At 40.4% G+C, this 144,179-nt stretch overlaps 2 protein-coding genes across 8 annotated transcripts; one reads left to right on the top strand and one right to left on the bottom strand.

Moving 5' to 3' along the window:
- Positions 1 to 4,907: 4,907 nt before the first annotated feature.
- LOC147622429 (large ribosomal subunit protein uL30x-like) lies at positions 4,908 to 6,845 on the bottom strand. Of its 3 annotated transcripts, none has more exons than XM_086821986.1 (7): positions 6,689 to 6,845; positions 6,193 to 6,401; positions 6,026 to 6,123; positions 5,834 to 5,891; positions 5,659 to 5,738; positions 5,465 to 5,567; positions 4,908 to 5,371 (listed from the first exon to the last, which is right to left on the bottom strand). In XM_086821986.1, exons 2-7 carry the CDS (start codon positions 6,379 to 6,381, stop codon positions 5,156 to 5,158), a joined length of 744 nt encoding a protein of 247 aa, XP_086678112.1. In that variant the 5' UTR covers positions 6,382 to 6,401; positions 6,689 to 6,845; the 3' UTR covers positions 4,908 to 5,155. The 3 variants fall into 3 exon arrangements, with proteins under 3 accessions (XP_086678112.1, XP_086678113.1, XP_086678114.1); XM_086821987.1 differs by having other exon boundaries at positions 6,646 to 6,792; XM_086821988.1 differs by having other exon boundaries at positions 6,574 to 6,692.
- Positions 6,846 to 74,283: 67,438 nt separating this feature from the next.
- On the top strand, positions 74,284 to 134,656 carry LOC147622428 (proteasome activator subunit 4-like). 5 transcript variants are annotated; one of them, XM_086821983.1, is made up of 36 exons: positions 92,384 to 92,562; positions 92,704 to 93,337; positions 93,746 to 93,848; positions 95,946 to 96,058; positions 96,202 to 96,324; positions 96,610 to 96,726; positions 96,812 to 96,983; positions 97,109 to 97,219; positions 97,330 to 97,397; positions 108,705 to 108,806; positions 108,886 to 109,111; positions 109,211 to 109,426; positions 109,536 to 109,666; positions 109,781 to 109,886; positions 110,257 to 110,475; positions 110,560 to 110,709; positions 110,805 to 110,881; positions 115,322 to 115,542; positions 115,680 to 115,890; positions 116,073 to 116,152; positions 116,244 to 116,361; positions 116,511 to 116,684; positions 116,772 to 116,940; positions 117,375 to 117,418; positions 117,615 to 117,657; positions 124,277 to 124,431; positions 124,586 to 124,692; positions 124,804 to 125,693; positions 131,623 to 131,883; positions 132,112 to 132,207; positions 132,459 to 132,637; positions 132,916 to 132,997; positions 133,096 to 133,220; positions 133,351 to 133,446; positions 133,531 to 133,684; positions 133,852 to 134,656. In XM_086821983.1, exons 3-36 carry the CDS (start codon positions 93,750 to 93,752, stop codon positions 133,891 to 133,893), a joined length of 5,277 nt encoding a protein of 1,758 aa, XP_086678109.1. In that variant the 5' UTR covers positions 92,384 to 92,562; positions 92,704 to 93,337; positions 93,746 to 93,749; the 3' UTR covers positions 133,894 to 134,656. The 5 variants fall into 5 exon arrangements, with proteins under 5 accessions (XP_086678111.1, XP_086678108.1, XP_086678107.1 ...); XM_086821982.1 differs by lacking the exons at positions 92,384 to 92,562; positions 92,704 to 93,337 and adding an exon at positions 74,297 to 75,297 and having other exon boundaries at positions 131,623 to 131,865; XM_086821981.1 differs by lacking the exons at positions 92,384 to 92,562; positions 92,704 to 93,337 and adding an exon at positions 74,297 to 75,297.
- Positions 134,657 to 144,179: the final 9,523 nt, after the last annotated feature.

Raw genomic sequence — 144,179 nt, 5'->3', positions numbered from 1 at the left:
GCTTTGACTAGCCCTATCCAATCCCATGGGTCTAGCATTTTGCCCTTCATCGCACCTATGGAGCTAGTGTGAACTCACGTATCCCATAATTTAAATCTACCACTTTACTCACACACACCACTCAAAACAAGAGTTCACACACACACTTCTTTATAATAAAAAAGTCATTCTAAAGAAAACATGCATCATTTTCAAATCATGCATATATCATATGTCCACATGATATTGTTCTTTTCAAATCATGCATATATCACAGATCCACATCACATAACAAATATCGAAGTAACACATCAGTGACACCTCATCAACATAAATCTGTATCAAATAATCTTAGGAGTCGCTTCTATTGGGTCATCACCTGTTCCAGAAGCACGAACACTCTAGGTGTTAACATTAAGAGCCACGTATATCTAGTACTAGCACATATACTTAGCTACTAGGTACTACCTTACCTATTTCACTCCAGAGTCGCCTTCCTATCCTGGCACTAATCATGTAAGGAACATATCCATGTTTGGCTAAGAGGGGTCAAGATCTCGGACAACTACCTTTGTATGATGAACCCCACGGATGACACCCACATGACAACCATAAACATGTGTGGTATCTCATATGCTACACCCACAAACATATGCAACATGTGAATAGAGTATTCCAAATAACTAAGTATCATTTCAATAAAAAAAATACACCAAAATCATATCTAAAACAGTATAAACCATCGCAAGCTCAAAGAGGCATCATAGCTCTCCAATCAAAACTCCGCAAACAACTGAGTCCTCTGGCCACAACATATCCTAATGAAGGCTTCTCAAGTATATTCGCTTCTTTTTGCATACAAAGACGATCATTCTAAGATCAGTAATCAAGCTTTTACATTTAGACTCTATCTTATAATTGGAATCCTTCGAAGGAACCTTAGTGTTTTTAAGAATGTAAAGGATTTCTAGGATTTAAATCTAATCCTATACTTAATTTTACTCACTTAGAAGGTCAATTCTGTTTTCCTCAATAGAATCACTTCTCTTTCTAGCATCAAGAATTCTAAACATCTCTATGAATAATTTTTTATTAATCTAGGATATTTTCCTTCATCTAAAAATATTTTCTCTCTCTAGAGTTCCAACCCTTTGTTCTCTCTAGACTTGGGACTTTCCCTAAAATAAACCTTGTTCTAAATTCTTGATTTTTAATTAATATTCTTATCTTCTTAAACTATTTTTCCTATGAGGACTCATTTGGTAGTGATGTATATTGTTTATAGCACATGCTTTTCTACTCTACACCAATGGTGTCTACTATATATCACTTCTTACAAATAATATACACATCCATATATACCATTGATGTGCACATTTGTGTGCATTCTCAATGTACACGTTTATGTGCATAATTTAGTGCACATCTCAATTCAACCCCAAATAATATCAAAAATTAAGACAATTTATCTATCCTCCCCGAGGCTCAACCTCATAAATTTTTGTGAATTCAACCCCAAATAATATCAAAAATTACGACAATTTATCATCCTACACAAGGCTTGATCAACCTCATAAATTTTTGTATACACAAATACCAAAATATAATGCTTTATCCCTTGCCAAAATTTCATCCCAAGGTCAAATCATTAAATCAACCTAAGATAGTGTCTATGACCAATTAATGTTATGTTTCTAAGAGCATGGGTAGAGAATATTTCCTTCACAAAAATTAATCTAATCCTTTAATTTAAATCAATTCCCAGCCTTGGTATTAATAGAAATATTTATTTAGATGACTTAATCAACAAAAACCTTGTAAAATTCTATTCACTTTAGACCAATCAAAAGTAAGAGAAATACAAGAAAATGTCAAAAATAAACTATAAATGCAAACAGTACCTCTTGGCCTAGCTCTGGGGCTTGATGTAGATGCTATTGGAGTTAATAAAGGCCTACACAACTCTCTAGGATGCCACAAATTTTGTTGTACCCTCCTAGATAGCTGCAATACTACAATTTGACAAGATCTACGTACTTTGGAGGAGGTAGCAATGCCAGAAGTGTTTTGTGGGATATGTTCGAGGCACTGAAAACTATGAAATGGACTATTCTAATTCCTAAAATAAAAAATTTCAAGGAGCCGAGGGTATTTATACTTGAAAAGGGTGGGGCTAGGAGCCTCTACATACACCTGCTCTATGTAATTTTTGGATCATCGACCCGATTGCGTACTGTCCCAACATAATCCAGATCGTCGATCCGCAGTTCATATCATTGATCACAGTTGAAGGTGGGTACTAATAGATAATCAGAGTGGTAAATGATCTTTATTTTCACACTTAAATTGAAAAAAAGAGAGTTGTCAATGGTACAAATCAAATATCCTCTTGTAAGAGGGTATCAAATTGTGTAAAGAAGAAGCTTGTACACATAGAGAACGATGCCAACTATTGTCTTGAATGCACTTTCGGATCGCCAATCCTTACCAGATGCTGACCGCTAATCCCAACCCAGAAGTCCAGACCATTAATCCGACTTCCAGATCGCACGATCCAAAATCCAGATCATTGTCTGGTTTTGATCACTTGTTTGCTATATGGAGCTTGGATGGCACCATAAAGCCATAACCATTGTGAAGAAGCTGCATCTATCCCACTCTTGCCATGAAGGCAAGAGAGTCTACATACAATGATTGATGCTCATGCCTCCATAGCGCTGGCATTCACCAAAGCATTGTCTGGTTTTAAACACTTGTTTGCTATATGCAGCTTGGATGGCACCATAAAGCCATAACCACTGTGAAGAAGCTAGATCTATCCCACTCTTGCCATGAAGGTAAGAGGGCCTCTACATACAATGATGCCCGTGCCTCCATAGCGCTGGCATTCACCAAAGCGTTGTGTCCTCTCAAAGCACCCTTCTTAACTCCATATTCATACTTGGGCATGGCATCATTGCGCCCAAGGCATGCGGGGCCATAATTGAGAGCTAAGCCCCTACAAATTGAAGCTTGTTTGCAACCTTGCTTGCATTGAATCAAGTCCCCATTAGGGCAGGATTCTAGGGCATATAGAGACATAGCATGACATAACAAGGTTGCTCTTGCAAATATGGTAGTGCCTCCACTCAGGTCATAAAGGCATTAAAACTATATCTGCATGCAAAAACAACAAAATAACACACAAATACAAAACCATGAATAGCTTACACCTGAGAAAAGATAATGGAGCAGCATTTAAAAGGCATGATACCTTATGAAAACCTTAAAAGAAAGTGTGTTATAACGGTGGAACTATCAAGAACACAGCCAAGCCAACGGACCACATATGATCCACAGATCACAGTACCAAAAGAGATTTAGACAAAATGAATCTCCTTCAAATACCTTCACCAGGCCAACTTCACGAGCTCAGAGTAGGTCATCCCATAATAAGCCAACATCAAGCTTGGCACTACTTGCGAGCAGCCAAAACAATTTTACCCCCTCACTCCGCAGAGCAATCCCACATAATTTTGCCTAGAATTCAGACAGTTTCGATCAAAGGTATATATCTTTCCTTAGATTCGAAGAAACTGCTCAAACACACATCTTCTCTCATCTAGCCCTAACCCAAGAGGGCACCTTGCCTCCTCCAGCCCTCACCCCATGTGGCCGATCTTAAAACATGCGCCAGTCTGTTCATCAACCTCTCTTTCAACACTATCAACTGATGCCAACCAATTTCAACTGTTTGTGGTGCAGACCTGCAAACCAACAAAGCAACATCTGATAACTCAAGCCATTCACATCTTGAGTAGACGTTCAACCTATAGGAATTGCACCAACTCTACTGCTGACAATGGTTTTCAGACATTGTCGATCCCCGTCTCACTCTCTTCAGAGAGAGAGAGAGAGAGAGAGAGAGAGAGAGAGAGAGAGGACAAGCTTTAACCCTTTGGCATGCTTCATGCAAGAAGAATAGCCACGCTAAAATGGACTGATGAATAAAATCCACAGCAGGGATATGCTATGGAAACTGAACTCATTCCAATCATGCATCCACTGGTTTACTTGGTTGCACTGACATAACTGCAAGCATACTTTCTGACTATCATCTTTCCAATAAGAGTGTAGCTCACCATGATAGGGTGCGCTTATCATGCATCCTAATCTCTAAGCTAAAGCTACCACTAGCTTTTGGAAAAGCTTGAAGAATGTGTAAACATAACTTCATACTAGACAATATATATTTTAGATAGTTTTGGAAGCTAAAACACATTGATAAAAACTACAATTTAAATAACAGTAGTTAGAGAAGAACATACAAAAACTAGACATTGGACGAAGGGCAAAAGTATCATTAAACTATCGTAGATGGTAACGGAATGAGCCCAGCAATGATGAAAAACAATCAAGGAAAAAAACCACCCATGATAAATAGTCTAGTACAGGCAGTCACTGGCTAGACATCTCAAGACAAAAAAAACCAACCTATTTTCCATAAAATCCAGAGGTTCCCCACATTCCTACGTAGGAGAGTTTTGGTCAAAAGAGAGAGAGAGAGAGAGAGAGAGAGAGAGAGACTCCATCTATTTTACTACCACCAAGGCTCCAAGCAGAGTCCTTATTTCTGCACATCTCGCAGGTATCCATCCGGGGAGAGAGAGAGAGAGAGAGAGAGAGAAAGTCCATCTATCATACCACCACCCGAGCAGGCTCCCCTATTTCTTCACATACCACAGGTATCGATCCACACACACACTCGCACACAAGCTGCCAAGCCAGAGAGAGAGAGAGAGAGAGAGAGAGAGAGAGAGAGAGAGTCTACTATATAAACCACCCAAGCAGGTTCCCTAATTCCCCACATCCCACAGGTGTTTGTTGTGTGCGTGTGTGTGTGTGTGTGTGTGTGTGTGAGAGAGAGAGAGCATACGACAGCACCAAAGTGCAGGGAATTCTAGAGAAGCTTAGACGAGCACATTCAACAACACTGATAAAACAGATCACATGTTCAAGCCTGTGCAGCTCCTACCATTCTTAATTCGGGATTGACTACAGCCAAAAATGAAGATTCAAAAGATAATCCAGAACTCAAATCTGACTGGGCTGAAAATTGAAGGGCCAATCAGACTGCTGCAAATAACTATCATTCGAGGCAGGCCAAGCCTTTAACACTTGATAGTCCCCATAGTAGCTAATTCATTCTTCTAATGAGAGCATTGACAAAGTCCTCCCGGTTTCCTGCATCTCCATACTCAATGAAATGATTCCGCTTTTTCTTCAAGCCACCCAGTGGGGCGCTCAACTTGAAAGGCCAAAGAAAGTTGTTTGCCTCCTTGAAATGAGGGCCAACGGTGTAGATTTCATGTATGAGATCCTCAATGCAGATGATGCCACACTTGCCAAGTGCCTGATTCAAGCATACAGATAGACTGCTGATCAAAATTTTGGGACATTTATACAGCACTCAAATTGTGAGAATTTCCACATATAGTACAATCACCTGCTCGATAACCGAGTTGTCTGTCAAAGGAATCCTTTGCTTGTTCACCTTGCCAAAGCCTCTTTTGTATATCAGCTCCTTGACACTCTTCAAGTTGGGGTACCTGTGTACATTTGAAGCATAGAATAACATAGAATTGATACACAGCATATAGTTGTAGAGACATCAAGATCAAGAAATTCATGAAGCATTACCCATATGTGACATAAGGTTCAACCCTCCGAAGCATGTTCACGGTTGCCTTATTGACCTTCAGGAAAACTCCATTGAAAATCTGTGCAACATACAAACATCAGAGCTGTGTGAAGGCTCTGGCAATACACATACTTTAAAAGAAAGCGAAGCTACCATGTGTAAGTTCATAACAACCTGTCTCAACCGCAGAAGCTGTAAGATCTTCCGTGTCTTCGGGTGCATATCATTGATACTGCCGGCAACGGTCCAAAGTCAGTATGCAGCAAACACTGGCACAGACCCACCTGAACTGGATGGGCAATCATGCATAGCCCCAAAAAATTTAAGCTGTTGTGCCCAGCGAGCATTCAAAAGAACTTTACTTACCCTCGAATGCGAATGACAAAGAGCAACTTTGCTTCCGGGTCCACATAGAAACCTCCCTTCAGCTTGGCTTCCCGTTTCAATCTGATGAGGTCTTCCTCCTGCAGCCAGCCTCGGTTTGAATGTGTATGATACTGATTTCATTTATCGAAGAGAGATTAGAGACACACCTGTTGCCTATACTCCTTGATGTACTGCTCTGCTCGCTTGAAGATGACTTTCCTGTTGGCAACACTCTTCAGTTTAGCCTCCTGGGCCTGCTTCTTCCTGGCCAGAGCCCACTGCTCATCGCGCTTTCTCTTCTTCAGGACCGACTCAGGCACAACAACCGGTGGGGTGGCAGCCTCCTCTGAGCTCATGGTGATGCTTCTCTTGTGATCTGCCCAGCGTAGACAAACAAATAAACCCTAAAAAAGGCACAGGCTCACAGACGCAAACCCTAATTACCTATAAACCCAAGGACACTTGTACCATCAAGCATCATTTCGGAAGATTAACAAGCCAGAAGCAAAACGCTAAAACCCAAAATCTAAAATCAGCAGAAAGCAAACCTAATCCAAGCACACCAAAGAAATCTCGAGATCGTTGAATACACAAAACCAGCAGGCGCTCAAAAGACTTGCCTGCTATGCTCAGATAACTCGTAAGTTTCAAGCGTCTTCGTACCTGAGAAGACAGCTGCTTCGGCGAAACCCTAACCACGTTTGCTGGGGTGGAATCAGTACCTTATTTGTTGCAATGAAGGGATCACAGCAGCCGTCCGATATTTTAATTGACGGTTCAACAAATCCAGGCCCATTGCAATATTTATTTAGATCCTTTTCTTTTTTTGAGAGAGTAAATAATATATATTTACGAGGGTGTTGATGTCTCCTAGGGTTTAACAAATTGCAAAATATTAGCCTTTGCAAATAATGTGGTTCCCAAACTATTGTATGCTTCTGTTCGGCTAAATTGGCACAAGTTTTGTAAAACCAAGGAGTTGCACAAGTTTTAGCCTCCATTCTTGTGTTTGCAAAACCAACGAGTGTGAGAGAGTAGCACTTACTTTCATCCGAATAGTCAGGATCAGAATTACCCTCTTGCTTGAGTGAATCATCACCATCATCTTCAACCATGTTGACACGAGCCATAGGTGTGGAGTTCTTTTTCTTTTCTAAAAAATCTGATGTAATGTACCCCTCCTTGTGACATTTGAAACACTTGACAATATGATTCTTTGGCTTGCCATTGGAGGGTTTGTTGTTATTATCTTTCAGAACATCCTAGATTTATCAAAATTACTTGAAGGAAAAGAGGATTCATAAGACTTTGCATAAGAATTATGAATCTCTAGGAGCTAAAATTTTGTGTTTAGAATTGAGAGCAAGATCTGTAGCAAAACTGAGATGATGAGGATAAAACATATTGCCATTTGCCCTATTGGTTCGCTTGAGACCGACAATAAATTTCCTTCTTTATTTCCTTTCTTTGACCTTATCAATCACTTAAACCTATAATAGAATATCCCATGATTTGTCAATGTAAGTTTGGACATTCTCTTTCTCCGCTTAGCATAGAGTATCCATCCCATCATTGATGAGCTTTAGCCTTATATTGTGAAGGAAGAAAATGTTTCTTTAAAAGCTTTTGGAATTCTTTCCATGTACAAAATTGATACTTGCCCTGCTTAATCGCATTCCACCATAAGGCCTCACTTTCGACCAAATGATTTGCAAGCACATATAATCTTGTCTCTGTTGAATTTGCTGCAATGGCTTAAGTTGAATGATTGAATAATTATTTTGCTTGAGAAATTATTTTCGAAAATTATTTTTGTTGAGAAATTATTTGCAAAAATTCCTAGATGGGAATCCTTGTGTTAGTGGTATCAGAGCGCGGGCTAGGTCAATTTGTGAAAGAAATTGAAAATGATTGAAGAAATTAAGGCTAAAGGCAAAGGTATTTGCGACCATTGGGCAGTAACCAAAGGGAAAAAGAAGGTGGAAAACCACTTATGTTTACTCAAAACCACTTCAAAAGCAGAAACCACTTTTCAATCCCTTGATCCTCTTCTTACTCGAGCACCATAAATGTGTTTAGCAACCAAAGGAGGCTTTAAAACTGCTCAAATCTCATCGAATCAAGCAATTTCATCTTCTCCTCATCATCAAGAGATCAAGAAGACTCTCGATAAGCTATTCCGTGTTTTTAGCTTACAAGGTTTTTTACTAAATGAAGCTTATGCCTAATAAGGTTTTAAGCTTAAAAAAGGCAAAAAGGGATTGAATTAGCACATATTTCAAGATTTTGGGGAGTTTCTAGCTTGCTATAAATTTATAGTGGTTATTCAGAGATCAGCCCTAACAATTTCAAAATTTATGGTGATTTTTTAGTAAATGTTTGGGGCCTAAAACTTAATTTATGACATATTTTGAGCATGAAAATAGCTAGGAAGACCAAAAAATCCAAAAGTTGTAAAAAGTTTCTTTTAGCTTTCTAAACAAGAATTGAAGTTTTCAAGTAGTGGAAAAATTGTAAAAATTAATTTCGACCACATTTTGACGCACGTTGAAGCTCGTATACCCATACAAACTGCGTTGAAATTATTGTGTGAAGCAAGACTGGAGTTCGACCTTTGACAAAAAGTTTTTGTTCAGCTTCAACACGAATTCAAGCCATCTTGGGAGTATTAAGCTAAGTCAATTTGTGTGCTTTATTTATTTATTTGTAAATTATTTACTGCACTTTATTTATTTATTTATTTGTTTACATAAAATGGTTAATTTACCTATACAACCCACCATGCAAGAGCAAATTGGTGCATTGTAAGAGCAAATTGCTGCACTTTAAGAGCAAATTGTAGATTCTTGAAATTTTTTAAGCATTCAATTGCCAAAATAGGCCATAGCCTCCAAAAATACAAAAGTTATGTTTTTTCTTACACGGCGCTCTCTTTACCCAAAATAGGAAGCTCTTAAATATCAAATTACTTGGGGCTAGGAGAAAGCTTTGAAGCTTTACAAAATAAATATTTACAAGTCTCTGTTTCAAATCTAAGCTTGTATAAATAAATAAATGGATGTGCACAAGCTAGCACATAAATACAATGCTTGTCCATAATAATAAATGCCTTTCAAAAATAATAACTTGTGCATTTTCATCTAAACCTTTCAAGTCCTCTTCAACTATAAGCTTACAAGCCATCACCACACATGTTCATCAGACGTAAGTACTCCAAGAATCACCCTACCATACAAACCAAGAAACATAGAAAACTACAAGCATACGTCAATTCATTTTTTGAGTAGTGCTTTTTACACAGTTTTCAAATTTTCTTTTTATTCTTTTTTGAGTGGATTAGTAATGAGATTAATGATAATTATTTTTGGATAAATACGTATCACATATTTTAAAAACCCTAATTTTGCACAGATTTGAGAGAATCTTGATTTTCAAATTAAGGTTTTCAGCCATTTTCAGAATGCTTTTCTTGGACTTCTTGCTTAATCTCCTTGATTAGTGCTTCTTTTCATTAAATCTATTCATAAACCTTAATTTCCTTCTACATTTGCCTAGCTTTTGTGGGAAATCTTGGCAATTTTACAAGATATTTAAGGTTGCTCTGTAGATTTTGGTGCAGTTCTTATCAAGAATTGGTGCAGATTGGAGATTTTATGCAGATTTCAGTGCAGTGAATAGTTCTGAAGTAGATTTAAGCAATCCTATGTACATATTATAATCCTATTGAGGAGTTTTATGCAGAATACTAATGCAATTTGCAATTTAGTTGTAGATTTATACAAAGTTTCCTGTGTGGAGTCAAATTTCAACAAATCTTGATGCAAAATTGTAAAGTTTACAAGATTAAGTGTAGAAAACAACAAATCTTGGTGCATAACTATGCAAACTTACAATAGTAAGAGCTAAATTTTACCCTAATCTTAGTTCATTTTTGCATTTTCTTAAGTATTATGCAAGAAGCTTGCTCAACAAACAACATTGACAAAGAAAGTGTAAAAAATCCTTGAGAAGAGTGCAATCTGGTGCATTCTTGGTGAAGTTTAATGAGTCTTGATGTATTACAAGGAAAGAGATCCATAATAGTGTCGAGAAAACACTATTTGCAAGCACACACAGTTGGACAACAATGTATTTGATGCATTTTCATCAAGGAGCTCCAAGATTAACCTCTCATGTAGTTCTACAAGCTTGAGAAGAAGGACACAAAGAGCATGTCACAACACATTAGCAAGTTCAAAGGTATTAAGCAACAACTAAGTGTCTTGAAGAAAGTGACGAAGATGAGTCTATTGCTATACTATTAAAAAGTGTTGATAAAGAACCATATGAATCACTTGTGGGGCTACACTTAAAAATGTACCTAACACTAAGCTTCAAGACGTAGAATCATCTTTGCTCGAGCATGAATCAAAATTCAAGGACAAACAAACATTCATCTCACACTCAAGTGCACAAGCAAAGAGTGGAAAATTTCAAAGGAACAATCAATCAACCTTTTCACTTCCAAGATGCTATCATTGTGGAAAACTTGGTCACACAAAAAACATATGTCACAACAAATAATCAAAGCTTGTGTGTGATTTATGAGGAAAAGTTAGTCACCTAGAAGAAGATTGCTACCATTAAAAGAATCAAGCAAACTACATTAAGGTCAAAGATGTTGCGGATAAAGACAAAGAAAGACTCTTCTAGATAAAGAACCACGGTGTTCCTCACTCCTCTTATCTCTACAAAAAGTGTTGTAATCATCCTCTAAGGCCATATGATGCACTCAAGTTGAAATATGTAGCCAAAAGTAGCTATAAGGCCAAAGTAGCCTAGCACAATGGGATAGAGAGGAAACCTAAAAATGTACCTAATATGGCATCAAGGGGGGGTGTTGAGAAATGTGGTGCCATGTGGCAAAGCCCACAATTATCGCATATGCAAGAGCCCAAAAGTTGTACTCAACTCCTAGATAAGGAGACCCATTTTAAGCAAATAAGTCAAGCACATTTTTCAAGTTTCTTTATGAGTGCAAGTTAATCTATCTTGCAACCTAATTAACTTTAGTATAGCTAATTACCACTATCTTCATGTGATGAATGCTACTCACACACATCCACCGTAGTCATGCATAAGCTAGCACTAGATCCATGCTTAAACTTGACACCATGCCCCCCTCCCGAGAGATGTTGACGAGGCTATGGTGCATACAAACTTACATTTTTCCACCAATGGATGAGTATTTATGTTCTTACTAAACAACTCCTACGATAGTTAGCCAATTAAAAAAGAATGATAAGCCAATGAGCTTACCCATTGATGTGATTGGCTATTGATTGGGTGAAAGCATGGTAAGGTATCCAAAATAGTGGTGTCCCAAACATGTGTTTTAAAAGCACAAAAGTAAAGGTGAAAATACTTTAAGATTAACTATCCCAGCATGATTTATGTGCAATAGGATCCACCACTACATGGGCGCTTGTTCTCTCTTTCTCGTGCTTGCTTTCTCTCTTTCTTGTGCTTGCTTTCTCTTTTTCTTTCTCTCACTCAACATGATTTATCTCTCTCACTCAGCACAATTTGTGTCTCTCCCTCACTCTTCTACCATGTTTTTTTACATGCACATCTTTCTCTCTGCTACTCTCTGTTTTTCTCATTGATATCTCTCAATAGCCTACCTCCCAAATTCCCCAACCTTAATATGGAACCTGGCAATGATCTCAACAGTAATATTCAGTGCTGCAATTAGGGCCCAATTAAAGGCAATATGCTTCATCTAAAATTACATGTAGGTCATAAGGAAGTATGAGGCTACTAGGAAATGAGAGCAAAGGAAACTAGTACAGAGTGATAGACAGTTTTGAAATTGATGTAAAGAAGAAAGAGGCTACAAAGAAGATAGTGGACAACATTTTGCAGTCATCATGTGGTTTTGGCAAGAAATATAGGTCCAAATTTATGAAAGCAGTGTTGTATTATGAAGAACATATTGTAACATGTCTTAGGGACCAACACATTGATAATTATTTGGTTGTTTCTACACTAAAGAGATCCTTGCAAGAACTGAGGAATCCCAAAATCGGACACCAAACTCTTTGTCAAGCGAAGCGTACAAACCATGTTAGCGACAACATGGGGGCACATTATACACAATGTGCACATGTACACATTATACACATGTGCACATTATACACAATGTGCACATGTACACGTGCACATTAGTATACACATGTACACATTAGTGTATCCATGGGTCTTCTTATTTAATTTTCTACCCATGTGTGTGCATTAGTATACACGTGTGCACACTAATGTACACATTAGTACACACACCTACAATTTAATATAGGTCAAAAGGTAAAATGATAAAATTAATTAGGAAAAGAAAATATAATTTATTAAGTTCATAATTAATTAATAATATTAGGGCCAAAATTATAAGATTCCCCCTTGGAAAAATTAATGGGTATGCACCAATATCTATTTGTACATATTAAATAAATTAAATGGGCTAAGGGTATTTCTACGAAGCTTTAAAAAACCATGCTTTGGCTAAAACAAGTTGGAATTGGGTTGGTAGCTATGGTGGTTAATCTACCCATGGTATTGGGTTAGCAAGTGGTAGTTAATCTACCCATGGTATTTTGTTGGTATGAATAAGCAAGTACATGGTCTTGCTTTGCCATGTGAAAAATCCATCACCATTGAATTTTGATATCATTTCTACATGCTCCATGATGAGAAGTGGGTCTTACCTTGAGCCTTCATTTTAGTGCTCAGGCAGTGTCCATCCCTTTTACAAGTGGCAGTGCAATGATGAATTCAAGCTTAGTTCAAAAAAATCAAGCTAATGAAAAATGCAAGGTGTTTGTGGAAATCATACACTATAGTAAGATGTGAATAAATTTTGGTACAAATGATGATTTTCAAAAAGTAGAGCAACCCCAATTGATGAGTAAGCCCAATTTTTCGTAACTGATGTTATGCTAATGATAGTGATTAAGAGCTTAACACAATGATTAACAGGGTTGAAGGTTGCAAGATAAAATTGAGCAAATTAAAGGTGTTTTTGATGGGGCTTTCTGCTTAGCCTTCTTGCCCTAAATTAGAAGAAGTGGTTGAGCTAAAGATCTATCTCAAATCGCTTAAAAACGGTGCATTAAGCTCAGTAATTCGATTGTTTTCCAACTCACCATAGCTTGCGATGCATCAAATGGCAAAAGATTTGGTATGGCTACTCCTCAATACATAGAAAATACATTGCTAAGAGGGCTCAAATGATTTCGTAGTGTGCGCAGAGAATCGACCTCATCAGATCAAGTAAAACGTGCGAAATTAGGACCTCTTCAGTACATTATGGGAATGCTTTGGTGAGGATGGTCGCCTTGGTTAGATGAAGGTTCTCCTAAATTATCAAGGGTAATGGTAAAGATAATATGCCATGAGAGCTTCTACAATACTGCCCACATGAGAAGAAGAGAGGATGAGGTTGGGCTAATCAATTTTGCACAATTTCGCACTTTACTCAACTCAACCTAGGTGTGTGTTGACTTGAGTAGTTTGCGGGTTTATCACGTTGATCTTATGAGGACACTCAGCCACTTGGTGAGGTCCTTGATAGGGATCAAATAGATAATGAGTAACATGTGATCTTTAAGACATGATTCAAAAAGTAAAGACATATATATATATCCATGATGCCCTGACCGGATGGAAGGACATGGAGAGTTCTCTTGAAGCCAACAAGAAACCAAAGCTTGTACAATCCTCATGCAAGCTTGCATATAGATGAGTGAGTAAGAATCCATGGAAATTAGTCCTTGCACAAGCTTGTGTATAGTCCTCACACAAGCTGGTGTATAGGTGAGTGAGTAAGAATACATGGAATTAGTCCTCGCACAAGCTTGTGTACAACCCTCACACTAGCTTGTGTATAGGTGAGTGAGTAAGCATACATGGAATCAAATGGAGTTGTGTTTTTCTTTTCCCATGCATGTTTTTTTCCATTAATCAATTGGTCTCACTTGAATATTGGTAGGTGGCTCATGACATTCTCATGGTGTTATTGAGATCATCACATTATTCCACTCTCATGATGTTATCGAGCTCATGACATTGTTTGACTCTCACGCTCGACTCTCATCCTATAACTGAGCTCCTAAGGGCCACACAAGAGTGGACATACCTAGAGAATGAGGATATTATGTACCCAACATCGATACATGATAGGGGCCCTTCCACATGGGAGTGCAATGAATCCCCTTAGTGGCTTGACTACCCCATAGGGAAGAGGTCAGTTGGTTGGGGGGTTAATAGGAACCCTATCACTTTGTTGTTAATGAAGTGTGTTCCTCTATTACTCACCTAATTTTGTGTGGACTCTACTACTACGTTTGGGGTTAGATGGGGTTTTTGCTATGCGTGAAGGCTTCATTACTTGTTTGCATGATATGGTACCATAATCTTAAGGATTTATGCAAAAGAAGAGACTTCAAATACTGCTATTGCAAAGGACATATCTAAGTTGAAGGAAGAATCTCAATACACATTATCATAGGAGGGAGCGTTAAAGTAGGCAAACAAGGATGGGCAGTGCCATAAACAAAAACTAGACTTTTGCAATATTGAACACATGGTAGAGGTAGCCTCATCCTCTAAGAGGCCTACTACACGACAAACATGTACATTTTCTACCTAGTATCTCAATGGGCTATCTTGTGTATCATTGCAACATTAGACTCGTGATGGATGTTATTTGGATATTGAGAATATAGATGACACAACATGTGAAAAGTATGTGCATCCCTCCCTAAATTGTGTACCTTTTCTTCATGTTAATTTGGTGAGTGTTTTTGCATGTTTGTATGGTGGATTTACTTGTAGGATTCTGGAGTTTTTGGGCAAGGTGGGTGCCAAAGGGTGTCCTTGTATAGAGGTAGTCAAGGTGGTATGGGTAGATTTTCCTACCTTGCTAGGGGTACCACATATTGCTTTCCTCTCGTGTCATGAATGGAACATGTTCACTCCCACCAGTGTATCAAGGCTACCAACTAGGTTCAAAGCTAATGAGGGCTTCTCGATCACATGTGGATTGGCTGATTATTTTGTGATAATCAATCACCATGTAGCTAGCAGGGATTCAAGCTTCACACCATACCATGACTACATTATTAGATGTTGGGAGCTTTTACATGGATACTAGAGAGGAGGTAATTCATGCAACATTAACACGAAATTTTATCAAAGAATTTATACTACCCTTTGTTGAGGGTATATTATGCTAATAACTACTATTGTATCTTGGTTCCCTTGATTTCTTTGTTGTGTAGGTTGAGGACATCTTGCTTATAATTGTTTACTACAAGGATTGTCTAGAGGATGATGAGGCCATTGATTCACATATCTTTTGAGCATGAATGAGTTACATTATGGAGTGCATAACTAGACGAGAGACGCATTGAGCTAGGGTTGACACATCTTTGGTTTGAGGAGGGGTAGAGAGATCCAAGTTTTTTTAATCATTAAGCGATTAAACCATACAAATAATTAATTATTTAAGTAATGAAACTCAATAGCATGCTTATACATGGTCATCATGCTTGTAAGTAGTTGTTGCTAGGTACATTTATTGAGCCAAGGTAGAGCATTGTAGATATCTTTTTAGGTTGTGGAGGACTTGGTGCCCTTGTCCAAGTTTTCTTCACCATAATTTCTAAATATGGAGAAAGACCCCGTCATTTTTCATGCATGTCTGAACATTAAGGTGTAACCCTATGGAGCAAGGATGTGGGAGCTTTATGCACTGTTTAGCTTGTCATTAGATACATTTTTTACACTTTCACTATGAGATATCACCATGCAGTATTGCATTGTTGATATACATGCTTTTTTGGTATTTTTTGGTATTGCTCTCCATATGGTAGTAGACTCTATATATATGTGTAAGATATGATGCTAGGTATAATGGCTATGATGATATAGCCTTATGTTTTGGTTTATCATACAAATCATATATTTCTTGAGATATCGACATATATGCTTGTGTATTTATCATACATATCATATATTTCTTAAGATATTGACATATATGATTGGTTAATATTTGCCATGTAGTTGGTTAGTTTTCAAGTTGGTTATGCAATGATTATATATGTTTTGGATAAGAGGGGTATTTCATTTATCTCTTATTTTGGATAGGAGGTGCGGTATTTTGTTAGCTCTTGTTTATATGTTGTTTCTCTAAGCATACTATAGTTGTGTTTTGAGCTCTTTTTTCTACAGTTTTTAACTTGCCATGTAGCTAATTCTACATGTTATTTCTCCACGAATAGAAACCCACTTTAATCACTAGTTGGTTTGGTTATTCATTTCTTTTTAAATCTCACCAAAGGTTTTTATATTATTATTCACCATATAATCTTGGTATTTTTTATATCCACTTGTCTAATACAAGAAGACTTGAAATCTATCTATGTATAATGATCATGTGTAAACTAGGTGTAAAAAATCTCACAAAAATTTCATAAAGTAGTTGGGGTATCGTGATGAACTAGTGTGTATATGGATGACACGCTAGGATGCCACCTCTGCACTTATGCCACTACCATAATTGTTGAGATTATGGTTGACACGCTAGGATGACACCTCCACACTTATGCCATTGCCATAAGTGGTGAGATTATGGTTGATATTCTACCACCACTGGTTTATAGGTTGGTAATTTGGTTTACTAAAGTTATGGAATAGTTATAACACCAACTCATATAGTTAAGTTCACACTATGTACCTTATATGTTTTAGTAGAGTACTTTCCCTTATAGTATGACCTCTTATCTTTATGTTATGCTTGTAGAGAAATAAGAAGAAAGAAGAAAATTCATCCATTCATCATCTCTCTTTTATGTGCTTGTCTACTTTTCTATATGTGTGTGTAAAGAAGTTTACTTGCAAAACAAGGAGCTTAAGCCAACTCAAGCTCACCCTCTCCTTGCAAAAAGCTTACTTGCAAGGAGCTCAAGATCACCCTCACCCTCTCCTTGCAAAAAGCTTACTTGCAAGGAGCTCAAGATCACGCTCTCCTTGTTGCAAGAAGTTTACTTGCAACGAGGAGCTCAAGATCACGCTCTCCTTGTTGCAAAAAGCTTACTTGCAAAGGAGCTCAAGATCACCCTCTCCTTGCAAAAAGTTTACTTGCAAACGAGGAGCTCAAGCTCACCCCCTCCCTCATATTCTTCTCATGGTATAGTGCTTCAGTTTCTATAACGAGTTCAAGAGGCAAGCAAAGGAAGTGGTACACAAAAAGGGTATAGGAAATTAGCGTCATAATCTAAGGTGGGTGGAAGTGAAGAGTAAGCATCATGATGATGATTAACAAATGATAAAGTGAGAGATTAATACAAGAGAAAGAGATAGAGTTGCACGCATAAGTGAGCATAGGCAAATGACCAAAAGACTTAGTTACTTTTATCAATTAGAAACCTAGATTTTATATGAGTACCAAAAGGTTACATCAAAAGACTCCCATGTGGGACAAATACTTTGACCAAAAACTGAGGACCCTAGCTTACCCCCATAACCTAGATGGTTGTTTGCTTTCTCCCTCAAATAATTATTCATAATAACAAGGTTTATTTGGATATACCAAGTAAACTTTTCACTTTGGTTTCACTAACTTCACCAAACAAGAAATACTCTAGACATTAAACAAACAACAAGGCTGATTTGGATATACCAATTGCCACCAAACAAGGAGTATATCAAATAAATTAGACAAACAAGGCTTATTCGAATATACCAACTGCCACCAAACAAGGAGTACATTAAATAAATTAGATAGACAAGGAGAAGGTATAACTGAGGGTGGCTAAGAACACACAAGCCTTTCTAAGGCACATTCATGAACTTTGACAAAGTTGACCCATTAGGCAAACAAAATATGGACTCTCATTTTTTTCCCTTAAGGATTTTCACACCTCCTCTCTCTAGAAAAATGAGCTCATGGTGAAATTTTTGCAAATCAAATCAAAACTTGGCGAATATTACACATTTGGAATCTACTCATCGAGACCTTTCTAATGATATATGCCATGATGGGAAATTTTGATTATTCAAGAAGTCCCCAAATTGGTACATGCCGGGCTCATGGTGAAATTTTTGCAAATCAAATCAAAACGTGGCGAATATTACACATTTGGAATCTACTCATCGAGACCTTTCCAATGATATATACCATGATGGGAAATTTTGATTATTCAAGAAATCCCCAAATTGGTACATGCCACGGACCTTTCCAATGATATATACCATGATGGGAAATTTTGATTATTCAAGAAGTCCCCAAATTGGTACATGTCGTGACCTTTCCAATGATATATACCATGATGGGAAATTTTGATTATTCAAGAAGTCCCCAAATTGGTACATGCCGTGGCATGTACCAATTTGGGGACTTCTTGAATAATCAAAATTCATGATGGGAAATTTTGATTATTCAAGAAGTCCCCAAATTGGTACATGCCGTGGCATGTACCAATTTGGGGACTTCTTGAATAATCAAAATTTCCCATCATGGTATATATCATTGGAAAGGTCTCGATGAGTAGATTCCAACACGGCATGTACCAATTTGGGGACTTCTTGAATAATCAAAATTTCCCATCATGGTATATATCATTGGCGATGAGTAGATTCCAAATGTGTAATATTCGCCAAGTTTTGATTTGATTTGCAAAAATTTCACCATAAGCCCGTTTTTCTAGAGAGAGGAGGTGTGGAAATCCTTAAGGGGCAAAAATGAGAGTCCATATTTCGCCTAATGTTTTTGAATGTCTGATTTGATAATGACTTTTTGTTCACTAAACTTCACAGCTTCATTTGTTGATGTTACCATTTCCTTAAGCTCAGTGGGCTAACATGAGTTGACATGCCATTACAACTGTCTAGAACTTTGACAAGATGATTAGGTGCTTAATAACACCCACACTAGAGATAAATGGATTGCTCTCCCTTAATAAACACCCACACTAGAGATAAATGGATTGCTCTCCCTTAATAAACACACTGAAAACTACAGTGACTTGGAGCAAGAGGTTAGGGGTACAAATTAAGGGGCTTTTAAAAAATGATGTAATTTAGTATTAGAGCACCTCCCTAATGCAAGGTTTAAACCATCAATGGTCCCAAATACTGAACATGATTAGCATTAATTGATTGATTAATGACAAAGGATAAAATTTGACAAATGGATGAGATCTCACCAAACGAATCATCAATTGGGCTTGAGATTTGGTATGCATGGACCCCATACCATGTATTAATAAAACCTTTAAGAAATTAGACCAATTTGAAGCATACCTCTCGATTTTTGCTAATTAAGACTACATTTGTGTTTTTTTATCATGCTTCTCTTGGCTACTCGAGTGCATTAATTAAGCTCAAACTTCATGAGGAGATAGCCCTTACCAAGTACTTTGTTCTGCTAAAGGACTTGGCCTGAATGTGAACGATGAAGTTGATTTCTATGTTTTTCTCCAAAAAAGTGTGCCATTTTGCATTGATTGTTGCTACCTCTACATTGTTAATCAGGATGAGCCTTTCAAGATATGGACAGAGCTCTAAAAGAGCTTTGTCTTGATTTAAAAAAATGGATTTGGTTGAGTATGGAGCGAGATAGAAGCATTTAATGACAAGGGCTTTTTTACAAAAAAGAGAGCCTTTCAAGATATGGACAGAGCTCTAAAAGAGCTTTGTTGCTACCTCTACATTGTTAATCAGGATGAGCCTTTCAAGATATGGACAGAGCTCTAAAAGAGCTTTGTGATTTAAAAAAATGGATTTGGTTGAGTATAGAGTGAGATAGAAGCATTTAATGACAAGGGCTTTTTTACAAAAAAGAGAGAAGAGGGATTAATAAGAAGCTTATGCTAATATGATATCAAGCAAATGTTAATGATGAGGTTGATGATGCCTATAAATCATTGAGAGGGCTAGGGTTTAAATTAAGGCTAGGGTTAGGATAAACATGGCTCCAATACCATGTAGGAAATTAGGGATACCGAAGCTAAGGTGGGTGGAAGTGAAGATTAAGCACCACGATTAATAAGATGACAAATGATAAGTGGTGAGAGATTAATACAAGAGAGCTGAAGATGTGTTGGATACCTTTCAATCAATATAGCACAAGTACCAAGATTAGGAAGAGCTATATAATGTGTAAAGAAGTACACTATATATCCGTGATTACTCATTAAAGGGCTTATAGATTCCCTCGTCTCTATTAGAGCTCTAGTTTGATGATGTGGTATTAGTCACTTTGAATGGGCTTAGAAAAGGCTATGATCAATTTCAAACATCTATCTAAACTTGAGAAAATGTTCCAAACTTTCAAGTCCTTATAACCTTTTTGATCAGTGTAAAGATGAATGTTGGGAATAAATCATCCTCCAATAATATGTAGGAGCAGGCCATCTACATAGGCATGAGTAGGGGTAGAGGTAGATGTTCATCTAGAGGCCGATGTGTAAGCCCCATTGATATGGAAACATGAATTATAGGCAGAGGTAAATGTTCATCTAGAGGTCGAGGTGTAAGCCACTGATATGGAAACATGAATCATGGACAATAACGACACGGTTTGATTTGCAAACAAGTGTGGAAGAGGCCACTTTAGAGGTAGGGGGAGCCAAAGAGGACAAGGTGGATGGCAAAGAAATCAAAGTGAAAATAGAATAGAGTATTAATATTGTAGAAAACTAGGGCATATAGGTAAAGGGTTGCTATAAAATGCAGAATGCCATAAAAAGTGAAAATTTATAATAGAGGGAATTATTCATATCAAGTAAGCAAGCTAAAGATAGGACTAACTTTTGTGATGCAGCATATAACAGAGGGAACTATTCATCGTCAAGTAAGCATGCTAAATTTATAATAGAGGGAACTATTCATAGTCAAGTAAGCAAGCTAAAGATAACTTTTGTGATGCAACATATAACAGAGGGAACTATTCATCGTCAAGTAAGCATGCTAAATATGGGAGTAACTTTTTGTGATGTAGCATATATGCTTACTTCCATGACTGTAGATATTGTGAATTTAGGAGATGTAGAAATAAGTGGTGATACACCCACCCAATTGTGCATGATGGGCAAGTCCCTTCCTCTACAAGATGGCAAAATAAAGTATTTTACTAATGTACCTCATGTGCCAAACATAATAAAGAACCTCCTTTTTGTTGGAAAAAAGATTCATCAAGATCTATAAGTGAGATTATAACCCTCATGGACATTATGTGGAAGATTAAATAACTAGTACTGCTTGGTTGTTTTGCAGGGAAACAGAGTTGGCAAAATGTTTACATTAGATGTAAGCATACCTAAAGTGAAAGCTACAATGTTTGCATGTGGTATATATGTGTGATTATGCGGGCCCAAAATATTATTTTATAGGTTTGCCAAATTTTAAAGTGGATGGAATGCACATAATAGTATGTGAAGCCTACCAATTAGACAAGCAAGCTAAGGATGAATTTCTACATGAGATAAGCATGTAATTCAAAGGACTTTGGATGTGATATATTCTAATATTTGTTTAACAAATTTAAGTTATGCATCTGTATATTTTCTTTGAAAATCTAATATCTCCTCCTGCATTTGTGCTCTAACTTGATTAGCCTCATTCACTTCAGAGAGCAGAGATTCTGCACAGTTTGCTTTAAATGCACCTACTCTGCTTCCAAGATCTGCACTTTTTGATTGATTTGCAGAGAGCTCTGTTAGCTCTACTTTAATCTTCTCCATGTCAATTTTTGTAGAATTCATCTCGTTTTGCAAGGCGGCATCCTCCTGAGCTGTTATGCTTGTAATTGCCTTTGTGGTGTTTTGGCACACTTTGTGATATATTAATAGGTTGTCTTTAATAAATTGGTGTCCATCTCTTCCGAAAAGGTAACTGCCCTAGATGGGCTTGTACCATCCTGATTCTCTAGATTTTGGAATTCCTCCAGATTGCCATAAATCTACTCACTGTCCCTCTGGATCTCTTCTCCGGTTTCAACAGCCTCATCTAGAGCAAGTTTTTATTATGGGCTTTCTTTCTTTCTTTTTTCTCCATGGAGTAGCCATGGAGCCCATATTTGCTACTATTGTCAATGGGTTTGACACACTGGTGGGGACTCCATTTTGTAGTAACTACAAATATATGTGAAGCTTTGTCTTTGATTGGGGGCCTATGCTCTTCAGCTCTACCTGTAAAAACTAGTGAAAAAGAATATGTGCCCATGCAACGGGCTTCCCAACTAATGCATATAAATACAATCCCATTGCCCTCTTTGACATATATGTCAACTTGCGAGTAAGAATTATCATCTTAATAATGAATAAAAAATGTAATATGTTACAGGAATCCTTATAATTTTCTAGTTTATTCTCACTTGCTCCCTTGAAACTAAAGTAAAATTCCATATTAGCATTTGATGCTGTAGGAATATCTATTGCTCCCTACTGAAAAACTTGAGCCACATATTTCAGAGTGAGCATAGCAGCTGGGTGCCCTGTGTTGCTGTCTTGATGACTCCATTCTTATGCACCTCCTACAGCTTCTCCATTAAATCATTGCTGTGAAGGACTGAGAGTTCTATGGAAGAGAAGCGAACTGTAGTAGCCCCACCTTTTCCAGCCAAAAACAGTGAGAATAATATTCACATCGAGAATAGCAGTAAGCTTCTTGAATTCCAACATGTTTGCAAAAGGAAACATAAAGCAACAAGAGTTATTGTAAGCAAAAGACAGAGAGTGAAAGCGAGATGATAATGAACTTGCGAATGAAAAAAGTGATTGTGAAAAATGTGAGTTTTGATAAAAGAGATGTAGGGTGTGATGTAAAGCATTCAAATGAAGAAAAATTAGACACATGAATTCATGATGACTGAAATCATGGCGCATATCGATGCGATAAGGGGGCTAAGTGAAATGAAGTAGAGGCCGCCCCATAATATAATAATAATAACCCAATAGCTTTGCACACTAGCTAATGCATGATGACTATGTGGACATGGACATGGACATGTGTCTTATAAGTGTGTGACAAAAATAGTGCACACTGGAAGAGGCACTGGTTTTGGTAGCCTTCCAAAATAGGGCTTCAATCTGAATCCATTTACGATATTTGGTAATTTCACACCATTCAGTGAGATTAATTCAAATGTTCCGGTGTCGAGCTTTGCAGATATCCTATATGGGCCTGTCCATCTTAACTTGACTTTACCCAGATGTGGAGCCATTCTAGATTTAAACAATAATACCAGATCACCAACATCAAAAAATTTGAATTTAGCATTTATGCTCATAAAATTCTTCCACTGCTTTTGGGTGACATCAACATTCTAGTTGCTCCGGAGCTTGTTTTCTCCTAGTGCTAGTAACTGCTCCAGCTGATGTGTGACTTATTCTTCTGGGCGATAATCTATGAGTTACCGCCACCCACCATTCAACCTTTTGCCTAAGGGTTTTCGTAGCTTTGCTTTCTTTACCCTTTGGGTTTTTGTGAGGTCCTCTCTTTGTCCAAAGCACTTGTACCCTTATAGGCTTTTGTAAGCCTTTCTTTTTCCTGTGAGAATTCTTCTTTGATTTGTTGAAGCTTTAGTAATTTCAAAAAAAAATTTCAAATCTTTAGCTTTCTTTGCTCCAAATAATTGCGTAAACCTTGATTTTGAATTTTTCTTCATAAATCCTTCTCCTTGAGTGGTCCCCAAAGCTCTGATACCACTATGAGGACCTTTATGACACTTGGAGAAGGAACTCTAATTCTCAATCATAAAAATTAGATCATGACATATACTTGCACAAATCAAAAGCATAAACCTTAGTAAAAATAAATAAATAAGCAAAGAGAGATAGAGAATATAGTAGAGATGACCAATCGACACAAGGTTGGGTTGAATCTCCCCTAGATGAGTGCCCCCCCTCGTAGAGATGACCATCGACACAAGGTTGGGTTGAATCTCCCCTAGATGAGTGCCCCCCCCCCCCTAGTACCACTCACCCATATTTATATGTATTAGAAAAAGCTTGCTTTTTGAAACCTAAAGTGTCATGGGAAGTTGCCGATTTGCTGAGCTCAAGCTATACTCAAGAGCTCCACCATCACATATGGATAGCCGCTCGTTGTTGTCGCTCTCCAACACTCGCTATCACACCGAGGTGGTTCCTAATCCTATGGGTGGTGCAATTGCTCTCATAGAGGTCATGTGGGATCTTTGTAGAAGCCGATTTATAGTGATAACCTAATCACTCAAGCAAGAGGGAAGCAAGAGAGAATGAGCGATCCAAATCCAAACCCTAAGCATATCACACATGCTAGATTAGAGTTGCAAGAGAGAGGGAGAGAGAACACTCCACTTCTATTGCATAAATGGGAGAATATGATTTATAAACAAGAGAAATTGGCTTTTATAGTTCCAAGCCTTTTCCCACTAGGTCGCCCGGGAGTAAATGACCCAAGGTACCCAAAACATAATTATGAGGCTTTTCTTTATGGTTTAGCCAATTAGTCGAGATCCTCTTGTTTGTCCTTTGAAGCTCAAGACTTGGGAGCATCTTTAGGGAATTTTCCTCATCAAATGACATGATTTACAATATAGTATGTGAGCCCATTACATAAGTGTACGGACATAGTTGTCATAAAAACCTATTAACCAAATATGGTTAACATAATCCCCTCCTTGAAGTCAATCATGTTTGTGATTGTGAAGAAGTTGTCGAGGTATGCTGGGAAGTGTCACACTTGGTTGGTCCTCTTGTCTCTCTAGAGGTGAGAGGGGGTGGGGGGGTTAGTAAGATGGAAAGAAGTTAGTGGAGTACTGGCGATTAAGTATCCATCTAGTCGTATGGGCTCTTATGAATTTTACTTTCTTGTATGAGCCTAGTAGTACTCTTTATTTTGTTTTTGTTGGTTTTTCTTTTCGGTCACCTTTGCGGATTTAGCATCCTCATGAGAGGAATTAGAATACTTGAATACGTAGACTAGCATGGAATACTTAATGACCAGCATCCAAGTGGGAGATGGTGGTGTTGAGGGGTTATTAAAGCAATGGTGTTAGTAAGCAAGTGGCAAGGTGGGGGTTCCGGAGGGACAAGGAGGTAAGTCGCATGGAAGCTACTTGTGCTCCGAGATGTTGTATTCCAATGAAGATGTACATGTAGTTGTAGCATCTTCATCAAGACACCTTAATGGGTATCTTAGCTCCCTTGGGTGTTGACCTTTTGATGGTCGGTGTTGTCTCTTTCTATTGTGGTGGTTTGGCTTCTTCTATCGTTGTAGCTCATGGGACTGGGAGCATGTTTTGATGAGAGTGGTAGTGATGGCGAGGATCCAAAGGGTAGCATCTTTTTCAAGTTTGGAAGTAGAAGCTACTTTGGATTATTTAGTTGCTAAAGCTAAGGTAGCATAAGAAGAAGTTGTTGGTAGGATTGATGAGGCGTGAAGCACAATTATTTGGGCGAAGCTAGGGTGATCAAGAAGATCCATGTGATGGGCCATACCATTGACTAGGCTTGCACCCTCCATTGTCCCCCCATCCAAATATGTATCTGGATGGCTGTCGATGATGAAGGTTTGTGCAGTGCATGTGTAAATGACAGAGGCTTGTGGAAATTGTAGGTGTCGTGCATGGGCAAGGGCGCATGGGCGAGGGTGAAAGGTGTGCCCCATGGTCCTAATCACCTAGACATGCCTAATCACCTAGAGACTCCCTTTTTTTTAATCTTCCTCTTGGATGATGAGGACTTGAAGGTTGTTTATTGGTTAGTACCCCCCCCCAAAAGAGGGTTTTTTATTGATTAGCCCATTTGTCTAGAGTTGTGAGCTTACCCTCGAGGTTCTCTTTGAATGGTTGTATAAGCTTGGACATTTGTGGCACTGCCCCTTAGTTTGGTAATGAAGTTGAGGGGCACATTGGAGTGCCGTGGACGAGGCTTTTTCATTAAAAGGACTAGGTAAATCAAGCTTGCGAGGGCCCATGCTTTATGTATGGGCAAGTCCATGGGATTTGGTTTGATAAAGATTGGATAGGTACTTGCTTGGTTTTTTTTGGATCGGGCCTACTTTTGAGGGTTATTTTGTGAGACCCAAATGAAAGAGGTGCCAGCATTGAAGCGGTGAGCTTCTAAGAGATGTTTTGGTGCCCATCGTTTGCTCTGCTGATGAGGGCCCGTGGTTAACAAGGCTTCTTGGTTTTTTGGGGTAACAGGGCTTTAAGCTACGAGTAGGTTGTCGACGCTGAGGACAAGCTTTTAATTGTGGCTTTGGGAGCCACAATTAAAAGCTACGAGTAGGTTGTCGACACTGAGGACAAGCTTTTAATTGTGGCTTTGGGAGCCACAGCTATGTGTTTCCTTTATATGGAAGCCTTGAGCTTTGAGCACGTTGGTAGGCACCGATTGTTGTTGGCTTTGCTATGCTTGGGGTTGCCTAACTTTCAGTCATTTGGCCTTTTGTTGTAGCTCCTTGGGGATTTGTTGTGGTGGATGAGCACAGGCTGCATTCTTGGGTAGCTATAGGTGAGTGTTGCCTTCATAGTAGCCTTATACTCTTAGCAGGCAGTCGGGGACTAGCTAATGTTGAAGGTTTGGTTGTTGGCTGCTTGGTTTGCTCTTTGCGCTTGTGTTTCCAAGATGGCCATTTTGGGATCCAAAGTTATGTGTGGCCATCGTATAATGCTTGATCACCCACCCATTGATTGTCATGATAGTGGTAAGAGAGTGGGGTGTTTGCAGTGTGGATGTTCAAGGATGTAGAGGCAAGGGTTATTGTCAACAATGAAGCTTGATTGACAGTGTTGGATGACAGTGCCCCTTCGACCAACTTTGGTGAGGCATGGGGTGTGGTAACAGGGGAGACTGTCGGTGATGAGGAAGGGACTTGAATGTGGAGGGTAGTCAAGGGTGAGGCTGTGTGTATGATTTCCTCTTTTGGACACAAGAGGACAATGGCTTTTTTGCCGTTGACTTCCATGGTGGCCATTTCTTCACGCCAATTGATTTGGCAGTGAGTGGCATCAAGCCATTCTTGCCCAATTATAATCTAGCCTTGGAGTGCTCTTGCATCAATGACATGAAATCTAGCCTTGGAGTGCTCTTGCATCAATGACATGAAATCTGCACTCCAATTGGTAATTTCCAATGGATATTTGAGGAATGAAATACCCAACACTCATTAGACACATTTCATGTGAGATTTGAATGTAAGTGCTTTCAGGTGTGTAAATGTGGGTTTTCTAAGAGTTTTCCATGCCTCTAAGAATATGAGATTGGTGTGGACCATATATGTGGGCGTACCACTTGTGTAGGCTAGTCTCAATCGAGAATCCAATCCATATTCTTGACAGGTTTAGTTCTTGTGTGGTAGTTCGAGGGCAATGGTAGACTTACCAGTGTTTGTGGGTGAAAAAGTAACCTTTGTGGAAGTAGTTGGTGGTGCTGGCATAGGATCGGATACAAGGGACTCCCCCTCCCAGAGGATCATCGTTACATTTCCATGGAAAGCTTGAGGGTAGCTATGTTGTGAGCTGAGTTGACTATACATGGGGCGTTCTTGACCCATCTCCCTCCAAGGATGATTACTCCTTTGATCTCACCTGTGGGAACCACATAAAACTTACAAGCTAATGGGTTAGAGACAGTATGCACCATTGGTGTAAAAGACCCAAGGCTTTGTATCCATTTTTTGGCTAGGTAGATGAATTTTGGCATAAGCATTGTGAAGAGATGGTTTGCTTAGGGAGACCCATGTTTCCCATGGCAAAAGATTGTGGCTAGCCTGTTGGAGACAACAAGGGACGCTTTCTTTGCATATTTTTGCCAAAGGGGAAATCTAACCATACCCAAAGGGTTACGGTTTTGTGTTGGGGAGCTGCACTTACACTCATGGTGTTAAGTGAGGCAAAGGGCTTGTAGGGTTCATGAAGGTATTGGTAGGTTGGGACCACAATTGTCATTCCTTGGTTGTGATTTGGAAATGTATTGATTGTAGCTAGGATTGGCATCGAGCCTTGGTCAGCTTCGTCGTCCACCATGATAGAAGCGACTATGTCTGGCTCTCGCTCTTCATCAAGGATTTGATAACAAGCTTGGGGCATACAAGGAGATCATTAGTCCTCGATGTGGTCACAAAATCTTGTGCGAAGGGACATACATCATGGGATGTGCCTTCTATGTACATAAGTTTACTTTGAGTGTGCGATCTCGTTTGTGGAGGTAGACATGATCTATGTCCCAGTCATGGACCATTCATGTCAATCTCATGAAGGGCCTTCCTAGGATGTTATCATAGCCACCGAGTTGTTGAGTAAGTCCATGACTACAAATGTATGTTTGAAGCTCATTGTTGGCAAGGACTTTAATCTTGAGGTCCTTCAATAGTCCAAAGGGTTTTGCGGTTGTCTCGTTTGCTAGCTGTATCACCAATTTGGTGTCATCCAGGGATGGTTCACCCCATTTTCCTCAACACTTCCTTGTGGTGATGCTTACTCCAGTAGTTCCATCCAAGACGGGCGTGACTTCATTCCTTCATAGGAAAGGGGCATGGTTGTATTTGTGTCATCACTCTCAAAGTAGTGACCCATTGCATTTACTCGAATGTTTGGTGCGCCTTTGGGTTATGGGTTTTTCTCATGAAGTAATTCAAGATGATGTGGCTCAAGTTTATCCGAGGAATCTGAGTTGCCCATCTCCTCTATGGAAGCCTGTAGTTTTCGTTCCATCCCATCCCTAAGGTCATTCCATAAATGTGGATTCCCTTGTAACAAGTTTCCTATGAGCATTTGGATTTGGGAGAGGAAAGGAAGGCTGATAGGCCGGCAAGGTCTCGTTGATGAGGAGCTTTTTCATTTTCAGGGCTTGGTTCATAGGTTGGACTGGCGATGGTGTATGGAAGTTCAATTTGTTCCTTGTTTGACGAGGTTTTAGGGTGAGCCTTGGGTGTCGTAGGAGGGTAAAATACTTTAGCAAATTTTGTGTGGACACCTTTATTGGACTCTGTGTCTCTAATCGCATATCGAGTTCTTTAATGTGAATGTGGGATTTGGTCTTGGCCTCCTGTGCAATAGGCAATGGACGGTTAGGAGGCATAGGTGGGGCAGGATCTTCATGTGTCAACATGAGGTTGGCGAATGGATCTTCCTCATTCTTGAGCATAAGCTCGGGCTCTTGCCTTACCTACTGTGTGGAAGTTATAATGAAGGGATCTTAGTGTGTACATACATATGGGGATGGGCCTAGGCACACACGGGGGCTTAGGGGAATTGACATATGTTGTGTAGGGCACACGGTGTAAGTATGGGTTTGACCTATACCATTCCGCCGAGGATGATTATGATGTTCATGTTACGACTATAGATGATTATATGGGTGATGATGATCATAGCGATCATTCATCGGATACATTTGGTGAGTTATGGCATGAGAGGATTGGATCCTTCGAGGATGCATAATATCAAGCATGCTTACACTTTCGTCGCTATCACAGTGGTGTTCGCATGGGCCTTGATAGCTTCTACAACTCACCCATGACATCACCTTATTCGTTCTCATTTACTTAGACCGGCTCATTCATTGTATTATGATGGGGATGATGATGTATTGTATATTGGACACACATGCACATGATCATAGTGATATACATGCACATGATGCCGTTGACACATATGCACATGATGATGATGTATGTGATTAGTGATGTGTGTGAGTTAGATCATGTGGGCATGATCTCGAGGGCAGAGATGGCACCACTGAGCACACCGAGCATCGACACTTCTATGCCTATCATATTTCCGTCGGATCATGAGGATACTCTAGTTGATTGTGGTGACATTCTAGAGGATCATGTGCATTTGATTAGTGATGCATCCATTAGTGCATTCGGGATGGGTGTATCCATTATCACACTTGAGGATAGTGATACTTCGCATAATATGAGTGACAGAGACACTTACGAGCATAGACCTGAGTTCTTAGTGTTAGATGCATCAGGCTATTCTTCTAGGATTTCTCTTAAATTGCGGAGATATTGTTGATAGGACCACTACTCCTAGTATTCATAGCATTCATTGTAGTGTTCATGTGGATAGAGTTTATGTATTTGAGCAGTAAGGGATAGTGCATGAAAGTAGTGATGATTTTTCTCAGATTAGACCTTGTAGGAGAGGTAGTGTTCTACATATGGATCTAGAGAGCTTTGTATTTGATTTGGGCATTTTCCTGGATCCAATGATTAGAGAGATTGACCTATCTTTGGATATAGGTTATAGATGGATTCCATCAATGGATACAGACAATGATCATGATGATGATTTTAAAGATTGTGAGGATGACATGATAAGTAATTTGATGGTGATGATCATATCTATATTAGATTATATGGCATAGATCTTGAGAGATTTCTATTTGATCTAAACATCTCCTTAGATTCTATACTTTTGGGAGATAGATTTTTCATGGAACATGTTTATGAGGATGACCTTGGAGGCCTTGGGAATGCCATAGATGATGATTTAGGAGATGATACCATTTATCTTTCATGTGAGGATACCTCTTCATTTTTTAGTGATGACTATGACGATGTTGATGACTATGTTGATATCTTGGATTATCATACACACATAGAGGGTCTCGCAAATGAGGATATAGTTCATGGGTCATATCACACTCATGCACATATAGATGTAGTGGATCATGCCTTCGACTTTTCGAGTAGATCTATGGGGGTTGATGATGGTATAGGTTTCCACTTGATCCTACATGAGGCCGACCTCGAGTTGAGTTCATTTTGGCTCCCATGGGTGTCTACATTATCTTATGATCTTTGGACATGAGATATTCATTTTTGGGTGCATTTTATGCCACTTGAGTCATCTGGGTATTCATCTTTGGGTGCATTTTATGCCACTTGAGTCATCTGGTGGAGATTATGTGGCACGACACTCAGATGCACCTTGCGACACACCTTGTCTTGGCCTACATGATGATTCTTTTGCAAGAGGACTTTTCCACATTCTGACCATGTGTGATGGTTACATTCGGTGGATACCATGGATGTCGAATTTGCATTATGGTCATGAGGATGGAGTTACAAGTATTCCCTATGACCCACGAGCTACTACATTGACATCAGAGGTTCGTGATGTGCACCATATCTATCCGTTTGACCCAGGAGGATTGACTAGCTACATCATCGCGACATTGGCTCTCTACATTTTCCATTGGATCCAGGTGGTTCAAGGGCCATTGCTTTGGAGTCTACATGGCTTGTGTTTCTCTTTTATCCAGGGGGATGCAGTTGTGTGGATTACTTTATCTTAGGGGTGGCATTCGTATCTTTTCCATTTGACCCTAGAGGATACTTGACTAGCCTTATCATCGACATGAGTTCTTTATCTTTTCTATTTGACTACTCCGAGGGTCATGAGATTCATGTATTGGTATTGGTGCTCTGTGATGGTGACACTTGGTCATGTATTTGGTTCTTTGTATATAGCCTTGGTATTTGTTTTGTGTACGACCACACTTTGATTTTGAGGATGAAATCATTATAGGAGGGGATGGTTTATAATGAAGGGATTTTAGTGTACACATACATATGGGGATGGGCCTAGGTGGCACATGGGGGCTTAGGGGCATTTACACATGTTGTGTAGGGAATATGGGGCCTTGGGACTATGAAAAGCACCAACCCTAGGATATTGTATCCTTTTGATACCTTTTATTATGATATGACATCTTGTCTTCTTGGAGTTTATGCCGAAGCTTCAATGGTCTTCTTGGTTGTTGCCTTAAGATGGTGACCTACACCCATGCCTACTACATGCCTTGAGTATTGCCTTAGGATGGTGACCCACACCCATGTTATCACTCCATGCCTTGAGTGGCCAACCTTCTTGTAGAAGTTCAGGTTCTTTTCTTGAACATCGAGTAAATAGATCAATGGGTATGCCTATGTTTGTCTGGTAAACAAACCATGCTCCACAGGAAGAATCACACGATGGCTATTGATTCTTCTTGAGTTTGATTTCACTGTTGTTGTGAGACCTGGCAAAAAACATGTTATGGCTGATCATTTGTCTCGCATACCTAATGGTGAGGCTCCTACGGGGATTGATGATGACTTACCTGACACTTCCCTGTTCATGGTGGAGACAATGCCTGAATGGAGTGAGAAGATTGTTAACTTTTTGGTTAATGGCTTTCCACCCAAGGAGCTTCGTAAAGATCTAGCTCGAAAGCTGATCAAAGAATGCGAACCCTATTGCCTGATAGCACGGACTCTTTATAAAAGAGAAAAGGATGACGTTCTTAGGCGTTGTGCCCGAGAGGATGAGTATCTATACATTTTGCAAGAGGCACATATGGGCGTAGCCGGTGGTCACTTCTCAGGAGACTTAACTGTGCGAAAGATATTACAATCAGGGTATTGGTGGCCCACTATGTTCCAAGATGCATCACTCTTTGTGAAGGGTTGCGATGAATGCCAACGATACAAGAAACCCCAATGGAAAGATCAGATGCCCCTACATCCAATCAAAGTAAACCAACCATTTGAAAAGTGGGGTTTAGACTTTGTAGGTCCAATTAGCCCAGCGGCCCGAACACACAATCTCGCTATATTATTGTGGCCACTGACTATATGACCAAATGGGCTGAAGCGAAAGCGACACGTAAGGTAGATGCGAGGACAACAGCCAAGTTCCTCTTTGAAAATATAATCACACGCTTCGGTTGTCCTTTTGAACTTGTGAGTGACAATGGGACGCATTTTATAAATGACGTGATTAAGGAGCTCACAACAAATTTCATAATATCCCATCATAAATCTACTCCTTATTATCCGCAAGCGAATGGCCAAGCCGAGAGTACAAACAAGACATTAATCTCTGTTTTGACAAAGACAGTTGAAGCTCATTGCACGGATTGGGATCTAAAGCTTACGACAGCTTTATGGGCCTATCGTACGTCGTACAAAGTGGTTATTAATTGCACACCATTCAAAATGGTATATGGCCAAGAAGCAGTCATGCCGTGGGAATTTGTCATTCCAAGTCTTCGTGTTGCTACTCAAGAGGGTTGGGATGGTAATCCCTTAGCAGAGCGTCTGTATATCCTTGAGCAGCTAAACGAAGAAAGACAATTGGCTGTGTACAATGCCCTTGTGGAGAAGGATAGAAGGAAAAAATGGTTTGATCGCCACCTAAAGGACAAGGACATCAAGGTTGGGGATAAAGTCCTGATGTATGGAGTGCGAAATGAAAAGAAGAAGCTCAAATATGCTGGTAAGGGACCGTATAGAGTATGTGAAATTACCCCGCAAGGTACCATCAGAGTGGAGACTCTCGACAGAGTTGAAACCATTGGATTCCTTAATGGGAGTAAATTCAAAAGATACTATGACCCCCTGAGCCAAGAGGAGTTACATGCAATCCATCAAAAGAAGGCAGCTAAAGAACAAGCTGAGCTTAAAAAGATACAAGCGAGAATCGAAGCCAAAGAACGTCAACAGCGTGCTAGGCGACAACGAGAAGCCAACTTGGGAATTACGCAAGTATTTTTTGAGGAAGCAGAGGAGGATGCACTGGGGAATCTGACCCGCCTCTAAGATACCCAATTGAGTTACAGAGTCCTTATGGGGAGGTGCTGTATAATGCATTATTGGATACAGGAGCTCAACACAATTTGCTATCATATGGCATGTGGTGTCAACTTAGGAAACCACCTTTATCCAAGAGCGCTATCCAAGTTCAAGGGATCAACAAGAAGAAAACCTCTATCTCAGGAATTCTGCACACTCCGGTTGCCTATGACAAGGGGACCGTAATTCAAAGCTTTTTGGTTATGCCTGCTGGTACCATGGAAGGGACTGTAAACTTAGGGCGCAAATGGATGATGGCCACCAAGTGCAATATCGATTGGGCAACCAGACGAGTCACAAAGGCATTCACCCACTCTATGGGGTCCATGGTAAAGGAAACATTGAAGTGGTGGTCTCCTTTGCGAATGCACCTATGGTGTGCACAATTGGCTTAGGGTCCATGTGAGGCACAAGCAAAGGAAGATGATGTGTTATGGGTGTCTCAGGAGTGTTGGAGAGCATGGGCTCCATGGGCTTGGAAATGGTTAATGTGTACAAAGTAGTCATGTACTTGTTGTTTGGTTTTTATTCTAGGTGGCACAATTGAATAATGGGGCTCCATGTGGGCATGTATGGTGCAAATCCAAAGAGTGAAGGCCTCTTTCGTATTACTTTGTGAAAGTGCCTTTGTGCCGAGGGTCCAAGGATTGAAACCATTTGCCTTCAAGGCTTAGTCCAAAGATATAGAAATTTGTTGTATCATCAAAAATTTCAAATGCTTGATAGATTTGGTTAAAGACCTCTAGGTGAGATACGGGGTCACCAATGCCATGGAATTTCAGCATAAGTTTGAAGATTTTCACCCACATTGGTTGTGTATGTGATGTCCATGGGTGAAATTATTGTGCCACTCCCCTTCCTATAGCTTGTGCTAAGCTCATAATGTCAATTTGGGGATCAAGGAGAGGCGGTACATGGGTGGGGAGTGGGAGCCCGTGATTATAGGAGGAGGCACTTGTGTGTGCTCATGGTGTCTATTCACGAATTGGTGCATGTACGGAGGTGCAACACATAAGGGCTCTTCATAAATCGTTTCTCCCTCATATAGCCAAACGTGCTTGGCATGTTGACCACATGTGTGTACAATGGTCGGGGTGCCGCTCAATGGAATGGGGGCACTCCGGGTATGCAACCATGACCAAAAGGTGTCCATGGTGTGCGTTGAGGCTTAGAAAAGCTTCAATGAAGCGCATGTGGACCAAAAATATAAGTTTTTTCTCTCTTTTTTCTTGTGCATGTGAACACCTGCTTAAGGTGAAATAAGGTCTTTTTAGGTGTTTCGTGTGTGTTAAAACCACCCTAGTGAGTTGGGAAGGTAGACCTTAAGCACCTCTAAAGATTTAAAAAACTTATTTTTTTGTTTTTTATTTTTTTTGAGTTTTTACGTCTGTATGCTTAGCTCAGTACGGCCATACCTTTAGGTATATACGTCCATACGCTTATTTAGGTACGGGTGTACGCTTATGAGTATGTTTTTTTTGGAAAAAGAGCTTTTTTTCCAGAAAGGTATGTTCGTATGCTTATGTATGTACACGTACGCTTATGAGTGAACGACCATGGCTTTAGGAGTGAACGGCCGTGGCTTTAGGAGTGAATGGCCGTGTCTTTGTGAGGGCTTAATAGTGAACGGTCATGGATTTATGAAGGTACAACCGTGCCTTAGTTTTTCACTTAGATAGGTATGTTCGTACGCTTAGGTAGGTACGACCGTGGCTTAGTTTTCTTTCTCGAAAAAAGTTTTTTTTTCTTAGGTAGGTATGTCCGTATGTCACGTGATTTTGAATTTGGGTTGGGTGGAGATTTGAATTTTGAGTGGGGGACAACTGAGAATACCTCTTAATGACAAGTAGGTGGGAAGAGACTAAAGTTAGAGGCTAACTCCAAATTAGTGGTTTTCAACTAATCTAGAGACTAACTTAACTAAAAATTAATTCTCCTTAATCTCACTATTAATCACCTTTAATCCTCTTTCTTTGCTCTCTAATTACTCTGAGTTTTGAGATGGGGATTTGATTGGTGGATTAGCAATGCCAAGGCTAATCTAATAATGTAAACATCCCCAATTAAGCCTCTAATTAACCCACTCAAAAGAGGGAAAATTAAACAAACAAGGCTCATGGATTTAGGACAAGGCAAGTGTTTAAAACACTAATGCTACTCCAATTAGTCCAATTGCAAGCAATTAGGCTCAATTTTTTGGTTTCTTGCTCTCTTTAAGCTCACTAATCACACTAACTACTAGTAGATTAGAGATAATTAGTAAAAATTTAGAGATTGTTTATGATTTTTTTAATGTTTTTTGGTTGATTAGGGTTCTATCTTACATTCCTAACCTACCTATATACACAAATCTAACAAAAAACATGATTGAAAGCTAAAAATTAGTATAAAATACTCTACATTTAAGCAAAAACCCTCTCTTTTGAGCTCTCTAATCACTCAAATCTCTAGTTTTTAAGATTAAACACTTGCGAATGGTACTCCCAACCATAAGCTATGCACAAAATAAAAACAAAAACAATTAAAATAACCAAAATAATCAACAAAATAAATCAAACAACCCAAAATCAAATGCCATAATTATGTACTTGACATCGGGCAATAGAGACTCTGTTGGATTCGAATAAGAAAGGCTTCGACAAGAAGCGGATTGGCACTCCCCGACAACAACGCTAAAGATGTTAGGCTAACCCTAACGTGTCATGGGAAGTTGCCGATCTATCGAGCTTGAGCTATGCTCAAGAGCTCCACCATCACATGTGGATAGCCGCTCATCACATCACGATCCTCCCACACTCGTTTGTCACACTGAGGCAGTTCCTAATCCTATGGGTGGGGCAACTGCTCTCACAAAGATCATGTGGGATCTCTGCCCCGACGAAAGCAAATTGCAGTGATAGCCTAATCACTCAAGGAAGAGGGAGAGAAGAAGCAAGAGAGAATGAGTGATTAGCACTAAGCACATCCAAATTCTAATCCTAAGCATACCACACATGCTAGATTAGAGTTGCAAGAGAGAGGGAGAGAGAACACTCCATTTCTATTGCATAAATGGGAGAATATGAGTTACAAACAAGAGAAATTGGCTTTTATAGTTCCAAGCCTTTTCTCACTAGGTCACCCAACAGTAAGTGACTCAAGGTGCCCAAAACATAGTTATAAGGCTTTTCTTTATGGTTTGGCCAAGTAGTCGAGATCCTCTCATCTGTCCTTTGAAGCTTAAGACTTGGGAGCATCTTTTATAGTTCCAAGCCTTTTCTCACTAGGCCGCTTGGGAGTAAGTGACTTGAGGCGCTCAAAACATATAAGGATTTTCTTTATAGTTTGGCCAATCAGCCGAGATCCTCTTGTCTGTCCTTTGAAGCTCAAGACTTGGGAGCATCTTTAGGGATTTTTTCTCATCAAATGATAGGATTCATAATATTGTATGGGTGCCCATTACATAAGTGTGCGGACATAGTTGTCATAGAAACCTGTTAACCAAATGTGGTTAACAACATGTCTTCCAAAATATCTCATAGTGGTCCAACACATGTTCCACTAGCAATTAACACATAATTGCCACTCAATCATTGCCTACATCCAAAATAATATTAGTCAGTGCGCACACAGCTGATTAAACACGTTAATCCTAATAAATGATATAAATAAAAGACACATTCAAATAAAATATCCTGAAATAAAATAATAGGCATCTCCATAGAGGTTATGACTAACAGTAATATTGGCTAGTGTCATGATTTCCCATAGAATACAATAAGCACACCATAGATTAGGCCTTGGTTTAAGGTGCGGACACTTTGTCATTGTGTAATTTGATTTACACTATGCACAACAGACCATATCTCTCTTCGGGTAGAGGTGAGAATTACTCGTTTCTTTTGGAGTGATTTTAAATTCATCTTTCAATTTTTTTCATTAGCTGGTTAATGAGATCAAATTCTTCTCTTTGAACTTCTGTCCTTCAAATCTTTTACTTCCTGATCTAGCCTTGAATAATGATTCAGAGCTATGTATTTCTCTAGGTGGTCCCATGAAATTGTCACTATAATCTATGATGCCCAACACACATTCAATGAAGGTTATCATGCAATTTCTCACTTTGGAAGCCTTTTAAGAAAAGAGAGATCAATCAAGTTTGGCTACTATGATGCCCAATGCACCTTCATTGAAAGTTTTGTGTCTTCGAGCATAAAGTGCATTATGCAATTTATCACCTTATAAGCCTTTTAAGAGAGATCAATCAAGTCTGTCTAGGTCTCTCATCATGTTCACACTTGCTAATAGAGATAGGTGGCCCTATTAATATATTGCTTGATTGTCTCAGTTTCTCTTTGCTATAGAGATATGCGGCCCTCTTAATGTATTTCTTGATTGTCTCAAATTCTTTTTACTTAAGTGTATACAATTGATTAACATAACTCCATTATGCCCCATTCCTGTAAGCAATAAAAAAGGATTGTTTTAAATCTTCATACGTAGCTTTTCCTTCTCATTCCAAAGTTCTAAACCATTTGGCAAACTTATCCTCTAGGGTAATTTTGAATGCTTTAACTTTTGTAGGGTCTTCATTCACTTCCACCAAAGCTTCATAGAATTTCTCAAAGGTTTCCAAATGGCCATGTGCATCGCTAGTTCCACTAAACTTTTGCATTGCCTTGGGCACACTCCATACCACCCTAGAGTTTTGTCTGTCTTGTTCTTTGTGCTGATGACCATGGGGTGCAATAGAAGTAGTTGTAGGAATAGCATGTAGTAACTTCTCTGGCAATAGCTTCAGCCATTTTGATGGCATCATCATGTGCTGACACCATTCCAATTGGTGGCATAGGATGAACATGTGGTTGAATTGGGATGGGTCTTTCCAATGGTATAGGATATGGAACTTCTATAGCTCCTCCTCCTACTAGAACTCATGTAGTAGTTGCTCCTTCTCCTATTGGAACAACATGCACTCTTGGGTGTAGTTTCTCCTCCTCCTACTGAAATAACATACACTCTTGGGGGAGCATAGGTGAGAGTAGGATGATGTAACCCTTATAACAATTTAGGACTATGGGTAGTGTGTATGCAGGTCCATTAGAAGTAGATGCATGGTTGATAACATAGGCATGCTCCTCACTAAAGGATGTGCAAAAAGTGTGTTACCCTTGGGAAATAGGTGGAACTATAGTATTAATGTGGTATGTCACATATTTAAGATACCCTTGTGACCAAAGTTCTAGTGTCAAGCATCATGTAATCATGAGGAGGCAAAGGTGTAGTTAGAGGTGTAGAGTCCACACTAGGTTACAATAGAAACTAAATTTATGAAACCCACTTGAGGCTTCTATTTCCCAAGCTCCTCTAGGGATTGCTTCATCATTCGATGCCTTCACATTTACATTAGTAGAGGTTGATCCAAAGCTAGATAAATGAGGTTTTGGGTGGGGGATCAGAGGTGGTTCCCTCTCCCCCTTGCCTAGCCTCTTTCATGAGTTGCTCCACTTTGGGCTCATCAAAGATAATATATCTATTATCCCAAATATCATTTTAGAAATAGAATCCCATTTTGGGTCTATCTATACAAAACACACTTGGAATTTTTGGGTACTTACTTGGGAATTAGATTGAAGGATCTATTTTCTGATTCCATATACACATACTTGCCCATGATATTAATTGAATCAATGATGGAATTTGAATACTATAAACGGAGTATTACACCTTGCACACCAAGCATTAACAAACACATAAGATAATAATAAAAAACACAAGGTTGAGAACAACCTCCTCCCCCCTTGTGTGTGTGGCTCCTTCTCCCACACATGATGGTATTTTAATCCTGCCATCAAAACTAGCCCTTGGAGCCATTAATGGAGTGCCTTTTCAAAATTAGTATTTTCTTTTACAAAAATAACCTTTGTCAAATGTGCAAGGTATCAGAATAATATAACTTTTTCCCAAAAACTATGTGCACACATGCACTTAGATAAAAATAATCTAGACACCGAGGCAAGTGTTCACGTCCAGTGCCCATTATCATCATCCTCATACTCATAGCCTATATTTATATAATCCATAATGTTAGGTCAAAATTAATAAAATAATATTAACATGTGGTAGTATTTAATTGGGTATTCACATCTACTACACATCCTTGTCATCCTCGTACTCATAACCTATACTTATTCAATCCACAATGGTAGGTCATTGGAATCACTTAATAAAAGAATACTAACATATGGTAGCATTTAGTTAGATGTTCATGTGTCCAGTGTGCTGACCATGATTGTCATCCTCATACTTATAATCTATATTTATTCAATCCACAATAATACAAACATGTGGTAGCAATTAATTGGACTCACTCACAAACAAACTACTATTATGTGAATATGGAATTATTTGGACTCGCTCAATAAATAAACTCTCACACATATGGTATAAGCACAAACACAACAATCTAAATGTACACAAGCATATATTCACAACATCATGAAGTATTAAATAGAATCACCATGATATTGAGTTAAATACAATGACACAATAGGCATCCCTAGTGCACCATAGAGAGAGAGAGAGAGAGAGAGAGAGAGAGAGAGAGAGAGAGAGAGAGAGAGTATAGATCATATGTAACATTCCCTCTTGCTTGTATTACAAATAACCTTAGTTGTTGCATGTCTATTGATATGGGTGGATAGGATCTTGATATTAGTGGAAAAATTGCTCGAGCATCTAATAGCATCTTCAATTGGATGGTTCTTGAAAGTTATAAGATACTTTGTATATACATCACCTATTCTTATGGTAATGTATATATATTATTATTCTTATGGTACTTTGTTGATGGTCAATGATTGAAGCTAGAATAAGTCCTTCTTATTTATCAATAATAAAAGGAGGTTCTTCATAAACTGGATGAGAAGATAAAGGTCCTTTGATGAAAGGTCTAAGAAGACCAATGTAAAAAGAGCCATGAATCTTCCAATGTGATGACAAATTTAATCAATAATAAGTGATGTTATTAATCGTTTTAATTATCTTGAATGATCTAAAAACCTTAGTGCCAATTTCACAAGTGGATGTTTCTCTACGCTTCGTAAGAATCTCTTTTCAAACCTCAAAAGTACATGGTCACCTTCTTTAAAAGATATGTCTTTACATTTCTTGTTTGCTTATTTAGCATAATGTTCTTGTCCAAAATGAATAGATGCATGGACCTCTCAAAGAATAGAATCGAAATTTATAGTGAAAACATCAACCACTTGGATCCTATGTGAAAGCCTTGTAGTTGAAATGGATAAGGATTTTTCAAAAACAATCTTAAATGGCGCTCATCCTAGTGGGTGTGTGAGGTGTGTTGTTATAAGAAAACTGTAGAAAGTGAATGTAACGATCCCAAAGTTTTGGTTGAGATGATGTATAAGCTCTAAGTAAATCTAGTATGGTGTTATTGACCACTTTAGTTTGACCATTGGCTTCCGATGGAAAGCTATTGTGAAATCCAATTTAGTGCCTAAATTCTCAAACAAAGTTCTCAAAAAGTGGTTACAAAATTTAGAATCTATGTCAAATATGATCACTTTTCGCAGTGACGGCGGATGATGAATAAAGATGTATTTAACAAACTTATTCACAATTTGTTGAGATGATAAAGTCTTCTTGCATGGAATAAAATAGGCTTGCTTACTTATTAGGTGGTCCAAAATAGTCTAAATTATGTCCTTTTAACCATCCATGGTAGGTAAGTGTGTAATCAAATGCACATATATTTGCTCCCAAGACTCAATATAGGAATTTGTGGATATTATTGGCATACCATGCATTCAACCACAAATTGAGCAGTGTCTTTCTTTATCGAAGGCCAATAATTCTTTGCTAACAAATTAAAGAGTGGAGGAAACACCTCTATGTCCCACATATGGATGTTTATGCATCTCTTCCATGAACATACATCTAAATGATTACATATGCATAATGTCTTTTCATAAAAGAGATACCCTTCATGAGATGAGGGAAATTACCTTCAAGGCTCCAACCTATTATCACGTATACTAATCCAAATCTCAAAGAAATTTGAATCATTTGCATATGTTTCTTTCATAGCTTCAAATGGTTCACTCTCACAATGGAAAAAATATGATTAATACTAGGCCTCCTACTACATTTTCTTCTCTAGGTTGATATTGTATTCATGGGCTGAAACTCTAACTAAGTGATGCCCTTTTGATATGTCTATCTGAGATTAAGGGCTGAGAGAGTAAGTGCTTACTCTGTTGATCTGTCTTCATTAGAAATTTTGATCTCATCAAATAGTGTTTCTAAATCTTTAAAGCATGCACTATTGCAAAGTCAATTCCTTAGCATAGTTTCTCTCTATTGGCCTTAACTTGCGGTTCTTGTAGGCTATCTTGCATAAAAGTTCCCCCAATCCTATGACCACAAACGAAGGTATATCAAGGTTAGGTAGTTGTAACACAAGTGCACTTGTGAGAGCTTCTTTTAAAGCTTGAATAGAGGATTTCTCTCGTTGCTTAAACCAACGGAAAGTTTTAGTTTTCTTTAAGAGTTTGTAAGTGGATATGTAATATATACAATATATATATATATATATATATATATATATATATATATATATATATATATAAACTTCTTACAGTAACTACATAAACCCAAGAATGGTCAAACATTGTGTATGTTATGAGGTCAAGGCCAAGTAACAATACTCTTAACTTTCTTAAGATCAACTTGGATTCCTTCCACGAAAATAATGTAACCCAAGTACTTAATCCAATTTAAAAGAAACTACTCTTGTTAGGGTTGAGGAAGAGTTGGTTTTCTTTTAAAAGAGAGAATACTAACTCCAAATGTTTTTCATGCTCTTTGACATCTCAGATGAAACCTAATATATGCTAAAAGAAAACAACCATAAAAAGATCCAATTTATCATGTGATTAAAAGTTGCAAGAGTATTGGTCAGTCCAAAAAGGGCATAACCAAGAACTCATAATTTGTCGTGAAAGCACTCTTGTACACATCTTCCTTAGCCATTCTAACTTGATGATATCCAAATTTAAGGTTAATTTTACTAAATATCCTAGCTCCCTCAATTTGTCTAATAAATCATAAATTCTAGGGATTGGATATTTATTTATTGATGTAATTTTATTCAATGCATATATGGTATGTACCATTCTTCTTTTTCACTAAAACCACAAGTGCTCCATAAGGTGAACTTCTAGGTCGTATCAATCCTCTTGCTATAAGCTCTTTTACTTGCTTTTAGATTTCCTTTTGCTCAAGCACATTCACTCTATAGGGTACTTTGTAAGAGGAGAATCACTAGCAATATCACAATCTTGTGATCCTCAAGTCTAGAGCTAGGCATTCCAGGTGGCAATTCATCTAATAAATAGTATGAAAACTTAGAAAGAAATGAATGGTGAGAAGGGTTTGTTGGTGATGTCTCTGAAGTTGTGACTATATTAACTAGCACCAAATAGGTTGGTTTTCTCTTGCTTTCTCCAAGCTCTCTTGCATATGGCTAAGTAAAGAAAATAGTTCTCTTTCCTTTTGGCATTTTTAGACAAATGGACTTACTGTGAGATCCCTCTGCCCCCTCCGCACATCGGACTCCCTGTAGCTAACAGCGAAAGTAGCCCCCTCATGCGCGGGGTAGGGTTTCTCACTCGGGGCCTCGCCCACGAATGTCCGAGCACGAGACTAGGCTGGTGGTCACTCCAAAAACTGAAACCGAGAAAATTTCCCATGCCTGGAAAGCGGGGACGATTCCACCTTTTTGAATTTTCTTAACGAGTAACGAGATCAATTCTAAACTATCCTTCACCTGAATAAACCAGATAGAAGGAAACTATCACTGATATAATTTGATCATCTGAGTAATTTCAACGCTTTTTTCCTAATCAGGCACAGGCGTTGATCCACTCAATTGAGAAATTTATCAGGGAATTAATTAGCTACTCGAATCCTAGCGTAATCCTAAGATTTTTCAATTTGATTATTAAAACTCCACTGATTCCAGCCCAACCCCATCCGGCCCATGGGTTAGCCACCACCCTACCACTAGAATCGGTAGAACCAAACAAGTACTCACCCACCCATAATTGAAATGCCTTTCTTAACTTTAGCTTTAGAAAACAGATACGCACACACTCCCCTTTAAAACTTTAATATAAAAAAATAATCCATTGACAAAACAGATATGATCACAGATTTCATAACTCAAAATTTTCATTCAATCCCTTGTTTCACAAAAACAGTACCACTATGGACTCTCCGTTGAGACCAGCTGGTCAGCAACAATGAGATCCAGTAATAGATTACAATAATCATTTCGTCAACATACATATATATATCTTCCTCGACATATGTATGGGTGTTTTAAGCACTGTGAGCCCGCTGTGCATCACCTGGACAGAACCCTCCAGGATCCTCCTTAGGTATCATGGTACTTCACTCAGGGACCGCTTCGTCGGCCCTCGCCCATCGTACCGGAAGCACACCATTTTTCACCATACCCAGGCTGTGGGTAGGTTTTTGCCGTGTGAGCTGTCCCTCGAACACTCCCCGCCTGCTGTTGCAACCGAACTTCCCTTAGATAAACATATATGCCAAATTCTCTCTCCAGCATTCTGGCATAAGACAGTAGAAAACAGGGTTTCTATGCAAGTTTTCATTTTTGATTTTGTTTGAAAACCATGAATAATCTTAAATCCGTATCTCAATACTTCTAGATCCAGGTTTGAATTCCAAACAAAATTCCTTGAATTCTGTTAACTTGATCCTCAGATCAAAATCAGAAGTCTTAACTTAGTTTCAGATTCGGTGGGGGATTTGAGTAAATTTTTCCTGAACTGGGCACATCGTCATTGATTGAAATTGACGAAGGAATTAGGTTTTGGTCAATAGTATGAATCAGAGTTTGGATTTGGAAAGGTTCTTCCTAAACTATCTTTCTCGAAAGTTACTATTTCAATTTCTCTTTTTCTAAATTTCGTTCGACGAATATTTGCTTATAGATTTCTAAAACATGAATTTCTTATGAGGAATAAAATAATCATTTATCTCGATCTCCGACTTCGATAGTTTAATTGAATTTTCTCGTTACCATCTTAGTGAATATGAAACGATAGCATTTCTTCTCACAGATTATCTACTTATTCATTTTTCCAATTTTTGTCGAAATTAAACAGAGGATTAAGAGAACCCTTATTGAAATATAATCATTCTATATGCATCTATTTATGCATAAAATCTAATTATGATGAAAGTCACACTTTTATCATCATAAAAATCATTTATGATGAAAATCACTCTTTTAATATAAAAGAATTTCTTTTATGCATCCCTTTATGCATAAAAATCATTTATGATGAAAATCACACTTTTAATATAAAAAAATATCTTTTATGCATATGTTTATGCATACAAATCATTTATGATGAAAATCACTCTTATAAAAAATTATCTTTTATGCATCCATTTATGCATAAAAATCATTTATGATGAAAATCACACTTTTAATATAAAAAATTATCTTTTATGCATATGTTTATGCATACAAATCATTTATGATAAAAATCACTCTTTTAATATAAAAGAATTTCTTTTATGCATCCATTTATGCATAAAAATCATTTATGATGAAAATCACACTTTTAATATAAAAAAATTTCTTTTATGCATACAAATCATTTATGATAAAAATCACTCTTTTAATATAAAAGAATTTCTTTTATGCATCCATTTATGCATAAAAATCATTTATGATAAAAATCACACTTTCAATATAAAAAAAATCTTTTATGCATATATTTATGCATACAAGTCATTTATGATAAAATATCTTTTATGCATACAAATCATTTATGATAAAAATCACTCTTTTATAATCAAAATAAAAATTTCAATATGCTTCCTTCTATACATAGAATTTAATTCGAAAGAGAGTAACATTTTTTTAATGAAATATTTTTAGTATGCATTTTTCTATACCTAGGATGAAAAATAACACTTTATGAATACATATACAACGGGAATTACTCTTTTTGAATAAAAAAGTAAAACTTATTTTTCACAATTTTAGAAAAATTTTACCATAACCTCCTTTGTATGGCTGACCATTTTTCAAATTTTAACTCTCTAAAATTAATTAGAAGTTCACCAAGAGTATTTAAATCATTGTAAAGTAAACATTTTCTACTTTATCAAAGAGAAACATTATGAAAAACTTGATTTTATCCATTAATCATTCATCTAGGATAAGAATGGTTGGATTTACTAAAGAAGAGAGGGGAATGCCTTTTTTCAATGAGGCATAACATCATATTCAATTTAGAGAAGACAAAAATCATAAAAAAAACCATAAAATGAATAGAAAAGAGAAGAATCTCCAACTTATGAAGGAATTTGAGAGCTTTCCTTTGGCTTGATGGCTTGAGGGTTCTACTCTTGTTTGAAACAAGAGTGGCCACCAATCTTTAGAAGAGGGAAGGTTAAAAAACTAATGAATTATGAGTAAATTCACAGTTTTCTCTGGCTCTTGGGAGAAGTAGGGTAATAGTGCAAAAACACTATTAAGCTTCAACAAAGGGGAAGGCTTCTATTTATAGGAAAAAGTGAGCTTCTAACCAAGCCAACTGATTCTAGAATTTTCCAAATCAGTTTTGTCAATTTTTGACCATTTTTGGGTCAGTTTAGTCCACTTTTTGGATCTAGTTGAAACAGGAGAGAGGAGAGATAAAAATATCTCATTATTTGGGAGTTTAAAACTCTCCCATACATGTGAAATAGGCACCTCCTTTATGAGGGAAATTCCCCCATACGACCTTAATTTAAAATTTTGAAAAAATCTTGACCCCCAGGGTAATGCCTACTTAATTTCTAATGCACCTTCTGAAAATCTTTTTGAACTTCTGTTTCAGGGGAACTTATTTTAATAAGATGAGGTATTTTTCTATCTAAAAATATTTAAAAACTGAATTACAACTCTCTAGAAGATTTTCTCTCTCTAGGCCAAAACTGCTGGTAGAAACAAGATCTTTTATATTTCTGAAGAGGGATTTGATTACAAGGGAAGATGCTGGACATCTTGAGAGGCTGGGGAGGAGGAATCTTACATTCTCTCCCACTTGAAAAACGCGAGATGCCCTCATCTCACAAACTGGGGGTAATCCTACAATAATAGATCGGCTTCATTCTCCCAGGTGGTATCTTCAAAAGGATAGAACTTCCATTTTACCAATAATTCTCTGAGAATTCTGTTCCTGAGAATCTTTTCTCGAACATCAAGAATTTCTTCAGGTTGGAGTTCCATCTGCCCTTGGGTTGAAGAGGTTAGGATTTCATCATCAAGTACATGATTTGGGCTTGGCACATATTTCTTTAGAAGGCTTACATGAAATACATTATGAACTTTGAGATGAGGAGGCAGAAGAAGCTCGTAGGCTAAGTCACCTACCTTCTTTGTAATCAGATATGGCCCACAATATCTGGGGGATAACTTCTTAGACCCTAATCAATGGGTCGGAACAAGTTAATGGAGTTAAGTAATCTTGTCCATACAGAGCTTTAAAAGGGCTCATCGCGATACTTCGGTGATAAGAAGCATTGTACGCGAACTCGACTACGTGCAGATAGCTTACCTACTTCTTGGGTTTCCTGCCCCACATTTCGATTACTTGGTTTACCCTTTCAGTTTGACCATCGGTCTCAGGGTGATAAGCTGTGCTGAGATCCAAGAAAGTTCCCACTGCTTCGAAAAATGCAGTCCAGAACCTTGAAGTAAATTTGGGATCTCGATCACTTACTATTCTCTTGGGTAGGCCATGCAATCTGAAGATTTCTTTGAGGAACACTCTGGCCACATCCACTGCAGTGTAGGTTTCTTTTACTGGGATCAGATGGGCAACTTTGGTTAGTCTGTCAACTACCACAAAAATGGCGTTGTAACCTGATTGCACTGAAGGTAATCCAGTAATAAAGTCCATACTGATACATTCCCACTTCATCTGGGGCCAATGGATGTAACTTCCCATGCATTTTTACTCTTTCAGCTTTGACTTTCTGGCATGTCAGACATTGATGTACATGATTTAGTACATCCTTTTTCAGACCAGGCCAAAAGAAGCTTTTCTTTACAGACATGTAGGTTTTGATGAAACTTGGATGTCCTGCTATAAGACTATCATGGGCTTCATTCAGAATTTGGTCCTTGGTTCCCTCATCATTGGGAATGCATAGCCTGCGATTATAATACATAATGCCATCATCACCAGGCTGTACCCTTGAACTCTGTTCAACTCCTGTGGAGTTTTGCTTTCCTGCATAAGTAGGGTAGCAATAGGGCCAAAGAATCTATCTTGCATGATCTTCTCTCTTGCTTCAATAATCAAAGGATTTGATATTACAGTAATTGCAAGCAAGGAGGCTTTTCTGCTCTGCTGAGGGCATCTGCTACCACATTTTCTTTTCCTGGGCGGTACTTGATTTCAAAATCAAATTCCTATAAGGTCTGCATCCGCCTTCTTTGGCGCATGTTGAGGTCCTTCTGAGTGAAGATCCACTTTAAACTATGATGGTCTGTCATCAAAGTGAATCTTTTTCCCAGTAGGTAATGTCTCCACAACTTTAAGGCATAGACTACTGAAAGTAATTCCAGGTCATGAACAGTATAATTCCTCTCATGCGTTCTGAGCTTTTGGGATTCATAGGCCACTGCATGACCTTCCTGCAGCATGAGTGCACCTCCTAGGGCAAAACCACTTGCATTAATTACTACCTCAAAGGGTAGAGAGAAATCTGGTAGCTTCAGAATGGGACTAGTTACCAAGGCGGTCTTCAGCTTATCAAAAGCACTCTGGCACCTAGCAGACCACTGAAATAGGGTATTCTTTTTGAGAAGGTTAGTCAGGGAGGAAGCTATGAGAGCATACTTTGGTATAAAAATTCTATACCAACCAGTCAATCCCAAGAATCCTTTGACTTCTTTCACTGTCTTTGGTTCAGGCCAATCTATGACTGCTTGGACTTTTGCGAAATCTAGAGAAATTCCATCTTTGGATACCAGAAAGCCCAAGTATTCAACGTGGTCGGCAGAGAAAGTGCATTTGCTCTTTTTGGCAAAGAGTTGGTGCTTCCTTAGAATCTCAAGAACTTTTCGAACATGAGTCTCATGGTCAGCTGCATTCTTTGAGTAAATCAGAATGTCATCAAAGAAAACTAGAACAAAATCATCCAAGTATTCTCTGAGGATGTCCTGCATTAGGCGATTGAATGTAGCTGGGGCATTAGTTAATCCGAACGGCATGACAATAAATTCATAATGCCCATAGCGAGTATTGGTGGCTGTTTTCGGTATATCTTGATCATTGATCTTGATCTGGTAATACTCGGATTTGAGATCTATCTTTGTGAAGATCTGGGCTCCATTTAGCCTGTCCACCAGAAGCTTATTAATTCTTGGGATAGGATACTTATTCTTAACTGTCAGCTGATTTAGACCTCTGTAGTCCACACAGAGTCTAAGCATTCCATCTTTCTTTTTCTGAAAGAGAACTGGCGCTCCCCAAGGTGAAACACTGGGTCTTACAAACCCTTATTCTAATAGCTGCCTAAGCTGTTCCTTGAGTTTGATGGCTTCAGGAACTGACATTTTGTACGTGCGTAAGGCTACTGGCTGAGCTCCGGGGGTCAATTCAATCACATGATCTACTTCCCGGATTGGAGGCATTTCAGTTAGCTCTGTTGGGAATAGATCATCAAATTCATTTAACCATTCTGGTTCTTTAGCCTTAAGCTTTGAGTCTACTGGGTTCATTTTCACAACATAAATTTGCTGCTTCTTTCTAAGTCCTTTCTGCAACTAACTGAAGCTCTGGGGATCCGGAAACTCCAGTTCCTTGAACTTTGTTCCCGTGAAGATCATGGAAGGAAATGGTTCCATTGTGACAGTGTATGTCAACTTGATTTTTGTGGAGCCAATCCATTCCAAGGATCCCGTCAAAAACTCCCAGAGGTAAGACTTTGAACTGACAGTCAGTTACATTACCATCTAGATTGAACTGAATAAGATCTGTCTCATGGTGGTGAGTGAAAAGAGTCTTCCCACTGGCCAATTCAACTTGCATAGGTTTCCCTGATTTCTGTTCTAAGACTAGCTTACGCAAGCATCCAGGGGAAATGAATGAGAACTGCCTGAATCAATCAAAAGCTTAAAAGGCTTACCCTGATATTCTGCTGGAGTATGGATGACTGAGAACTGATGGTTAGGTCCTTGGTTTTCAATTGCAGCAAAGATCTGCCCTCTTTCCTCTTCTACTACATCTGAAATTGTGACTGCTCTGGCTGCTGGAGTCTGAGGCAGAACTCTTTCTCTTTGGTTGCCCCAGTTCTAGGAAGGAGTTCTGAGGTTACTCTGGACAGAGGCAGATGGCTGAGCTGGAGTTCTTCTGGGGTTACCCTGGCTTGGGCGAGACGGACCTTGATTAGACTGGTATGAAGGGGTTGGTCTCTGAATTCGGGGTCCTTGACTTCCCTGTCCCCTTGACATGGCAGGAGTCGGGCAATCTTTCAGTTGGTGACCAAAACCTTGGCATCTAAAACATCGGTTTTCACTTCTGAGTTCATCCTTCTGATTTCTTGAAAGAGGTGGAGCTCCTGAGAAAGTATTCTGGGGGAAGGGTCTTCCTTCACTTCGGAATCTTCCTGCATCCTGATTCTGATTCGGGCCTTGCTACCTCTTCGGGGGTGGAAAGTTTGAAGTACTTTCCTGGGCTTGGAATCTTTTAAAGTTAGAGGGTGCAGGCTTTGGCGGGACCTTTACTACAAAGGCTTTGGCAAAATCCTTTGCCATTCTTATTGCTTTAGCCATGGACACTGGCTTGGCATTTTTGACCAGTGTATCCAAGGGTTCGTTCATTCCTCGAATGAACTTGGCCATGAGTTGTTCTTCATCTAGAGGTGGTGAAAATTTGAGTAGAAGAGCAAAGGCCTGGTGATATTCCTCGTCAATGGTTTTGCTCTCCTACTTTAGCTCTAAGAATTCGTTTATTTTGATTTCCAAAAATCCAGGGGGACAAAATCTCTTTCTCAAATAGGTTTTTAGGTCGTTCCAGGACTGAGTATTTCTATCCAGATGGTTAGTGTCACAGTGGTTCCTCCATGCTACCCTGGCTGTTTCCACTATTTTCAGCCGAGCAAGAGCCATTTTGCTCCGCTCATTGTAGCCTGTGACGTCAAAATATTCTTCCATGGCTTCCACCCATTTCTCCACAACCTCGCCTAGGTTCTCCCCTTCTTCTTTGAAGGGTCCTGGCTGAGTCCTATGAAGAACCTTGCGAACATCAGGGTCAAGCTCGTCATCTTCAGAGAGAGGGTCTGGCTGACGGCCACGGTTTCCTCGTCTCATGATTTTGTCAAAAATTTATATATTATTAAATTTTTATTTTGATATCATCCACGAGATCCTAAGACTTAAGAGGTTCGAAAAACAATTTCTTAAACAAGACAATGATCTTATTGGAGATCTATGACATATGTCTCGATAACAGATTTTTTCTTTATCAGATCGTCTGTAAACAATCACTTATACAACAGGGAATTTTTTTCTCCAGAAAACATTTCTATATTTATATAAAAGTTGCAATATGTACATAGAGCAGCTCGCGGCTCCAGAATCACCGCCTCAGTCGTAATCGTATAAAGAAGCGAAACTGTGAAGAAGACATACCATGGTACACACGATTACACAAAGAGGTGCTCTAATTCTATTTCTCGGGATAAAGCAGCTAAGAAGTCTAAAAAATCGACATGAAGTTCTGAAGTTTCTGGGTGAATGATCACAGAGTAGAACGTGCTGAACAAGCCCTAGTCTTATCAGAATCATGGCCAAGGAAATATTTTGCCTGAGCCTCTGGACGCTGAGACTGGTACTGATGTTAATACACCGTCCTCCACAGAACCACATATACCGACGTCGCTCAAGAGGATCAGGAAAGTAAAGACTCTCAAAATGGCGAGCGAGTCTCACTCTGCTCATTCGGGTCGTAGCAGAGTTGATGAGGTGATCAAATGCAAAAGCTATCATATCCTGACTCTGAGAGAGTCCAGGAATTCTAGATAAGTTCGGGGTGTCCATCTATAAATTTTCAATTCAATTTATAAGTTTTCAATTTTTGAAGTTCATTCACATAGTATTAACAAGTGAAAAACATTTCTTTCCTAGATTTCTATTAAAAATTTAGGCAATTTTTGCTCTGATACCAACTGTGAGATCCCTCTGCCCCCTCCGCGCACCGGACTCCCGGTAGAAGCTGACAGCAGCAGAAGCAGCCCCCTCATGCGCGAGGTAGGGTTTCTCACTCGGGGCCTCGCCCCCACGAATGTCCGAGCATGAGACTAGGCCTGTGGTCACTCCAAAAACCGAAACCGGGAAAATTTCCCATGCCCGAAAAGCAGGGACGGTTCCACCTTTTTGAATTTTCTTAACTAGTTTTTCTAACGAGATCAATTCTAAACTATCCTCACCTGAATAAACCAGATAGAAGGAAACTATCACTGATATAATTTGATCATCTGAGTAATTTCAACGCTTTTTTCTTAATCAAGATCAGGCACAGCCGTTGATCCACTCAATTGAGAAATTTAGGGAATTAATTAGCTACTCGAATCCTAGTGTAATCCTAAGATTTTTCAGTTTGATTATTAAAACTCCACTGATTCCAGCCTACCCCATCCGGCCCATGGGTTAGCCACCCTACCACTAGAATCGGTAGAACCAAACAAGTACTCACCCACCCATAATTGAAATGCCTTTCTTAACTTTAGCTTTAGAAAACAGATACGCACACACTCCTCTTTAAAACTTTAATATAAAAAAATAATCCATTGACAAAACAGATATGATCACAGATTTCATAACTCAAAATTTCCATTCAATCCCTTGTTTAACAAAAACAGTACCACTCTGGACTCTTCGTTGGGACCAGCTGGGTCAGCCAACGAGATCCAATAAAATAGATTACAATAATCATTTTGTCAACATACATATATATATCTTCCTCGACATACGTATGGGTGTCTTAAGCACCGTGAGCCCGTACATCACCTGGTCAGAACCCTCCAGGATCCTCCTTAGGTGTCCTGGTACTTCACTCAAGGACCGCTTTGTCGGCCCTTGCCCATCGTACCGGAAGCACACCATTTTTCACCATACCAAGGCTGGTCAAGACCCCCTAGGCTGGTCAAGACCTGGGCAGGTTTTTGCCGTGTGAGAGCTGTCCCCCTCGAGCACTCCCCGCCAACTGCAGCAATGAGGGCAAGCTCTCTATAACTACACAGGACTAAAGCAAATGCAAACACGAGCCTAAGCTAGGGCTTCTTCTCACAGATTATCTACTTATTCATTTTTCTAATTTTTGCCGAAATTAAACAGAGGATTAAGAGAACCCTTATTGAAATAAAATCATTCTATATGCATCTATTTATGCATAAAATCTAATTTTGATGAAAGTCACACTTTTATCATCATAAAAATCATTTATGATGAAAATCACTCTTTTAATATAAAAGAATTTCTTTTATGCATCCCTTTATGCATAAAAATCATTTATGATAAAAATCACACTTTTAATATAAAAAAATATCTTTTATGCATATGTTTATGCATATAAATCATTTATGATAAAAATCACTCTTTTAATATAAAAGAATTTCTTTTATGCATCCATTTATGCATAAAAATCATTTATGATGAAAATCACACTTTTAATATAAAAAATATCTTTTATACATACAAATCATTTATGATAAAAATCACACTTTTAATATAAAAAATTATCTTTTATGCATCCATTTATGCATAAAAATCATTTATGATAAAAATCACACTTTTAATATAAAAAATTATCTTTTATGCATATAAATCATTTATGATAAAAATCACTCTTTTAATATAAAAGAATTTCTTTTATTATAAAAAATTATCTTTTATGCATATGTTTATGCATACAAATCATTTATGATAAAAATCACTCTTTTAATATAAAAGAATTTCTTTTATGCATCCATTTATACATAAAAATCATTTATGATGAAAATCACACTTTTAATATAAAAAAATTTCTTTTATGCATATGTTTATGCATACAAATCATTTATGAAAAAAATCACTCTTTTAATATAAAAGAATTTCTTTTATGCATTCATTTATGCATAAAAATCATTTATGATAAAAATCACACTTTTAATATAAAAAAATATCTTTTATGCATATGTTTATGCATACAAATCATTTATGATAAAAATCACTCTTTTATAATAAAAGAATTTCTTTTAATATAAAAAATTATCTTTTATGCATATGTTTATGCATACAAATCATTTATGATAAAAATCACTCTTTTAATATAAAAGAATTTCTTTTATACATCCATTTATGCATAAAAATCATTTATGATGAAAATCACACTTTTAATATAAAAAAATTTCTTTTATGCATATGTTTATGCATACAAATCATTTATGATAAAAATCACTCTTTTAATATAAAAGAATTTCTTTTATGCATCCATTTATGCATAAAAATCATTTATGATGAAAATCACACTTTTAATATAAAAAAATATCTTTTATGCATATGTTTATGCATACAAATCATTTATGATAAAAATCACTCTTTTATAATCAAAATAAAAATTTCAATATACTTCCTTCTATACATAGAATTTAATTCTAAAGAGAGTAACATTTTTTTAATGAAATATTTTTAGTATGCATTTTTCTATACCTAGGATGAAAAATAACACTTTATGAATACATATACAATGGGAATTACTCTTTTTGAATAAAAAAGTAAAACTTATTTTTCACGATTTTAGAAAAATTTCACCATAACCTCCTTTGTATGGCTGACCATTTTTCAAATTTTAACTCTCTAAAATTAATTAGAAGTTCACCAAGAGTATTTAAATCATTGTAATGTAAACATTTTCTACTTTATCAAAGAGAAACATTATGAAAAACTTGATTTTATCCATTAATCATTCATCTAGGATAAGAATGGTTGGATTTACTAAAGAAGAGAGGGGAATGCCTTTTTTCAATGAGGCATAACATCATATTCAATTTAGAGAAGAGAAAAATCATAAAAAAAACCATAAAATGAATAGAAAAGAGAAGAATCTTCAACTTACAAAGAAATTTGAGAGCTTTCCTTTGGCTTGATGGTTTGAGGGTTCTACTCTTGTTTGAAACAAGAGTGGCAACCAATCTTTAGAAGAGGGAAGGTCAAAAAACTAATGAATTATGAGTAAATTCACAGTTTTTTGGCTCTTGGGAGAAGTAGGGTAACAGTGCAAAAATACTATTAAGCTTCAACAAAGGGGAAGGCTTCTATTTATAGGAAAAAGATAAAATCATTCACCACATTGCAGGGATACAAGGAGCTAAAGATGCATGGGATGAACTTAACAAATTATTTGGCACTCAAGCAAAAAATTTAAAGATAAATCTACTAATGCAATTCTACAAACTTGACATGAAGGAAAGTGAACCTCTAACCACACACTTGAACAAATACAAAAGCATTAAGCAACAATTGGCAGCCACCATTGGCAAGAAGGTAGAGGATGATGAGGCACGAGCAGTGCTTCTGAAGAGTGTGGACAAAGGAGAATATGAGAACATTGTGGCAACCTTAAAGAATGTACCAGAATTGAAATTGCATGAGATAGAAGGAGCTCTACTAGAGTAGGAGAACAAGGTCAAAGAGAAGAAAGGGTTGGATCCAACAACTAGAGAGGAGAGGGCATTCTACACCTGAGGAGGACTCTCACGAGAGGATGAGGTAGGGGAGGAGGAAGGACCTTCACTCGTCACAACTGTGGGAAGCCAGGACACATGGCTAGATACTGCTACATCAAACCAAATAAAAAAGGATCGACATCGCCAAACTTCATGGAGAAGAGGAGTCAGGATATCTTTTCTGAGAGAGGAAGAAAGATAAACCCCACAACCCAATGTAACCTACCCCAATAGAGTAAAACCACCTTTGAGCCACCGATGATGTAGGTCATGTGGTAGATGTATGTGTGAGCACTTTAGTCAAGGTCACAGGCACTTGTAGTAGCCTTGGACACATAGAAAGAGAGTGTCAAGGACTATGAGTTAGGGACTTGAGGCATTGGTTGTGGGTTACCAAGTAAGAGGGAAACTTGGTATAGGGTCCAGGTGTGCTAGAGTTATTCACTTGAGGGGAGGTGTTGAAATATGCAAGTGAATGGGTGTGTGCGGGAACAAGTCCTTAGCAAGAGACTGTAAAAGGGAGTCTATAATTAAGTGGGTAGCAGTGAAAAGATGAGAGGAATCTACTGATGAGAGAATCAAGGGTAGCATGAGTGAATATAGGGGTGTGGAAAGATTCTAGAAAAAGGTGCCCCTGGATGTAGGGGAGGTGGCACAAATCAAGGAGAAATCAGTGGGATTAGATGCTTGGCATCTTGTGGATGTACAACCTATAAATTGAGGCATTGGCCTAATGAGAAATTACTGGTTTTTGAGTATCCATGCCTACATTAAGCTATTAGTTAATTGTGCACTAATCTTATCTTAATCATCTTCTAATCACCTTGCTAATCATGTTGATTCTTGCATTTGATCCACCATAGCTCATCATCTTGCTTGCTTTTTAACTAATTCTAGGGTTAGTGACTATGTGGATGATTCCACTTATCTCTCATATATGGATACGTTCTCAGTCTTCAATGGACGATGATGCTTATGATGATCCTATTGAATCAAATTTTTTCCTGGGAGATTCACACGCACATAGAGGGATTTGCACATGAGGATTTGGTGCATAGTTTAGATCATGCCCATACACACATGGATATAGTGGATCATGCGTCAAATGTTTCAAGTTGTGCTACATCAAGTGACAGTGTTGATTCCCATTTTATTTTTCAAGATGCTGATGAGTGATGACTATGAGTTATGTGCATTTGGTTCCTATGATTATTGGCATGACTCTATTTTTTGAGGCCACCGACATTCACCTTTGGGTGCATCATTTGCCATTTGTAGTATATGTTTTTCAACTATGTGCCAAAACATTCAATTGCACTTGCAACACATTCTAGTCTTGGCCTACACGATGGTTCTTTGGTGCTAGGACAATGACATTCCAGCCATGAGTTTTGAGATCATTTTATGGATATCTTTAGTTCTGGATTCACATCACAACTGTGAGGAGGATGGCCCAGTTATTAGTCCTCCCTTTGACCCACAAGGATTTATGGCTAACCTCACCACCATCAATATTGGTCTCCCATATTCACCATTTGACCCAGGTGGTTGGAGGGCCATTCTTCTAGAGTTTTCATGGCTCTGATTCCCATTTGATCTAGGTGGTTACATGATTAGCCTCATCTTCGACGACGACAACATACCACCTTCCTTTCCATTCGACCCAGGGGGATCATATGCGACCTTTGCAATGACATCGCAGCTTAGACGTCGATGGGGTCATTATTGTGACCATTGATGATTAGGAGATGGTTAGGGGTACGAGTGTTGGCAGGGGCCCGGCGACAATATGAGGAATATTCCCCAAAATATTACCTCGGATACCAGGTCCATGATTAGTGGTTGGTGGGCTACGTTCTTGATACTACGCGGGCGATGACCGTGTCTATGCAGTGTAACCGCCCACGTTGTATACATAGCTACCACATTGCCTACATTGCCTATATATGGACATGGTTGCCATGAGCTAAGGCATCCAATGCGTGTGAGTATCCTCCCCCTTCTACACTTCTTACATCCTCCATCTAGAGTCTGTCTAGATCGCCATCTAAGCTCTACTTGAGACCGCACGGGTGGACAACACTATCACTTGTATCTCTTTGGTATAACCAGAATTTTTAAATTCTCTCCATTGTGTATCTATTGCATTGCCTATTGTGCTTTGTCTTGCTATCTCTTTCCATTGTGCCATATTCTTATAGATAAGACATCTTTATACTAGAATATATTGCACCACCACATCGTGCACCTCATAGACAAAATCCTTTACAACAATAAGAAATTCGTTATATCAAATTAAGGAATTACTAGATATGGTTTTAATTTGACCTTGTGGTTCACCATTTGGAACCCCTATCTTTCTAGTCCTCCAAAAGAAAAACAAGACTTATCGAATGTTAAGAAAGTGAGTGGGCTTGAGAGAATTCATGAAAGGAGAAGATGCAAACATGCAAGGAGCTTCAAAACATGTGAAAGAGAATTCATGAAAGTGAGTGGGCTTGAGAGAATTCATGAAAGGAGAAGATGCAAACATGCAAGGCGCTTGAAAACATGTGAAGGAGAGAGAGAGAGCTATCCTTATTATATAAATTCTTGTGTTGAATTCACATTAAGGTTACACTCACTTCAAAATGTGAGTCTACTTATGTACATAAGTTTAGGGTTAAATGTCTCCAACTCCAACACACTACATTGGTTGCCCTCACATGCTTTGTAGGGCACTCACACACACACACACATTACAATGTCTTGCTTATATAAATAGAGGAGTTCCAACACCCCCTCTCAATGCCAGCATGTGGCACACCATGATGAACATTGCACACTCATCTCCAATGCATACAAGACTACACTGCATATGTAGAGCTGTAGAGCACATGTGTCCATAGCCCAATGCTTCATGCATACATGCTCCTCTTCCTACTAGAGGATTCCATCCTTGTTATCCTGTGAAGTGCTTGATTATTGTTCACATCCCGGGGCTTCTTGTGCAATCCCATGCAAGATGACCAATTTCTCCACAAGTGTGACACTTCCTGAGTGATGGATCTTTTAAGAAGCAATGAGCTTCATTGTGACCCTTCTTCTTACAATATGTACACTTGATCAAACTTGAGACCTTCTTCTTCTTACCATGACCCATGGATAGAGCTCTTGAGAGGATATCGATGACGATGCTATGTCTCCCCTCTTTACCTTGATGCTCCTCTTCTCATCAAGCAAGGAACCAATGATGCTCTCCATTGTAGGATCGGGAAGATGCTTCAATGTCATGACTAGGCTCTTATATGGCTCGGGCATGCTTTTTAAAAGCACTGCAATTACATCCTCCTCTTCCACCTTTGCATCGATGGAGGCCAGCTGAGTGGTGATGCTACATAGCTTACTAATGAAATAACTAAGCATCTCCCTCCTCGAAAAAGCATAGGCCAAACAACTTGACCTTGAGAGAAATCTGAGAGTGCTTGGCTCTTGCTCCATACAGCTGTTCCAACTCATCCCTTGCCACCCTTGAGGACATAGACCCTGCGTGACCAAGTGAATAAGCTTGCATGACCAAGTGAATAAGCTTGGGGTGCAAATTCAAGGCTATGAGAGCAGTTGCCTACTCATCTGCATCCACTTCATCCATATCATTGATGTCAACCTGCTTCATGCCTTTCACATAAGGCCACAATCCCTTGTACATCAACAAGTACTTGATCTATGTCTACCATGTGTGGAAACCCTCTCCATCAAAAAACTTAATGCTACTAAGTGAGAGCTCCTTCTTCATGACTTATCACACTTGAATTCAAGCTCCTGCTGATTGTGATTGTAGAGAGAGGATAGAAAGGGAGAGAGATTGCATAGCCTGCACCTCTATAAAAAAATCAAATAAACAAGGCTTCAAAACACCTCTTTGATGTTCTCTCTCTTGATTGGTTGATACTACTTTCAATTGTTGCAAGCATGTACTTCTCACAAATGGTTCACAGCTTCTGCTGCGTAGACTACTTATTACTGTGTTTTGTACGGTGCTACTTTGTTGATCTGCTTCCTACTACTGCTACTTCAACTTTGCTGCTTTTGTCTCCTCACAGTCTTTGATAGATTGCTGCTAATGCCAGAGAGCTTTGCTTGCCTTGATTTTTGCAAATCCAGATGTTAGGCTGCTTCTTTTAGCTTCTGCTAATTTGCATCGACTACTTTGCTAGCTGCTCTTACTACTTTGTACTGCTTAGTTTGTTGCCACTATGCTATGCTTGTGCCTAGCTTTGTTTACAATTTTGCTACTCTGAGATCCAGACTACTCCACACTTCTTGCTTTTGCTGTCGGCTACTCTGATTCCACTGCTACTTCAGCTTCTTGTTTTAAGCTACTACTGTGTTGCTTTGCTACAAGTCAACACTTTGTGCAATGCTTGGTGCTTGGTGATGCTACTACACAGCATGCTTGTTGTAGGCATTTGCTTACTCTACAAATGCTTCAGTTCTACGCATGCTTATAGTGCTTGCGCTACTTATAGTAGGTGCTACACTTGCTGCACTTGATGGGTCAACATTTTCTCAACCTTTTTCTCCTGTAGGTGCTAGGCTTGCTTCTATTTGCATGTGTGCTTCAAGCCTTCGATTATGCTGGTCAACACTTACTGATTCATGGCCTTCCTGCTACCACAACCACCTCAACTCGACATCTTCTACTTCAGTAATAGATTACTTCAAGGCTCCAACGTTTCAAGCAGGCTCCATCTCCACACAGATCCAGGGACTCCAAAATCAACAATTCTTCACCCCACATTTGTCCTAAGTTTTATCCACAAATTTTCTCTCTCCTTCTCTCTTCACAAGGGCACTCTGATACCATGTTAAGAAAGTGAGAGGGCTTGAGAAAATGCATGAAAGGAGAAGATGCAAACATGTAAGGAGCTTTAAAACATGTGAAGGAGAGAGAGAACTATCCTTATCTAACTTCTTGTGTTGAATTCACATTAAGGTTACACTCACTTCAAAATGTGAGTCTACTTATATACATAAGTTTAGGGTTAAATGTCCCCAACTCCAAGACACTCACACACACTACATTGGTTGCTCTCACATACTTTGCCGGGCACTCACACACATGCATTACAATGTCTTGCTTATATAAATAGAGGAGTTCCAACATTGAATGCATGTAGATTACTGTGTATTAAATAAAGTGACCGTAAAAAAATTATTACTCTATCCCTAGAATTGATGATTTGCTTCACAAGTTAAAAGGTGTTAGTGCCTTTAGTAAAATAGATTTAAAATCACGATATCATCAAGTTAAAGGTGCTAGTGCCTTTAGTAAAACAGATTTAAAATTAGGATATCATCAAGTGCATATGGATTCTCTTGACATTTATAAAACTACTTTCGCACTTAATTTGGTTACTATGAATTTCTAGAAATGTCATTTTGCCTTATGAATTCACCAGCTACATTTGTTTGCATGATTCAAATAGAATCTTCTTAAACGACCAAGATTTTGTAATTATCTTTTCTGATGATATTCTTGTTTTTAGACACTCTAAAAAAAAGCACGAGGATCATTTAAGAACTATTTTTAGACTTTTAAAGCTTGAACCAGCTGTATGCAAACACTGTCAAAAGTTCTTGCTTTTAAACTAAAATTGAATATCTTGGACATATTGTTTCTATTGATGGCATCTATGTTTTCAGACACTCTAAAAAAGAGCACGAGGATCATTTAAGAATATTTTTAGACTTTTAAAGCTCAAACCAGCTGTATGCAAACCTTGTCAAAAGTTCTTGCTTTTAAACTAAAATTGAATATCTTGGACATATTATTTCTATTGATGGCATCTATGTTGACCCTAAGAAGATAGAAACTATTACAAACTGATGGCCCATGATGTGAGATCTTTTCTAGGACTTTCTGGCTTTTCCAGGAAATTTGTGCGAATTTTTCCCTCATTGCCTTACCTTATTACTCAAAAAGCAAAATGTTTTTTGTTGGGGAGACAACCAATAAAATTCTATTGATCATCTCAAACATCTTTTGACTCATGCCCTAGTGTCCTACAACTATCTTTTGACTCATGCCCTAGTGTCCTACAACTATCTAATTTTGCTAGAGCCTTTTTCATAGTTGTCACTGATGTTAGTGGATCTGGTATAGGAGCTATTTTAATGCAAGATGACCATCCCTTGGCATTCGAGAGTATAAAGTTAAAACCCTATGAGCTTAATTATAGTACCTACTATGATAAGGAACTTTTGGCCATTAAATGCTCTTTGCATATCGAAATACTACCTCATGGGTTCAAAAGTCTTGATAAAGCATCATTAGATACCTTCTTAGTCATTCCTTGATCTCTAACTACCATATTAAATGTTGCATTGGCACATCCTCAAAAAATTGAATCTTCCTTGGGCAACCAACATGCTTTCGATCTCAAACATGATAATTGTATTTTGGATGGTCAGAAGGGTTATCCTCAACATCAATTACCATTGAGGTAGACCTCTTATGCCAAGCGGTCTCTTTGTCCGCACATAGTGGTGAAGGAGCTTTATATATGGGTGTGGAAGATGTAGCCTTATTTATTGCTCGAACCACTTGTGAGAAGGACTAGGGTTGGCTCATTTTTGTAGCCTTTCCAAGTTTGGCCCAGAACCATCGCTTCCCCTACAAATAGGAATTTGCTTTTGTACTCTAAAGCACATCATTGGCCACTAGTAAGCCAATTTTCATACTTTCTCTTCGAAATTTTCCAAAGAGTGTAAGGATCATTTGAACTTCTCTCCACATCCGTCATCACATCTCCCCAATGTGCAATCCTGACCTACCACCAACTAAACCAAGAGTCCATCGTTGGTAGATCCTTATCCCTTATGTTCCCCAAATGCCACCACTGCCTTACGTGCATGCCCTTAACTTGCGCTAATTCCATAGACTGAGCTATATGCCGCTTTTTGCACATTTCTCTAGGCTCCATTTTGTGAGGACTTAAGAGCATACTTGGTTTTGTGTCCTATCATGTTTTGCTCCCAATGGAAAAGACAAGAATGCTCTCTTCCATCCATGACCTTGTCCTTGCCTCCATTTTACCCTTCTTAGATTGCATTTCAGTTGTCTTATGCCTCGCCTACAATAAACCCATGAAAGTATGCTTTCTCGAACCCATTTCTCTCCATGACCTCATTAAGACAATTCCAAAAAAGACATTGCGCATCCATTTTCTTTTCCTTCATCTTGCATGTGGTAGTTAGCAAGTCTTGCATACTACACAAAGACAAACATGTGAGAGCAATATTACAAGATCTCGTTTTTTTCCCAAATAATTAACTAAACCCACTCACCATGGATCATACACATGACATGCCCTTGTTACCTAGTCCATTGTGTGTAGTCGTTCTTTAAGAGAAACAAAGCATCTGTTCCAAATGTCTCCTCCCTTGGTCCTAGCATGACCCAGAGACCGTTTAAACTTGCATGTACACTTGTTATGAGACCCATGCTTTAGGAGTATTCTTCTCATCATTTGTCTTGAAATATTACCTTATCGGTTGTTTTCCACTAGAGCACCCATCTCTTCCAAGATGGAGAGTAATTTTCTCTCATCTACCTTGTGTGTGGCTCCTCTTTGCATAATGGTTGCGTCAATTTTTTCCTTTGCCACACACATCTGCACCTTCCTTGCTCCACTGTGACTCTCAATACTAAGAACATGTTGCACCATTTTGATCAAGTAAAGCTTTTGAAGGGCCAAATCTAACAATATGTTTGTGTTTCCCTACATGTAGCATTAGCCATGACATTGTCTCATCACTTGGCACATCCGATCAAATAAAGCTTTTGAAGTGCCAAATCTGACAAAATATTCATGTTTCCCTACATGTAGCATTAGTCGTGACATTGTCTCATCTCTTGGTATCACATAATACATGTAGCAATCACATCCCTCCATGTACATAACTGGCTTGTTTTGCAAAAATGACAAAACCAGTTTCTTGCCAAAGTAAAGCACATCTCACCCTTTGCACACAGGCTCTTTAGGGCTTCCCTTGAAGTGTCGACCCCCTTACACTTGCCATAGGTTGGTGGAAATTCTAGAGCCATATCTCTATTATAATGTGTAGGCATCTCTATTACCTGAATAATTTTGTCCACTTTGTAGAGAGCTTTAGAAAGACTGTTGTCCTTTTAAAAGAGTCATTAGAAACTTGACCACATTCTTTGCAATTTTGCTTCTTGATGGCCCAAGCAAATGACACAAGCCTTCCATGGGTTCTATGCTTCCTTGCTCTCATGTAAAGACATGGCTCTCTCAGTCCTCCCCACCACATCAATGCAGCATGTTGACTCCCCCTTAGCCATTGGACTTTCTGTATGTACATTCTTATCCAAAGACATTGTTTGTGTTTCATCATGGGCATTAACCTTGTACTCACATATCAAGGAAGCATCCAAAAAGTAACTTATGTTGTCGTCTTGGTGGTTTTGGCACTCTCTCCATCATAATGCACACTTCCTCCTCTGGCAGACCCATGACAAACAACAACATCTAGGGACCAAAACATCTTTTGTTCTATATGATGCTTCAAGAAGGGGAGATCCACGAGAGCTTTTCTGTTGGGGTCAGAGGAATTGTGAGGATGGAAGCAGGGAAATAGATAGACGCAATGATGATTCTTGGTGTTGAAGTAGAGGGGTTGGGAGATCAAGCACGGGGAGTGAAAGAAGAAATGTGGGGAGATATGGGGCGAGAGAGATAAATGGAGGGGGAGTGAGATGATGGGGGACTACCTTGAAAGTGCTATAGAGGAGGGCTACATGAGGGGAGACCTTCACATCCGATTTGGAGGGCCGTGGTATGTTGACCCTAATATCACTATGATTTTATTATATTGCTTGGATTAAATCGGGGATTAAATATATTTATGAAAATGATTTAAAGAGGGTTGTAGCTTATCTAAATAATCTAGTCAATCATAAGGCTGTATGAGTCTTGCTTTCAAAACTTTAACTAATCACTCCAAATAGACGAATCCTTGCTTTTTCAAACTTGAAATAATCAAGCGTGTACCCCACAATTAGAAAAAACAAGCACAAAAGATTTCGGAATAGAAAATCACCATCCCCTCCACAGTGGCCGGCTTTCTCTGTCTTTGGACGACCTGCAATGGAACAATGGTTATGATGTTTCATCCCATATGTGGTATAAAAGGGTTTGGAGGAGTATAAGCTAATGAAGGTCGCAAGCAAGCATGAATCACAATCCCGTTTATATGATGTGACTATGATCGAAACGAGGTTAAGTAGTATCTACTAACCCATGAGCAAGGAACACATATCAGAGTATGTTCCTCTCTTGGGAATGAAGGCACATGAGAGAAAGGAAAAGAGGGCAGCAACAAAGAGTCTTGGTATTTAAAACATTTCATTGTATACAAGCTTATCTATTTTCTTATCACTCGCATGTGGTTCTTTACCTTGAGATTGTGATTATAGAGAATGGTGACTACTAGTTGAGATGAGGCTAAAAGCACTTGGTTTAGCTAGTGATGTCTATTCCTCACTCCCTTCCAAATGTGTGATGTCTATTCCTCACTCCAAATGTGTGATGTCTATTGCCCAAAATACCAAAATAGTCAAAGACACATTTTGTTAGCACTTGCCAAAAGTGAATTTGGAAGCGTTATCTCTCTAGCCATGTTAATAATTAACAAAATAGATGGAATTGGATATTCTAAAGAAACATTGATGAAGACTTTAATAGATTATTAGGGTTATGGGAAGAATTAGAATATGGGTGGTGATAATAATAGAGGGTAGTGGATGTGCAAAATCTATTATAGAATGGGAACTACCATAAGACCAACAAAGTCATCTTCTCATTTCCTTAAAGGTCTTAAAGGATATAACAAGAATAGAATATCAAGCTTCCCACTAGCATGTTGGTAAAACAAGCCTAAATGCCTTAATTTACCAAATTAAATATGTTCCAATGGGGGTTGCAGTAGTAATATTTTGGAATTAGTTTAATACATCTTCTAGAAGGAGAATAAAGAATGCACAGTGTTAGTTAATGTTTTAATTGCTTAAATATTACTATGAAAATCATAACCTACATTTTTTAATGATTGTTAACGACTACATCACCACTATTGTATAAAAACATAAAAAATATTGTTCTTGAACAAAATTAAACAATCCACAAACCATAATAATTTTGCAAGTTCAATGGATCATGCAAGGTACTCTCCCAAAGTTGTGCATAAGAAGTGTTGCATTGCATATTAAGAGATAGTCAACATTAAGTTAACAATTTATTAAATAGTTTAAAGATTCACTAATAACATACAAGAAGGAATAGACATTATTGTTGATAGCCATCAACATGCTGAGGTGAGATGCACATACATAGATGTGGGATGTGACAACATAACACAACATCTCACCTCAGCATGTTGATAGCCATCAACATGCTGAGGTGAGATGCACATACATAGATGTGGGATGTGACAACATAACACAACACTTGTATTAGTCATTAAAAGTGCATTATCTTTCATGACACCAACATTGTACAAAAACTATATCCTCATTCCTCTTTTTTTTCTATTTCTCTTGTTCGCTTTTATATATAAAGAGGTTATAGTGGAGGTGGCAAGTGGTGTCCCCTAATGGTCTACTCTGACATGTTAGTTAATGTTTTAATTGCTTAAATATTACTTATGAAAATCATAACCTACATTTTTTAATGATTGTTAACGACTACATCACCACTATTGTATAAAAACATAAAAAATATTTTTCTTGAACAAAATTAAACAATCCACAAACCATAATAATTTTGCAAGTTCAATGGATCATGCAAGGTACTCTCCCAAAGTTGTGCATAAGAAGTGTTGCATTGCATATTAAGAGATAGTCAACATTAAGTTAACAATTTATTAAATAGTTTAAAGATTCACTAATAACATACAAGAAGGAATAGACATTATTGTTGATAGCCATCAACATGCTGAGGTGAGATGCACATACATAGATGTGGGATGTGACAACATAACACAACACTTGTATTAGTCATTAAAAGTGCATTATCTTTCATGACACCAACATTGTACAAAAACTATATCCTCATTCCTCTTTTTTTTCTATTTCTCTTGTTCGCTTTTATATATAAAGAGGTTATAGTGGAGGTGGCAAGTGGTGTCCCCTAATGGTCTACTCTGACATGTTGCTAACTGTCTACTTCGATGTGTTGCATAACTACCTACTCTGTCGTGTTGCATTATATTCCATTGTGTGCGTAATCTCCTAGGTTCTTAAATGGGAATCTTTTAATGGTGGTAGTTTATTCTTAAGTGTTCGCGGTTGTGGGCTAAGGGTGCTTTCTCATACTAACACTTGTCCTCCCCCCCTAGAATGGTTGTGAGTGTACATCTGCTAAAATGTGGCCCCCTCGGATTATATGGTTCAATTGTTATGCACCAAGGAGTACCCACCACAATGGGCATTAGTCTCTACAAAGCAAAAACACTTTTATGTCTGTGTAGATTATTCTAGCAGATTCCTCGATCTATGATTCTACTAGCATGTTAGGTTTGCTTTCTCTTGGGTCTAAGAGGTCTACTATATTTGCCCTTCCATGGGAAACATTATCATAAGCGCCCTCTCTGTTGTAACATCGTGAGTGGAACTAGTTAAGTCTTCTTGAAACTTCATTGAATCGAACTTATCCGATGATTGTAATGCTACATTTGTATGGGTGTTTATCTTATATTTAAGACAGAATCTATCACATGGGTGCCTGTAAGTTGGAGGTACAAAGACCATAATTGCATATTTTTTGAAAAGGCAATGACCAACCGAGCAACCATATCATCTAGTTGGGAGGACCATATTAAACACAACCATTCTCAAACGGGCCCCATAACCTGAGAATAATGTGTCCTCAATTTGCTATTTAACACTCACTAATGCGGCCACATAGCCCGCACACTCACTAACACGGTCACATAACTTGAGAATAATGTGTCCTCGGTTTGCTATTTAACACTCACTAATGTGGTCACATAGCCTGCACAGGTATGCATCCTACGTATAGCAGAGTACCAAGTCTACATAAGCTATCTCCTAACCATCTAGCCACATTTGGCCTTTAGTGTGTCTAAACTAGGAATTGCCGGGTGCTAACGACCACAATGGCTACTCCTCATATAGGGGGCCTTACAAAAAAGAGCACATTTGTTACATGTAAGAACAACATGAATGTGGAGAATTGAGCACTCCTACTACACAATTTTGTTGAAAATTGATGGTTGTGCAAGCTAAATAATCATTCTACATGGTTTCTCTCGTGCTTCTAGTGTAAAGGATATTGTATATTGCTCCTCCCTCCTAGTTAAGGTATAAGAGGTTTGCATGATGCCAAATTTGAGGTCGGGGTGGCACTAACCTATTTATGAGGACTTGGCACAAAAGGATGTTCATCTGCTCCCTCATCTTGACTAATTCATTGGCATGGTAGGCAGGATCCCACATGAGCTCTAAGCATGTAGAGTGTGTAGCTCTCGAGTGTTGGGTTGCTTCCTTTAGCCTTGACTTATTAAATGCTCCTCCCTCCTAGTTAAGGTATAAGAGGTTTGCATGATGCCAAATTTGAGGTCGGGGTGGCACTAACCTATTTATGAGGACTTGGCACAAAAGGATGTTCATCTGCTCCCTCATCTTGACTAATTCATTGGCATGGTAGGCAGGATCCCACATGAGCTCTAAGCATGTAGTGTGTTGGGTTGCTTCCTTGAGTGTGTAGCTCTCGAGTGTTGGGTTGCTTCCTTTAGCCTTGACTTATTAAATGCTCATCCCCCCCAGTTACATAGAGTGGGGATGGTGGTGATCCAAGTCTAGTGAGTTAGAGCAGGTCATTGTGCTATATTAGGGTGATCTCATTGAGAACCGTTCTAGTGTTTTACTATGGAACATGATGATGGCTTGGTTTTAGAGTCATGGTAGAGCTTGGGGGGGGGGGGGGGGGGGGCATTGAGGTTGACGCCATTGTCAATGTGGTGAGGTTGATAGTTCCTTCATTTGGGAGATCTACCATTGTAGGTGTGTTGGATGATATACTATGTGTATATACTAGGCGATCTACCATTGTAGGTGTGTTGGATGATATACTAGGCGAGCGCGTCAAAAGTGTCGGTGGTGGCGGACAGATAGCCATCAACATGTTGAGGTGAGAATGCGAACACATAGAGGCAGAATGTGATTAGACAGAAGAGAACACAAACTCAAAAAAGTGTGTTATTCCATGACCAACATTGTACAAAAACTATATCCTCATTCCTCTTTTTGATTCTCAAATTAGTGATTTAAAAGTGTTTTATTCCATGACCAACGTTGTACAAAAACTATATCCTCATTCCTCTCTCTCTCTCTCTCTCTCTCTCTCTCTCTCTCTCTCTCTCTCTCTCTCTCTCTCTTTGTGTGTTCACTGTCATACAAGGAGGCTTTTATAGCCGAAGTGGGGGTGGTGAGAGTGGTTTCCCCTAACGACCTATTATGACATACTGCTAACTGCCTACTCTAATGTGTTACATCATATTCCATCATGTGTGTGACCTTCTAGGTTCTTGAATGGGAATATTCTAATGGTGGCAGACTATTTCCTAAGTGTTTATCGTTGTGGCTAAGGGTGTTTTCCCATGCTAACAATTGTGCATAGTGATAATCTTTCCACCAAAGAAACATGTGGAAAGTGTCAAATGGACAAAGATACCTTTGAGTGCATAGTCGTGCTACATCTTATGTAAATGAAGGACGATGGGAGTGCTTCTTGTAAAAGTAATTAAAATCAAATGTTGAAAGTGAGACATCTAGTTGGCATGTGGGTGTAGAAGGAAAATGGTGATGTGGAAAAAATGTTATTGAAATGGGTTGTTGGATACTTAAAGTAGGGAAACCTTTTTGATCGTGGAGTGTAGTAGGGCAAATATTTTTCTTCATGGTTGTAGGAGGCTTAAAGTAGGGTGCCACATTTTTTCTTCATGGAATGTATAAACAAGAATTGCAATCCTCCACACTTCTTAAGCCCCTTTTCCCATTCCTCTCTATTCTCTAAGGCTCTTCCCCCATTTTTAAAAATAATTCTTTCTATATATCCATAATTTTGGGGGAATTTTGGCGATTACATACTCTCTAAAATCATCTAATACTCACTTTTTAGGCAATCCCCATATGTTAAAGGAGCAAAAGCTTAGCCTAGATTCAGATGAATATTTGCATTAATCAAACGATATGCAAATTTTAAAAATTTAGGGGGGGGAACAATGGAGAGAAATCATATCAAGCAAAGAGTAGAGAGAAGGAGTCCATGTATAGAACTCACTACACATATGTCCTCTCAAGGGGAGTGTTTACAAGAGATCAAGTGATATGAAGTTTAAAGCTAAAGTTTGCACGTCACACTCTAGAGTTGGTTCCCAAAAAAATAGGAGGACATTAGGCCCTAAAGTAGTTTCTTCAATCAAGTTTTTCTTGTATAGCACTTGTAATGGGACCCCCATTACAAGTTATCTTGGTTCAAAACTACTTTGAATATCTCAAAAAAGTGAGAAGAGGAACCTTCTTTTTGTAAATGCAAACAGAGACTTGGTATCTTGGTACTTACAAAATTAAAGGAGTAGTACAATATGAACTTACATAAGGGACAAATGAAAGAGTCAAGTCAAAAACTTTACTAGCATCTTGGTTGCTACTTTACTATTAAAAACATAAGCACACCACAAGAGATGATGCACATTTGATCCAAGATTTTGCAATTAAAGAATGCATTTCAATAAAACTTCTCTAAAGTAGCCTTGTTAAAGTCATGCTTACTTTTGAAATCAAGAGGCCCCACCCTTATCACAAATACCTTTGATCTTTATTGGCTTCTTGGTTTTGCTGCTTTACTATTGAAAGCATAAGCATTTAGAATGCCGTTCCACCACAAGTAATGTTGTACATTTTATCGAAGAATTTACAATAAGAAAATGCATCAAGTAAAACCTTTCTAAAGTAGCCTTGTTAAAGTCATGCTCACATTTGAAATCAAGAGGTCACACTATCATAGTAGAAAGCTTTGATCTTTGATTCATGTGGCTTCACTTGGCACATCAACACTTCTTGATCTTGCTAAATGTTTGGCGATTGTGGAATTATGAGGAGCTGCATATAGTGGGATCTAAGAAGTGGGCTTGAGTTATTGGTAGATAGGCAGACCTATGTAGCCCCTTATTTCATTGCAATAGATCTACATGACACAAAGAGGTCACAACTATACCAATTGCTCAAATGGGAGTTGGTAAGGACCTATAAAGCTAGCTTTGGAAAGTCACAAACTTTGTAAGCTTTCCTTATTCTTATGGTTGGTAAACAGGGATTGGCCTTGAAGTTAGGACACGGTTAGCTTTCATGGACCCTACCCCATATTTTGTTGGCATTATTGAGGAAATCAAGGCATAGTGTTTAAACAATAGTCTTTTATTGCATACAAGAGGAAATAGAGATTGACTACTCTAGGGATAGCCTTGCAAGTCTCATTTAGCTTAGTGACATCGTTCAAGCTGTAACGTGTGGAGCTCCATTGCATGGGCCATGGTTCAAGTTGTAATGTGTGGAGCTCCATTGCATGGACTTAGCTTTCAAAGAGCACCACTACATACACTCAAGGCGAACTCGAGATACGGGGAGTTGATGCGTACCCTTACTCTGTGGGGTGCTAGCCCCCTTCTAAAGTTGATGTGAGGTGTTTAGACAGGATTGCTTTGGGGGGACTTATTTGTATACTATTTAAGAGATAAGATAGGAGTGTGAGTTGCATTGGGAGCACATGGAGATCTCTAAGCAAACTAGACCATCTTAAAAGCTCATTGATACCCCAAAACATGGCTCTTTAATAAAAGCATACTAGTATTGCACCCGCGCGTTGCTACGACCGACCAAGGTTCCAGAAAAGAACTATTCCCTCTCTACAACCATCTCTCTCTCTCTCTCTCTCTCTCTCTCACACACACACACACACACACACACACACACACACACACACACACACACACATGCCCTCTCCCTCTCTCTGTCACGTATACACACTCTCAAATGTTGAAACTCTCTCTCTCACATGCACACACATATACACACTTGCTCTCTCTCTCTCTCTCTCTCTCTCTCACACACACACACACACACACACACACACACACACACATATACACATACACACACACATGCACACACTCCCTCTCTCTTCTTACACTCTCCCACACATAGAAGCGCTCTCTCTCTCTCTCTCTCTCTCTCTCTCTCTCTCTCTTTCAATCTCTCTCTCTCACACACTTACACACTCTCTCTCTCTCTCTCACACATACACATATGTAAATATATAGTATATACAATATTATGTTTTAGATACATAAACCTATACATAGACACATATACTTATACATATATACATGCATTTAAAAATATAAACACAAACATCGACATAATTTAATTAATTTTGATTAAATTTTAATGTGCGGAGATGGGTGATAAGTTGTGGTCACTTTTAAATATATAGATAGATATATCATACACACATCTAAACACACACACACACCAACACATATATATAATTTTAATTAATTAAATTTTAGATTAAATTTTAATGGTAGGGATGACTCTTAAATAAATGCATCTTACATGTAATCTCTCTCTCTCTCTCTCTCTCTCTCTCACACACACACACACACAGACACATGCACATGCACATGCACACTATTTATATATACATGCTTACATACCTATAGATACACATACATACATAATATATATAAGTGTGTGTATGTATAGGTATGTAAGCATGTATACAAAGATTTCATTGAAAGATGTGAGATGAGATCTTCTTAGATTCAAATTCAAAATTGCATTGGAAGATGTGAGATTTGGCTCCTCCTCATGCTTGCAGGAGGAGTGGTTATTTTGAAATAGTCCCACCGCCTTTGCCCACATGGAAGGAGGTGGGGTTGTGGTTAATCCTGTAGATGGGGACCTCAAAACAAACTAGACCCTATGAAAGCGTATTAAAACTAGACACTCTCACAACAAGGAGACCGCAAAACAAACTAGGTGAGTGTAATGAGTTGAAAAAGCCAAAAAGGGAACGTTGGGACTCATCAAGGACCACAATGATCTCTTATTTATTATAAATTTATTGTTCTCAACACTATAAAAAATCAATGAGATATGAGTATTATTCATTTATAGTATGTTCATATCCTTGGTTGAATGAGGCTCGTGCGTATCGGTGCAATTGCCCAATGAGAAGCCCTTGCGTATGGGTCCCCCCCACAAGACGCGGAGTTCACGTTGCCCAATGAGAAGCCCTTGCGTATGGGTCCCCCCTCCCCCCACAACAACAAGTACACAATGCAAAAAATCAAGTCAAAGCAATCGGTATCATTTGCGCAGAGGGCATCTTGACCGACTTTGCCATGCCAAAAAGCCCAAGGAAGGTGAGAGGAAAGCAAAGAGCGAGTCTCTATCATACAAAGAGAGTCTAGAGAGAGAGAGAGAGAGAGAGAGTATATCTTTGCTTGTAAAGAAAATAAAGGGTTACGGATCTACACACAGGAATTTCAGGCGTTGATTTTTGATAGAAAATTGGACTTTTTACTGGTATTTGGGGTACCTAGTAGCCTGCTGGTAGTTTACCTGCTTTGCTTCACCGGCAAGGCATGAGCTACGCTACAGCTTAATATACCTGCCTTCTACTACTTAAGATGCCTGCCTTCTACTCTTATAAATTTTACATACCAAATTCCTTTTAAAGATGTCAGGTGTTTAGATAGGATTTCTCTCGACTTATTTGTTTAAAAAAGGTACTATTTACGGTGAGTTGCAATGGGAGCACATGGAGACCTCAAAGCAAACTAGACCATCTTAAAGCTGATTGTTTGATACCCCAAAACATGGCTCTTTTACTAAAAGCATATGGAGACCTCAAAACAAACTAGACCCTATGAAAGCACATTGAAACTAGACACTCTCACTCTAGAGCCATTAATTAATTAATGGAACTACCTTTAATAAATTAATTAATGGCTCTTCCTAAGGTTCTAGCTTAGACCTAGCTTACCTAATATAAATTATATATATATATTTTTCGGGAGGTGTGCCATGTTATGCTGCCGTTCATCGTGTAGCCCCTAGGTATCGAACCTGGGTCCTCATCATGGAACCCGACAGTTCTACCAGTTGAGCTACACGCCCGCCCTGCACCACTCCCTCCCTCCTTCCCTCCGCCTACACCACTCTACCCCTCTCTCTCTCTCTCTCTCTCTCTCCCCCTTCGCCTGCACCACTCTCCCTCCCCTTCCCTCTGCCTACACCAGTCTCCTCCTCTCTCTCTCTTCCCCTCGCACTCTCACACATTTCATGAAAGCTTGGAACGCTTTAGAAGTCAGCTATTTCCAAAAGTCACCGAAGAATTAAATCATAACCCAAAAATTTAAAAAATCATAACCCAAAAATTAAAAGCTCTTCTAAGGTTTTTAGTTTCCATTTTCCCTCTCACTAATTAATTAATAGGTATAAAATTTGGCACCCATATTTAAACACTCTCAGAAGGAGACCTCAAAACAAACTAGGCGAGTCTAATGAGTAGAAAAGGGCGCTAAAACCAAATGTGGGAGGGGAGCTCAAGTTTCACGGAAAGCAAGACCACCATGACCTCTTATTTATAAATTTATTGTTCTCAACAATAAAAAATGTTATATATTATGTTGAATGCGGCTCTTCTCCTGTTGTGCGTATGGGCCAGAAGACCCGGAGTCCTCTGTGCCCAATGAGAAGCTCTTCCTCTCACACCTCCAAGATATCTCATATGTTTTGGAGCGTCTACGCGCGCACACCCACAACCCACATAATGCAAAAAAATCAAATCAAAGCAATCTGTATCATTTGCGCAGAGGGCATCTTGACCGACTTTGCCATGCCAAAAAGCCCAAGAAAGGTGAGAGGAAAGCAAAGAGCGAGTCTCTATCGTACAAAGAGAGTCTAGAGAGAGAGAGAGAGAGACAATATATCTCTGCTTGTAAAGAAAATAAAGGGTTACAGATCTACTACACACAGGAATATCAGTCATTGATTTGGGATAGAAAGTTGCTACTTTTTACTGGTAAGTAGCCTTACCTGCTCTCCTTGCCTGAGCTACACTACAACTTAATATACATGCCTTCTCCTCTTATAAATCTAACTAACATACCAAATTCTGTCATCCACCGTCTCGGATGTACTTTAAATGTATGCTGCCCCGCTTCACCCGCTTAAATTAGCCTTCATTTACCCATCCACGCTAACCTCAATCCATTCCCTACCCACCATAGCTATCCTCTAATTCACACTAATCTGCTCTCAAGGCAACCTCTGATTCAGCTTTCTAACCTATCATAGGTACTCTCTTATTGATTTGCACCTCAACCCAAATTTGCACTAATCTGCGTCCAACCCATTAAACCTAACACCAATTAAGCAACTGGGTTGGATGTACAACTGGGTTTGGAGGAGTGCCAGGGCATCAGAGACAGAATAAAGGGCGCCGCCCATCGAAGAGCGGAAAATTACCCTTTTAGGAACAGGGAGGGGAGCTCAACATGGTGCATTCGTACAACAAGTTGTTGCCTGCACCGGTTGCGGATGAGTTGGATCTTGAGTCTCAGAGGTTTCACAGGCTGGTTGGAAGCGTTCAAGAGACCTTGCAAATCAACACTCTCTCTTCAAGGCTTGCCTCCTTACAATGGATCTATGTGGTTAACACGTAAGTGTGCTTTGCCCTTTACCCTTTCAACCATTTTTGGGAATGAACAATCTGTGCACCTGTAATTATCACAGGAAAAAAAGCTGTTTATTGATAAAGGAGGTCTTTATGTATAGGGCAAATGATTTGAAAAACAAAGAAAAACACGCTTAGATAACGCCTTGCACATGCTAAGCATACATGTGCTTCATTTCTCTCTCTCTCTCTCTCTGTCTCTCTTTTTTGGGGGGGGGGGGCATCTAACGAGCTTCATGTTAACAAAGCCCCTCCCTTGCCAGTTACGAATTTTCATTGATCTCACCCACAAATTTATTTGCCAAAACTAATATGTATGAGAACCATTGCATCATTGAAATTCATGATCGACTTTCTAAGCAACAAGTTTTTCCTTGTAACTGGTTTGTTCCTCACCTTCCGAAGCAAAGACTAAGGTACAAATACTACCTATTGCATCTGCGAGTATGTCCATAGGTAAGGTATTAGATCATGATGAACAACTCCAATCCTCTAAGGAGGACAATGACCGGTCCTTTGGGGGCGAATCCAACTATTGCCACCATAGATCTCCTCAACACTCTGACTTTGCCAATGAAGGCCCCATCTAGAGAACATAGGAGAATCAATCTTCCACATATCCCTCTGTATCCAAAGAGATGTAAAAGGTCTGCGCACGAAGATTGAGTCAACATCTATAGATGCCATTGCATTCGTTGAAGTCACCACAGTAGCTGCCACTTTAGTAGCCATTGTGTCTGAAGCTTTGGTAACATCATCTCATGAAGAACTAGATGCTGCCTTCTTTGCTTTACGCCTGGGCTTGTCCTTCTTCTTCACCTCACAAACCTTTATGGTGTGGTCCTTCTTATCACAGTGCCAACACTTCACCTTTGACTTTGACTTCCTCTTCTCATCCTTCTTTGTGTGGAAACCTATAGCAAAAGCATTCTCACTACCCACCTTTCCAAACCTTTGGTTTCTTTGCACCTCTTCCAACAAAAGTACCGAAACCTCCTCAAAATCAAGAGGCTTATATGTGCGCCCAATAGTTACTGATGTCACAAAACCTTGGTAAGATTATGGCAAATTGTTCGATAACATATGTGTCAACTGTGTACTATTAACTTTGCAGTCAACTGTGTACTATTAACTTTGCAGTCAACGGCTGCCAACTTGTCCCTGTAAGTTCTTCACCTAAGTAATGTAGGAAATGAAAAAAACACCTTCAAATAGAGACAATCCATACAACTGATTTCGTAGTTTGATCACCTTAGTGAGGCTCTTGGTCTCAAATTGTCTGTCAGAACCTTTATGAAACTTGGAGAAGAAATTCTAATTCTCAAGCATAAAAATTAGAGCATAACATAGACAAATTAAAAGCATAAATCTTAATAAATAAAATTAAACTTAATAAGAGAGTTAGAGAATAAGAAAGAGATCATCGTTGACTCCCTGGATGAGTGTAGTTTTTGAGTGATGTACAAATGTTTGAGGCCTTAGCCTTATATTAATGCCAAAATATGAAACCATAAAAAGTGTTCACATGTCTTCCAAAATATCTCATCATGTTTCATCGACGATTAACACATAATCCGCCACTCAATCATCGCTTACATCCAAAATAATATTACTTAGTGCACACAGCTGATTAAACACATTAATCCTAACTATATCATACCAACGTACATAGCTAATTAAACGTATTAATCCTGGTAGATGATATAAATAAAAGGTGCATCTAAAATAAAATATCTCAAAATAAAATAATGAGCATCTCCATAGAGGCTATAACTAACGTTCCCTCTTGCTCGGATTGCAATTGATCTCAATTGCGTAGATGGTAAGAGTGGATGAGATTTTGGTAAGAACAGAATAACTTCTCTGGTATCCATTTGGCATCTTCAATAGGATGATTCTTGAAAGTCACAAGATATTTAACATAAGTGTTGCCTGTGCATGTAGTGATGGTCTCATGGGTCAATGATAAACTCAGACACAAGATGTTCTTCTTCATCTACCAATTCAGAATGCTATTCTAATGTAGGATGAGAAGGTAGAGGTCCTCAAAAGGGTCTTAGAAGACTGATATAAAAAGAATTATGAATATACCAATTAGAGGGTAGCTCCAACTTATATACATTATCATTTATCTTTACAATTATCTTGAAAGGTTTGTAAACTCTAGGAGCTAACTTTACTACTCTCTATAGACTTAAGTCTCCTTTTCTCAATATGAAGAAGTATATAATCACCTTCATTGAGAAGATGGTATGTTTATGTTTATGATTTGCATATTTCATGTATTTCTCTTAAGCTTTTTGAATATTCAATTTTACTAACTCATGAATTTAGTCAAAGTCTCTAATAAAAGAATCTGCAACCTTTATAGAATGTGAAATTCTAGTCGTATAGGAGTTGGCAAAGCCTTACCACCCCCATAGACTATCTCAAATGGTGCTTTCTTAGTAGCAGTATAAGGATAATTATTATATGCAAATTATAAAATATGTAAATACTTATCCCACTACATAGGCTGCTATAAGACACATGATCTAAGAAAGTCAAGAATTATACTATTTGTTACTTCGATTTGTTCATTAGAGTTAGAATGAAAAGCAGTAGAGAAAACAAGTGTTATTCCAAGATTATTAAATAAAGTAGTGCAAAAATCACTATAAAACTTTCTATCTCTATTAGAAACAATAATCTTTGGTAAACCATAATGCATATACTCTTGTTTGCTGAAAACATGTGCAGGTTGATAACTAGTCAATGTCTTTTTGCAAGCAATAAAATAAGCATATTTGCTAAATCTATCTACTATAGGCTAAATCATATCAATCTTGTTAGTAGTAGTTAAAGAAAAACCAGTAATAAAATCCATACTTATTTGTTTCCATGGTTCATTATTAGAAATATGTAAAGGCATAAGAAAACCAAATTTCTTTCCCTTATGACTCTTAATCTTTTAATAAACAACACATTCAGATACAAACTTAGCAATATCTTTACACATAGTAGGCTAAAAGAAATCTCTAGAAACAATTTGCAAAGTAGATGATGCTGCTCTATGGACCCAACAAAAGGTGGTTGATAAGATTCTTCAATAATAACTTGGTTAAATGGTCTAGTAATGCATAATTTCTTTTGAAAAAAAAGAAAACCATCATCATATGAATAATCTAAATGAGATAACCAATCATTATCTTTCATCTTCTTGCATGCATCAAAAAAATCAGAATCATTTTCATATATTCCTTTCATATTATCAAAAGAAATGCCTTCAATAACGTATATATTATTAATAATAGGTCTCCTACTCAAAGCATAAGCAACAACATTTTTACGTCTAGGTGTATATTGAATAGCTGGCTGAAAACTTTGAATAAAAGATGCCCACTTAATATATGTCTATTTGATATTAAAGGTTGTGAAAGTAAATGTTTAATACTTTGTTGATTAATTTTAATGATAAACTCAGAATTCATAAGATAATGTTTCCAGATTTTCAATGCATGAACAATAATAATCAAATCTTTATATCATAAGTACTATACGTAAGTTAAAAATGGTTTCAATTTTCTACTTTCAAAAGCAATCGGATGGTTATCTTGCATGAGCATAACACCAATATCATGTCCACTAGCATTAGTTTTACTACCACAAAAGAATGGTATAAGGAAATTAGGTAATGTTAATATATGTGCATGGATAAGTGTGTACTTAAGTGTACTATTTTTTTTTAATGCATGTCAATCAAAATAAAAACTTTAGTGTTTTTTAATAATTCAATCAAATAATGTGCTTTGTAAGCAATTTTTTTCGCAAATCTTCTATAATAAGAATATAAACCAAGAAAAGATCTCAACTAATGAATATCCATTAGTCTAGGCCATGATCTAATGATCTTTATCTTTTTAGGATTGAATGAATTCCTTCTATAGACACAATATGTCCTAGGTATTCAATTTGTTTTTGAAAGAACTCACTCTTGTCTAGGTTGGCATAGAATTGATTTTCTTTCAAAAGGAATATGCGGTTTATCATGCGACTAAATGTAGCTGGAGTGTTAGTAAGTCCAAAAGGCATTGCTAAAAACTTATAATCACCCGTTTTCGTATGAAAAGTGATCTTATAGACATCTTCTGTAGCCATTCTAACATGATGATAGCCTAAATTAAGATCAATTCTGGAAAATACTTTGGCTCCTCTTAACTTATCTAAGAGATCATCCACACATGGAATATGATATCTATTCTTGACAGTATTCTTATTTAAAGCTCGGTAGTCGATGCACATGCAAAACGTTCCATTCTTCTTTTTTACGAGAAGAATAGGTACTCCATATAGTGAACTACTAGGCCAATAAGTTTCCTATCAAGTAGGTCCTAAATCTTGGACTGGATTTTTTTTCTCTAGAAAATTTACTCTATAAGGAGCGCTACAAGGCGGAATACTATCTATCTTATGGTCTTCTAATCTAGAATTAGGCAATCCAAGAGGTAACTCATTCATAAAACAATCCAAATATTGTGAAATAAATGGTTTGTGTGAGGTTTCCTTGAAAATTGGTTTAGAGACAGCAAGCTCATTAACCATGACTAGATAAGTCTTTTCTTTTTTCCTCATGGCTTGCTTAGCTTGGGTGTAGCATGTAGAAGCTCGGTGGAAGAATTGGAAACTTTAATACTCAAAATTGTGCAATCGTTTCACGACGACGAAGATAACACACATCATAGAGAGGGATGTGCAAAGAGAGAGAGAGAGAGAGAGAGAGAGAGAGAGAGAGAGAGAGAGAGAGGGAGGGAGGAAGGGAGGGAGGGAGGGAGGAAAAGGACACAGTATTGGGTCCCAAATACGCTGTATAGAGCCCCTACCACAAATGGTATATTGCTTTATTAGAATGATGTAAATTTGTAAATAAAGGCTGGTTCTTAATTGCACTCTTCACCTTGGTTGGAGAACTCCCCTTGCATGTCATGGCCCTTGAAATACACAAGCCCCTTTATGAATTGTGAGATGAAATGACTGATTTCTGCCTTGGGTATTTATACCCCCAACTAATGCTGGTCAATTGGTTCTAAACAGGGGTCGACCTATTTTTATCTACATGACCTGGTCCTATTAGCAGTAAATGCATTGTTTATTCTATCATTTCACACTCCTGCTATGATTGGCTACCTTGCGCATGATCTTGGCTGTTGGGTAGCCCTGCGTAGGCTGCTGGGTAGCCCCTATGCTTGGCTGCCTGGCTGGGCAAGGCCCCTAGGGCCTATTGGTTGCCTGGCCAAGCCCCTTGGGCTGGCCGACAACTTGCCCAACCCCTCTATAGGTCGGTGGACAAGGCCTAGGGTCTTCCTAGCCCCTCTTGGGTGGCCTAAGGCCTACCCAATGCCCATGTGACCAAGAGTATAATACTCTCTTCTGGGGTAGCCATATGGGTTGGATCCCATCTACATGCAATCCTACATGCTTCTACAGATGCCTAGTGTCCAGTTGCAAATCCAACACTTAGATCATCTGACATCATTCCAGAGGGAGACTCACAATATGGACTGGCATTGCTTCATGTATAAGATAATGCACACGTGACCTTAGACACGTAGAGTGGAACCCTTGCTGACTCGTCCCGTAGTACTAGGCTCACATGGGACCAGTTTCCACTTTAAGTCCTGCACCTTCTTGTTTAGATATGTCCATGTGGCATCCAAGTGCGGGATGCACGCGACATTGGGTATGGCTAAGGAGTGTATATTCACTAGATTCTTGTAATCCTTTCAAACATGTATTCTCACCATTGAATGTAAAAGATATGTCATGAGAATCATAATCAATCATAATCAATTTAAGGGTTATGCTCATGTCTCCATGGCATACAAAGACTTATATCATATGAATGCAAAGGCGCAACTAGAAAAGTGCGAGGTTGGCTATATGGTACAATAGATAAAACTACGTCTTTCACTTCCTTAGTGCAATTAACTTTAAATGTTCCTTGAAAGGCAGTTTTTATTTTATACTTTGAAGCAATAGCATTCAATTTAAGAGTATGCACAAGATTTTTAGAAATAAAATCATATGTACTACCATCATCATGCAATATATTTATTTCCTTGCCCTTAATTTGTCCTTTCATTCCAGAGGGAGACTCACAATATGGACTGGCATTGCTTCATGTATAAGATAATGCACACGTGACCTTGGACACGTAGAGTGGAACCCTTGCTGACTCGTCCCGTAGTACTAGGCTGACATGGGACCAGTTTCCACTTTAAGTCCTGCACCTTCTTGTTCAGATATGTCCATGTGGCATCCAAGTGCGGGATGCACGCGACATTGGGTATGGCTAAGGAGTGTATATTCACTAGATTCTTGTAATCCTTTCAAACATGTATTCTCACCATTGAATGTAAAAGATATGTCATGAGAATCATAATCAATCATAATCAATTTAAGGGTTATGCTCATGTCTCCATGGCATACAAAGACTTATATCATAAGAATGCAAAGGCGCAACTAGAAAAGTGTGAGGTTGGCTATATGGTACAATAGATAAAACTACGTCTTTCACTTCCTTAGTGCAATTAACTTTAAATGTTCCTTGAAAGGCAGTTTTTATTTTATACTTTGAAGCAATAGCATTCAATTTAAAGGTATGCACAAGATTTTTAGAAATAAAATCATATGTACTACCATCATCATGCAATATATTTATTTCCTTGCCCTTAATTTGTCCTTTCATTTTTAGAAGTATATGAGATAAAAATTTCTTTTCAATCAGTTTAGGCATACCTAGATCATTTGAAAGATCTTCATGTTCAAAATTACCCTCTTGCTCGAGAGGGAAGTCATCGTTCTCTGCATCTTCTTCGCCATCAATCATGTTGACGCGTGCGGTTCTTGATTACTTCTCTAGGAACTTGGGTACAATATGTCATTTTTATCAACAATTATGGCATGTCACAACTCGAGGTACAAGATCTTGCTTTTTCTTCATGTCCTCACCCTTCTTCTTCTTCTTGTTGTTAGTACCACGATTATTGTTGTTGTTGGAAACAACACCTTTGGTATCATTGGTGTACATGTCAAACTTACGAAAAGGAACAAACTTTTTAAATTTATTAATATGAGAATCTTGAGGTGGTTTATTATCCCTTGGTACTCCATTCTTTTACTCACAATTGTTAGCCAAAGGGACTGTCGAGGAAAGAGAATGAGGTTAAAACATATTGATCCCTACTCGAAGTGTAGGCTTTAATCTAGCAATGAATTTGCATTTTTGATCCTTTCATCTTACTCGTTCAATGGCTTGGAGTTGGATAAGAACTTGCCAAAACTTGTCGACATATAGCTGTATGATCTCTTTGTTAAGTTGGCGAAGCATATCCCATTGTTGATGTGCTCTTGCTTTATACTGAGATAGCAAGAAATCCTTTTTAATGAGCTTTTAAAATTCTTTTCAAGTTTTTAGTCTCACATCCTTGCGTGATTGCGTTCCACCATAATGATACAGTTTCGACCAAGTGATTTGCAACACAATTGACCTTATCTTTCTCAAAAAAATCTTCCCAAGAAAAATAATGCAACCGGAATCTTACTCTAGGATAGATTGTGGAAGAGTAGAGAATTCACAAGAATTGATTCAACCATAAAAACCAATGCTTTGCAAGTTTCAACTAAATCAAATTAATTGAAATTCAAACACTTAACAAAATTAAAATACTTAGCTCAATAGACCATGCTGGGTGCAATATTCCCCCCTCTTGTGCGTGGCCTTCCCCCCTCTTGTGCGTGGCCTTCCCCCACACAAGAGTATTTCTTTATTAGCTTTCTTTTCACCAAAAATAGGCCATAGCCCCAAAATATACAAAATGTGCTTTTTAGAGAGCACGGCACTCTTCTTTTACAAAAATAGAGTGTCAAATATTGGGACTAGGGTAAGCCATAGGCTTTAATAAATTCCACACTATAAATGTATCTTTCCTAAAGTTCAAAATGGAAAAATCATTTGCTAAGGTTGCAAGCTACTATGCTTGCCAAAAAATAAATGTGATGAACCAAGACATTTCTTCCAAAGTAAACTCTTCATTTTCCATAGTCTTCATCACCTGAAAATATAAGCCCAATTAATAATTAAATTAATCCCACAAATATTAAACAGGCACAAATCATAACCAACTCATGACTACCAGGCGTAAGTATCCCAGGAATCACCCTGCCATACGAACCTAACTGAAATAATCATAGATGGCCTCAAACATACGTCATATACCGCACGTATTAATATTTATAGTGGTATCACCTACGATATTAACCTAGCCGGCATGACGCAAGAGTAACCTAGGCATCCCCAAATTACTCAAGAGGGGATAAATAATATTTTTCTAGAGGACTTAAAATATATTCTCATGACAAATAATCATCAAGTTAGCTAATCCATGATAACACCATTTTTTCATCCTTTTTACCATTAAAATTATGGATTGTGAAAGCCTTATATGACTTTTTTTTCTTTTCTTTTTGTTGCTCTTGCTCACCGAAGGTCTCCTTGATTGTACACGTCAAATGTCAAATTTAGGTTCCGCACTCCAAGATCGTCTCCTGTTAGGTAGAGATTAGTTTTTCCAATTCTATTCTCTTAGCTCGTTCTTCATTTAATTGAGCTTGAAGAGAGAGAGGTTTCTCGAAAATAGAAGGTGGTTGCGGGTTTGACATAATGAGGAATTGAGAAAGAAAAACAAAATTGTAAAAATTTGATAGTAATTAAGATAAGCAAGAAAATAATATATAAGCGGTAGTACTTACGGTTCTTGCTTCGATTTTGTTGAAGTTATATGTTGTTCCAATTTTTGTGGATCAAGAATTACATCTTCAAGTATCACAAAGTCCGTAAGTGGTGTAAGCTTTAAGAAATGGTCGTTGAAGAAGCCCGAATGAGAATCCTTGATGATAAATTGCCTTTGAAAACCCTTGATTGTGTACCAAAAATTAATCTTAGATAAAGCCTTTGAAACTCTCCTTGTAAGCGCGATCCTTGTGTTATAGCTCGCCGAAACCCTCGTCTCGAAACACATCCAATAAGAAGATTACCTGGCGAACCACAACTGTCGTGGGGATCTTTCCGATGGCCGAGCTCGTAACCCTTGAGGTCTCCAAGCTCCACCACTCCTTGAGTAGCAATTCTGGCATAGCCTTCTGTGTACGTTGTCACCCCGCCAGGTTGCATTACGTGCACTCGTCCCTCCTCTCACCTCACTTCACTTACACGCACTCACTAGCATGCATTAGAGAGAGATAAGTAAGAGGATTAGCAAAAGCCACACTCAATTGCACAATGGGAGTTTTTTGTATTATGAGAGATTTTCACTTATATACATGGCCATAAAAGTTCACACTCACTTAAACTGTGGCCGGCCGGGCACTTTAGGCTAATAAGAGGCCTAATGCTATTATAATGATTACTCTCATAATATATCCATGAAGCCTTTGATTGTGTTACCAAAAATTAACCTTAGATAAAACCTTTGATTGTATTACAATGACTACTCTCATAATATATCAATGAAGCCTTTGATTGTATTACAATGACTACTCTCATAATATATCCATGAAGCCTTTGATTATGTTACCAAAAATTAACCTTAGATAAAGCCTTTGAAACTCTCCTTGTAAGCATGACCCTTGTGTTATGGCTCACCCAAACCTTCATCGAAACACATCAAACAAGAAGATTACCTAGCGAACCGCAACTGACGTGTGGGGATCTTTTTGATGGCCGAGCTCGTAACCCTTGAGGTCTTCGAGCTCCACCACTCCTTGAGTAGCAATTCCGGCGTGCGTTGTCACCCCGCCGCGTTGCACTACATGCACTCGTTCCTCCTCTCACCTCACTTCAGTCACACACACTTATTAGCATGCATTAGAGAGAGATTATCAAGAGGTTAATGGGAGAGCTTTTTGTATTATGAGAGATTTTCACTTATATACATGGCCATAAGTGTTCACACTCACTTAAACTATGGTCGACTGGGCACTTTAGGCTCATAAGAGGCCTAATGCTATTACAATGACAACTCTCATAATATATTCATGAAGCATATCACTTGGGACTTCATCCTAACTTGCTACCACACGTTCTTGAAGTGGACATCGCCATAAGTATTCCGTCGGACCATTAGAGGCGCCCGTCCAAGTTGTAGATTTAGACACCGTTGCTTCATATCTTGAATGTATGACCTTTTAGTGTGTCTATCTTGACTCCTTGATGTAAGATAATGGTAGTAGCTCTTGTTAACCCTAGAAATGGGTTAACATTCCCCCCTTCTTGATGCCGATCGCGTCGCGTGATCGCATTGAAGACCTTTGTGTGGGGAGAATTGACAAACTTTGTTGATGCTTTTGATGTTAAGTGACGTTCAATGGTCCTTGTTGATGCTTTTGATGTTAAGTGACGTTCAATGGTCCTTGTTCCTCCGGAAGGAATGAGAAATGTTAGTTATTAAATGAGAAGGTTAGTGATTAGGAGGCATTCCTAACTGGGGTGTGGATTTTTATTTAGTGATTTCATTTTTATATTTTTGTGAGCATGTTCATTTTTGGTATGTTTTTTGCTCACTTTGTTTTTGGCAATTATAAGCAGAGTTATATGTTATTTATGTTAGTTAAGAAACTAAGAGATGTTACTAATGGGGGAGAAGAGAAGGAAGGATCCGAAGGAACGTAGATAAAATCATCAGAATGAGATTGTGATTCTCAGTTCCTCATCTGATTCATTGAAGTGACATTTATCACTTAAGGAATTTGGCCTTCGATGATGTCCCTTTTTGTGGCAGGATATTGTCAAATATTGTTGAGTAGGATCTGTTCTTTCATTCTTCTTCCCATCTGCTTTTTATGCTTTTATGTATATTTAAGTGTTCTATGAAGTAGATATATATGAAGTACATGAAATGAGTCAAATAGACTCTTATTGAGCTGCTGCTTGTCGAAGTAACTACTTGTTGGTGAGGTGTGAAAGAATTACGTCGACTTGCGAGGCTAATATAGACATCTTCACTAAGGATTAAAGATCAATGTGTTGTGAAGACTTAAGTTTTCATCTGGAGAGGCTTGCAATTTGAAGGAAAATTCCAGGTGCGATAAGTTTTCATCTGGAGAGGCTTGCAATTTGAAGGAAAATTCGAGGTGTGATAGGTTATACCATCGACCAGGCTTGTGCCCACCATGGCCTCCGACCAGAGATGTACCTGAAAAGTTATCGGTGATGAGGCTTTGGTGCCAATGTCCTCTAGAGTGCATGAGTATGGATATGTACTCATGGAGAAAATACTACATTAACTTAGCCAAAATAATAGTAAGCTATAAGTTTAACAAAAATGTATTGGCTATTGAAGATCATTGGGAGTTTCTTATTGAGCTGCTGCTTGTTGAAGTAACCACTTGTTGGCGAGGCATGAAAGAATTACGTCGACTTGTGAGGCTAATATAGACATCTTTACTAAGGATTAAAGATCAATGTGTTGTGAAGACTTAAGTTTCCATTTGGAGAGGTTTCAAATTTGAAGGAAAATTCTAAGCGCGATGGGTTGTACCATTGACCAGGCTTGTGCCCATCATGGCCTCCCCATCTAGAGATGTATATGAAAAGTTATCGATAATGAGGCTTTGGTGCCAATGTCCTCCAGTGCATGAGTATGGATATGTACTCATGGAGTAGATACTACATTAACTTAGCCAAAAGAATAGTAAGGTATGAGCTTAACAAAAATGTATTGGGTATTGAAGATCGTTGGGAGTTTCTTGTGATATTCTACCATTTTTAGGTAGGCCATTTGTGTGACTCCCTTGTGTTTTTGTCTTTTTCTTTTTCTTTTTCTTTTTCTCTCTTCTTTTATTTTTTATTTTTCTTCCTCTTTTTTTTTTCCCTTTTTTTTTTTGTTACCACCTCCGAGCAACAAGTTCTTATGGCTACTCTCCTTTTTGAGAGAATAGGTTCTTATGTCTGGCGCGTAGCTTCTACACTCATGCTTCTCATCCAAAGGGGTGAAAAGAGCATTGTGAGTTTGTCCTTGATGTGCTCATAAGTCTCCATTTTTAGACGTGGGGATTGATTCTTGAATTTATGGCTCAAGTGTTGTTAAGGCGGTAGGTATAGCTTTTGGTTGGTTTGCCATTGGTGGTGTTGATTGAACAAGCAAGCTCTTATGTATGTGTTTTATGCACGAGAGGCGGTAGGTACAACTTTTGGTTGGTTTTCCATTGGTGTTGATTGAACATGTAAACTATTGTGTATGTGTTTTATGCATGAGAGGGGTTGAGTGGCTTGCTTGGTGTTGCTTGGGCCTCCATTTTGGTCGAACTTTAGGTGAAGTTCTTGGAATTGAAGTCAGTGGTGAGGCTTTCTTCACTTTGTTTGATCTTAGTAACCATATGATGGGATTTCCATCATAATATCCTTGTTCTTGCAGCACGTGCACAAGCACCCATCTTTGATGAACATTATGAAATGATGGTTGATGTTTTTGGTGCTGAGGTTTCTTTCTTTGTGCAGGCTTAGGTGATTTCTTGATGCTCTTAGGAATCCACGCTTTGGTATTACCTTGGTAGTACCCTTGAGCTTGTAATAGTAATCTTTTTGGTACCCACACTTGTTGAGTGGTTGGAGTTCTTTGAGGAACTCGCATAGTCTTTTGTAGATGACATTGCGGAGTACTTTTATTCTTTTTTGGCCTTTGAGTTTTGCGTTGAAGAAGAGGCTTTGATTGTTGAGGCATTGAAATTGGATTGGCACCTTCGTAGTAGCCTTGAGCTACAAGTAGTTGCTTTTCCACCCACATTTTGAAACCATTAAGATACCTTGATTTTGGCTGTCGTGGTGGAGTTTTCTTTTTGGATAAAGTGGAAGATTTATCATTGTCCTTCATATTGGTTGGTGCTGACGCTGCAAGTTTGAGACTCATGGGCGTTGTTGACGATGAGGGTTGAGCCTCTTGTGGAGTGGTGGTTATTGATGTTGGGGCTTTTGAGCATGCAGCTTCCTCCCTTGGTGAGGTTGGTCGATGAGGAGTTGTTGAGGTTAAGGCTTTTCCTTTAAGTTCCTTATTAGAGATAGATGGTTGCACTTGGGGGACTTCTTCAAGAATACCTGTTGATTTTGCGAGGTTTTGGCATTTGACTTTGTTGTGGTGAGAATGTAATTGAAGGGGTAGATGCTTTGTCGGAGTTAGTCATTGATACAAATGGTAGGTCTTTGACAAGAGAGGCTTTCAAGGAAGAGGCTTGTATAGATCCTTCAGTGTTGGAGCCACTTCCTTGCAGTATGGTATCATCAACTTTGTGTCGTTGACCATCATAATGACCCTATCGCTCTAGCAAAGCACAGTGGTGCTTAGGCAACAATAGTCCATTTATGCCCCAAGATCAAATCTACTTCCAACACATACTTAACCACAAAAAACTTGCAAGTAAGGTGGTTAGATTCTATATACATTGTTTGTTCAAAGTACCCCAAACATGGCATGTTATGTCTGTTGTGAATGGAATTCTTTCAGGATGCGCCTTGAGTGTTGGTTGACCTAACAAATCCCATAACTCGAGGGTCATGAGATTGTGTTCTCTTTGTGGATAAATTTGTGCTTGGATTATGTTGATTTTATTGTAAAGTTCAAATCCAACCATAACTCTTAGGATATTCAGAGTAAGATATGTTGGGAGTTTCAGTTCCTCCAAGGTCTCTTTCTCGTGTAGGAGTAATTTCATAATGCTTGTAGGAGTGTTCAAGGTGACTGTTTTCGTGGATTCGTTAATTGAATACTACGAGTCACTTAACCAAGTACCACCAAGGATGACATCATATTCAAGGGAATCTGGGGTTGCATAATTTCACAATTTGATCGATTGTTTGAGTAGCATAGCTAAAGTAATATAGAACTGATGAACCATCTGCTAGCCTTTCCCACTAAGCAAAGATTCAACGCATGTATCTTGGTAGGGAAGTTTGGATTTCCAAAGGCTTCACATCTCTGTTTAAACATTTGCATGAATTGAGCAAGATCAGTCGTTCCATCGTACTTGCCCATGAGTTTGGAAATCTCTACGGCCGTATTTTTGGATAAGTCACTAAGGCCATGTGTGGGTGGTCTTATGGGGGTTAGGACCTCATTTAGTCCTTAGGTAACCTCTCTTCCTAGATTAGTCAATATGTCTAAGGTTTGGGTATTTAGGGGTTGCAAACAAACGGTTGGTACCTAGCACTTCTAAAGGTTTAGGACTTGTGGTAGTAGGGATTAATGTGAGGGGATGTAAAACTCGATGACACGTCGTCGACATGACAAATGGTATTGGGAGGTGCATTTGGGGCATGGATCTCAATGGTTTGAAGATTTCAACTATTGGGTTTAGTTTGGGAATGGGCCCATGTAATCTCTCTATCGTTGCCATATCTTGACGTTGCCAATTGCTCCTTAATGAGCAAGCGCACACATGGTTTTTTTTATAACTTTTCAGGTTTTCTTACAGCCCATTACAGCCTCAAGAGGCTTGGCGCACCTTTCTCTGGGTCAAACGAGGGTTCGTTTGTCTTAATTTGCTTAAGCGCTAAGCGCATGTGAACGACCTCTTAGAGATATTTTTTTAAATTTTCCAAAAGTGCATGCTAGTAGCATCCCAGATGGAAGAGGAGGTCTCAAAACCTATTTTCCGTCACTATCTCAAGATGATTTTTCTTTTCGGAATGATTTTTCCTTTTTCCCAGCTCATTTTTGAACATGTTCCAAGAGGAATTTGGAAAAAAGCTGTATGAGAGAGTTGTAGGATTTTTGTAGTGCTATAAATTTAGCTATCTTACTTTTTTGTGATTTTGTCGTTTAGACACTCAAAAAGGTAAATTAAAAACATAAACCTTAATAAACAAAATTAAATAAACAAGAGAGATAGAGAATAAAAAAGAGATCACTGTCGACACAAGATTGGGATGAATCTCCCCTAGATGACTGTGGCCCTTGTACCATTCACCCATATATTAGAAAACTTACTTTTAAAAAAGATAACTCCAAAAACAAAGCACAAGTGCTTTTGAGTTTTTGAGTGTAAAAACTTTTACAAAAATATAGCAAACAACAAATGTAAAGTCTTGGGCCTACTAAAAGTATAAATTACTAATTGGTATGTACAAAGGTTTGAGGCTCTAGCCTTACAAAAATATTAATGCCAAAATATGAAACCATAAAAGATGTTCACATGTCTTCCAAAATATCTCATAGTGGTTCAACACATGTTCCACTGACGATTAACACATAATCTGCCCCTCAATCATTGCCGACATTCAAAATAATATTAGTTAGTGCACACAGTTGATTGAACACATTAATCCTAATTATATCATACCAGCGCACATAGTTGGTAAATGATATAAATAAAAGGCGTATTTAAAATAAAGTATTATGAAATAATATAATGGGCATCCCCATAGAGATTATGACTAACATTGTTGCTGTAAAATCTTCCACGTCTTAGCAGCAAATGACTATGCGGTTTAAATGACTAGAATCTGATGATGTAGACATAATGATTAAGGTAAAGGCTTGAGCATCACGATCCTCCCAAATCTTCAATCAACTTTGAGTCAGGAGCTTCTTCCTTATTAATACCTTCTTCATTATTATCAATAACAAGACTCTGCTTGGACATGTGACCTTTCTCCGGCTTTCCTGGTTTCAACTTCTTGCCTTGAACTATCTTCCACAGCTTGCGGGCAACAAACTGGCCTCGGATCTTCATTTTCCACCACAACAAATAGTTGGATCCATCCAACTTGCTCTGCTTTGACAACCCAATAGGTAGAAGAGATGCCATGCCATGCCCCAACCCTTAACCGATACTTTATGCCAAAAAACTCAACAAAAAATGCAAGAACCTTTGTTTTTGCAATCCATAGTGAAAAGAACATGCGGGAGGAAACTAGCTGCTACAAATGAACAATTATGCACAGAAACCAAGATACCTTCACCAGCTCATGAATTGATGTGCGCCTTACGTGCTTTACCACACACTCAAACATGTCCACCACTCACGGGCTTTTTGCATTTTGGACCTACCTTAGCTGAAAACAAAAAAAAAAGCCTTAGTCGAAAAGAAAAAAAATGATGAAGCAACTCACTCGATCTGTTGCAAAAGTCTAGTCCCAGAGCCACTTGATCACCCCTGGCACACAATTTTTCTTCTCTCGAACAACTTCCCCTTAGCCACACGTGAACAAGAGCTATGAAGGACCTTAATCAACCTTGGATATAAATAAAAAACTCCGAAAAGTGTGCTTTAGACAGCCCTGTGATCCCACGAAGCACTCTTAAGAAGAAGAAAAATGTAGCACCTGCCTACGCAGCGCGCGTAGCTGTTGCACAGCACGCAGCCGACAGGATGTGTAGCTGAAGGCGTAGCTCCACGTGCTGTCGGCTGCTTCACCACCCCCACTTCCGCGCGGCGTAGCAGAACACGCAGCCGGCTGCAAAAATGCAGTGTTTTTTTGGCAAAACACTGACGTCTTCGCCTCGCCACAGCACAAAAACATAGCCCCGCCGATCCTTCGGCTCAAAACCAAAGCTCTGATACTATGTAGGAAAACCACAGCCACAGGGAGAGAGATAATCAACAAGATTAAATCAACACAAGTACTTGCACAAGAGAGAGAGTACTGACTGATTGCATATAGAAAGTATTACATGAGGATCCTTTATATAGGCACATCGCCCATTAACAAAGATGTGACGTCTAAAAGAATGGATTCCTGAAGGAGTCGTGCACAGCTAGTTCAGGTTGCCTTAAAGGGTCCACAGTGGCTAAAATTGGATACACAAAGCTGGAAACGCCACCCACAGAGTTTGCAGACAGTTGTAATGGGCGGCCCAAGGTAGTGCGAACGGGTAGAATAAGCCGTCTACAGGTTATGCACAGGTGTAGAGCTGGCTGCCAAAAAGGATCGCGCAGTCAGATGCTTGTCAAAAGGAAAAAGGACTGCCAAGAGGGTACGCACAGGTAAACGGCTTTTTTCAAAAGGAAGACGGACCGCCAAGAGGGTGCGCACACGTAGATGGGCTGCCAATAAGAGCTGCGCACAGCAATGATTTGCCAAGAGCTGCGATGGGGGACTTGTTGCTACATATGAGGAGGCGGGTGCCGCAGGCAATGCACAGGGAAGCTCAGGGCTGCACTTCGGTTCTGCAAGGCGGCAGCTTCAGGTGCCACTAAGTTGTGAGACAGTGGCGGCAGCATGTAAGAAGGGGTCGTTTGCTTCTTCTTTTTTTCCCCCGCTCCTGCTTTTTAAGAAAGGTGAGGGTGGTCATGCATATCATGCATGCACCCACACACACCGTACTTGTCCACACTGGTGATTTTATGCAGTCTTACATGCAGGTGGGCGCCCCTTTATCATACATATAAATGAATCAATGTTCTTTCCTCCTGTTCATAGAGAGCATCCCGAGTCGAATACACATCTTATTAGCCCAAGACTCATGGAGGGTGATCCTCAGCAGTCCAGGCTCCTACGTTCGCTACATGATGCATTCCTTTTAAGACATTTTCTTGAAGAGAACAGGCTAAACACATAGTGATGTATCTTGCCACTGAGAAAAGAACATGTCAATGCAACCTTGGAAGATGCGGCCTCTCTTTCCAATTGAGGTCAACTGTGGGGTAGATGTCAGCAGCTGGGCTCACCACAGTGAATAGCACAATGGGTCTGGGCACTCGTGCCTGAGATCAGTATATCAAATACACGCTATTGAGAAGGGTAGTAAGAAGTCCTTTTTCTTTACTGAGGTGGCGCGTGTTGGCTACATCATTGGTTGAGACGCGATTTCGTTGGACCCACCAAAGGTGAAGGGCATCGTTGATTGGTCAATTCATGGAGCTCAGACAATTCCTTGGACTGGCTCAGGCATTCAGGCATGGAATCTAGAAGATAGAAGCTCAAGTCACATGGAAGGCTTTGAAAGCTTTTCATTAGGTGAAGTAGATTGTTGTATCAGCACCTCTTTCGCCTCTGGTGGGCTCGGATAGACCCTTTCATGCCATCTTTTATGCAATTAATCATGCAATTGGTGCAGTTTCATAGCAGGATTTATTAAGGGGAAAAGGAGGTAATTTGGAAAGGTCTGCAGATGGGAATGAAATAGAAGAAAATACAGGGAGAAGCATGTATGACAAAGATTTATAAGTGGACATCTGTTAGGGGATTGTGTTATGAAGGTTTCTACAGCTACATGCATCTTGTAACTTAAAAATGCAAAAAGCTCCACATGATTTGTCCATGTGAACCATTTGTAACTGAAAGCTAATGTAAAAAGCTCAACATATTTTGTCCATGTTCATGAACCATTTGTTTTGTTTAGAGTGCTCATGCTGGGTACGACTTGACAAGAAAAAAAGCTAACATAGAGATGACTTTTGGCAGGTTCATGAATGCCAAGAATACACATGCAATAGATGATGTAGAAAACTTGGCAAAAGCAGCTTTAAATATTGTGCTGAGATCGTCTGACAGTTTATACATCCAGGTGCAGTTTTATAGCTACCTCCTGGCATCCTGCCACCAAGTGGTGCAACTTCTGTTTGCTATATGGCGCATCATTATAGAGCTATGGCAAAGCAAGCTTGCCTTGTGCTACATAATATCACAATAAAAAACACTATATAGGTATTTGAATGTATGCACATAATGTGAGCACGACGCATGTACATACGTATGTATATACATGTAACATAAAATATGATGAACATGTGATTGAAACTCTATATATGTATGTGTGTATGTTTGCATATAATGTTGGCATGTACATACATATATATATTCAAAACTCTAATATATGTATGCTTATAATGTGGGCATGTACGTACATATATGTACATAACTTACAAAGAAACATGTGATTGAAACTCTATATATGCATGTGTAATGTATGCATACAATGTGGCAATCGCCATGCACATACATATGTATATAATAACAATGAAGGTGAATTTGGGCATGTTCCTGGATTCATCTAGGTATATAAGTATTAGTGGACATGCAGATTTCACATTGTGAAGTTTTCGTCCGAGTTGCAGCAGCCAATTGATATTGTGCTTATTCTTTCTATCCTTAGCGGTGCATTTGCCCTATCAACTACTTATTTGCTGTACTAATTCTTTCTATTCGCTACTTCCCTTAGTGCTAGGCTTCATTATGGCTGAGTCTGCCCTGCATCTCCGGAGGTTTGACAGAAACTCAGTACGAAGGGCTTTGTGTGAATATATGCTCTTATGTGTGTGTGGAGTGCGTGTGTGAGAGCATATCTTGATACAACATTCTACACCCACTATTGGGCACTGATGACGTTAGTGGGGATGTCGTAGTATCTAGTCCATACTATGCATAATGGAGTTGATAGTTATATAGTCTTGTGGGTTGACTACCATGAGTATATAACATGCACGTTCCTAAAAGGTGAATTTGGACATGCTACTGGATTCATCTAGGTATATAATTCAGCCGTATTAGCGGACATGCAGATTTCACATTGTGAAGTTTTCGTCCGAGTTGCGGCCAGATATTGTGCTTATTCTTTCTATCTTTAGCGGTGCATTTGCCCTGTCAACTACTTATTTGCTATACTAATTCTTTCTATTCGCTACTTCCCTTAGTGCTAGGCTTCATTATGGCTGAGTCTGCCCTGCATCTCCGGAGGTTTGACAGAAACTCAGTACGAAGAGCTTTGTGTGAATATATGCTCTTATGTGTGTGTGTGTGTGTGTGTGTGTGTGTGTGTGTGTGTGGAGTGCATGTGTGAGAGCATATCTTGATACAGAGTTCTACACCCACTATTGGGCTCTAATGACATTAGTGGGGACGTAGTATCTAGTTCATACTATGCATAATGGAGTTGATAGCTATATAGTCTTATGGGTTGACTACCATGAGTATATAACATGTACGTTCCTGAAAGGTGAATTTGGGCATGTTCCTGGATTCATCTAGGTGTATAATTCAGCCGTATTAGCAGACATGCAGATTTCACATTGTGAAGTTTTCGTCCGAGTTGCGGCCAGTTGATATTGTGCTTATTCTTTCTATCTTTAGCGGTGCATTTGCCCTATCAACTACTTATTTTCTGTGCTAATTCTTTCTATTCCCTACTTCCCTTAGTGCTAGGCTTCATTATGGCTGAGTCTGCCCCGCATCTCCGGAGGTTTGACAGAAACTCAGTACGAAGGGCTTTGTGTGAATATATGCTCTTATGTGTGTGTGTGTGTGTGTGTATGTGTGAGAGCATATCTTGATACAGAGTTCTACACCCACTATTGGGCACTGATGACGTTAGTGGGGATGTCGTAGTATCTAGTCCATACTATGCATAATGGAGTTGATAGTTATATAGTCTTGTGGGTTGACTACCATGAGTATATAACATGCACGTTCCTAAAAGGTGAATTTGGGCATGTTCCTGGATTCATCTAGGTATATATATAATAACAATGAAACATGTGATTGAAACTCTATATAGGTATGTTCATTATCCATGTACGCATATAATACAGGTATGGACATACATATATGTGTATACATTTACTTATCATACAATGAAACATCTAATATCTCACTAATCTCAATGCAGTCTAGGTGGGCCAACTGCTTATCTGGAGTGTTATCAAAATACCGAAAGGATCTAAAGTTCGAAATAGATTGGAGGCCGCTATACTCTCTGCTTCTAAATATTCATTTTGAAAGGTATGCCATCTTAGTCAATTATCAAACTGCTGCACTATCAAGAAAGGTGGTGTGTGTGTTGTTTGGTGTTTGCAAGCACATTCAATCATGTTACTGCTAAGGTATGCTTCTACTAAGACATTTTTACACCGACATTATCTCAGGCGTCTTTCATATGAAGGGCATAGTCTGAAACGCAGTCACCTTCAAAATGTCGTTTACCTGACGAGGACTTGCAGGAGGTTCTTCAAAGTGGGTTCATGTGCTGAAATATGGCTCGAATTCAGGTCAGTATGTTACAAAGGAGCAAGGGAACTATTGAATAAATTTAATGTGTCATGGACATTGGTTGTTATGTCGATCATCTGTCCTAATTCAGTGTTGTGGGTATTCTGTGATGTTGGATTTGATGGCTCAAACAAGTCTTGGTTCTATATAATGTAGGCGTGTATATACATATGCATGTGTATGTATGCATATAATGCAAGCGTATGAATATGCATGTCTGTGAATGTATGTGAATAATGTGGTCATGCTCATACACTTACATGACATGTTGTGCCAATCTGTAGACCTAAACTTGAAGATATCTCGCATAATTCGGCTTTGGAGGCAGCAGGGTTTCTCTCTCTCTTCCTGTCCACCAAATCAGAAAAGAAAGCGGAGGCGGATAAATCCTTCTTTACCAGGTATAGTAATTTGGTGTAAATTGGGTTGCTAGCTAGTGCTTTCATCCCTCTATAACAAATCACACTCTAGTGCACACTCTGGCAGGGCCTGGTTAGCAGAGTGCCTTGAATTGTGGTCAGCAATTCCAACTTGTCATTATTGGAATATACAATGGGCTTCCCTTTTGAGCCGGTGTATCAAGCATCAAGTTCTGAGCCCTTCTGATTGGGAGCCCTTCTTACCGGAGCTTTTTACAAATTTCTTGAATGCTTTCGAGGTAATATGCTCACCATCAACTTTGGTGGTCTTGCCTTGGACTTAAATGCTCTCCACCATGTTTAACACGTGTTTTTAAACCCCCTGGAAAATGCATATGATGACACTTTCTGTTATCTTCACTAGGTGCCTGTTGGCAAGTCTGGTGTACAATCACCGATTTACAGGAGGATCCCTGTAGAGATCGAGTGTGCTTTCCCTTCATCAGGGTTATCTACACTTTCTGCTAAATCAATTGTAGGGTTTTATAGTTGTGATTATCTCACTAAACACCATCTTCTTTGTGCTTGGTTTATGATTGTTTTGGCTTGTTTCTTTGACTCAATGCTTGAATGTATGATGTGTAGGTGTACCTACTTAGTCCTTATGGCTCAGCTCAGGCACATTTTGACACAATGATCGAGTTTTTGGAACAGTAATGCTGCCTTCTTTTTGGCACTAGTATAGAATGTTTGATTGGTTTATTCATTTATGCTTCATCTCGCTTCAATGCTTTGAAAAGTGGTAAGCATGTATGGTCTATATGGCTGAATAAATGCTGTGCGTGTGTGTGAGAGAGAGAAAGAATGAAAGATACATTAATGTCTTCAAACAACCCATAGGGTCTGAGAGAGAGAGAGAGAGAGAGAGCAAGTTATATTAAACGTCTACAAAAGGCGAAGGCCAATGAGACCGAAGTGTTACAATGTTCATAGTACAGAAAATGAAATGAATTGAATGTAAAAGGGTAACAGCTTGAATGTAAAAGGGTAACAGCTGGGTACAATGATAGAGCTAAGTGATAGATAAGGTAATGTACAGAGGGTGCACCTCTCTTTGCTAGTGGTCCATGTAGAACTATCGGCCATGGGGCAATCAAGGGCAGCTGCCAAGAGGCCGCCTAGGTCCACCAAGTCGGATGGCTGAGTGGAAGTAGTCTGGTGCCACTGTTTGGATGTCCTGGATCTGGATCTGTAGACCAGATGTCTCCTGTGGGGGCGGGGGGCGCTTGGCATGCTGTAGTACTGCTGCTCGCTCCCGTGTTACTCCTCTGCTCCTGTCCTCTCCATCTCTGAAGAAGCTGGTGATAGTTACCTGTTAGGAAAGGGGGGGCGCCTGAGGCCTGGGGTCTCTGGAGAGGATCCTCTGGTGTTTGCCCATCTCAAGTAGAAACATACCAAGGCATCTCTGGTTTGGGAAGTCCAAAATCCTAGAGAGAGAGAGAGAGAGAGAGAGAGAGAGAGAGAGAGAGAGAGAGAGAGAGAGAAAGAAAGCTGTATTAACGTCTACTAGAGGCCGAACTCGACCTATGAGACAAATCAATGTACAACTGTCAATGTCTTCTGGATGTCCAGAAAAAAAAGGACAAAATGAAAATAAAATAAAGTATGAAAGTACTGAGCTAGTGGGGGGGTGCGATGGATGGAGCATTACCGCTAGAGGCTCAGTATGCAACCTATATGCGTAGGGTATACAAGAATGCAATGCAGATCTGTCTAGTTCCAACCAGTACCATAATGGGGGTGTAATATGTGATACATAGGCGATGGCGAGGCAAAAATACCTCGGAGCATGATCTTCGGTTGTGAGTGTAAGTGAGCTAGCCGCTCCTGGATATGGTGCTGATGTCGAGCCCGTATCTCTGTGATGTCCCTCTGATGTAGTTTGGGAGTCTGGTAGCCTGGTGCTCTCGGTCTCCGTTTGGCTCGGAGGTCCGCAGCGCGCTGAAGTGTAACCCCCTCCTGTGTCAGGGTAGGCACTGGGATAGATCTCTGGAAGAAATCAGTGAGCTGGAGCTATTGCCCACCTCTCCCTGTGGTATGAGTCCGTATCAGTGTCTCTCTGTGGCGCGCTGTCTCTAACAAGAACTGGCCAAATCTGCGCTGGTCTGCAGACTCCATGATCTGGTGGAGTGAGGGATGTCCACTGAAGATGGTGGTGTATCTCGCTGTAATGACACTATATGCTATGCATCTGCATACATAATGTTCCTCACTCTCAACCTCCTCCTGGCATAGTCTGCATATCCTCTCCGCTCTGGGGATCCGTGCTGCCCTACCTGCCTCAATCTCAAGCTGGTGTGATGACACTCTGAGCTGGCCAATCGCCACTCGGGCACTGTGAGGCATGTACACATCCATGTATCCAGGTCTCTGTATGAATCCATCCGCTGAGATACGCATAAACTGATCTTTGTAGTATAGCATCTTCGGCGGTAGAGGCTGACTGGGTGTAATCCAAGTCTCTTGAGTGTATCGCTGCCATAAATCCTGCCGAAGGACTCTGTTCGTCTCACTATGAGAGAGCTGGATGTGTGGTGCATGTATATCATACTGGAAAGGTGGCAGGTGATCTATGTCGAGACCATGCTGAGTGAGCCACTGTATCATCTGTGAATACCATGATCTCCTATCTCCACTCTCTGCGAGGTGCTTGGACGCCTCAAAAGCTCTATGTGAGAGTCGATCTGATGGCATATCTCTGATCCTCTGTATGAAGCAGATCATCTAGAAGAGGGCCTCTACTAGCATAGGAGGTGTAGCAAACTCCGTCCGCCGGACAATGTCATGTGGGACGGAGGGTTTGCTGCGGATCATCCATGAGAGCATGAGAATATGAGGCCTCTCTATCTGAGACTATGTGGAGGTGGCGAGTCCAGGTGCCTATACTGCTGCAGCATACATCAAAGCAGGGGTGACTAGTGTGTCAAACAACCACCCCTTCGTGCGGGGCTCTTGGAAGTGTGCCTGGTGACATTGTCTCTCTAGCATGGCCAGAGCTGCATACCCTCGTGTGAGTCTATCCCTGGCTGCCTGTGCCATAGTAAATCTTCCTGGCGGAGTCGTAAATGTAATCCCCAGGTACACATATGAGTCTACCACCTCTACCTATCCTCCTGCTAGTGTGAAGATGGCCTGTCGTCGAACCGGCCCTGAGGTGTGGAAAATCATGGCCTTGGTTTTCCTAAGGTTCACTGTAAGCCCATCTGCGACTCAGAGACCAGAATAATATCATCTGCATATAGCATAATGTGGACTGTGGTACCTGAGATGTCTACCCCGTCCCTACCACCGTGACCAATGAAGTCAGCCACCTCATCGATGTATAGCCCAAATAGTGGAGGAGAGAGTGGGCATCCTTGCTTCACATCTATGGTGCTAGTAATAACATCAGATAGCCCCCTGGGGCATCGTATGCACCGGAGGACCTACTCATATAAAGCATAGATGCCCCAAACCATCTCTGATGGGATCCCCAATGACTGTAGGCGTTGGAAGAGTCTCTCTCGTGGCACTGTGTCAAATGCTTTGCGGAAATCCACAAAGCAGCAGTATAATCTCTTCTTCCGCGCCCTAGCCTGGTCAATCAGACATCTCAGAGTGAATATATGGTCAATAGTGGAGAAAGCTCATCGGAATCCAGCCTGCCCTGGTGCTCGCAGTCCCTCCTTCTCTGCAGATGAGCTCAACTCTGCCTCGAGCACTGCGCCATAAAGTTTGGCCAATGTATGACCAATCATGATAGTCCTGTAGTTGCTGGGGTCTAGCATGTCTCCCGCTTTGTGACCCAATGGGCCTATGAGACCAAAGTGATACAATGATGTCCATCATGGAATGGAAAATAAAACAGAAAGAAAACATAAATATAGCTATCTCACTGGGGTGATACAAAATTGTCTATGGAAACTCGTCATGGAATACTAAGAACATAAAAACATGGGAGCAACATCAGCTCCGAGTAGATGGTATACCACTCTCCAAAATGTCATGTCAAGCATGGGGCTGACGAGTTTGGCCGAAAGGTCTCCCTCAACTATGCCACGTGGAAAGGTAGCTCGATGGCGGCGGAGCATGTCCTGGATCTGGAGCTGATGAGGTGATCGTGGCCGACGGGGGGGTCGAGGGCGTTGGGCACGTTGGAGTGTAGAGGCTCGGTCCGAGGTAACTCCTCTCGGGTGAGGTGGGTCCAGAGCAGCTCGTGGAGGGTCCACAAGATCCACTATGTCGGTATCCTCCACCTCCTAGGTCCGGAAGAAACCGGTGATGGTTGGTTGCCGAGGGAGGGGGCGGGGTGGCTGGGGCCTGTATCTCAAGAAGGTGTCCCTGTGTCTGCGGAGCTCAAGTAGGAAGAGGCCCAGGCAACGCTGGTCCTGGAAGTCAATGATCCTGGAGAGTGGACTGAATCCCTCACGAAATAGACAGTGAAACCTCCCGCATATCTCATAGTATATTGGGCAGCGGTATATGTAATGCTCCTCGGTCTCAACCTCTGTGTGGCATAGTCGGAAGATCCTCTCCTCTCTGGGTGTGTGTACGAGCTTCCCGGCTCTGAAGATGCGCTCAGCTCTACCTGTCTCCACTCTGAGGCAGTGATCCATGTGTGGACTGGATGTCTGATAAGAGAGAGAGAGAGAGAGAGAGAGAGAGAGAGAGAGAGAGTTAAATTAACGTCTTCAGAAGTCCCAAAGGGTCTATGAGACCAAAATGATGTATACATAGTATCCATGAAATCTCATCATAACGTCTTCAGAAGTCCCAAAGGGTCTATGAGACCAAAATGATGTATACATAGTGTCCATGAAATCTCATCATGGATGAAATAAGAAAAAGCAACAGTAAACTAAAACTGAAAACTGAAAGCTAAGATCTCAAACTCTGAGATTATATAGGATGAAAAATCTGGATCCTTCTATACTAGGTATAGGTTACAAGAAGTGATGGGATATGGGAGAGCTGAATAAAAACAGTCAATCAACCCTGTGTGCAGGCCAAGGGCCCATCTAGGATATCCATCATGGGTGATACAAAAAGGCTAGCCCGAGGTCATGATGTTCTTCCATCCGTATGATATCTAGGAAAGCATTAGTCCCACACCAGATTATCCAGGCAGAGTTTGCTGCACCTCCGATGGTAGTGGATATACTCATCCAAACATCACATACCTTCATCGCATCAGTCACAGATCCCACAGGCACCCGAGGCTTCCCTGGAGTCCTCGAGGTAGCTAGTATGTGAGGGCCACCTTGGAGTATGGTATGCCCAAGTTTCCACTTGTTCTCAGGATATGGGCTCTGCATGGACGCCTCCCACCCCTTGAGTACAGTTTGGACTCCCTTTTCTCCAGTTCTCTCATGAGGACACCAACCGGGTTATCTAGTTAGATCTTCCCAGCCTCTATACCCATTGCACATGGATCACAGCTTCGGAGCTCCCACTAAAGATCCACTTCTACAAAGATCACTTCCTTGTGCTCACTGAGGATGGATTCATCCAGCAGCCGGGCTACCTGAGTGTTCACATGTCTCATGCCATGTGGATTGCAATTGGCTAGATATGGGTTTCATCCCACCGCCTTAGAGTGGAGACAAGAACAGCTGAGTGCGTCTTCAGAGTTGGGAAGCTCATATGGAGACCCATGGAGGAGAGGATCTCCCGATTATGCCACACAGGTTGAGATAGAGGAGCATTACATATGTCGTTGCCCGGTATACTATGAGATCCGTGGGAGGTTTCACTGTTTGTTCCATGAGGGATTTGGCCCACTCTCTAGTATCACTGATTTCCTGCACCAACGTTGCCTAGGGCTCTTCATGCATGAGCTTTGTAGAGACAGAGGGATACTTTCTTGAGTTGCGGCAGTAGGCACCCCGACCCCTCCCTCACCAGCCAACCATCACCAGCTTCTTCTAGACCCAAGAAGAGTAGGACACCCATACATTGGATCCCGTGGACCCATCTTGGGCTGCTGTGGACCCACCTCGCCCAAGAGGAGTTACCTTGGACTAGGCCTCTGCATTCCAGCGTGCCCGATGCCCTTGGCTCCCCGGAGGTCACGGCCACGATCCCCTCATCAGCTCCAGATCCTAGACATGCTCCATTGCCATCGAGCTACCTTTTCACGTGATGTAAGGGAGACTTCTTAGCCATACACATTAGCCCCATGCTCAATGGAGAGTGGTATACCATCTATTGGGGGCTGATGCTCCTCTCATGTTTCATGTTCCTCGTATTCCATGATGTGATTTCCATGGACAGTTTTATATCACTCCAGTGAGATAGTTTTGTTTTGTTAATCTCATGAAAGACCTTTGGGTGTTTGGACCTGGCCCATCACTGACTTGTATAATGCCATCGCACCAACCACACATGAAGGTCGTGCAAGCGGTCCAAGAGTCGTAATCTTAGGACTGAATCAAAGGCCTTCCAAAAGTCCACAAAGTAGAAATATTTTTGAAAGCATTTGCTCAATGCTCTACCCTCGTGTTGTAACTGCCGGCGACGAATGTGCTCTATTTCGTAGGGCCCCTATACCAGTAGCCGTTGTGGTGAGCACTCGGGCAGTTTCCAGTTTAGACACTGTATGGTAGCCAAATGTGCCCAGATGGTTAGGAGACGACGTATGTAGGCTTGGCACTTTGTAGGATGCATGCTGGTGTTTGTGACCACATTTGTGAGTGCTGGATAGTAAACCCAGGACACTATTCTTAGGTTGCGGGGCTCGTTTGAGGGTCCAGACGGTCTTAGATGGGCGTGGAAGCTATAGTCTAATCTAGTCCCAGTTGGATGATATAGTTGGTTGGTTATTTTGGGCCAAGTTGTGTGTTGGTCAACAATGCCGACCTACCTCCTTGCTGACCTTGGGTACGATATATAGACTAGTTTGGCAGCCTTTGTTCATCATCGAGTTCATGGTGTTCAAGCACTCTTGTAAACAAGACATTCTCTATCTAGAGTCTGTCTAGATCGTCATCAAAGCTCTTTACTCAGAGCACACGGGTGGGTGGACAAGCATCGGTTTACTATCAGAGTTTGCAAGCAGTAATATTGTTTACCCTTCACCTTTTTCAGTGGTTCAGTGCTTTGTATTGTGAAGATCCTACATCCGTCGTCGTGTTTTTTTACACGATATACCATTTGTCTACGTGCCTTCGCAACCTCCATAATGGCCCTGAGAGTGAAAATGTGGTCTAGTATCAAATAGTACCTCGTCGGCCTGCCTTGTTGTCCTCCTTTGTCTCTCTGCCAATCTCAACCTCAAGTATGGCTCCATAAATCTTGGCCATGGTGTGGCAATTATGATGGTCCAATAGATAGCGGGGTCCATGGGGTCTCTTGCCTAATGGTTTGGGACAATCTTTTAAGTGGTCCAAGAGGGGGTGACACCTTCACTCAAAGCCCTATTGAAAATGTGCTGTAGGAGAGGGGGCAGGATGGGATGCCCATGTGCGAAGTGCTCCATGCGGAGGTCCTTAAGTGCAACTTCAAGAGGGCTTTGGTGTCATTGGCTATTGTGAAAAGACTAGCGGATGTGGCAAGGGCTGCATATCCGCTTGTCAACCTAGCCTCGGTTGCCAGGCGCATGGTAAAGTGTAAGTCTTAGGTAGACATAGGATGGGACTATCTCCACATAGTCCCTTGCGTATGTGAGTGGTGCCTAGATACCACTGGGTGTGATTTGTAAAAATTGTGACCTTGGTCTCATCAAGGTTCCCGGTAAGGTCCCGCTGCTCACAAAACACCTGTAGTGTATCCATATGTCTCTGCAGTCCCTCCGCTGAATCCGAGATAAATCTGCATATAGTAAGATAGGGACCAATGCACGTGCCAATGGAGAGCCTGGACCACCTAGTCTGTCAGTGATGCACCACCTAATCTGTTAGTGAAGCTAGAGGTCTCCTATGTAGAGCCCAAAGAGTGTCGGAGAAGGAAAAAAAGTAAGAAAGACATCTACAAAAGACCCAGAGGGTCTTTGAGACTAAAAGTAATATACATGTGATCTGTGGAAACCGTATGCCAACAAAACATGAAAGGAATAAAAACTAGCTACCCAAAGAACTACGTGCATCTTGCATGTACAATGTGATCAACTCAACCAGCCATGTGGTGTCCCCATCCAATGATAGCACCATCCTCCTTCGTGACAGAGTTCAGAGCTGTGATGAAGTCCACCTCATGTGGTCAATGTCTCTAGAGTATGTCATGGATCTGCAGCTGAGGTGAAACGTCCAGATCTCTGCGGGCGGGGATGCCTGGCCCTCAAAAGGGATCGGGCTCTCTCTCTAGTGACTCCACGGGTGTGTGGGGCTAGAGGATCCCGCGCTGTGGTATAATACAAGCAAGTGCCTTTGTAATCCATTATCCCTCGACTGAATCTGAGAAGAGAACTATTTCATCTGCATACAATAGGAGGGGAATAAAGGTGCTTACTGGAGGAGAACCTGTGCCACCCCTCTGTGTAGAAAATATGAAAGCAAGAGCAGACTAGAAATGAAACAAAAATGAAATACAAAGAGTTACCTTGAGATGAGTGTAGACAAGACACAAGATTGATACTTTCATTGATGTGACATCCACAATATATAGGTGAGAAGTACAAGATAGAGTAGAGTGACTTATGGGACAATTATAGAGGTGCCATGTGGCATACACTAAGATGACCAAGACTAAAAGTACTCCTAGTGAGCACTTATTTCCAACACCCTCCTTAAGTGGACACTAGGAGAAAGACAGAAAGACAAGACTAGAAGATAGACATAAAGACCTATAGATTGAGAGACAAGACATGACAGACAAAGATCCTGAGACACCCCTCCTCAAGTGATATCCTCATATGGGTCCACAAGGATAGGGACAAGATGGATCTAAAACAAGACACAGTCAGATTGATAGACAGATAGACAGACAACAGATAGACAGACAGACAAGACTAGATAGTGACTGTAGACAAACAGATGGACCTTGAAGACATCCCCTCCTCAAGGGCAATCTCTGCCTCTCGAGTAGGGACAAGAGAGAGGTCCTAAAGTAGAATGAGTAAGACATAGAACCCCTTGACCTACATCATCGGTGGTCAAAGTGGTAGACAAGAAAGATGAAGTAATCAGAAAGCCCACTCCTCATCATAGGAATGGACAGCAAGATCTGCTGATGTAGATGCTGTAGCAACATGGGCTGAGGTAGATGCAGGGGCTGATGTAGAGGTTTTAGAATAGCAGTCCTTCTCCCGGTGATTATCACGGCCACAAATGGTGCATGGATGGGCCTTGAAGCAGTCCTTCTCCATATGATTAGTTTTTCCACAATGGGTGCAAGGCTTTCTTACCTTAGAACTTCCTTTCTTTGCTAAAAATGCAGTGTCAGTTTTTTGTTGTTGAGTTCTTTCCTCTTCTTGGAGAGCATTGATGATACCTTCAAGAGTAGGATTATTGTGATACTTGAAGGTAGTGACAAGAGTAGCATAGGTGTCAGGTAAGCTTTTGAGAAGCACAGCAATAGCAATATCTTCGGAGATGGGAGACTTCATTGATGCAAGCTGAACCATAAGACTGCGAAAATAATTGACATGAGAGGCTATAGTAGCTCCCTCCTGCATATAGAGATCAAAGAATGAGATCATAAGTGCAATCTTAGAGTTTTTAGAGCGGGGTCCAAAAAGGGTATCCAAAGTGATCCATGCTCGAGAAGCAGACTGTATGTCGGAGATGTGATGAATGTAATCATCTCCAAGACCGAGCAAGATGATAGCATAGGCTTTGTCATTCTTGGCAGTGGGAGCATAAGTGATAACTTGCTCAATGTCGGAATCTTCGGGAGCAGCATGGTGAACAACATCCCAAAGACTTTCTTTCATAAGATGGCACTTGATTTTGATTTGCCAAGTATGAAAGTTGGACCCATTGAATTTGTCGATAGACATGAGAGAATGAGTAGAAGAGGCCATGTGGGAAGGTCTTACCTCTTGCTAAAATGCAAGGGCAGTGTCTATTCCCTTACAAGATTGCAGAAATGAATGAAAGAAGAGATCCAAACTGTTTTTAGAAGCCGGCTCTCTCACCACTTGTCAAGGCCATAGCATGTGACAGCCCATCGAAGCATGAGGAACTAGCAGTTTGCAGATATGAGGATAAGAAAAGGACTGACCAGCAAACTGAAGGATACAATGCACAGTACCTTGTAGACTCTTCAAGAGGAAACGATGGCAGAACTGAATGCAGCAAATAGCTCGTTAACAGGAGGAAAGTCGATCTGCACAGCTGCTTCTAGATGATGCGCACCCTTGAGTTGATGAAGAAGGCAGCCAAAGCAGCAACAGTACAGTGGGCTGTAGCAGTTCCAATATGACGGGCAGCAGCTCCAAGAGAGAGAACAGTAGAGCTGGATGAGCCTGAACAGGGCGGACAGCAAGTTCAGGCCGGCGGGTTGCTACAGCAGCAGGTCGACTACCAAGAGCAGGGGGGGGCAGCACCCAGCTAAGCGGCGGCCTGAAGATATGGTGGGCAACACAGGGTTGCGCTGAATTGAATGGGACAGCTTGGAGAGAATGGCGAAAGCTCAGAGGAAAAACAGGGAAACCCTAAAACCATGGCTCTGATACCATGTAGAAAATATGAAAGCAAGAGCAGACTAGAAATGAAACAAAAATGAAAGACAAAGAGTTACCTTGAGATGAGTGTAGACAAGACACAAGATTGATACTTTCATTGATGTGACATCCACAATATATAGGTGAGAAGTACAAGATAGAGTAGAGTGACTTATGGGACAATTATAGAGGTGCCACGTGGCATACACTGAGATGACCAAGACTAAAAGTACTCCTAGTGAGCACTTATTTCCAACACTCTCTTGATGAATGAGAGAGAGAAAGAAAGAAAGATATATTAACGTCTGCAAAAGGCCAAAATTGTCCTATGAGACAAACAAGTAGTACAATGATGTTCCTCCAGTCATCAAGAGGAAAATGTGGAGTGAGAATAAAATGTACAAGTATGACAACACGACCATAGGGGACTCAATGGTGGTGTACGAACGAGAGGGTGTGGATGGAGTACTAGGGCTACTAATGCATCTCTATATGCTGAAGGGGTGATACAAGTATGATATGTTATCTACTCCTAACTCCATCCAGTCCCATAGTCTGGGTACAATATGTCATACATCTGATCCGAGAGAGAGAGAGAGAGAGAGAGAGAGAGAGAGAGAGAGAGAGTTAAATTAACGTCTTCAGAAGTCCCAAAGGGTGTATGAGACCAAAATGATGTTTACATAGTGTCCATGAGAGAGAGAGCATTGGACAGTGCCGAGCTAAGAGAGCCAAATGATAGGGAGGAGACACAAGTGCACTAGATCAGGACATGCATATTGGGACTCCAGCCACAGGGAGTTCCCATCTTGAGCTTCAGAAGCCTAGTTGCAGCTAGATGCCCTCAAATGACACAGAATACATCGGAGACCCCAAGCTCATCAGCAGAAGAGGCCATGCAATGCCACACCCGGACACTCTCCTTGGAACAGGCTCATTTTCAATCATAGATAATCCATAATTGAGGAGCCCCTTCATGGCCATCACCGGATGAGATCTTAAGATAGCTCTGTAACACTGTCAGGCTTTGATATTCCATGCCTTAAATGGTCCATCACTATTTTCTTGACATACTTGACATTTTCCATTATGATTTGTTGGTTATAGCCTATGGAGGATGCGCTATGCATCTCCCACTACAGTACTCACACATATTGGTCCTGCCGATCCAACCATCCCCCCCACACCACCCCACTCCACCCCCCCCCCCTTTCACGCGGCCCCAAAATCAAAAGAAAAAGAAAGGAAGAAAACCATCTCCCACCACAGTATTCACACATTTTGTATCATCATTGGTCTCATGGCTCATGGGTCGTTCCACACCCCCCCCGCCCCCCCCCCCGCCGCCCAAGACATCAATAAACCTTTCTTTCTGCTGTAGGTACTATCATCCCTCCAATGGTGGCTATTGGACGGAACCCTTGCAACAATTTTTGAGACAACTTGTCCTCTACTTCATGAAGCGGCTTGAAAATGAAATCTGGTAAGGCTATAAGATTCTCCTCAAAGACTGTGGTTTCCATACATGTTTGTTTGACAAAGGTGGACATCATGTTTTTCAGTGAAAGCACAAGGTCGAAAGGGGTGGCTGAGTGCAAAGATTTCTTGGGGTCGGCAGAGAGGGCAGCTTTTGTCACAACAGTGATGAAGCTGATTGATCGAGGTCAATACAGCAAGAATGGGGATCTTGCTTGGACTGCAGCTTGGGCTGCTTCCAGGCTATCTTATGTTGAGCCGTCTATAGTGCTCCCTATGGTTGTTTTCCGATTCCAAATGGCATTAGAGACTGTGAGCCACAGACTCTGAATTGACTCTGCTTTTGTTCAGATTTTTCATGAGGACATTTTTGTGATGGTTATCTCACATTGCCTCTTTGAAACGGTTCAGGTAACAGCCACGCATCAGCTGGAGTTAGCCTTGAGGATGCTTGCACTGTCAGCACGGCCTCTTTTGCTTTACGATGCATCCACCCCTGACAATTCTGTCATGGTGCTGAAGACATGTTTGGCAGATGCCATGTTCAACACACTTCCTGGGTTGGATGCCAATGATCCACCCAAAACTATATCAACCATGCAACTTTATTGCTGTGTTCTTTCTAGCGTATGTGTGACTATCAGGCTTTTATCTTAAGAGTAAAGGAACAGCAGACAGATTCCCCAACCACGGAGAAAACTGATGGTCTTTTGAGAAAACTTGTCTTGTTGGGCAGGTTGGAAAGATTGATGATGAAGGAGACATGAGTACAAGAACCTTGCCGATCAACTGGTCTTCATGGGTGAATGAATTCCTTGATCGACTCTTTACACTCTTTGTGAACTTGGACCCGGGTGTGCAATCATCGTAAGTGTAACTTGATCTACACACAAAGGAAAATACATTAAGTTGGTTGTTTTTGTTACATTTTGCTACAAATTTTTATCTCAAGGCTTGCATCTTGGCCACTGTTTGTTGCAGGGATGGGGATACTTCAGAAGTTGGATTCCTTACTGAAATGGAGTCGTCATATTCCTGTCTAATTGGGCTGCTGTTCGCAAAATTGTCCGAATCACAGTACGGGAAGGCAAGTTAAGCAGAGGATCAAATAATATTGCGGTATCATCTAAGGAGTTCTTCGAAGCTCTTGCAAACCACAACATTCCCCCCCACAAACCCCCAACCCAAACACTCCACCCCCCCCCCCCCCCCCCCCCCCACACCACCGCGCCCCCCCCCAAAAAAGAAAACAGATTTTGTGTTGTTTCATAAAAAACAAAATATTGCAAGCATTCAGCGATCTGATAACGAAACCGAATCAACAATTTTATGGAAGACAAGGTTGGGTTACCGTAAGGCAAAAATGAAATTTAGAGCAATAGATCTCATCATGTGGTAAGAGACCTCATCATGCGCACAAATGCACGAAAAAATGGTTTGTGTATAATTCTTGGCAGGCATTAAAAAGGACGGCAAAGTTTGTTACTGGTAACATTCTTCCGGGAGCTATTGAGGAGGTTGGGTTGCTGTGTCGCTATATAGTCTCTGCAAATCCTAAGGAATCAAGTGCGCACCTACTTGTGCCCATCATGGATTCCCTTATTGCGTCTGTTTTGGACTCGCCGAAAACGGGATTTGGTGGAAGTGATGAGGAAATTGGTGTGGTTGACTTTAAGGTTTGTCCTGTCTGATGTACTTGAAGAACCGGTTCCACTAACTTTCTAGAAGGCTAAATTTTGATTATCATGATATACCATCAGGTGGGGCTTTCTCCTGCATTAGAGATGACCACAAGGTACTACCTTGGTGTTCTTTCTAAGGCTATTTTCTTTGGAGGTGCAGCTCTTCCTGGTTACAAATGTCTTCTTCAGCAAGTGATTTTAGCTTCATTTGATGCACCATCTTCTAAGGTTCTCCTTGTGTAAAACTTTCCCTTGTGTATTTGTTTCTCACATTATGGTGTCTTTTTTTTTGTTTGTTATCAGGTTGGCAATTGTTTGTGCAGGTAAATGATGCAGGCTGCAATTTATTGACTGCTGCCATCAAAAGCATGACATTATATTATCCCATCAACGTATTCAAGTACGACTAAGATGCTCAGGCACACACTTATGTGGTTTTTAAGGATTTAGAAACACTTTTGATTCTTAAAAACCCACACTTAAATTGCGTCAGGCTTTTTGTTGTCAGTTACCATGTGATTGTTCGTATACTTTATTTTGATGCTTCACAAAATTTGACCAAAGCTTTCAGTTTTCAAACTGAAAAGTATCAAGTTTGATGCACACCACAATATGCACACAAGTATGCATGCACCCACTCATCCATGCGTGCATGCTCACACACCCACATCCACAGTAAAATCAGAATGGGCTATGAGACTAAAGTTTTTACAAAATGTATACATTCTGTAGAAAGTGAGGATGCTTATAGAGCTATCTAGATGAGGTGAAAATGAAATGAAATGTGAGGTTCGTGAATGTCACATTGTGGGTGTGAGACCTCAATAAATCTTGGCCATATGCTCCTCTTTGAGGGCTTGGAGCTTGCTCTTTGTTAGGGTTACCTAGACACTTGAGAATCTCATCTATTGAGGGGGCGTGCGCCAATCCCTCTGTGCTTCCGAGCTATGCATGATGGAGTTGATGATTTGAAGCTTTGTGAGTAGACTCCTTTGAAGTCAAGATCGCGCTTTGGTTTTTGTTAAGTTTGGGAAATAACCTGAATTTTCCATTTGTATATATAGAGCTTGTATGTGATTTCCATCGAGGTCTTTTGGGATCTTCTCTCAGTGGTTGTGGTCCACTTGTCATGTGCACCCTGCCAGTGGCATGATCATGAGTGCAAACATTTGTGGAGAAGTAGTACCTTTTCTAGGAATATTTGTCGTCCGCTGTGACCCCATTGTGAGCCCTCAGTCCAGGGACAGTCGGGCATGAGCTATGTAGGGCAGTCTCCGAGCCATAGAGGTCAGTCAGGAGGAGTCAGTAGCCTTAACCCACTTGGAGAATCCATCAGATAGAGTGCATGTAGAAGCTAGCCTTAGCCTATGTCTTGCACTAGAAGCACGTAATAGCATTTAGGTCAAGATGGCCAGCCCATGGCTGGTATTCTAGTGGACAGCCAGGTTGAGGGCTGTTTACAGCCCTGAACTTCTTCTAGAGGCAGCCGGCAGCATGGGGTAGTCTCATGATCCCTGTCGACCAGCATCATATTAGCTCCAGGCAGCAGGTCAGGTCGTGGAGTAGTCGGCCAACAGCAGAAGTGGACAGGAGAACTGTGTGCAACATTAAATGCTGGCTGCACAGCATTTAATGCTAAATTTTGGCATTTATTTGTCCACCAGAACTGGCCGACAGCTTTGTAATGGCCGACCAGCAGCCCTAAAGCATATATAAGCAGTCACATAATTCCCTCACAATTCATTCAAGTATTTTGCAGAGCATTCTGCAGTTTAAGCACCAATCAGCACCCTACTCTCTCCAAGAAATCTTTGAAGCATCTCTTCAGCATTCAGCCAGTATATGTGCAGTCCTACAGCTATCTGGACTTGCATAAGTGGCCTGAAGAGTCTTCTGTAGTGCCTCGGATTGGTGGATACTCAGCCGACTTTCGGTCTTCCTCGTTGTTGCGTTGGGCAGTCATATCGCTTGTTCTCAAGCATTGTACAGCATTCTCCAAAGAAATAATATAAGCAAATACTCCTGCTTGCAAGGGGGGGGGGGAGGGGGGGGTGTAAATTGGGACCCAATACTATGTCGTCTACTTCACTTCTATTCTCTTCTCTCTCTTTCTGCTCTGTGAATTGGATGCTAAAAATCTCACTACGTAAAGGTGTAAAGGTCTTGTTGTGCGTTACCACGATCAACCTCAATGCATGTAACACCACCGGTCCTTGGTTTGTGAACTTTTGTCCATGGGTGCCTTGATGGGGCTTGCTGTTTGAAGATCTTGAAAGGGAATCCCCTGCAATGGTGACCTCTTGAGCTGTGCTCTGTTTGGATGCCCGTGTCTCCTCCTTGATAATTTGGCAGTGGCCAATGTCATGAAAGAACCATTGGAGGAGTGTTTGGTTTTGGTTTCCTTGTCTCCTGTCCCTCCCAAGAGTCTTTCTCTATGTCTCTTCTCTCTATCTCATGCAGAAATATTGCCGCACATCTCTGGTCCGTAAACTCTAAGACCAAACTCCTCTTTGAAGGGAGTGGAAACGGCCTCTGATTTTGTGATAATTGGGGCATCAAAGGTTGCTTTCTCTTTAATCTTAATGCCGTACATATCATGCATACTCGTAGCACTCAGTGCTCTCATGTTGATGCTGTCTCTCCTCCAAGCTTCTACGTGAGTCTGGTGATGGCACTTTAGTCTTACCCATGTAGATCAGGAGCGCATGTGGCACATCTGTTGTGAGTGCGTGGAACTGAGCTTGGTGTAATCTCATCTTGAGGGGTAAGGCCTCTGACTGCATTTATGTCTTCTCGATGTATATCTGCCAGATATATCATCTCTGATGTATATCAACATTTATGTCTTCTGGATGTATATCTGCCAGATATCATATCTGATGTCTCTATGCATTTCCTGGCTGCATTATTGTGTGGATGTCCCTGGTACTGATATGGTTGGTAAGTCTATGAAGAGGCCATGTGTTGTCATCCATCTCGATGCTTTGACATACCAACAACTTTCTACCTTTCTGAAAGTCAAATATATGGATGAACAGCACATATTGGATCTTTATACTTTATCTTTCATGTTGCCAGCTGCATGCCTTTCAGGGGACGATCCTGGATGCACAACACACGTTGAATCTTTTATGAGAAATTATAGATTCCCCTCTTCTCTGCTTTCCAGTAGTATGAAACCTTTTTTGAGGCAGAGATTATCAAGTACTGATGTAGAGACAGACAGATGACCTATCATGTGGAATGATTTGACCAGAGAAGACATGGATCAGCCTTTGGGAGCCTCTGGCTATATAAAGTGGTCAGGCTGGGAGAGGGGTCATGTGTCTTCGGTTAGATCTTGGAAGGCCTTTTGAAGACTTCCAGAGGATCAAAGAGACGCTTTAGTCCATAACCTTAGAGGAAGTCACAGACGTATTGAGCAGATTGATGCAGCCATCCCTTATGAGTGGATAATTGGCACTTTTCATCACAAACCTTACCCTTTCTGGATTGGGATTTTTTTCCCACACTAGAGTGCCTCTTTAGGTGATTGCTACTCTGAGGAGTCATGATATGTCACTGTCATTTACTCCATCAAGCCAAGATGGAGATTAGTGCGTTCAGGGGATTAGTACCCTGTTCATGGAACTTGAGGACACAGTGGGTTGTAGGTGGTTCGAGGAGGCAGTCAACTCCCTGACTTCTGGAGTCTATGGCTTTAAAGTGGTTGTTCGATCAGGCATCTTCATTTGGATCCGGGAGAGTGGGAGTAGTTTGATGCTGTTAATCCCACAAAGAATTTCCCCTTCTTTGAGTACACGGTCAAGAACATTAGGCTCTCCTTTCTTAGATCTTTTCAGAGGATTCCTACTCTCAGACTTCATTGGGAAAGTTATGGCATCACACGGGCTATTGAATATTTGGCTTAGACTCTGGTACTCTCTCAGGAGGAGACAGATCTCCGTTTTCTTTTCTGTATGGTGGAGTGAAGAGCTGTTCTTGGTGCATATCCATCATGCCCTACTGAGTAAGTTCAGCATTGCATTTGGGGATGCAGAGACTCTCAGCTGATTTGGTGCTCAGTGGTCCATATCATGAGGAGTTTCAGGAGAGGCAGGGTTTATATCACGTGGGGCTCTATAGTTTGGTTAGTCCATTCTGGGCCACCTATGTTTAATGAGACAAGGGATTGTGATCTTTCCATCATGGCTTATAGAGGGTGGTTCATAGATGCACTCTCCTAACTCGCAACCTGTACCACCTAGAGGTAAGAGTGGACTCTTGCTGGGAGATTATTGCCAGAGTTACAAGGCGGATTTGGAGAGCTAGATGCATAGAGTCTATGGATGGCACTCCCAACCTTTTACACTCAGTTGATATGTGCAAATATTATACACTCTCGTGGCCACTTGGGCTCGTTCCAGGGAGCCTTGACATATTCAGGTTCATATTCATGTTCTTGATCATTTGCAGTCTACTGTCTACACATATATGCTGTTTTATTCTCTATTTTCAGATTCACAGCAGTAGCACAGATTTCTCACACTTCTCGGAACCATCAGGTCTCGGATTTCTCGCGCATGGTTTGCATTTTGGGACGAGTGTTTTTCTTCTGGCCTATGGTTTTGGATTTGTGTTGATTTGTTCATACTTAATAGCAGCCTTTTATGATAGGACTCTTGAAAACGGCAGCTCTAAAGTTGGAACTTGAAAAACATTGTTGTCTATACTCATTTTATCTCTCAATATTTAATAGTAGCCTTCCATGATATGACTCTTGAAAACGATAGCTTTAGAGTTGGAACTTGAAAAACCCTGTTGTCTATAATCATTATATCCTTCAATGTTTTGGTTTCAGGGCTTCTTCTTTGCACACAACAACGGAAGGGTGTGAAGATTGGGTGACCATGAAGAGCCACAAGAAAATTGAAAAGCAATACGTAGCAGGCTTGTGGCATATTCCTGATCATGAAGAACTAATGTTTGTGGATGAGATCATAGATGCCCATCTTAGGAAGCCATTGGCTAGTCTCAAGAAAATTTGTGAGGAAAAGGAAGGTTACAAGTCCAAATATGCAGGTGTATATTTGGATTAAATTTGGATTAAACAGTACTTGATTATGTTCAGAGTATGATGATTAAACTGACCTTATGAAATCGTTTCTATCATTGGATTTGCATTATTTTTAATACGCATGCAATGATGGGGTTTTCAGGTCAGGAGAAGGAACACATGAGAGTGTTGCTTTTGCGTGTGGAGGGTGCTTTATGTGGCTTGGGCTCCTGCTTACCAGATTTTGGTTCTCATGCCACTTCCAATAAAGGTGAAGGATCTGGTCCCTTAACTGTTGTTGGATCTGCAGGAGCAACAGTAAAAACGTCCGAGTTAAGAGAGGAGACATCAAAGATAGTCCACCAAGTGTGTGAGTAGGTTTCTGGACCTATTCCCAATCGAAACACTTGATTTCTAAGGTTTTTTACCATTTTTTACCCTATTCTTGGACATATCCTCTTCTAGAACCCTTGATTTTTGAGGCTTATTAGCATTTTATACCCGAGATTTGGATTGATGTGTTGTTTCTTACAAATTTATCTCATGTTCTTTGCAGCTATATTCTCAAGAATAGAGGAGATGATTCTATCTTGTTAAAGATACTTGTTTCAATCATAGACCTGGTTGGAAACTATGGTAAGATAGAAATAGACGTGTCATACCCCACCTATATCTGCTGTCATGCTTACATGCAAAAGCTTGATTGTTGTGAGATGGATAAATGCAGGTTGGATAGAATTTCTTTCATATTTCCTTCGGAAGTTTGTGTGGGATGAAAGTGCTCGATTACTAACCGAACCATGCACAAATTTTGTCAATAATACCTTCTCAGATGCAAAACGAAGGTTAGCAGCTCACTTCCATCTTTATATCTTTTTGGAGCACATTGTTTTCGTGGGATAATTTTTTACTAATTTCTGCATTGATGCAATAGGGATATACTGATATGAATTTGTTTGTTTGTTTGTTTTTCTTTTGGTTCTTGCTTATACAGGCCATGGTGGTTAGTGGTTGAAAGAGCTTTTGTACACAATCTTTGGCGTGCTTCAGAGTCAGGATATCAATGCTATAAAGAGAAAGAAATAGGCCTTTCGGTTCCTTCTCATATATTATACCTTTTGAATGATCTTCTGAAACTCTCCTTGCACAGCTACAGCAGTGTGCGCTCGTAAGTAACCTCCCTCCACCTATCAAATTTAGGTTGAAATGTGCTATGATTATCCTGTCTTAGGAAGAACTTTATTCAATTTTGCAGAGATGCTGGAAGAAGTCTGAAGAATATGTTGCAGCGATACCCATTACTAGTCAAGAAGTGCATGCCCTTGTTAACAAAAACTTTGCAAGATCCCAAAGCAACCAAGGAGTCAGCTTTAGGATCTTGTGAAATACTCATGTCAAGGCTAGTAATACAGCATCTTAACCAGGTATAAGTGGGCTCTACCCTTCTTTAGTTCAATATTGTACTGCAATCCAAGAGCTGTGAAATACTTGTATTTAGACATTTTTGTGAGGGATTTGAGATGGAAAGTGCCTTTTGAATAAAGGTGTAGTATTTTGCATGGGGTCAGGCCACATGATCATTTCCAGATCTGCTACAAAAGAAAACATGTGCACTGCATGCATATATATGTGTGTATATACATATACATACAAACATATGCGGTAAATGTGTATTATGTATATATTTACGGTTTAAAAGAGTGAGTGAGAGTGTGTGTGCACACGTGTTGTGTGTGGTTAAATGAGTAAACAGGTAATCGTAACTATAACTACAAATATATCTTTCTGGGGTGTATGTCACGAAAAGGCCTATCTTTATGCTGATATTTGATATTATTGTTGACTGGAATTTGTGCAGGATTGGACTGGGTTGACGTGTTTCTTATTGGCTCTGCTGGGCAGGTATTGTGGCCAGATGCGTATATTCTCAGTTGAATATTGATTTTTTAGAGAGTTTAAGTTAATCTAATAATAGAATCAACACTAGGAGCATGGAGATTTGAAAGGTAGAATTAAGCCAGGAGTAAAAAACTTTGAATGATAGATAAGTTTCTGGATTGAAAAGTCTTATACTGTATGATTGGATTGACTCTTGCAGTGCTCATCATGAATCTGTTGAAGCTCAAGATGCCATAAATAAGGTGGCATTCAATCTTCTCTTGTCATACAGATGTGGAATCATACGTTTTGAATCATATATTTCTCTCTCTCTCTCACACACACATGCGCAGGTGCGCGGAGAGAGAGAGAAATGAAATGAAATGAAATATTAATGTCTTCAAAAGGCCAAAGTGACCTATGAGACCAAAGTTACAACCATGTGACATCTGATACACTATCTGGAAAAGAAAAGAAAGGACTGAAGGTAAGTATCTAGCCCTACAATACATCAGTAGGGAGCATCCGGAAGCAGCAACTAGGGAGAGTGGGAAGCTAATGCTACTAGTCAAAATGGGGTACATGAGTACATGGATACATGAATACATGAATACATGAATATGGGGGAGTACAAAAGTGACAGTGAGTACAACAGTATATGGCTAGAGTGGTAATCATCCTAGGAGCTCTAGCATGGGTCTCTGCCGGATGGCCTGGATATCTGCCATAGTGAGATGCCTGGTCGGACGAGCCCGATGCCTCGCAATGATGCTCTGAATCCTCCGGTGTAGGCACCGTCTCTGATGTAAGGATCCGCGAACCCTCGGGTGTCTGGATCTGCCCAACTGGATAGCTCTCTTAACTAGAGTCCCACGGGAGAAATGAAATGAAATGTTATATTAACGTCTTCAAAAGGCCATAATGACCTATGAGACCAAAAAGTTACATCATGGTGGATCTGATACAATGTCTGGATAAAAAACCAAAAAATGAAAAAATAAAGATGATACTACTGGCACCTAGAAAATGAAACTGGAACTGGAAGGTAAACAGAAACCCTTATAGGGTGTGAATATAGTGAGGGGGGGGGGGTGTCGCTATGGAGGTGAGTGGAGTACAGTGAGGGGATACAATATCATGTGGGACCGGGGGGGGGGGTACACTATGGAGAGAGAGAGAGAGAGAGAGAGAGAGGCTTCTTACATGGTTGTGGAGGACACAGGCAATACTTTTGATGTACAACATGTCCATGTACACTAGGTGGAGGATAGAGGAAAACAAGTAGTTTAGGAGGAGGATCCTTGGGAAGATGTGGTTAGTCATAAAGGCAAAAAGATGGATCAGTCATCCGGCCAAGGGGAAATCCGGAATTTGCATAATCCACCTATTACTTATGGTCGCCAGGCTACTTCACCTCAAGGTGGTGCTCATTCTCGGGACGGTCAGCCTTCTGTCCAGGGACATGGATCTCTTCCTATGCAATATAATTTGCACTCTCGATATACCAAGGCTAATGAGCCTTCTTCTCCTCTGGCTTTTGATAGACAAGGCCATGTTGTCACCTCTTTGGATAGAAGGTACATGAGTGAAAGAGGTAAACAATGGAATCAACCCTCTTCATCTGGTCAACCATCTTTTGGGGTTTTGCAAAATGCTTTTGCAGTTTTGGGTGACTATATGGGTGATGTATGTGTAGCATTGGCTGCTAATGAAAGGCAGGGTAGGCCACAGCCTTGCTCTCATTGACTTTGTTTCTTCTCCTTATGAAGCTGGTTCATTGGAATGTGTGTGTGATTTCCTCCCGTAAGAAGCAGTATGTCTTGTGACAAACACTGTTGTCTAATCAATGGGATGTTCTTTGTGTGGTTGCGCATAAACAACATACTCAGGCGGGTGGTGGCTTTAGACATAGAGGTTTTCATGTTTTCTTCAATGGACACCCTTCCACCTAGTCAGGGGTGATGATGATTGTCCATGATTGTTTTTAGCCTTCTGTTGTGTATCAAGATGTACGTGGTAGATTTATGGTTGTGGAGATCACTTACGAAGAACAACTTCTTTGGTTGGTTGGTGTGTATGCTCCCCATACAGTAGGAGCTCGTTGTTCTCTTTGGCGAGATCTGCAACAATGTTTGAGGTTAGGAAAACCAGGTTTTCTCATGGGGGATTTTAATATTTGGTCTTCTGTTGATCAAGCTAATTCACCTCACTCTATAATGAATAATCTGGAAAGGCGGGTTTGGGACTCTTTTATGTCTCTAGTCCTTAAGCAGGACACTTGCTGCATCCTTATGATTCTGGCTTTACTTTTCAATCTCGCCAGTATCCTGGTACTTGGAGCAGGCTGGATAGAATGTATGTTATCCACGATGATTTATTTTTGCCTGAGATATTGAAAGTGGTTGTGGAGAGGCAGCATGTTCTTTTGGATCATTTCCCAATGGTCTTGGACATAATGCATCAGCCTATGGATGTTTATAAAACTTTGCTTGGGAGGCTGCCATTGCGCTTCAATCACAGCTTTCCTGATAATGAGGTCTTTCATGGATACATGCTGCAATTGATTGATAATTTTCAGCTATGTTTTATATAGTAGGGATTGTCAGCCTGGGATTGCTTTTTGTCTAACATTCAACGCCTTGCTCGTCAGTATCGTATTCATCAGGCCTCGAAAAGGAGGCAAGAGGTGACACTGTTGCAATCTTTACTGGGGGCCTTGCAATCTCAGGAGGCTATATCACCAGGGAATGATAGAGTGGATACTGTTGTTACTTGGCTCTCTCGTAGAATTGCTGCATTTCAGGAGGCAAGCTATACGAGGGCTAAGTTATATGTCCGGTTGGAGGCCCTTAAGGATAATAATTGTCAGACACATAAATTTTATGCTCAATTGCATCCCTCTTATGCTAGAGAGAATATTGTGAGGCTTTGTCTGTTCAGTTTTACCAGGAGCTTTTGGGCACGCCTGAGGTGCTATCTAATCATAGTAGTTAGGAAACACGTTTCGTACAGGGAAGGAAACTTGGAAACGTTTCCTTGTAAGAAAGGCATTTTTTCAAGCAAATTTTTGACAATTTTTTTTGTCCCAAATCTAACGTCAAAATCTATGTGACTCTTTGATAAAGTTTTTTATGTAGTTTCATGTATGGTTTTTTTTTTGTGGCATGGAATAATGGATGATTGGATCATAGATCATGGACAGTGGACCATGGTCTATGAATCATGATCATTTGGCATTGATGATGGATGAGTATATGGTTTTTGTTATTTGTGATTCAAAGACTGTAGGCTTCAAATTGAGGTTTCCATGTATTCTATGCATTTAGTGTTATTTTTACATATTTTATACAGTATATGTTTGAAATTTAGTACATGCAAAAACCTGTAGGTAGGAAACTTGTAGGAAACTTTGGGCTGATTTTACGAAACCCGTTTGAAACACATTTGAAACACGTTTGAAACTTTTAGCAAACAACCCCGTATCTACATGTATCTAATGATGTTCATCAAGCATGTGCTAGTATTCTAGCATTGGTGCAAGCAACATCAAGTATTCGGCCAATATTTTAGATGCTGATATTACAGAGCAGGAGGTTGGCTTTGTGCTTGCTCATTTGCCCAAAGACAAGAGCCCAAGTTGGGATGGCATTGTTAATGAATTGTTTTCCAAGTATGCGGATCAATTGAAAGGTCCATTGACATCCATTTGTTAGGAGATCTGGCAATCTGGAGCTATGCATGATTCTTGGAAAGTGGGGGTGATTCGGTTGTTGCCAAAGGTGCCTTCTCCCTTTGCTTTAAAACATTGGAGCCCTATCTCTTTGATGGGTTGTATGTATAAAGTTTTCTCTAAAGTCTTGGCAAACAGATTGCACAAGTTTGTGCCTGACTTGATACACCCTGCTCAGTATGGGTTTATAAAGGGGCGCAATATCTTGCATAATATCCTTAATGTTCAAACAGGCATTGATTATGCAAGGAAAACAAAGCAAGAGGTGGTGATGGTTCAGGTGGATTTGGAGAAAGCAGAAGGTGGTGTTCGCTACCTTCGTCTTGGGTCTTGCGTTGTTCTTAGCACCCTTCTTCTTTGGGTTAGAATTCTTGGAAGGTTGGTCGGAAAACTTTCTTTTTGTCGTGCTAGTCATCGGCGTGGAGAACTTCCTTTCAAGAAAGAGTGCCTTAGTTTGAACCTCCTGAAAGTTGGCTTGAAATCAGTGTCTCTCTCACCAACTGTGATGTGGCAGCTGGTTTCATTGTAAATTTTGTCCCTTAGCACGTAAATCCCAAGTATGTGTATGCTCTTACAATCTCTGCTAACTCACATCAAATATAAAGGATTCTCTGTGCAAGTAACTAGGGCTTAATGTGGAAGACCATAACCTTGGTTTTACCAAGGTAAAGTGTGAGGTCTCTGTCATGGCCCAACTTCTGGAAGGCATCTGAGTGGTGTTGCAGCTCCTCTGGAGAGGGTGACAATTATCTGCATAAAAAAGGATAGAGACCACTGTGTCTTCTAGTGTAGAGTCATCCCCTCGTAAAAAATCAACAAAATCAGGCAATTCATCTATGTGGAGTCCAAAGAGTGCAGGGGAGAGTGGACATCTTTGCTTCACACTGATAGTGCTATGAATCTCCTCTTAAAAGTCCCTCAATTGTGCATGCTTTGCCAATGACCTGCTCATATAGTGTCAGAGTGTTCCATATCACTAGCTCTTCCATCTCTAGCTACCTTCGTCTACTGATCAATCGTGCTTGTGGGACTATGCCAAAAGTTTTACAAAAATTTAAAAATTTGCAACAGAATTTCAGCCCTTAGTGCTGGGTTTTCTTGATGATGTTTCCGAGTTTGAAAATATGAGTCAATCTGGAGTGGTCCCATCTAAAATCTGCTCACTGTGGCCATTAAGTGCCCAATCTGCAGGTTTATATAGGGATAATGGTGTTGGTGGTCCATGAAAGCCATGGAAAAAAACCACATTACATAGCTTTGCCAAGCCAAGTGCCAAAATCTCATAGCCATGAGAAAAAGGAACTCTTCATGGTCCTTGGCTCTTCCATGTTTCAGTTCGCTTTGGTGATAGGGATAATGGTGTTTATTGGGGCTCCTGCTTTATGGATAGGGATAATGGTGTTGGTGGTCCATGAAAGCCATGGAAAACAACCACATTACATAGCTTTGCCAAGCTAAGTGCCAAAATCTCATAGCCATGAGAAAAAGGAACTCTTCATGGTCCTTGGCTCTTCCATGTTTCAGTTCGCTTTGGTGATACATTCACAAAGACGAACTAGGGCTTGGGATGCCAGAGAGATTATGGGCTGGTTTGGTGTGCTGTGGAGTGTCTGGGCTTTCCAAATTATAGCATTTGTAAGAGAGCATGCTTATCTTCACCAAAAAATCCGAGAGTTACTCCTATACAATATTTTAAGCAATCCTTGCTCATTGGCTTCTAGTAATGTGTGTTGCTTGCTTCAAATCAAGTGCTTGTATTCTAATTTCATTTTATGTGCACTGGGATGTCCTTGGCAGACTTACTCCATTGGGAGGTCTACACATTATATTGCACTCATCATCACATAACACCCATTTTGTGAAGTTGAGTCCATGGGAGGTTTCTTAGCAGAGTTGGTAGTATAAGGAAAGGATTGTTGGATGGGAGGTGCTGGCCTTAGCATTCGGAGTTGGTAGTTTTTGAATGCCAGACAGGAGTGCAGAAAGGCTAGCATTATATGTAGAATCTAGATTGTGGCTGAGGTGATAATGGTGGTAAGTGAGAACTCGGAGTGGAGGCATTAACGATGATGTGGACTGTTTATGTGGGAGAATGAGTAAGAGTGATTGGCTTTGGGCATAAAAACTATGGACCTGTGTGACTAATGCATAAGATCCAATGAAAAAGCACTTTTTCCACCTCCATGCGGCTTGCACGTAGGTTCCACTAACTACAGCCATCTAAGCATTCCATCAAATACTAACAAGCCTTGAGCTGTGTAAGATCCTCCCAAGATCTCCCTAAACACAAGCAACAAGCTTAGTACCAAGGGATGCAGGCTAGCTCACCTCCCAACTGTAGGTCTGCGTCTGCAGACCGTCCCAGCCCCTTGGGCTAAGCGTGGGCCGTATCCCAGGCCTAAGCACATGCCTCCCGTCATCCGACCACACTAGTAGGATACAAAACAATATGGTTGTCCACACAATAGTCTCACCCCACTTATATAGCCTCAGTGAACGTAGAAATAGCCGTTGACTCATAGACAGCTATAACTTATGGGATAACACTAATAAACCTTAACCTAAGTAATCACAGCCTGCTGCACTAATGCTCAGGGTTCTGTTATCCCAGAATAGGCCCCATTAGCCATGTGGTTAGTGTCAGGTACGTAACAGGCTGTTCCCATCTCAATCAAATACTTGGTGAGTATGAGGCATCCGTATCTGCAGATGTACAACTGAAATCAATGTCATATGGCATCATCATCTCTGGAAGTATCAATGTCTTTCTCAAAACCCAAAATTTCTGTTTGCTCTCTCTGCTATGCTTGAATTAAAGTCTCCTAACAGAAAAATCTTTTTAAGGTGCATGGCAAGGTGATCCCGGTTGTTGCCATGCAATCCCTTTGGAGTACGGAGATCAGAGATCGCTTGGGAGTAAAATAGCACACAGCAATGTGTAGGGTGGAAGCACTATCTCAGTTAACATGGATGCACATAAACCTGGCAGGCTCACATATCTTGATAACACTAATCATGCTTCAAATATTATTATTTTTGGAAGAGGGGGGGTGGGGGGGGTTTGGGAGGGATACATTTTGATAGCCTCAATCGAGAAATATACTGTTTTTTTTTTGCCATGCTTTGTTGACTAAATATAATTTTGCGAGCAGCTGTTCATTGAGTTCAACGCTTCCTTTGGCGGGGTACCAGCAAAAGCATACATCAATCAAGGAGATAGTGAGAGCTCAGACTGCATGACTTACAGTAGTATGGTATCTTATGTGAGAGATCTTCTAAAAGGCGAATCCATCACAATACACTGGCGGTGAGTTCTTTCTCATTGCATGCTGTTGTGTTACCTGTGACTTGTGTGTTACCGGTGATTATCATTTCACTTGACTGTCATGTTACCCAGGACGTTGTGCTACACTTATTTGTCAGGAGACAGTGATAATTATGCATGTTTCTGTTTGTGACAGGTACAATCTAATGGCACATGGCATACTCCTTTTTCTCGTGTTGCCGGTCATGGATTATGAAAAGCCTTCTGACGATATTTTTTCCGATTTAAGAAACTCGGTTGCTGGTAAGCTGATGCAGTCCACTTTAATTTGTCTTTTTCTAGAGTAATTACTTTGTAACATCCAGATTAAGTTGATGGTTGGTATGTAAGCATCTAGATTGTGTTTGTGATTAGGTGGGTTTCTGAATAACCTTAAAAGCGAGCTTCCACCACTGAGACCTCTCTCAGTGATTGCTTTACTTTTTCTTTTGGAAGAAACCCCCCGTGGGGATATCAAGGATGGATGCTTCTTGAGATTCTCACCTGAAGAAATATGCAACTCTGAGAGCAATGGCTTTTCCTTTGAAAACAGCATGGCCAATGTACTACATGATGAGAAATTTGGGGAAAATGTGCTCAATAAGCTAGCTATCGATAGGCAGTCTGGTGAAGAAGATGGGTACTCTACACAGCACATGTCTGATGCAGGTCTGACATCATTTATGCCGACATACATGCGTGAGTGGCCACACACACAGACGTGGGATGCTGACATGGAAGGCGAGCAGTTTTCGGCGACTTTTGCGAAGCTTTTCAAACGGCTTGTGCGAAAGTTCGGATCTGTTGTACTGAAAGTGCTTCATGGGCCACTAGAGGAGGTGCCCAGCGCTCCTGAGGATCGAGGAAAGCAGTGTATTGCAGCGGAGATAATGGCAGGAATTCTGCATTCGGATGCCGAATGTGTTCTCAATGCTTGGGAGGACTGGATTTGCCGGTTGTTTCCGAAGTTTCTCATGCTGCCCACTCTCGATTCAGCATCTGAATGGGCGGCCTGCATTCGCTTTGCAGTAGGTGGCAAGGGACGGGATGGGAGCCGTGTGCCCGTTTTGCGTCCCAAGGTTCTACAGTGTGTGGTGGGCTGTGTTTCAGAGAAATCCTCCACTACTTTGATAGCAAGGAAGCTTATGTTTCTTCGTGCAGCTTTGGTCGAGCTGCGTCCTGCATACTCTTTGCCGGAAGAGATCATGTTTCAATCAGACGTTCTTAAAGAAGTTTGGAGCCTGCTAAACCATTCTGGACCTCAGGTATGCATGTTTTCAATTCACCTGAACATTGGCTCTATGGACTTTAATACTAACCTAATATTGACATTTCCTAAGAGTTAGCGGCCTTTGCAATGGCAGATATATATATATCTATCTATATATATATATATATATATATATATATTGGGTGAAAACCACTATTTTATCTTATATTGGAGAACCCTCAAAACGAAAGGCTCTCATTAAAGTACACCTAGAAATAGTAGAAAAACACTTCGTAGTTTTGCTGATCAATCTGTTGCAACTCAAAACTATCATGCAATGACTGACGTAATGATCGACAGAAGTAAATGTACTTGTCAATCCGAGGTGGTGCAAACACCTCATAATTATGATCTATAGCCCAATATCTCGTCCAGCCAAAGAAAAGAGCATATTCCTGCAACCTGGAAGGATGTCTTACAAACATCCAGAACATTTTCCCAAATGTCAAGATCATGAATCTATCCCATCTTGTAATAAATCCATATGTGTTGCTTCATCAATGTCTATATCTAATGGAAGCTCAATGAAAAGATGCGGTTCCATATTAATATCAATATCACTATCACGATCCTCATGCTCTTCATCGGCCCCATCCAAAATGTTTTCTTCATCGTCTTCTTCCAATGAGTTGATTTGAGGTAGTACTTGCACCTCATCCAGAGATTCGGCCTCCACATCTTGATCTTGAAAGATATGTTTTGAACGAGGGAAAACTTGTATAGCATACCATCCCCAAATGTCACTCCAAGGAATCTTATTGCCATATCCGAAGATAGACGATTTAAAAACTCCTTTGTGTTAGTGCAAAACCATAGCAAATCAACAATAATCTCTATTTGATGATGGCACCGCAAACAATTTGGAGCTGCAATTTTCCACTTTGCCAAATGCTCTCCTATCGGGAGCATTCATGTGAGGCATCTCCATTGAAAAACCTTCTGTTTTAAAGCCAATTTGCTTTCCGATATCTTTTCCAAATTATCTTTGCTTCAGCCTAAGAACTCATTCATACGCCACATCCGATCCGCATGTCTCATTATCCATGGCTGTGGAAGCAGTAATCTATATGCCCTTGCCGCTGTCAATCCATAAAGAGGAAACTGTGTAATGTAACCTTGTCGGGTATTTTTTAGCAGCCAATCATCCTGCCTTTGCCTGACTGATATAGGACATATCCCCATGTCTTGCCAGTTGATCAACGACAAGTCTCCATATAGGGTGGTAATGGGCTCCCAAATGCCATCGTCTTTGTGCTTGTGGAAATGACAATGGTTTGTCTTCAGTCCATATGACATCTCCCACCTTGCAAATTCCTTTTTGTGCTAAAAAAGAAGCTTTTCTTGGCTTAGCCACAGCCAATGGCGTATCAAATGTTCTGCTCCAATGCACATTTTCATCTACCAGTGTGTCTCTAGGAGGCATTGGCCTATGTGCCCAATATTGGCAAATGTATGAGCACAAACTTCCAGTCTTGGAGTAGTCTGGAAGAGTGGGGGCGCCTTGGAATTTTTCCTTTTATATCACCTACCAAGATATCCCAGTAGGAAAGATTCCAATGCCCAAATGAATCAACTTTGTAACATGTACACATTGAAGCGAGCATCCATGCCCATGGTTGTCTTTGTTCTATGAAAGTTATTATCATGGTTCTTTTCCAAGCCAGTACATGGTAATGCACATTCAAGATATGCAGTCCACCATGCATTTTAGGGCTGCAAACATGCTTCATGTTCAGTAGCCTCAAAGATTTCTTATCAGAGCTAGTTTTCTATAACAGTTCCATTGCTAGTGACAGGAATGCGTCGATTGATGTTTTCTCCCAAATCAACAACAGCAAGAAGAACAATATGTAAGCCATTATGATGGATTGTACTATTCGCAGCTTGACATGCAAAGGCCATGTAGACAAGTGCGAGTAATCAACCTTTTGCTTGACTTTTGTGAGCACCTGTTCAAGTGCTTCTTTGAAAGATAAGTTCCTACCCAAAGGGTATTCCAAATGCCTAGTGATTTGGCTTGGGTGTAGTATATCTCCTCGCGAGAGTATAGTGTTCCAATCCGTTTGTTTTAGTGGTAACAACTTCGACTTTCTAAAGTTAGTTTTCAACCTCGCTGTTGTCGCAAACAATTGCAAAAGATCCATAATCACAGTCAAATATCTTGGAATATTTGCCGGGAAGAAAAAAGAGTCATTAGCATATGCTTGTGCAACCATTGATGACCCGTCTAGCTGCACTAGTCCATCTACGTTTCCTCCCCGAGTAAGAATATCCATATACATTAGCAGAGGATGAGTGGCAATAGCATACAACGTTGCACTTAGTAGGCAGCCTAGTCAAATCGATTTTCCAAAAGTCTAGGGTGATGATAATACTTTCCCAATGATATATCTAGCTATGTTGCCTGCATACAACCAGTAGATGACTTCTATCATTTTCGGACCAAACCCCAAACGTTTCATGGTGGTTGCAATAAAGTCCTAGTGCATTGTATCAAATGCTTTGGCAATGTCTACTTGCAATAATAATATCTTCTGACTAGTATATTTGGCATACTCCATTCCCACATAAGCATTACATATATTTGTTGTCTAGGAATGAACCCATATTGGGCAGGATGCAACCCTTTGTTAAGCACATCGGCTATTCTATTGGAGATCATCTTTGTCACCTATTTGTATAGCATTGGCATTCAAGTGATAGGTCTCCAATTAGCCAAATTTAGACATACATTCTTTTTCGGAGCCAATGTCACTATAGGCTCTCTTGCCAGGAAGCAGGCATCACTCCTTGTAACCATGAAACATTTATCATTGCCAATAAAATGTCTTCCAATTCCTCTCGAAAATATTGAAAAAATTCTAGAGTCAATCCATCCCATCCTAGTGGCTTCCACTTACCTAGTCTCGCAAGAGCACTTTGCAATTCCATGTTCGTGAAAGGGGATTCCAGCTTGGTCCACTGACCCTTAGTCTTTTGTACACAATGTATGCTTTGCTTTTGTCTCTTAGCATGCAAGCGTTTGAAAAAGTGTTTTGACGAGCAGCCTTTATCTAGTAAAGGCTTTTGCCTAGCTTGTATTTGCCATTTTTTTAATTTCTTGTGATTGTTGCAATCTATTATATATCGTGCATTTAAAAGCTTTTCTTCTTCCTCCTGATTCAATTGCCTTGTTTGTGCAACCTCATGTAATGCCTACATATCTACTTTGCATCGGTTTATTTCGTTTCTTTGCTACCCTATATACCATCTGTCATATTCTATAATGATAGATTGCATTCTTCTTATAAAGTTTCTCCATGCTAAGTCCAGATCAAGCATGCATCTTCTCTAAGTAATGGAATGATTTTGTACACCTTTTCTCGATAAGTATCCTGTGATAGGTAGGAGTTATTGAGTATACACAGTCATTTACATGCCAGTCTTTTTTTTTTCCGAGAAAAGATCCTTTCATTAGTTAAAAAAAACGCCCACTGGGCTACAAAAAAACTCTCCTGCTTATAAGAAGGTAGAGCAGAGATCCAATCAAGGCAGCTAGGGAGACTCTCCCTAGGTGCAAAAAGGTACAAAGATCAGTACAAATAACTGAGAGCTATATCATACAATAGGAGGGAGGAAAAGCCAAAAAGGTGGCCTGTAATGCCAGCGGGGGTACCCGCGTGTAGTGTATAGAAGGGGCCGTTGCGCCAAGTGGTGTGGAAGGCTTGGCGCCGCAAGATCGCCGCATCCGAGTTGCCCCGGATGCGGTCATACTGTCCTCGCAGGGTGTGGATCAGCTCCTGCCAAATCCCCCGAACAGTCTCTGCTGGTGGCTCCAGTCTCCCCTCAAAGGCCCTGAAACACCGGGCTCTCCAGGTGAACCAGATGGTGAGGCTGCTGAGGAGCTCCCATCCTAAATCCCTCTCCTGTGTCCAGACGGCGGACGAGAAATCCAGTGAAGGAACAAGGCGAGGCTGGCCCCTAATGAATTTGATGGCCTTGCTGTCCTGCTCCATCTCGTATCCCAGAGCAGGCCCTGACAATGTCGACCAAGCAGCGGCACCCTACGTATACATGCCCTCTGGAGAGAGGGGGGCCAAAATGCGGAGCATCCTCGGCTTAATCTGATCCACCACTTCCACCCACATAGGACACCTGTGTTTAATAAAACTCAGATAGTCCTTGGTGGGCGACTAAGGGTAAACATGCACCATTTGTTGTCCAAAGAACAAGGGCGACTTTTCTAACACCATTTGTTTATACTTGGATTCAGTGAGAATCACCTCATAAATACCTGTTGTTGTAGAGTAAACCCCCTCGACAAAACATCCGCCAAGTATGGCTTTTATCCATTGACCACAACATCTGCCGCAATAGGCATTTTACGAGGGAGAGAAAGAATCACCGCTTTTTGAGATAGTCTCGTTATAGGGTCAAAGAGAATATGACCCGGGATTTTCAAACAAAAATCCGGCATAGGTGCATCCCAAGCTTGTCTGATATCTGCAAAACCTTCTTCAAGAGTGTTGCAAAACTGTTGTAGTACGAGATTGTCACAACGGAGAGGCTGCAAATCAGAATGCAATTGTCTGCGTTTAGGATCAACAGACAATTCCCTTCTATGGTAAATAGCTATGGATTGAGCCATGAAGGAAGAGAGAGGAAAGAATAGAGGCAAAAGATACAAGAAACACAAAAGACGAGTAGACACAAACACACACAACTGAAGCAAAGAAAGGGGAGAGGTGAAGCAAAGAGGAAAAAAAGGACAAAGTATTAAACACAGTCGGATGAGGAAGCGAGGGCACACATATTTACACACACACAAACTCGCACCTGGAAGAAAAGAGACAAATGGAACAGTAGGGACGACGGGGGGCTGGATAGGAGAACAGTGGAGTGGGCGCTGCAAAGGCGGCAGCAAGCAAACAGGCCCGTGCTGCAGAGATAGCAACGGGCGGCAAGCAGCAGGAAGCAAAGGGCGGCAGGTGGTGCGAAGCAGCAAACCCCCCCTCCCCCCCCCCCCCACACACACACACACTATATATACCAAAGTGAGAGCTGTCGAAGACTTCCAGCAGAGAAAGAGCAAAAGAAGTGTCGAGCATGGCGCACGGCCACGTGACAAGAAGCAATGCAGTTTTGCACAGGTGATACTACAAGCGACCTGATGATCAGAGCTTCATGGTTGTGATCCAGAAATTGCAGTCGTATCTTTGCTGTGCAGCGTGTTGATGCCAACTGTCTGCTGAGGGCGACGAACTGAAAACACACTACCCTCCCTGCTGAGGACGAGCGATGAGCGAACAGGGCGACGACACACACAGACACACACACGTGCGCGCGTACTCACCCACCCAGCCACCACACCACACAACACACGCGCGTGGCGAACGGGCGCGTGTGCTCCTTAAAAGTCTGAAATTCTTAACAAGGAGCTGATATAGATTGCTTCAAAGTTGCAGTTCTGTCCCCAAATAGAAGAAAATGTGCTGAATCTAAATTTCTTTCTTCTCTACTAGAATTAGGCTGGTTTGGTAGTTTTCTCTTTGGACAAAATCCCACAACCCCAACATGGAAACTTTTGATTGGGTCGTCTGGTGATCAAGCAAGAAGGCCGATTCACAGCGTCTGGGCAGAAGCTGGAGAAGGGCTCACCAACTGAAACCTGAAAGGGTTAAAAAAAAGGCCATGGGCTAGGAAAGCTGGATATAGATTGCTTCAAAGTTGCAGTTCTATCCCCAAATGGAAGAAATTGTGCTGAAATTAGGCTGGTTTGATAGTTTCCTCTCTGGACAAAACCCCAACATAGAAACTTTTGATTGGGTGGTGGGAAAGTTGTGAACCTGGCCTTATTGATGTTAGCCAAGCACCCACATTCATAAAAATAGTCTATTGATGATGCAGCAGTTCATCTTACTACAGATTTGGGTTTTTGTTTTCAGGTGCGTTGCTCTGTGGGAAGTGTGTTGTGCCTCTTACTGTCTAACCTGCAGCTTTATTCAGTGAAACATCAAGCAAATGACGGCGTCCATGTTGAGCATGTGTGTGAGAAGACGTGCTCATTGTTGATCAGCAAAGCCATGGAGGCGACCAAAAACATTATAAATGCAGACCGCACTACTACCAGTGGCGAAGCTTTGAGCAGCAAAGAAGATGAAGTCCGGAAGGAAAAAAATAAAGAGCCTGTGAGACAAATGGAAACGGTATCACACACACAGACACACATACACACACAGATATATATATATATATATATATATATATATATATATATAGTTTCTCTCTCTTTTTTTCTTTTTTTTTTGGGGGGGGGTGGTGTTTTCGGAGTGAAAAATAATATATGGATACTTTTTTTAGGGGAAAAATGATTAACCTTGCTTTACTTTATAATACCTGTTGTACTGACAATCCAATCTGCATTTCTTTTACAGATTTTTTATTTCCTAGCCTCAGCAATCCAATCAGGACGAGCGCACACTCTAATGAATGTGGTTGTTAGACTTATCTATCCAACACTGTCGTTGCAGGTGAATGCTCACCATAGTTTTTGAGTTATTGTGAAGCATTAAAGTATACCTTTTCTTTGAAAAAAAAAGCATCAAAATATGCCTTTTTGAAATGAAGAGAAATGTGTGTTAAATGTCTTGCTTATTTGGCCATGGGCTTGCTGGCAAGGTAGCTCTATCATATGTAACTCCAATGGAACTGAATCCTAAACGTTTCAACTAACTATGATGTGTAATTTTTTAAATCATGTTTTCTCTTTGCGATGCAATAGCAAACTTCAGAAAAAGATTTATCATCGCTAGCGAGGTCCGTGATGAGGTACATGCAATGGCAACCCTTCCCGGTCTCACATCTCCGACAAGTGGTTGAAGTTGCACTGACTGCGGCAAATGACAATTATTGGCATACGCGAGTCGCCTTTCTAACATTTTTGCAGCCTTTTATGTACAGGTATCTTATATCTTTCTCATGCACAGGCATTTATTGTATTATTATAATACATGCATACATGCATGCAAATGCGTGTATGTGCCTGTCCGCATGCTTTCACACATCCATTCCTTATGTTTGCATTTATATTCTCTTGAAATCCAATGGGAAAGAAAGTTACAATCATGAGAAGTCTGAAAATAAGAGGAGTCCTTTTTGTTTGGCTATGTATCTACTGTTAAGCTATCTCAGTGCCAGATGTTATAAATCACCGAGCATATGGTTGTCATTATCTACAGGCACAAGTTTATCTTGTCAAGCCTTGACCAGCAGTCACTATGGGAGAAAGTAGTCGATCTGATATCTGACTCACAGCTGGAGGTAGGATTCTAGTAAATGGCTTGAAGAGAAATGTAGTCCTGTTAAAATCAAATGTAGGTAATCAGGTTCTGTTACTCCTCGATGTTTTTGAAATATAGGTACGTGAAGCAGCAGCAAAAACACTGTCGGGCATGATGAAGGGAGCTGAGATGACATTTGCAAAGCCTTTTTGCCAAAAAATAACAGATGAAGCTGCTCTGCTCAAAGGAGAGAGGTCTAATAGGTACACTATCTCCTTAGTTATCACCTCTCTCTCTCTCTCTCTCTCTCTCTCTCTGTCATAGGAGATTGCTTGCACTGTCTTCTGGAAATCTTGTTTTGGTCTCATCTGTACAGTTTTTCTTTGTGTTTAGATCAAAGAATGGAGGTGCTCAGAGGATACGAACCATTCACGGTGTTGTGCTTGGACTCTCTGCGGCGATATTATCTGTACCATATGATATGCCCAGGCATGAGTCGACATGTAGTGCAAGGTTGTGGAAAGGTGCAACATGAAAATATTTTCTTATGAAACAATAATTACATGTTTTCAGGTGGCTTCCAGACATGGTCACACTGCTAGCTGAATTTTCCACTGAGCCTTGGCCCGTCTGCGGGACTGTCACCAAAACCATTGGTGATTTTCGGCATACTCATTCTGATATGTGGGAGTTCCAAAAGGATTCTTTTACAGAGCAACAACTTGAGGTATGTTTACTTTATGTTTCAAAAGGCATGTACCAATTTTGTTTTTATATACCAATTTTCTTTTATAAAATCTTGTGCTTTTCATTTTATACTTCTAGTCAATCATTTTGATCTTCTAGCTTTTCTGTTTTTGTTTTTTGGTGGCTTAGAACTCTCACTTACTGCAGGTTTTGTTGAATTTGACATCATCAGCCACGTACTTCGCGTGATTCTGTCTGTAATTATGTGTTACGATGTTAAGAGTACATGGGCATGGGCTCAGGTGTTGCCCAGGACACACACCCACGCCCATACCCATGCATTTGAATAGTGGGTGAGTGATGTTTTGGAGTGCTCTCATTCTTGTTACAGCCTCATATGTGCTTTTAACAAGGAAAAGACAGCCTACCAGCTTTTTGGAAGCCCGATTTGATTTGCTGTGTAGAGGCCATTATAATGGAGAGAATTGTGATTGCTGAGGCTGAAAAGGGTCAAGAAGAACCAGAACCCTAATTTCTCACCAGCAACTGAGGATATCTGTAATGTAATACTAACTGGATTTGGGCATCTTTCAAGATCCAATCTCGTGCCAAAAGATCCCACCAGAGCATCTATTTTCCCAGATTTTACTGATGTTAACAATGGGAAATCAAGGTATTTTAATAATTACAATTTTGATCTTATAGAAATCAGATGCAGAACATCCCATAGACTGATTTCACCAAAAGCATGTCTACCATTCCTTGGTATTTCAAACTCGATTTTACATCAACATTTAAGCAAATGTTTTGTATAGTTTACACACTATAAACATATGCGTACATTCATAACGTTGTAACCTAAGAAATAAAGGTAACGAGGTCAGTTTGGGAATGGAACTATAGACATTAAGTTTGGGAATTGGCTTGGGTTCAGACCAAAGACATATGCTCAATGGAACTATAGACATTAAGTTTGTTACACTTCTCTACCGTACTCAGGTCATTTGTTTTATCCGTCTCTCTCTCACTCAATCTCTCTCTTATCTCTCTCTCTCTCACACACACACGCGTGCACACACAGGCGTTCTATGCCAATACTTGTACACATTTTTTTGTTCATGCATAATTACTACAAATTCTCTCTTACACACTTTGGCTCTCTATCTCACACACAGACACACACACATTCTATGTCAATACTTGTACGCCTTTTTTCATTCATGCATAATTTTGTAGTATGCTTACTACAAATTCTCTCTCACAGATACTCTCTCTCTCTCTCTCTCACACACACACACACACACAGGTTCTATGTCAATACTTGTACACATTTTTATGTTCATGCATAATTTTGTAATATGCTTACTACAAATTATCATAATTTTTCAATCACGTAAGCTCAGTATGGATGTGAAGGGGCGGGAGGTATTGAATACCATTACCTTGGTTTACCAAGGTTAACAATGAGGTCCCGCAGAGTGCAAAAATTTTCTAAGACATGCAAATGTTTCTGAAGCCCCTTGGCTGAATCAGAAAGGACGACGATGTCATCTTCGTAGAGTAGTAGGACTGCCAGTGTGGAACCAGCCTTGCCTAACTTGTCAGTGAAGCTCGAGATCTCATCACTATAGGGGACAAAAAGAGTGGGTGATCGAGGGCAACTGTGTTTCACCCCAATAGTGCTGGAAGTATCTTGCAACATGCCTCATGAGGCTCTCACTTGTCTGATGACGGACTCATAGAGGGTGATGATGCTTCAAACCATGTCAAATGGGACTCCTATCTCCTGTAGACGGTCTAGAAGGCGGGCTTGGGGTACAATATCAAAAGCTTTGCGAAAATCTACAAAGCAGTTGTAAATCCTCTGATGTCATGCTCTACCCTCCTCGATGATGGCACAGAGAGTGAAGATGTGGTCAAGGGTAGAATAGCTTCTTCGAAAGCTTGCATGTCTTGAGGCTATGCATTCCTATTTCTCTGTCATTCCACCGGTTGGTGCGAAATGTTTGGTTGAACACAATGCTAATCAATACACTTAAATACACTGAGATTTAATGGACAACAAGCACAATACAAAAAGTAATTTGTTGAATTGACAAGAGACACATAATGAGCTGGAATGGCTGTGCCCTCTCTCAAATACTGTATATTGATCTTGAGAGAATCAAGTACATAGCATCATGGGTATTTCTAACCAGATTTCCTTAACAATGCATATGAAAACAACATTGCAAACAATATGGTTGTTGATGAAGATCTCGAAGGAGCTGCCTTCTCACACTATCCTCTGAAGTGTCCATGTTCTCTTCCATTTTCTCTCTATTGTTCCACCCAAACATGGTAGAAACAATCTTCACGAGAGCACGTAGGACAAGAGAACACTACACAAGATATGTGAGTACAGAGTCCTACCCTTCCCCCTTGTTACTTGTTGCCATAATTGGTCATGTGAGCTTACCAATTGCAAGTAGAGTTGATGAGACGGTGGAAGTCTTTGTGCGATGAAAAAGTCTGGAAGGTTGAAATCTTTAATTTTTCGTGATTTTTGGCGACAAAAGTCTTCAAGTAGGAGCACGCAACCTGGGAAAGCTTCCCCTATCTTTCTACTTAAGAAAGGAGGGCTGAAATTAGGGTTTTTAGCCAAAAGACCAGAAAGTACAGCAAAGCAAAAGGACTATTATGCTGAATTTGAGCCACTAGAAGTGTGGAGGAGGAAGAATATGACCCAAAAACAATCTTGGATGCTTGAGAAGCACTCTAGCATGCTTGGATATGGAGTTATGAGAGAAGAAGTGCAGAAAATACAGCCATCTAGCCCTCTTGAAGGAGACCTTGAAGTAGGCACCCAGTTTTGAAAAGGGAGGAGAGAGAGGGAGAAAGGTGTCCACCTACAAAAGGTAAGTGCAAAGGGGTGCAAGGTGGAGATGACACATGGCTGGATACTTACTTTGGACAAAGGGATAAGGCTTGAGTACCTTGACAGTGACTTGTGACCGCCTCGGGACTTCAGCGAGTGAGTACACACAGCTGGTCATAATTTGTAATGAGTTTTGGTCGCCCAAAACATATTAAAGTGTGAATACACTCACCTATAAATTAACACTAAGTTCTAAGAGATAAATTAACGCAATTTGACCAATACTTACCACCTGCGCACATGCAACATAACCATATCAGGAGACAATTTTACATGCATGGTTTACAGGCGGGTGTCCCCTTATCCGAAACTACACATTGGTCATGCAAGCATGAAAATAGCATGCAAATTCAATTTACAGGCAAATACATAAAGATGATATGCAATGCAACATTGGTATAGACAATCCCCATTCATGAGATTATACCCAAGGGACGTTTCTGGGCAAATACACGAGGTACCAGGCTCAACAGAAAACCAATCCTCCAGGCATCTTCGGGCAAGTATACACATGCACAAGTCCCAGCGGCGGGCAGAAAGCCAATCCTCCAAGCGTTTCCAAGCATGTACACATGCACAAGTCCCAGCAGAACATCTAATCCCAAACATGACATTCCGGGCATGAACACATCAAGTCCTTGTAGAAGATCATATCCATAGTAGCACATGACAAGCGTCAATCCCATGCATAAGCATAAACCAACAGCCATGGATGCCAATCTGATGCATACACATAGTGAGAAAGCAAGGGTGGACCATTTGGGTGGCTAAATGGTGACATTCCCCTTGGCTTCTAAACAATTGTCCACAAGTAAAAAGCATCCAAATACATTTGAAGCAAGTGCGGGCAATTTCTAAAGAATTCTTCATCTATCCATTTAGCATCAATGGGAAGATAGTTCTTGAACTTCACAAGGTAACGCTTGACAAGTTTGCCTCCAGCAAGCTTGCATTCTTTGTGGTACACAATCTGTTTTGGTTGCAAAATCTCCTGGAGTGTCATGTGCAAGACATGTGCATGCTCATTCCTAGGGCTAATCCTTGAAGGGCAAGAGATAAAGAACAGATTCAGGACTAGATTTAGGAGCTTCTACAGATTTATTGACAGGGAAGATGTGGTGGAAGAACCAGGAGGTTGTCGGCTAGCAGTTTATGGGATTATTCTTGTGTCGACTGCGGAAAAGCCCCAACAGTAGGTCGGCTAGTGCACACATGATCCCAAGGCATATTTAAGGAAGGCACATAGCTCATTGTAGGCATTCACTATTGTAGGGAGCAGGATCAGTAGAATAGGACTTTTTTTCTTCTTCAAAAAGAGACTTCTATTAAGTATGAGAAAAACATACAACAATCACAGCTATAAGCCGGAAAAGAATAGAATCACCTCAATATTTAAAGTGATTTCAACCACTGAGGAGCATCATGATGCCATGTAAGACCTGTGGTACTAGAGGAAAAGAAGATGCCATGGTCCCACTCCCGCATAAATATCACGCGCTTCGCTTGCGCAAAATGAGAGGGCCCCTGAATGCGAGCCCAAGTAGCCATAAGAGTATGGATGATGTAACCCCATATAGTACTAATGCACTGAGACCCAAAAATCTGGACACCTCAATAGCCTCCGTGCATCTAGCTCTCTAGATTTGCCATGCTGTAATACTGGCAACAATCTCCCAATTGGTGTCAATCCTCTATCTGGGGGGTGTATAATCAGAGTGACGAACATCCTGCAATAAACCATGCTGGGCAACACCTCTACGAATGAAAATAGCAGAATCTGTACCACTCCCCTCATAAAAAAGCTATGGACTGGACTGGGAGAGCCAAGCAACTGCCCCCCAAGTCACATGCATGGCTTGGCCACTCAATTTGCCCATAAGTTGGGCTACAGAACCCCAAATCTGCTGTGCAGTGCTGCATCCCCATAAACAATGTTGTACAGTCTCAGAATTTGCCGCACACCTAGGACAGGAAGGTGCTACACCGAAAATCGATCTCCACTGATTGGTGGGGGACCACCATGTAAGAATAACCAAAAAAAATGATAGATCTAGCTCCTTCTGTATGAGTGCCAAAGTCTTGCCAATATCTACGCTGTATCACCGGAGAAATATCATCTCTCCCAATGAGGCCTGAGAGTAGGGATCGTATGCATCTGTCGAGCGAGGAGAAGCCTAGCATTTTGGACAGTGAAAATGAATAAAGGAAGGCTTTTCAAAGGATCGAAGGCATCAATCCACTCCCACTCTCCTGGATCCACTCTGAAGATATCTGATAGGATTGCCACCATATAACCACAAACACCAAGAGCCATGAGTCACTATTTGAGGAGAAGGGTTAATGAATCAATGCTTCCCCGAACGACTAATAATCCTCACTGGACTAAGCCTAGTATCTGGGATGATCTCCTCCATACTACATCTCCTCAATCTCCCTCCAGGCATGATAGAGTAAATGATGCAATCTGTAGTCTCCTGGCCCGGGAGAGCAATGACCTGCAGAGGTATGCCTATCCTCGAAAAAAATCCTAGCCAACTTGGATGATAGTCGCCATGAAAGGTCCCAGAAAGCCACTCATGTGGAGTAGCTGCATCAATCTGATCAATACGAATGCGAGAGCCCCTAAGATGCTGAATGGATGTAGCTCTCCGATCCTCTGGAAGACTCTTAAAGGTCTTCCAAGCAAGAACTGTGTATGCACATCTCTCCCATCCTGACCTTTGCATATAATGAGATGCATAGATGCATCAGCCAGCCTCATCCCTAATGAGCTCGTTCCACATAATATGTTGTCGGTCAGCCTCATCCAAATACCTTGTCGCAAAAAAGATCTCATGCTTCTCCATGCTCTGACAATGGCTGCAATAAGAGGGGAAGATGGTGCCCTGATATCAGCCTCTATGAACAAAAGACGTGTGTTGGGCATCCAATCTCTCCCGACTCTGGGTGTAAATCTGAGACAAGAAAAAATCCTTCCAAGACTCAGTGCCTAGTAGGAAACCTGTGAGATGACCACAAGTTTGCAAAGCAACGCCCTGGCATTGAACATCTGGATCGATAATATTTAAGCCCCCCTCTCGTTTGGGCTGTTTAACTGTGAGCCAAGCTACCCTGGCAGGAGTGTCTGAGGTGCCATCCAAACCCGACCAGAGAAAATTGTGGATCAATCTCCACAATTGGCCAATGCACCCACGAGAGAAGCACCAACAAGAGGCAATAAACCAAGCTGAGGCAAGCAATCCCTGATTAGCCACCAAAGCTGTGGAAGCGAAATCTAATCTCCTGGAGCTCCAATGGAGGAGCTTCTTCCGGATACTCATAAGTACCGGAGCCAAATGTTGTGCAGGAGAAATATCAATCCCAACTTAGCATCCCAAATATCTAGTAGTGCATCCTTTGCTGATCCAAGTAAAACCAAGCTCTGCACCCCAAGCAACTCTCAGTGAATCACTAACCCAAAAAACCAACACATTTGTGCCAATTAATGAGTGTCCCTAGTGCCAAACAGAACTCCTCTAGTGCTACCCGGAAGGAACATAAGCATATATGTGAAGCCTCCAAGAACATGGCTGTGTCATCACCTAACTCCTCCTCAGAGTCAACCAATTCCTCTTGACTACGAAGAGGCAACTTCAATCCCAAAATACCAATAGTGGAGCGGAGAAAGATGCTCATGGCCTCTGCAACTATGATATATAATAATGGGGCTAAAGGGCAACCCTACTGTACGGAGCGAGAAATTTGAAACCGCTCTCCTCTATCACCGCAAGCTATCACTCTACTGTGGGCATCACGATACATGCATGAAACTCCCTTGATCCATCTCTGAGAGAAGCCCATATGGCTAAGAGTACCCTCAAGGAAGTCCCAATCCACTCTATCATAGGCCTTCTCAAAATCCAAGAGCAGAATGGCTAAGGGCTGATTGCTCACTTTAGCCCATTCCACGGCCTCCCAAAACGAGAAAATGTTATCAATGATGCTCCTACCATGTAAGAACCCATTCTGAGTATCATGAATGACATCCTGCAAAATTGGATGCAATCTGATGCTCACTGCCTTAGCAAGAATTTTATAAGCAATCCCACGTAAGGTGATAGGTCTCCACTGGCCAATCAATGTCTTATCCCCGCTCTTAGGAATAAGATAAATAAGCCCCTCAGGAGGAGGCATAGAACCTGTGTCCCACATCTCCTACAGAGCCCCGATGTGATCTCAGCCCCAATCTCATCCCAAAAAGTAATGAAAAAAACAGGGGAGAGGCCATCCTCCCTTGTGTGAGGTGGGAATACTATCCAAGGCTCCTTGGTGCCTTGGGGGTATGCTAGCTCGCGCCAAGGAACTTGCATCTTTATGGGGAGGAGGTGCAATGAGCGACAATGCACAGACCCATGTTAGGCACACCTAGAACGCACTCACGCACCATGAAATTGCATCTTTATGGAGGAGGTGCAAGGAGCGGCAAAGCACGGACCCATGTTAGGCACACCTCAAACGCACTTACGCACCGGGTGCGTGAGTGCATTCTAGGTATGCCTAACATGGGTCGTCCCCGGTGCGTGAGTGCGTTCTAGGTGTGCCTAACATGGGTCCGTGTTTTGACGCTCCTTGCACCTCCCCCCAGTGCGTGAGTGCGTTCTAGGTGTGCCTAACATGGGTCCGTGCTTTGCCGCTTCTTGCACCTCCTCCCCATAAAGATGCAAGTTCCTTGGCGCGGGCTAGCATACCCCCAAGGCACCAAGGGGCCTTGGATAGTATTCCCACCTCATACCTTGGACACTTACCATGAGGTAAGGTATGAAGGGCATGACTGAACTCCTGCATAGAAAAAGGGGCATCCAGAGCGGCACACATCTCCTCAGTGATCAAATGTGGCAATGCATTCCAAACCTTCCTCTGTGCCCTGTGTCTCAAATCAGAGTGCGGCTCAGCACTAAGAAGCTGGCGATAGAAATCAGTGGCAATCTGTCTAACCATAAGAGGATCTGAGTGAAGAGTGCCATGTGAATCTTGCAACTGCCTGACACTATCTTTGGCATGAGATGGGCGTGAGTAGCAAAGCAATGTTTGTTACATCTACCACCCATCTGTGACCAAAAGGATTCGTGGGCATGGAAACGATACTCCGCGCGCTGCTGAAGAGAGTGATGAAGTTCTGCCCTGACAATACATAAAGAATTTGTAACCCATTGAGCATGAGGATGTTTCTCGTGCTCTTTCTGCAAGGCAGCCAATCTACGTCTAATAGCCCTTTCTAAATCCAAGGCCTCTTGCCTCTTAGACAGGGCACATGTGTGATAAAAGTCACTAATATCACAGAGAGCAGAGGCCAGGTTTTGAGAGGCCTGTAAGAAATCATGAGATCTCCAAATATCAAGCATACGACGTGATAGCTCTACATCTGAAAACAAATGATCAAGGATGCGTACATGGGGTGCTGATCCATGGCAATTCGGATCTCTAATACATAAAATCACTGGGCAATGATTCGATTTAGAGGTGCCTGTAGTAGCAATAAAAGTATGCCCACCTTTGTCAAGTACCCAATCATCCACATAAAATCTATCTAACCGTGCAAAGATACATCCTGCATCTCTTCTCCTGTTAGACCATCAATAAAGAAGAGTGGATGGACTCCTCAAAATGTCATCCTCATGCCTACAATCTCTGCCATGAATGGAGAGTATAAACCTCTCCCAAGACGCTCTTTCAAGAGGATGCACCAAGCCCTCATGTCCACCTCTTTTATCCGTTGGCATCTCAACCATGTTAAAATCCCCACCAATAATCGAATGGCTGGCAAGAGGCATCAGTGTAGTGAGAGATTTCCAAAAGGCAATCCTCTCACCTCTATGGTTAGGAGCATAGAGGTTGAGAATACATACCAATGCGTGTAGTACCCTGCATAAGAAGGATCCACTGCGCTCTTGCAGGCAAAAAGACACCATGTCCAATGATGCAAGGCAAGAAGACACCATGTCCAATGATGCAAGGCAAGATCAAAGCTGAAACAGAGATGCAGACACCACCCTTGGTACCAATAGCTGGTGACCAAAAGGTGTGTCCCGAGAGAAGCTTGCCTAATCTCCCACACTGGCTAGCATCCAGTTTATGCTCTTGCAAGAGCAATACATCCATAGGTCCACCTGTGATGACTGCACAATGAAGTTGGGTTTTTACAATTTGTTTCCGTCGACGCGGAAAAAAACCCCCAAGACCTTGAATGTTCCAAGAGACAATCCTCATAAGGACTCAAAGTAGGAATGACCAGATCTCGTGGTCGACAAAGGATCCCCTCTAGAGGCGGAAGTACGTCTTGCATAGGTAAGGGAGGGAAAATCTGACGATGTAAACCTTACCTCTCTCTCCCACTCCGGGGGGGAAAAGCCAGGGCTAGTCCTCGGAACTGGAGAGGTACCATGACAATGTGAATGCACAACATATCCTCAAGGGTACAATCATCTTGTAACTGTAATGCAGCATCCTCCTGTGAAGGATCCAGATCATGTGCATAAAAAGCCTCATCCTCCAAAGAAGGATCAACATCCTGTGAGGCAAGAGCTGCATAGAGGTTAGGGTGCTCCACAAGGGGTGTGGGTGAAGGGGCAGGTACAGGGGTCCGAGGGTGCCTGCCATACCTAACCACAACCCAACGCTGTGTGGTCTGCTATGGCAAAGGAGCAATTAGAGTCTCAGCAACTACAGAAGGCCTCTGATGGGCAAAACCACGCCGCCTCCTAGCATGGCCCCTTGATCTGGGACAATCTCTAGCAATATGACCGTGTCGACAACAAATCCAACACTGGTCAGGTCTGTCTGTAATCTCCATCCTCTAGCGGAAATGAGATCCGTCAGGTCTCTAAAGCATAACATGATCATCAGTAATCGATGTGTCATGTAGGCTGTAATGCCTGTGACCGACAGACCGGATAGCCATATCCGGGGTTCAGTGGGAGAGGACGCCCATGCGGAGTCATGGGCGGCCAGGCTAGTGTGGATGGCAGGCCACACACTATATAGCCTGGGGGATGAGGGGCAATCCTCATTCTTCCTCTATGGCTGGGTGGTGAGCCAGAGGCCGTCCCCTCTCGTGGTAACGCCCGTAGCGGCGTTACGGATATCTAACACTGGTATCAGAGCGTGGTTCGAGGGGATCGTGAGAGTTCGCGCGCGAACGGGGGACTGGAGCCCACTCGATGGTTTTCATCCACAATCTTCTCACCCTTATCTCCACAAGGGAATGTGTGGAGGGAGGGGGGCCAAGATTTTTTGAAGGGAAGAACTCTTTCTCTCTCTCTCTCACTCTCTCTCCCCGGCACACACAGGAAGCAGCATCGCAGGTAAGCAAATTTTTGTTTGTTTTTTTTGTTTTCTGCGTTAAATGGCTGCGAACAAATGGTTCAATTTGTGTGGAAGGGGGGGCGCAAGCATGGGAAACACACTGTGTGTGACGGTGCGCAAGCCTGGAAAACACGTAGCTGAAACTCTGCGTGGGGGGGCGAAGCAACAGCCCCACCGGGACGACCTTTCCCCACAAGAGCCTGGGGGGGCTTGCCTTGCAAAAAACGAAGGCATAGATCAGCGAAGACCACTGTTCTAATCTACTTCTCAGCTCGCA

This window comes from Cibotium barometz, chromosome 28, assembly GCF_041138505.1.
Source record: "Cibotium barometz isolate CiBa-2024 chromosome 28, ASM4113850v1, whole genome shotgun sequence".
In the NCBI taxonomy this organism is placed as follows: Eukaryota; Viridiplantae; Streptophyta; class Polypodiopsida; order Cyatheales; family Cibotiaceae; genus Cibotium; species Cibotium barometz.
The sequence above is the reverse complement of the archived record's forward strand: the minus strand, read 5'-3'. Positions and strand labels throughout refer to the sequence as shown.

What these genes read in the sequence shown, in the direction of transcription:
- LOC147622429 (XM_086821986.1), bottom strand. Translation starts at nt 6,381, where the DNA reads ATGAGCTCAGAGGAGGCTGCCACCCCACCGGTTGTTGTGCCTGAGTCG. An exon ending in TCAAGGAGTATAGGCAACAG is followed by an intron (nt 6,124 to 6,192) that starts GTGTGTCTCTAA and finishes GGCTGGCTGCAG; the next exon opens with GAGGAAGACCTCATCAGATT. An exon ending in ACAACTCGGTTATCGAGCAG is followed by an intron (nt 5,372 to 5,464) that starts GTGATTGTACTA and finishes TGCTTGAATCAG; the next exon opens with GCACTTGGCAAGTGTGGCAT.
- LOC147622428 (XM_086821981.1), top strand. Translation starts at nt 75,134, where the DNA reads ATGGTGCATTCGTACAACAAGTTGTTGCCTGCACCGGTTGCGGATGAG. An exon ending in TTTAAGAAACTCGGTTGCTG is followed by an intron (nt 124,693 to 124,803) that starts GTAAGCTGATGC and finishes GTTTGTGATTAG; the next exon opens with GTGGGTTTCTGAATAACCTT. An exon ending in ATCCAACACTGTCGTTGCAG is followed by an intron (nt 132,208 to 132,458) that starts GTGAATGCTCAC and finishes GCGATGCAATAG; the next exon opens with CAAACTTCAGAAAAAGATTT.